The following is a 144,179-nucleotide window of genomic DNA, read 5'->3' as shown; positions in this document are numbered from 1 at the left end:
TTCTGGGTCATTTTTCATCTCCAGTATTAAGTCGAATTTGAGCTTGTTGAGGTTCAATTCTCTAACAATTCACAGAGCTCATTTCTAAGGGGAAAAGGAAGTGGTATGTAGTGAGCTATTTATTGGGGTCAATCACTTAATTTCTTGTACTATTTTGAGATAACTAGGCTAATAATGACTTTTTAAAGTGTGTCCTTTTCATAAGGTTTTTTTGTCCTCTTGTAGAAAGTGTTGGTGACGCAGCAATGACATTGGAAGTGAACATTTGCTCAAAAATAGATATATCCCAACAAATCAAGTATTATCTGATATTTTCCATATAATAATATGTTGCACTTTCTAGAAGTTATAAGACTTGGAAATATACATTGTGATAGCAAAAGGATATATATACACATATAGTAAATGTACTCATATATATAAGTATATGAGTATATTTACAAAATCTGTTCAAAGTAGTTTCTAGACCTTGGCTGGCCTTCAGCTCAACTCTTGTCCAGTATATCTACAGACATCAATTTAAGTTGAGAAAATCTAGCTTCTCAACTTCTTAACAGCTGAGTAAAATATAATATAGTTACAAAAATATCAAAGAACAATATCACTGTCACAATACTGAGGCATTTTTAAAGCCACAGCACCTTGCTGGAAAAAAAACAAAACAACAACAAAAAAAATAACCTCAGATTACATTCCTAAAGCTAGCACCAAGGCTGTCTTCCTTATTTGGCCTCTTCCGCTCCTGAAGCTGACTACCAAGGTCCAGCTGTCAAAGTATTGAAGTTCAGGTAACAAAGCCCCCTTTTGGCTTCATAATTAACATGTCCAATTAAAAATCAACACCTCATCCTGCCACAGGTTTTCCCCTTTTACCTTTATAAATAGCCATTTTCCTATGGCCCACGTCTGTCTCCTCCCCAGACAAAGGCAGTCCTTTCTCCCTTTATCCCTCAGGAACAAATATCAATGTGCCCTCTCTGTTGTTCCCTTCTCCTCCCTAGTCCTCTATCTTCTGCCTTTGTCTCTTATTCCCTGCTTTCTGTTCCTCTGGGTGGCAGCAGTGTACACCTTTAATCCCAGTTCTCGGGAGGCAGAGGCAGGCGGATCTCTGTGGGTTCAAAGCCAACCTGGTCTACAGAGCAAGTTCCAGGACAGGCTCCATAGCTATTGAGAAACCCTGTCTCACAAAAAAAAAAAAAAAAAAAAAAAAGGAAAGAAGAGGAAAGGAAAGGAAAGGAAAGGAAAGGAAAGGAAAGGAAAGGAAAGGAAAGGAGGGAGGGAAGGAGGGCAGGAGGGCAGGAGGGAAGGAGGGAAGGAGAGTAAAGGGGGAAGGGAGAAAGAAAGGAAATAACAAATGATGGCCCACCTGGAAGGAAACGTGTACGCTTTAGAGATCTGTGATGATACGCAGCATCCTTTGAACATTTTATCCATATACTAGACTGTACCTCTTTTCTGCCCTCCTGAAAAGGAAAGTAGCCCAAGCATATCACAGAACACAACTCATGCCACTTACCCTGGAAGACTTTCTCAACGTGAATTTAGTTAATTTCCATTTGCTGCTTATGATGCAATCATAATGGGAATAGCTATAAGACCACTGTTTATCGCTTAAAAACCAAAACTCAGAAGACAAGAAATGGTAAGGAGGAAATGAGGACGGGCATTCTGTGGAAAGGGGAGCACCTATCATCATCAAAAAGTGCAAAAATTCCAGCTATATATGCTTATTTATTATACATGTATATATAATATATATTCTACAATAGTATACACACATTTCTTTCCACGAGAATAAAATTTCCAAGAGAATAAAAAGAATGTGCATCATTTCTTCTTTGGAAATAATGTGGTCTTTGTTTCTTTAAAGTTAGACTGAAGAAAAGAGTGGATAAACAGCAGTGAATCTGTTGTACTTTCCATGTAACACAGTTCATTTTCTTCTTTTGGAAAACAGCCAGAGAGGAGTTTGAAGATCAGCTGGATTTCCAGGACGGGGAATGCGGTAACGAGCTCTGACCCGAACCCACAGCCACTCTTTGAAAGAATTACAGGAAACAGCTGCAGTCTAGCGTCTCAATAAAGGGACGCACGAATTCCGTGTGACCAGGCGTTCAGTGATTCCAGCGGTCAGTCAGACTCCCTTGTTTCTCACGAATTCATGAACTCACTGTGCAGAGAACGTTCCCCTAGCTTTTCAGCTTTCTCACAGAACCGTCACTTCAACTTATAGCAGCCTGAAGGGGTGACCTCCGAACAGAGTACATTGTCTGCCTTTCCTTCCATGCTCTAAATGAAGCTTCTACGAACAATAAACTGGTGGAGGAGCTTGGTTGGTGACAGATTATGAACTGAAAACCAAGACGCCTTTCCGAGATTCTCTCAAATGGGAACTGCAGACAACTCCTAGGGCTAGACAGCCTCCAGTGGGCGTGTCCTTCCCTTTGGATCTCAGATCCTGTACTACTATTCACTGATTTAAGAGGGGGTGTGGCTAATTTTTGCATAATTTTCAGATGGCTGGAGTAAAGCAGTATTTATACACATCATATGTCCCCACCGTAGCCAGCAAATTCACTTTGTTCCATAGGAAGGACCATGAATAATATTTACTTTTTGTGTAGAGGAGAACTCTAGGCCAGTTCTTAAATTTAGGTTTTATCAGATTTTATTGTTGTTGTTTATTTTTCATTGTTGTTGTTTCCAAGATTGGATTTCTCTGTGTCGCCCTTGCTGTCCTGGAATTGACTCTCGAGATCAGGCTGGCCTTCGACTCACAGACTCTACCTGACTCTGCTCCCCAAGGGCCGGGATTAAGCACGTGCACCACAATAGAGCTTGGCAAGAAGACGTTTTTTAATTCAGAGTTTTCTGTTTACGTTAATCTAGGATTTGGATCCCAAGAAGCAAACAAGAACACTGGAGATTATTTCTGAAGCCAGATCTCTGAAGTGACCAACATCTCTGGATGCTTAAAACTAAAAACATGACCGGGAAGATGACTCAGTGGAGAAAGATGCTTGCTCACAGACCTGAGTCTGATCTCCAGAAGCCGAGTAAAGATGGGTCAGAGACCCCCGCAAGCCTCATGCGGGCAAAGAGACTTTTTTGCATGAGGTGAAGAAGCCCGAGTCGATACCATCTTTTGCAGGTTCTGGGACCAAAACTTCCAGAGTCTGGATTTGAGGTTTATTCTTCTTATACACTTAAGCATAGTAAAACTTTGGGAAGGCCGCTCTCTCAGGTCCCTCAGGCAATCATGCCCTGCTCAGTCACTGGCCATGCCTGACAGAGGATTAAGTGGGCTGCCTGCCCACGGAATTCCTCCACTCTCACTGTGCCCTCCACAAACACCAGATCTAATCCCCCTCCTTTCCTCATCACTATATCCCAGCCTACAATGTATGCAGAGACTCCCTGCGGGACCAGAAGCCACACTACGCCAACCACCAGAATACCAGGTGGGTCCCTACCATGAGAGAGAGCCCATGTCTGACACTGTCTGCATGGCCAGGAACTGGAAGCTGTAGAGGCCAGAGACCTACAGTAGAACCAAACACAGCTGGGAAAAAGGGGGGGGGGGGAGTCAGTACAATGATTCTTAATTTTGTCTGCTATTAGGATCCTCTTCTTCTTACTGGGTTGCCTGGCCCAGCCTTGGTATGAGGGTATGTTCCTAGTCTTATTGTAACTTGCCATATTGTGTTCAATCACTATCCCTGGGAGGAGTAATGAATCTGTAAGATGGGGGTGGGGTGAGAAAAAACTGTGGTTGGAATGTATTGTGTAGGAGAATAAATAAAAAGAAAAAAAAACTTTGGGAAGGGGTTTCCATGTGACCATTATCATAACAAAACTTCAGGTGTGGCTACATAGAAACTCCCTAGCGAGGTAGTACTGCACCTGCGATCTTTATGTTAAGAATGTATTCTCGGGGCCAGCCTGGTGTGCAATACAGTGCTAGATATTCAGAGAAACCCTGTCTCAAACCCACCGCACCCCCCAAATGAGTTCTGTTGGCTGACAAACAGAGCTCAGGCTGGGGCCTGGGGAAGGATCAGCGAGAAGCAAATGACAGATTCTATTGGTGGAGGATGTAAAGCACCCCGGGCCTCTTTCCTAGGGATGGTGTCTAGTCACTGAGAGACAAACTCAGGATATTGGGGGATTCGCGTGGAGGCTAGCCCTGACAGAATAGCAAAGGGTCACCCGGTTGTTTGGCCACTTTCACTCACATTCCAGTCATTCACTCTCTGCCTTTGAAGAAAATATGCCTACATGATTGACAGTCCTGGTTTCTCCAGTGCTTACTTGAAGCTGTGTTTCCCAAAAAGGTGGAACGGGAAAACTGACTTCCCAAAGTTGTCCTCCGATTTCTGCATCTGCACTGTGGCAAGCACATGAGTGTGCACACACCAACAATAATAATAAAGTTGTCCTGACTTCTGCACATGCACTGTGGCAAGCACACGAGTGTGCACACACCAACAATAACAATAAAGTTGTCCTGACTTCTGCACATGCACTGTGGCAAGCACACGAGTGTGCACACACCAACAATAACAATAAAGTTGTCTTGACTTCTGCACATGCACTGTGGCAAGCACATGAGTGTGCACACACCAACAATAACAATAAAGTTGTCCTGACTTCGGTATGTGCACTGTGGCAAGCACATGAGTGTGCTCACACCAACAATAATAATAAAGTTGTCCTGACTTCGGTATGTGCACTGTGGTAAGCACATGAGTGTGCTCACACCAACAATAACAATAAAATTGTCCTGACTTCTGCATATGCACTGTGGCAAGCACACGAGTGTGCACACACCAACAATAACAATAAAGTTGTCCTGACTTCTGCACATGCACTGTGGTAAGCACATGAGTGTGCACACACCAACAATAATAATAAAGTTGTCCTGACTTCGGTATGTGCACTGTGGTAATCACATGAGTGTGCACACACCAACAATAACAATAAAGTTGTCCTGACTTCTGCACATGCACTGTGGCAAGCACATGAGTGTGCTCACACCAACAATAATAATAAAGTTGTCCTGACTTCGGTATGTGCACTGTGGCAAGCACATGAGTGTGCACACACCAACAATAACAATAAAGTTGTCCTGACTTCGGTATGTGCACTGTGGTAAGCACACAAGTGTGCACACACCAACAATAATAATAAAGTTGTCCTGACTTCTGCATATGCACTGTGGTAAGCACACGAGTGTGCACACACCAACAATAACAATAAAGTTGTCCTGACTTCGGTATGTGCACTGTGGCAAGCACATGAGTGTGCTCACACCAACAATAACAATAAAGTTGTCCTGACTTCTGCACACGCACTGTGGCAAGCACATGAGTGTGCTCACACCAACAATAATAATAAAGTTGTCCTGACTTCGGTATGTGCACTGTGGCAAGCACATGAGTGTGCTCACACCAACAATAATAATAAAGTTGTCCTGACTTCGGTATGTGCACTGTGGTAAGCACACAAGTGTGCACACACCAACAATAATAATAAAGTTGTCCTGACTTCTGCACATGCACTGTGGTAAGCACACGAGTGTGCACACACCAACAATAACAATAAAGTTGTCCTGACTTCGGTATGTGCACTGTGGCAAGCACATGAGTGTGCTCACACCAACAATAACAATAAAGTTGTCCTGACTTCTGCACACGCACTGTGGCAAGCACATGAGTGTGCTCACACCAACAATAATAATAAAGTTGTCCTGACTTCGGTATGTGCACTGTGGCAAGCACATGAGTGTGCTCACACCAACAATAACAATAAAGTTGTCCTGACTTCGGTATGTGCACTGTGGTAAGCACACAAGTGTGCACACACCAACAATAATAATAAAGTTGTCCTGACTTCTGCACATGCACTGTGGTAAGCACACGAGTGTGCACACACCAACAATAACAATAAAGTTGTCCTGACTTCGGTATGTGCACTGTGGCAAGCACATGAGTGTGCTCACACCAACAATAACAATAAAGTTGTCCTGACTTCTGCACACGCACTGTGGCAAGCACATGAGTGTGCTCACACCAACAATAATAATAAAGTTGTCCTGACTTCTGCACACGCACTGTGGCAAGCACATGAGTGTGCACACACCAACAATAACAATAAAGTTGTCCTGACTTCGGTATGTGCACTGTGGCAAGCACATGAGTGTGCTCACACCAACAATAATAATAAAGTTGTCCTGACTTCTGCACATGCACTGTGGTAAGCACATGAGTGTGCACACACCAACAATAATAATAAAGTTAGAAAATAGAATAGACACAAAAAGAATTCAACCCAGCTGAAAAGACGACTATGAAATTCAGCCATGCTAACCCTAAGTTATGGATGAAAGGGAACCATCCACACACCAGCATCTAGAAAAGCCAGGCTTGTCAACCCAGGTAAACGCAGGGTAAATAGTTTCCTCTCTGCTTCACCTATGGAGCAGCTGGCTACTAGTATTGATGTGGAGTTGATCCTCTGGCTTTATGGGGACATTTTTATTCTCTCTCCATACTTTCTACATGTTATCTGGCAGAGCCTTCCAGGGAGTTTTAAATGGTTTCCAAACAGTTTAAATTAAGCGTCTCCAAGCGAGAGGAGTTTAATCTTCTCTGGCTCTCTGACCTGGTTCTGAACTGTGAAAGTTAAATGATGCTAATTAGTAGGACAGAACGGGAGTAAAAGGGGCAGGGAAAAGGTCTTTTGTTTCCATGAGCGCTTTCACACAAACACACACACACACACACACACACACACACACACACACACCGCCCACTAGTCACTTCCCTGCAAATCCTTTCGCTGTGGGGAAAAATTCTCATTTTCATCCTCCTCTGAGGGGTGAGCTTAACCCAAACTGGACCCTTGCCATTTGCTATGATGCTATAAATAAGGAGAAAGGGTAGAAATTCTTTATAAGATCATGGCAGCTTTAGTTCGTAATTAAACAACTTTATAGGGGAAATGTCACGAGTGGGCCTGCTTATTTTCTGTTGGTTCACAACAAATCACTTGAAATCTCAACAAGTTAAAACAATAAACATTTACTACCTAACCCATTTCCTGAGGCTTGGGAATCTAAAAATGGTGTGCATGACACTCCTGTCTCAAGGTCTGTACAAGACTGCAGTCAAGCAGCAGACTTTTGAGCTAAATCTTTTTCTCCTTTCCTCTGGAGCTGAAGGACCCGTTTCCTGAATGGTCACACATGTGGCTGTTGCCAGGAGACCTCAACTCCAGTTACAGACTGCTTGACTGTCCTTAAGACATGGAAGTTATTTCCCCACAGTACAAAGTAGAGAAGCAATGCACCTTGTTGTCCAGCTCGACAGTCACATGACATGACTTTTATTTGCATCCCTCCATCATTTGAACCAAGCAATTACTCCAACGCACATTGATGGCAAAATCCAGGCTTCACCCTTGGAATTTATGGGCACATCTTTAAGCATGCACAGAATAGACAATGTGTTAATCACACTGATCGAGAAGTTAAGGCCAAATTTGAAACAAGCTTTAATTAAATATTAACCAGGTGGATGGGCTCTTGCCAGGTCCATATCCAGGTTCCCAGGAAATAGCCCAAGTCACAGTTTGCAGGGTCTTAGGAAGGAAATCCCATAATTCATTACATTTTCCATCAGGTCCAATTAGAGGCAAGCATACATAGTGAAGACCTCCAGCCTACAACCAATCAGGAACAAATATATATCCTGACATGTTTCCTGCCTGTGAACCTCCCACCACACGTGACCAAGCACGTCCATGCAGGGGGGTCAAACAAACTTGTCTGGAGGAGAGAGAGCATGTGGCTTCTTATCTCCCACAGTCAATAGCTTCCAGCATTTCAAGAACCGTCTTCCTCTGATCATTCAAAGCAACACACTCAGATTTCAAGAGTCAGAATCTGGATCCATTTAAGGAAAGCCAGTTACTTTCAGAAGGATGTTAGAGTTATCTTTTCGGAGGAAAAATTAATTCCAAAAGGGAAAAAAAACTTTATCTTTGTTACTACATTGTTCATAACCAAAATGACTTATTTTGTGTACTAAGACCATACTTGGCCGTCTTTTCGACAGTGAAATCCTACTGACTTGTTAAATCATACATGTTTGCCTTTTCTGTTTGTATTTAAATTACTTGACAAACCAGAGTTGAATACATATAAAGTATATCATATAACATGTGTAGTAGCCATATACTTATGACTTTCAAAAACGTTAGTTTCTTTCATTAGTAGCTCTAATCCCACACTTTGAACTCTACTACCTACCTCAAAAGGACTGAGAAATATTTCTTTTCAGATTGTGAAATCTGCCTAAGCAGCTCCCAATTTCTTCTAAAACTGGGCAACAGCGCGATGGGACTTAAGACACATGGAGACTTCTTCACTCCCTCCATATCCACCCCACACCCACCACTTCATATGCTTTCCACTGTATATGATCACGTGCCCAGGTCTACTGGTTTTTAAGGTGGTTGGTGGTGTGACGGACCCTGGCACAGGGCACTCAGTGGAAGGAATGCCTGTCATTGTCCCAGGAGCACAAAAATGAGCTGTGTTCTGTGAGAGACACTTCAGTGCATTATCTCTACAGGCCTCACTTGGGAAAGGTAAACATTACCCTTGTTTCTAAAATAACAATAACACAACAGACTTTTAGAAATGTAAATAAACCTGAGTAAAGACTGCCAGGACGTGGCCTGGTCCCCTCCTTTTAATAACAAAACTCGAGAAAATGATAACACTTCTGAAGAATAGGAAGTATGTAAGCTAAGTAGACTAAGGTTTGTGTTATAGAACACATTTTGAGAAGCAGTACCAACTGACTTCATACACTAAATAAAATCAGAGTTAATAGATTCATTACAATATTGAATAAATGCTTGTCAGTTACGTATCAGGTACTGTCTCTGTAGATCATGAACTACATGTATGAACTATATTACTTATTTAATAAGTAAATTGTAAATAAGATGTCAGGAAGTGATGATACATCATAGTTTTAAAAGATTATATCTAACCTCAGCGCCATCTGAAAGACGTGCTGAGGCAGCCTTTGGCAAAGAGTGCCCAGGCAGTGGGAAAAGCTGTGCCAAGATCTCCATGCAAGTAACCTTGACCTACTTAAAAGAGCAAGCCATCCATGGCGATCCACCACCAAGTCGGCCAGGGTAAGTTACAGCCCATTAGGCAAGAGCTAATGTTGTAGCCTTCGATGTCACAGTTGGCTTCTGTCCTAAATGCAATGAGAAGTCTTTGAAGATGATTGGTTGTGGAGCTAAAATGACTGGATTTTCACTCCAAATGGACTGAAATCTGCTAAGCGAGGACTAAAGTCTTGTGGGCCGTGTTAAGTAGAAGTTGAATAACTAGGTAGCTTCCTTAATAGTCCAGGCCAGAAACAGCGATTATTAGAATGACTTGGCAATTGTGGAAGTAACAAAAGTAGTTTTGATTTAGAGCCAGAGAGATAGCTCAGTGGCTAAGAGCACTGACTCTCCCAGAGGAAGAGCATGAAACTGAATGAAATGTGCACCCTGGCAGTGCTGAAGGCATGCGTGGACGCCTGCACAGGGTGGTTCTGTGGAACTTGTCCATATTGTTTCATGGTCTAAGCTGATGAGGACAACTGACCAGGTCTCTCTCTCTTGCTCTTCCAGAGGACACAGGTTCAATTCCCAGTACCCACATGGCAGTTCACAATTGCCTCCAGTTGCAGGGGATCTAATCACCTTTTCTGGGCCTGCAGTCACTAGGCACTCACACGCTGCATAAACCTACATGCAGGCAAAGCATCATTACACATAAAATAATTTTAAAATTAATTGATTAAATAAAAATTATTCTTTAAAAAGAATAGTTCAATCCAAAACCCAGTTTAAAGTAGACTGTACTCTGCTATTGGAGAGAGCAAATGTTAGAAATGTTACCAACTAGATGCCAGGCTAGAAAAGTGGAGAGAAACAAATACAGATATGGCTAGAAGAAGGACACCAGCTGGAAATGGTCTTTAAAGTCTTGATATCGGATGAACCCAAGGAAGGACAGCTAAGACAAAACCATCCCAAAATATGGAAGAAGTAAAGCCATTAAAACAGTTGATGAAGCCTGGTGGAGGTAGTGTACTCCTTTAATCCCAACACTCAGGAAGGAAAGGCCAGTGAATCTCTGTGAGTTCGAGGCCAGCCCAGTCTACAAAGTGAGTTCCAGGGCAGCAGGGCTGTTACACAGAGAAACCCTGTCTCAGAAACACAATAACTAGCCAGGAAATTAGCAGAAAAACGATGAGAATCTGGAGCCTTAGAAACAAGCATCAGGTAGGATTTTTTTTTCCTTTTGTGGGTCACATTAGGGTGGTCTGATGTTGGTGGCTGGGATAACAAGGACTGCTAGCGGTAATTAACAGTCTAAAGTGTTCTTTTCTTTAAGGTAATTCATCATTGGTTAATGAATGATACAAAAACATTCTCTGAGCCCGGTGGTAACGGTGCACGCCTTTAATCCCAGCACTCGGGAGGCAGAGGCAGGCGGATCTCTGTGAGTTTGAGGCCAGCTGGTCTATAAGAGCTAGTTCCAGGACAGGAACCAAAAGCTACAGAGAAACCCTGTCTCAAAAAAAGAAAAATCTCTGGTTCCAAATAAAATTAAATTACGTTGAATATAATAACTGATGGTTGTCATAAAGATCCAAAGAAGTGCTTAGATCGGGTGGATTTCTGATCACCTGACTTCTCTGGGTAAGCTACTGTGTAGGGCTTTAGCTTTCAAATGATTGACAAATAAGGCTGGACTTAGGTATTCAGCGTCCTTCATTTCATTGTAAAAAGATTCATGTTATTTCTGAAAATTATTTCTCATTTTGAATAACTGTAGGCAGCAATTACACTCTGTCTTAGCTGGGTTGTTACTGTTGTGATAAAAATCATGACCAAACACACCTTGGGAAAGGTTTGTTTCACTGTATACTGAGTGGTTGGTCCATCACTGGGGGAAGTCAGGGCAGGACGGTGAAGGAATGGTGCTGACTGTCTTGTTCCCCTCAGCCTTGGGTCCAGCTCAGCCTGCTCTCTTATACTGACTAGTACCTCCCGCCCAGGGATGGGACCACCCACAGGGGCTGAGCCCTCCCACATCAGTCATTCATCCAGAAAATGCTCTGCCCGAGTCTGCCTACAGACATCTGGTGTGGCAATTTTTCAAGTGTGGGTCCTCTTTCCAGATGACTCCAGCTTATGTTATGTTAACAGTAACAACAAAATCCAAGACGCTGTGAGTGTCCCCATCATTTTAGACATCCAGACAACACCTGATCTAGAAGGGAAATCAGATTAAAAAGGATACCTATGAGACCGAGGAGATGTCTCGGGGAAGGGAGCCTACTGCTTTTGCAGAGGGCTGGAATTCCATGCAAAAGACTGGAATTAGGTTCCCAGCATCCATCAGGGAACTCATCACTTCAGGGAGCCTGAGGATGCCTTCTAGACTCCAAGGATACTGTACTCATGTGAACAGGCACAGACACACGAATACATAGCATCAAAAATAAGAAACTTTAAAATGTAAGTAATCCACTAGCCAACTGGAAAATATTCAAATACTGTTCATAGACTCTTGTATTTCTGCGTTAGGGATTGAACTCAGTCAGGGCCTAGTCTGTACACTCTGCCACTAACCTGTACTCCTTGCCTGTTTCCCCTTTGAAACAGAGATAATATTTGATCAATAACAAGCTGCTAATCTTTTTTTTTCCTTTGTTGAAGTCAAGACTCTTTTTAAAAACTTTCCTTGAACTGGTAGCTGCAGTGGATTTAGAAACGCAGTTTTTACAACTCTGTCTTTGTTTTAAATTATCATCACAGTTAGTGCTTCAGAATGTTGGACAGTGGAAGGTTATCCAGACTGTAATGGCTTTCATACTTCACCAAAATTAGCATTATAAAGGTCCCCAGACAATCTTCTGAAGCCAGAAGAGTTCAAGCAGGTTGGCTAAGTCAGATGCTAATGTAGTAGTAATTTTGAAATTTTTTACATTGATGAATTCATTTGTGTGCATTTACTAATATTTTGCTAGACCGCACACACAAACAAAATATCTCTTTTCCATAAAAAAACAAGGCTCCACCACACCAGCAGCCGTTGACTTCCCGTGGCCCAGGAGTGAGTCTGCACTGACAGCTTTGTCAATGTTTTTAAGAGACTTCCTGGGTGTGGCAGGAGAGCCTGCCATACTTTGATAAAAGTTTTTTTTAAAATACATATGTTCTAAACGGGGGATTAAAAAAGCATTTCTTTTTCATTCACTACTTTATGGGTGTCTTTTAAAAATATATGTGAACCCATGTAGGAGTATCATTTTCTTGAAATTCAAAATGGGAAATTAGAATTGCTGATATATCTGAATTCAGGATGCAGCACACGAAAGAAAAGAAATGGGGAGTAAGACAAGGAGAAAAGTTACCATGTGCTAGGATTTTGAGATAGCTCACACAGTGTGCTTCGTTCAGCAACGGTCATGCAGAATGCTGTCCCTTTCTTCTTCCTAAGGGCCGGACACATGTCCTGTCTTTGTAAACTTTGCTGTCTTTGTAAAAGCCCAATGGGTCCTATTGGGAGGGGGAAACTTTGTGTCGTTCTTGTTTTATTCCTGTCCCCCTGTTTATTTACAGAAGGCAAGGTCTGCCTTATCAGGGCATGAGGTGTTAGCACTGCCCTCCCGCATGATTCAAGTTCACATGAAACTATCTAAATGGGTGTTCTTGGGTGACAGACAGGATATCCACATGGACATGTCACTGATACAGCTCTGAGTCATTCTGCCTAGATGTCAACATTCCAGGGCTCTCAACTCCAGAGGCCAACAGCAGAGCCCTCTACTCTTCTCTGAGCACTGAAATCAACAGCAACTTCAGAGAAAGAAGAAAAGCAGGGTGACAGAGAGAGTTAGTAGTTCCCCAGAGGGGAGAACAAGGGATATGCTGAAACAGAGGGACCCTGAAAGTCTGGATCCTGTTCCCAGCTGTCACTGTGGGGATCGTGAGCCACTCGCCCATCAACCTGGACCTCTCGACTCTCGCCTAATAAGCCAAGGGGAAACCTAAAAGCTGTTTTAGTCTGTTGAATATTGACAAGTCGTAATGCATATATTTATGAGACCCAAAATGAAATGCATATACTGGTAGGGTTTAAACAAATGGCTGAGGTGCCTGTTTGACATATCAAAGCCCAGCATCCCTCAGTCCCTGCCTGTTACTGGGTATGGCTGGCATACCCCACCCTCTTTCCTGAACTCACCAGCACAGGGATTGGACTGCCCAGAGGTTCTTCCCTATATACTATATAATCCAGACATTTGGGTTACCTGCCCCTTTGGGACCTTTGGCCTGCTGCCTGCTGCCTGCTGCACCTGATCCCCTCCCCCCCTCCCTTCCTTCCTCTTTTTCTCCCTCTCTCCCTCCCTCCCTCCCACGTGGCCAGCCCAACTCAGTCTGGTCATGTCAACTCAGGACTTTCCTAGATAACCCAACTTCTACCTATGCACACACCCCACCCCCTTTTATTCTGTTTTGGTTTTTCATGAAAGAGTTTCTCTGTGTAACAGCCCTGGCTATCCTGGAACTCGCTTTGTAGACCAGGCTGGCCTTGAACTCAGAGAGATCCACCTGCCTCTGCCTTCTTGGTACAGGGATTAAAGGGGTGTGCCACCATACCCAGCTATTCTCTCTCTTTTATCTACAACAAACTCTCTCTTCCACTATACCTGGAGTGGTCATGTCCTTTCCTTTCCTTTTTTTTTTTTTTCATTCACATACAATCCAAAATAACTGAATGGATCTCCTCAAATGCTGATAATTCTTTTCTCCCGTTTCACGGAATCATTGGACACTGTCACCAGTCACCCCAAGCACCAGCCTCTCCTGTGTGAGAAAGTAGGAATGTGTGACTTTTGCTTTTCTCTGGCTGGCTTGTTCCACTTAGCACGATGACCTGTGGGTCCTCCTTTGGAGGCTGAGTAGTATCCCATCTTATATAATTTCTTAGTTGTCCGCTGGTGGACACGGGGTTTGTTATGTAATTGGCTGCCTGTGCTGTCCTCTTACCTTAGGATTTCCCTAGGACTGGACTGGAAATAATTAGCAATAGGCATTAGAGGAAAGAAGGCTATGCTCACAGATACAAGTGGTGGGTGGACATCCCAGACCTGTCTGCTAGAATCCAAGCAACTTTAAACACACAAATTTATGCTGCTACAGCTTAAACTAAAAACCAAAGGGTTGGCTGTTGATAGGCGATGGGAATGGGTAGGTCCCATCTAAGTCCACTCTTTTGTAGGATGTAAATGGCTGTGGAGAGGGAGCCAAGGTGCTATGGTTGGGTGAGATCCTGGATATAAAGGCCCAACAAAATGGAAGGGTGCAATGCATCTCACCAGGTGGGCGGTGTACTCCCCTCCCTCTGAAAAGTTACTTTTTCCAGTTCACAAAATGCAGTGATGGTCAGACCAAGGACCCCACCCTCCTGAGTGGGCCCCACCCTCTTGAGTGGGCCCCACCCTCCTGAGTGGGCCCCACCCTCCTCAGTGGGCCCCACCCTCCTCAGTGGGCTCTGTAGAGGACAAGAGCAGGAATACCATATGCTAAAGTACTGTCTGGGTCGAGGGAAAACCGGTCTATGTGTTTATCGTTTTTTTTTTAATCGATGCCCCCTAAAAAAGGTAACTTTCTGTATTTATCAGACTACAAACCACTCCACATTTGTTAATTTCTCCTAAAGAGTCAGACAAAACCTTGGAGAATTCTTAGACCCAAACAGACTTCAGCTGCCTTTGTGATACAATGAAATGCTAAGCCTTCCATTTCCCCTTGTGAAGGGATTGGTTTAGCCATCCTAAACCCAAGTCTTTTGAAAATAAGCAAAAAGAAAAAAATAAATAAACCTAAAAGAACTCCAATTTCAGCCTGCGCTGCTCTGCTGATGCATTATTCTAAATTGGCCACAGTTCGTTGGAAGCTTCCTAAACCGGAAAACAGTAATAATAACAAGCGCATAAAACACATTTTAAAAACCCATTTCTAAATTGGATCTCTTTCTGATGTGGATGCAAGGCCTTGGCCTCATCTTACCTACTGGGTTTGTAAAGCAATTCTACCCCATTCCTGGCCTCAACCTGCTGTTCACCCAGCTTAGCCGGACACCCAAGCGAGCCAGGTGGGCTTCCTCAGTCAGCCTGCCGAGGCGCTCTGGCCGCTCTGGCTGCTCTGGCCGGGGCCGGGGCATTGTCCAGCTAATGGAATCCTGGAAAGAAGCCAGAGCTACGGCCAGCCTGTGTGGGGTAGGGTTTGTTTTGTTTTGTTTTCAGTGATCACACATATTTTGGTCTAAACTGGAGTGAAGACTCCGAGGTGGAGGGGAGCTTAGAGCAAACCAAGGACAGTGGCGTGTGGGTGAACTGACTAAAAGAGAAAAATGTTGCAAAGATTTTTATAAATCTCATCAAAGAAGACATAGATACAAAAGCCTAAAAGTCTGACCTCCCAAAGGAGTTGTCCACAAGCAAGAGGCAGGGTGCAGAGCTACAAGCTACAAAGTCTTGTGAACTGCAGCGAAAGAGCTTGCACAGCAAAGGCGGGCTGGCAGGAAATGAGTTTAAACAAAGGAAACTGAGCGGTCTGGTTCAGAGGATTTAGAACGTTTTTCCCCCCAGCGGGTGCTTTTGTTTTGCTTTTGATGCTAAGGACACTTGCCTTGTCTTTCACAAGCACAAAAAAGAAAAACCAGTGTAAAAAGATAACGGGGCCCCAACCCACGTGTTCTCTCTCAGAAAGCAGTCCTCTTGCAGTTCTGTGCGGCGTGCTTGATGCTGGCTAAACTGCTGTGCTGGAAAAGGGGGTTTGTTAACAGGTTGAGCGCTGAAGCTTTGGCTCCAGCAAATGGACACGGAAATATCGAAAGGCCACAGTAAGTCATCTGGCAGAATCCGCACAAACTACGCCAAAAGCAGAGTTGCGTCAGTGTGCCAGTAGTGAGCCAAGCCCATTATCGCCCTACAATAATTAATACACAGACTGATTGAAAAGTTTGTTACAGCTTCTGTACAGGTCTCCGAACATGCTAATAACAACCATGTCAGATTGTTGTCCCTAAGTCCTCACTCTGCAGAAAGTCTGAGATGCTTATTCTAAGCCAGTCTTCCCAAAGAGCATAGCAGACTCCTATAAAGAAGCTCAGACTAGAGATGTTCGTGCACATGCCCGGTTTGCGTGCCAGCTCTTTGGCCTGCACTTACTCTGTGGGATCCTACAGTAGCCAGGCTGGGCTGGGGGATTATCTTTACCTGTGTCTGATTTACGTCTTTTATTTACTTCTGCAGTGCTGGCTGTAGAACTCCAAGGTTGCACAGATGAGGCCCACGTTATCTGTTATGGACTGCTTCTGGGAAGTGCAACTATGTTTTTATCAAAAAGTTGTTATAGCCTTCTTACAACCCTGCCTCTGGTTCAAAGGTCATCATGACTACCTTGCTATGATCACTTTGTTAATTTAAGATCTGCTTCTGTAATCCCATCTGTTTTGGCCGCCAAATCCTCCCATTTGGAAACCTCCTACCCCTTGCCTTCCTCGCATCTGATGCTGACCTCTTGAATCCCGCTTTGGGGGAGAGGGGTTCCCGTGTACAGAAGTTAAAAATCTTGCTTTAATGAATTTGGCCAGGCAAGCTTTGGTTCAGCAAGATGCCTCTCTAAAACGCCTGGAGTAATAAATCAGGACACCAAGATCTTCCTCCGTTTTCTACATGCTCACACACAGGCACCGATGTCAAAGAAAGAGAATGGCAGAGGCAAGAGAGGCAGTCTAAAGAAAGCAAACCGGGGCAGGTGTGGCAGCACATGCCTTTAATCCCGTCACTCCAGAGGTAGGGGCAGGCCAAGCTGGTTTATAGAGAAAGTTCCAGGGCAGCCAGGACTATAAAGAGAGACCTTGTCTCAGAGAGTGAGAGAGAGAGAGACAGAGACAGAGACAGAGAGACAGAGACAGACAGAGAGAGAGAAACTGAAAGGTTCCTGGCACTTCGGGACTAGAGGCGATAGCGGGTGATAACAGCCGTGACTATTTTGTCACTGATAAGGTAGTAAAGAACGTTAACTTAAAGCAAACAGAGTTCTTTCGGTTCCCAGATTTGGAAGTATCCGTTGGCTCACCGTTTCTGGACCCAAGTAAAGCGCATCACGGTAAAGTTTACAAGGTGAAACAAAACTACCACAAGAGCCAGATTTAAGAATGAAATATTCTTTCAGACTCATACCCCGAGATCCACCCTCCAGCTAGACAGCACCTCCTGTAGCTTTCTCTGCTCCCAGTTCAGCTAGGAACCCCTTTAACAGATTTGCCTTCAATGAAGTTGGAGCCTGTTATAGAATTCAGGCATCTGCACTGGCCTGCCCTTAGGGTCCTGACAGGATACGACCTCACCTGCAGCCACTAAGAGTTCCTCCTGTGCACATTCTCTATGGTCCCTTTTAGAAGATGGGTAACGCCAACCTCCCATCTCTCTCCCTCCCTTTTCCCCCTCCCCTTCCCCCTCTTCCTCTCTCTCCCTCCCTCTTCTCTTCTGCCACTCCTGTCCCCAAAGGCTGGTCTCCTCTCTCCCTCCCCGCTTTTCCCATTCACTTTCCCCCAATAGAAAACCCTTCCACATGGGCTCTGCTTGGAGTCTTTCTCTCCCGTGCTGCTTTTTTTGTTTTGTTTTGTTTTTTTTAATTACAACAGAACCCTCAGGTCCCAATCACTTCTCAGAGTCCCTACCTCTGCTCAGAAGACCAAGCCTTCAACACAGGGGCCTTGGGAAGCATTCCAGGATCAGACCACAGCACCACTGGAAAGATAAAGTTCTCAAGATGTCAGAACCACTGACGAACCTTTCATAGAACTATATATAGGATGGCTGGGGTCAAACACTGTAACTTACTAAGTTCTCCACACAATAAAAATAAAAAGCCTTATAAAATCTTATGTAGCTTTCCTTAAAACCCAGAGACAGAAACCATTTTATTCCGGCAGAAGAAACTGAGGCTTAAGGAAACCAGAACAAGCACGGAATTTGAACCCTAGCAGTCAGACTTCTGAGGCCATATGCGATGGTGATCTCTTGTGGCTAGCTGATGACCTGTGTTACTTCCGGTCTGAGTGTGAAATGTCCCCCACAGACCCATGTGCTAAACAGTTGGTCCCCAGCCAATAGTTTTATTTTGAGTGATGTCGGGGTTCAGTCTATGAAGGGAGGAAATGGCATAAGTATATCATAATCTTAAAAATAAAAGAAGTAATACAAAAAGACCGTCATGGGAGTGGCAGGCACATGATGGAAGATTCTTAACTTCATGGTGGCCAGAAAGGAGGAGGGAGGAAGAAAAGGAGAAAAAGACATCTATGTATACATATGATATACATATCAAGCCAGATATGGTGGCTCACAACTTTAATCCCAGCACTTAGGAGGCAGAGGCAGGTGAATCTCTATGAGTTTGAGGCAAGCATGGTCTACACGGTGAATTCATGACTATCAGGGCTGCATTAAAGACTGCCTCAAAAAAAAGATAGAGAAAGAGAGAGAGAGCGAGAGAGAGAGAGAGAGAGAGAGAGAGAGAGAGAAGAAAAACAGAAAATAAACATGGTTTTTTGTATATTAAAGAAGAAACCGATTTTGTTTAGTTATTGTCACATAGTTGAGTTAAATTTTGGCTGAATATATAAAACTACAAGATGTAAAGTGAGCATCTTCAGTGTTTTTCAAAGTTGATATCTTGATATCATTATTGCTTGTAATCTGTGGCTTCCCAGGCAGTTGCCACATGTTACTGGAAAACTGAGTTTCCTTTGGGGGTTCTTAGTCTCATTGATAAAAGAATTTATGAATAGACTCTACTGGAAGCTAGAGAATAATTTTATTAAAGTTTATTAGAAAAATCCCAGAGAAGACAAGCTATAGCTTGCCAGAGGAGGAGAATGGAGGAGAAAAAGAGCAAAGTCCAAAACCTACAGGTGAAGTCACCCCAGTGGAAGTCAGCCTAAGGGCAAAGGGGCTCTGTAGCAAAAGACAAAGCCCCAAAGTTTTAGGGAAAATATCCTTAGAAGAGAGACAGAAGAAAAGGAAATGTTATGCTTTTCTGAGCAATTCAGAAAGGCCAGACAGGTAGAGAAAGCCGCGCGCAGACACAGCTCTGTAAACAATTACACAGAGTAGAAACTGTAGGAGGGAAAGGCGTGAGATTTCATTACAAAGATAATTATTCCTCCCATCTCCTTAGCAGGACTGTAGGTGAATCTGCCTTCCTGAGGGTGGTTCCTTAGCGAGGCCACTGGCCAACCCAGCTAGATTCCCTTACAAGAAGTGACGATAGCATGTCTCCACCTAGGGGGATTCCATTCTTAACCAGAAGGAAATAGCTTTCCCTTGACCGGCTTCCAGTTCTTCTGAATATTATAATCATCAACATTGACAACAGCACTTTACATAAACTCACAGCAAAAAAAAAAAAATGGCAGAAATAGTTGAAAATCCTATCCCAACCCAAGTTAGATCTGATGGTGTTTCAGAAACCAAGCCAGCAACTCAAGCAGCGGTTCTCAAAGTCCTGCATTTGAACACAACAGAATCTACATGTATACCAACAATTTGATATTAAGGAATGACAGAGAGAAAAACATTAAAAGATTTTGATTCTGTAATTAATCCCTACATTTTTTATAAGAAATAAAACTCTAAAACAATTATGGGGCGAGCACTGCAAGTCACAGAATGCAGTTATCCTGAATTTGAGTTGCATTTCAGGCAACACTGGTTGGACAGTTGGAGGGGCGACAGTTTCACAGAGTTAAGCACACTCGCCCTGTGTTCAGACCCAAGGCTGCAGTGTAGTCACGATGAGTGAGCCTCCAGAAACATTTCAGATTTTGAATCAGTCTTGCTCATCTATCCAGAAACGCTTAACTGTTGTCAGACTCACAGCCCTCCATTCGGTTCCAAGGCTGCATGTGGGGCTGTGACCCAGAGTTTCAAAGCTAAACTCTAGAGACCCCTGACATCCAGCACGCCTGGTGCCTGGTAAGGAAACCAGAAGCCAGATAATTACTCTGGGACAGAGTAGGGCAGAGCAGTTGGTTCCTGAGAAGCAGAAGCAGCCAAGGAACAAGTGGCTGGCTCTGGTGTGGTGGAGAGGAAATGAAAAATGGGTTTCCGCATTTGAATGAGAGTGGCTTCCTTCACCACGACAAGCAATGCTGGGCAGGGAAGTGTAAATGTTTACTTTTGGACGTGTTGCCTGGGAAGCTTCTAAGGGAAAATGCATATATGTGTGTGTGTGTGTGTGTGTGTGTGTGTGTGTGTGTGTGTGTGTGTGTGTGTATGGAGGGGTGTATGTATGTGTGTGTGTGTGTTTGTATGTGTGTGTGTGTGTGTGTATGGAGAAGAAGAATAAGAAAATGTTCCGGCTGCATGGACTACAGTCCACACTGAGGTCTGGAAGGACGACAGAAACCTGACAATATTCAGCAGTGGGTACCACCCGAGGGACAGGACAGGAAACCTCTCCAAAGTCACAATCTTTAAAAGCAGTGTTGTCAAGACTCACATGAAGAAATTCTCCAAGTGCAGGCCTGTGACCCTTGTCCCCAGCAATAACTAGTCTTGCTGTGAGTAAAGAAGCGACTCTTTACAGTTGGTCCATTCAAGACAGAGGATGCAGATGACGTGACGTGAGCTTGATGGGTTGATCCCCCAATAGGAAGGAGATACCCTGAGAGGAGGTGCTCAGACAGGCGTGGCACTCAGACAGGCCTGGCGGCTCTTTGAGGTACAGTACATGGAGAACGCGGGCACAGTGTGCCGAACGTGAGCAGCCAGGGTGATGGGAGGAACTGACACGTGGATCGTGACTGTAAGAGCAAGAGAGAAGAGTTTCTAAAAAGAAGAATGAGTAGCCGGGCAGTGGTGGCACACACACCTCTGATCCCAGCGCTCAGAGGCAGGCGGTGCTCTGTGAGTCCAAAGCCAGCCTGATCTACAGATCTACAGAGTTACAGCCAGGGCTATGCAGGGAAACCCTGTCTTGAAAAACCAAAACCAAAAGAAAGGAGGGAGGGAGGGAGGGAGGGAGGGAGGGAGGGAGGGAGGGAGGGAGGGAGGGGAAAGAAGAAGAAGAAACAGTGTCAAATGCTGACCCCTGAGCAGCACTTCTGAGGGCGGGCTCTGTTCTTGGCCTAAGGATCCCTAGAAGCAAAGGATCCATCCACACCTATGGAAAAAGACCCAGGTACACCTGTCAACGCAGGCATAGATTTGCTATCATGCATATCACATTTTCTTTGCTCTGATTAAAATCTATATAGACTCGTATTTACTTAAAGTTGAGCAAGAGGCAGTTTTGTGGAGGAACCTATAATCTCAGCATGCTGGAAAACCCAGACAGGAAGACCAAAAGTCCAAGGCCAGCCAGGGTTATAGAGTGAAGCCCTGTCTCGAAAAAGATAAGGAGCAATAAGAAGAAAGAAAGAAAGAAAGAAAGAAAGAAAGAAAGAAAGAAAGAAAGAAAGAAAGAAAGAAAGAAAGAAAGAAAGAGGGAGGGAGGGAGGGAGGGAGGGAGGGAGGGAGGGAGGGAAGGAAGGAAGGAAGGAAGGAAGGAAGGAAGGAAGGAAGGAAGGAAGGAAGGAAGGAAGGGTGATAAATACTATCTCTAGTATAGATTTTTTTTAAATTGAGACTTATTGAGATTAGCATTTCTGAGCACGCGATGAATATCAGTTCAGTAAATGATGAAGACCTAATTCAGATCCAAGTCTGTGATTCCAGTGAGTCAGCTACAGAGGTCACACTCTCCTTTGTGTTATAGCCAGGGACTCTGAGAAACAAAGGAGGGCCGCATTCCACAGGAGGAGGAGACAGAAGAGTTGAGAAAGGCCACGTACTAGTTAGGTCTTAAAAGAGAAGCTCTTTTTTTGCGCAAGGTGAAGAGGGTATTTCCAGCCACACAGTCTATGTGGGTAGTGACAGGAAGGAAGGAAGGAAGGAAGGAAGGAAGGAAGGAAGGAAGGAAGGAAGGAAGGAGGGAAGGGGAAGGGAGGGAGGGAGGGAGAGCGGGCAGGTAACAGAGTTCTGAAGCCCAGGGCTCCTGTGTGGGAGACAGGAGTCTTGGGAAGAAGATGGGAGGTAGGACTTCATCCCAAAGTATTTAGCTGTTTGAGATGCAGCATCCCCAGAGCAACTTTTGGCGGGAAATCAGGTAGCACTGTTGAGGAAATCAGGTAGCACTGTTGAGGAAATCAGGTAGCACTGTTGAGGAGGACATGGCACAGGGGAGGAGGGTGCTCTCAGGCAGGTCAAGTAAGACAGGACGAAGAGACCTAGAAAGCATGAAGCAGTAAGAGCTGGCTGGCTTGTATCAGGCTTGGGGAGGAGGTGGCAGGGGCTACTTTCTGCATCGGGCAATAAACAGAAGGAGAAACCAGTCAGAGAAGAGTGGACAGGACTGAGAGGGAAGTCTCAGTCTGATGTTTGGTTGCCCATGGAATGCCCAGGAAGCCAGTTTGCAAAGAGAGCTGGGGACTTGGGATGGGTACCATAAACAGAGGGATGGGCTATGGCTGAAACAGTGCATAGCTGTGCCATTCTGGGAAGAGTTTATATTTCTCTGCTCCTGGGTAACCAGTCAGGCTTTAGTAGCACTCTTTCCCCATTGTTTTCAACAAAAGGATAGCTCATAAAACAAGGAAGACAGTAGACCAGGGCCCTCTGTCCAAATTGTGGCCATATTCATTATTATTCCACCAAAGGCAAGATTACTTAGAATGACAGATTTTATTTAAGGCAAATAATATTTTATGAGGCATCTTTTAAAATAAATTCTCCAGCTTCGATGTTTGTGGATATCTCCCATAGCAATGATTCCGTTTTGAGGTGTGCTTTGGTTAGATAAAGGGGAAAGGCAAGAAAACTGCAGCGGGGCCGTCTTTCTTTATGACAGTTTGAGTGTTCAAAGAATTGAAGAATTCCCTTTCCAAACAAACAACAATTAACTCATGAAGAATGACAAGGGCAAAGGTAGGGGCTGGTAAGGAAAGTACTTACCATGCAAGCACAGGGTTCTGAGTTTGGATGCCCACACAAAAGCCAGACATGGTGCCACACACATCTGTCTCCTCAGCCCCTCCCACATGGGGGCACATGATGAGCTGACCCAGGGGGTCCCTGTAGCTCATTAGTCAGCTGGCCCAGCCAAACTAATGAGCTTCAGGTTGAATGAGAAGCACTGTCTCAAAAATAAGATGAAGTGTCATAGAATATTATTGTTGTAGAATGTATTATTTTAAGATGTGTTCCATTCATTTATGCTGTGGAAAATTTGTTTAATGATGCAAAGATGTGTTGCATTCTTTTATGTTGCATTTATTTAACTCTGTGAAGCTGTGTTACTTTGCCTGCCTAAAACACCAGATTGGTCTAATAAAGAACTGAGCAGTCAATAGCAAGGCAGGAGAAAGGGGAGGCAGGGTTGGCAGGCAGGGAGGATAAACAGAAAAAAAAGAGGAGCAGAGAAGTAAGAGAGCATCAAGGAGCAAGAGAAGAAGGAACCAACCACCCAGCCACACAGCCAGACAAGGAATAAGAAGGAAAGAAAAGATATACAGAAATAGAGAAAGGTAAACACCCAGAGGCAAATGATAGACAGGATAACTTAAGAAAAGCTGTCTAGAAACAAGCCAAGCTAAGGCTGGGCATTCATAATCAGTAATAAGTCTCTGAGTGTATATATATTTGGGAGCTAGGTGGCCAGTTCCCCCAAGAGTAAGAGTTAAGAGTAAAAACTAACTACAATGAAGAATGATCATGGAAGACACTTGATGCTAACCTCTGGTCTGCAAACATGATTGCATGTATAATGTGGGATTCCCCTCTGTATGTTGTGAATACAGTTGGTTAATAAAGAAACTGTCTTGAGCCTGTGATAGGGTAGAATAGAGCTAGGTAGGGAAAACTAAAATGAATGCTGGGAGAAGGAAGGCGGAGTCATGGAGCCGCTGCCAGAGACAGAGAGATGCTGAAACCTTGCTGGTAGGCCACGATCCTCATGGTAAAATATAAAATAATGGAGATGGGTTAATTAAGATGGAAGAGCTAGCTAGCAATATGCTTAAGTAATTGGCCAAGCAGTGATTTAATTAATACAGTTTCTGTATGGTTATTCAGGGAGTCTGGGTATCTGGGAAATGAACAAGTGGACTCCTTACTACACACATACACATACCAACTACAATGGAGACACCTGATGCTAACCTCTGGTCTGCACACATGTGTGCACATACACACACACACACAAATGGCAAGCACAATATTTAATAGCAACAGGCCACCAAAACATTGCTTTAACTCAACTCCTCTCTGATTGTAGCAATACCACAGAAAAAGTTTCAGATCCTTAATCGTTGGTATGACGTAGGTATTTGTTAAAAGATGGGGGGGGGATATTGCACAATTTTTGTAGTAATGATTCAAAAAGGGAGTTTCCACAACAATTATATACTTATTACATAGAAATAGCCACATTACTGGACAGGATGTCTCAGCCCAAGGAATACAAAAAATAGTTTTCCATCTGAACATTGCTTCATTCAGAGAGTAACGTGGTAAGAAAGGAGAGTCACAGACAGGATCTCCCGTTTGAGCATGGATGTGCTAGCTCATTAGGAAGATTGCAGGTCACAGGCTCTCCCATTAGAGCATGAACGTGCTAGCTCGCTAAGGATATTCCAGGTCACAGAGAGGCTCTACTGTTTGAGCGTGGATATGCTAGATCATTCAGAAGTTATAGCGTATGATGAACCAGCTCTCCTTGTGCAAGTTATTTTTTCCTGAATAAGAAACAGAGTAAAGAAGTGATGGAAGAAGCAGCTTTGGATCATCATGGCTGGTAAAGCAAGATCCTTCCCAATCCTTTGCCAGGGTACCAGTCAGGAGCAGGAACAGAAGCCTTTGGAAAACTTTGTAAAACTGCACACTAAATGATAGGACATCTGCCTTGTTTGTATGCTACCAATGGTACCCTGGGATTTCCAGGTTCTTATGTCCCAGGACAAAGACCTGAACCCAGTGCACATAGAGAGGGAGAAATGAAGCTGTTCATTAAAACGAGAGCACTCCTGGGAGCAGAAGCAGGCCAGAAAGTGGTCTTTTCTAGAAGCTAGCTGCTGTCTCAAGCTTGGAGACCCTGAAGCTTTTCTTCTAGCATGCTCTGCCCCTCACATGTAAGCCTGCTGGACAGGGGTTTTCAGTCCTATGGACTGTCTTCCTTCATTAGCTCATCCTGATGCCCCTCCCATGCCTGACTTTCCTGCCACACACCCTCCTTCTCCAAAAATCTCCTGCCTTTCTCTCCAGACCTGGGCCTGCTCACAGAAGATGACCTTCAAGTCTTCTAGCTGCATTGGGAAGTAACCTACAGAAAAGCTCGTCTGTAAAAACATAAGATGGGGAGCCGGGAAGTAGGGGTAAGGGACGAATTCGAAGTCCGAGCTGCAGTGCCACTGGCCACCAACCAGAAGGAAAGTGACCACAGCTGTGCGGCAGCAAAAGAAGTTGTGGAGAAAGAGACCAAATCAGCGGACTCTTATCCAGCAGAACAGGAAGGTATATTAAGACTTTTTATAATTTATAATAAAGACATCATGAGGTATGCTTAGTTTAATTACAAAGGGACATAGGATGGAAGGACAGGGATGAATGAGGGTGGGGGTAAGAAAGTAGTAAGCTACTAGCTAAAAAGCAAAAGACTATTATTTTCCATTCTCAAAAGCCTGGTGAAATTAAACTAAATTCCTGTAGAGATCCGAGAGATACCATGCTATCAAGTTTGCCTCCCAAACCAACTAGTCCAGAGACAATGGCTGGGCTGCCAGCAGGCCACCCACCCATCTCCTAGCCTTCCCTCCCCTGACAGTGGTTGTTCCGTGTAGACACATCATAAATAACATGTGTCTTCCTTCTCCAAATTTCATTAGCGAATACTTCAGCTTCTTACTCTGGAGGACATTTCCCCTCCTGCCACCCAGCCTTGTGACTGGTGGCCGGCTGAGGACATCCAGAATCAGCCATTTCTTTTTGGCTGGCATCTGTTTTGGTTCATCAAATCTGTTAGTTCTGAAGTGGGCACAAGGGTTCACACCTGTAATTCCAATGGTCAAGAGGCCTCAGGGCATGAGGATTGCTTTAGTTTTAGCCAGCCTGTGCTACAGTCAGGGGGAAGAGAAACAAACCATTCAGTGCCTGGAAACTCCCAAAAGCCACAGCGGCATGTAACAGTCTACAAAGGTGGAGATACTGTGACAACTGCAGAGGGCCAGAATGTTGCAAGCCCGCAGCCATATGACCTTGGGCTGTCCTAACTCCGAAACAGCCATTTCCTACCCAGTTGTGTGTGTTGTAACATCCTCGTGATTGTGAAGCAAATTCTTGGGTAGCATATGAGCAGGTCTCTAGCTTCTCCCAACCCATAAGCTAAGGGTGTCATCAGACAGCATCTGAGACCTGTGTGTCCTGGTAGAAGTTACTATTGCCATGAAGAAACACCAGGTCCAAAAACAAGTTGGGAAGGAAAGGGATCTTTTTGGGTTACACTTCCATATCACTGTTGGTCACTGAAGGAAGTCCAGACAGGAACTCAAACAGGTCAGGAACCTGAAGGCAGGAGCTGATGCAGAGGTCATGGAGGGGTGCTGCTTAGTAGATTGCTCCCCATGACTTGATCTGCCTGTTTTCTTACAGAACACAGGACCACCAGCCCAGAGATAGCTCCACCCACAATGGGCCACACACCCCCCCATCAATCACTAATTAAGAAAATGCCCTGCAGGCTTTCAGACAGCCCTAGCTAAAGGAGGCATCTACTTAGTTAAGATTCCCTCCTCTCCGGTGACTTTAGCTAGTGTCAAGTTGACAAAAGACTAGTCAGCACACCTACAGCAGAGGCTTCCTTGCTTTGCTGCAACCCACCTATCTGCTGTGCAAACCGGTGCATCTGAAAGAATTTTGATTTATGACTTTGTTCTGTTACTGAAAAGCCTCATGAAATCGTTACCTCGTTGGAACATGGTAACCGGAATAACTTGAATCTGTGTTCTCAGCCAGGGCTACTCATATTGGGTTCTAGAATAAACTGTCTCTTATTCGCTTTGAGGTGAGAACTATGTTGTTTACTTCATCATCTTTTATTTATGAGATCCTTTGGCCTCCAGAGTTTGAAGTTAAGAAATTATTTGCATTGTTTAGGGGCTGGAAAAGTTGCATCTAAAAATAAAAACAAAACCTTAAGTGTACATAAATTTTAACCTATCTAAATGTTGTTTGGAGTTTGTAATGAAAATCAAAGGGTGTTGTTTGGAGTTTGTAATGAAGATAAAGGGATCCGTAGGTGTAGCTAACTGGCAGAATGCATGCATCATAAAAGCTGAATTTGGCCAGATTGATCTAGGTATGAGAACTTGATGGCTGCGAAGTGAGGCAGTCGTCTTGAAGGCCACGTTCCTTTGTTTAGAGGACAGAGAGCTGCTGCCCTTTCCTGAGACTCAACATTATCTCCAAATTCCTTCTTCTTTTCCCTACAGCTAAGATGCTTTGAAAAAACAAAGAAAGTGTCCATCACCTTCCTTTTATTAAGATGCTATCGGAGCAGAGTAGACAATCGGAGAAAAAAATCAAGATTAACATATGAAAGAAGGCAGTTGAGGAGACGGAAAACCTTCCCTACAAAGCTTCTTACACCCATCAGTGCACACCCAAGGGAACCCTGGAAGGTGCTGACGGGCGAGGGGTGGGCTCCGTGAAGACGACCTACGTCAGGGTCATGGCTGCATTCTCTTCTTTCAACTCCGCGGCTCTAAGGCTGGAGAGTTGGCTCAGTGGTTAGGGTGCACTGCTCTTGAAGGGAAACTACAGGGTCCCAGCACCCACATGGGACTCTTCTGGACTTTGTGGACCCCTGCGTTCATGTATGCACATAATGATACACAGGCACACGCAATTAGCTGTTCTCACCGGCTTCGCACTTTTAGAGGAGAGAGATCCCATTTCTAGGAAAGCATCATATTGTACTTTGAAGAGAATTTAGAATACAGCAAATCCCCATCCCAAGCACAGTAAACCAGGAAGCAACAGGCACTTACACCTCCTTTTCTTTAAACCCTCCCCGTCCCTTTATCACGTTATTCTAAATCCTAGAAGGCACTCTTAACGGTTCCTCTCTCAGCTGCTATGAACTGACTGCGCGCGTCCAAAAGAGAAGAGGACTCTAGGCCTCCGTGCCAGCTGCACCCCAGGGTCTAACTTCATTCAGCTCTCCTTTCAGACACTGCCTGTGTGGGGTAATGGCCTTTCCAAAGGACAGACGACAAGCCTTTTTGAAGGGAGAGCCTCCCTAGTGTGGGAGTCTACCAGCAAGCAATTATAAAACTGCTTTATAACGGGACACTCACTGGGCCCCACACTTCAGATCCCAGCAGACAAGGCTCACACGGCAGCTTTGAAATCCCAGGGCAGTGGTCAAAGAACAGACCTCCTGGAAGGACAAAGTGTTCTTGTCTGTAGCAAAAGGGTGTGGCATTTGTAGCTAGTAAAATAATCGGAAAACAAAGGCCTCCGGGCCCTGTGGGGCACCGGGCTGGACTGACTCAGCGGAAAGCGGTGGGAAAGGAAAGTGGCTCTTGGATTTCGGAACCTCCAAAGCTGCACCACCCTCTTAGTTCCGTCCCTGCCGACAGGAAGGGGCTGTCAGCGACGAACACGTACACACGCTCACAGGCTCACACAAAACAGAAGGTGGGACTGGGAACACCACGAGTCTTCCAGAGCCTCCTGCCCTGTCTCTGAAGCCTTTGAGTAAACCACCAGTCTGTCTCCTACTGGGGAACGGAAGCCCACCCGCTGGTGATGCTCAGCCACCTACAGTCTCTGCCCTGAGCAGGGTCATAAAATCAAACATCCCCATTAACATGAGGTAGCTTTCTGAATATCGAGAATAACCCCAGATATTTTGGTTGCCACAAAAAAAAAAAAAAAACCCTGTTTGGAGGACTAAGGTTTTGAAAACAAAATAGTGCTTTGTTAGACATTTCATGTGTGCAAATTAATTGGAGAATTACAAAGCAACCAGAAGCTTACACCCGTCTGTAACTCCTGTCCCAGGGTACCCGCACCCTCATACAGACGTGCATGGACGCAAAACAAAACACCAATGCACACACACACCTTAAAAAAAGTGACAACCACACACACATACACACATTCTTCCACCACGGTTTGGGCTTAGTCTCTGCAGAATACGTTCTTCCAAGGGTCACGCCGCCCACCATATTTACCTCTCTCTCCTATCTGCTCGTTTTTAATTTCACTTAGATGATTTTGCCCAAAGAAGATGTGGAAACATTTTAGCAAGGAAAAAAATTATACATAGGTTTATGCTCTATCACAGATCTATGAGGTATGGATTCGAAATCCCAAGAATTCATATTCAGGGAGAAGAAATCATTGGCCAGGATGAATCGGAAACACTGTACTGACTGCCTTCCCTTAAAATATCAGAGAGCCAAGCATTTCAAGCACACTTTAGCGTGTTTCATTGTACACAGTGCTATGTCACCCAAGGGAATCTCCCACTAGTGTGGACTTCAGCATCTTCGGTACTATCCCCCACCCCCACTACCGCCCTCCCCTCCCCCACTGCCTTCTCCTCTCCCCACCCCCACTACCTCTCCCTCCCCCCTCCACCCACCCCTCCAATCTTCTTTACTCCCTCCAGGCAGTTTTGCTTCCCCTTCCACGTCATAGACCATCCATGATTTTATGCAGCCTTATAAAATCCAGGACTCACACTGAAAGCACACACGATCTGTCATTCAGAAACCAGCTTAATCCACTGAAGAGTGTTTCTAGTGGTGTCATGGTCTACAAATGTCACAATCCCGCTCATTTTTACAGCTGCAAACATTGCCATTGTCTTTATAGAGCCCATTTTCTTTGTCCTTCCTCGGGCCCCTTAAGCTGTTTCTATAATAGCTTCTGTGAACGGTGCTGTGGTAAATATTACTATGCAGGCATTTCTTAGATTTATCTTGGAGTTCTTGAAGTAAATGCTAGGGAGTGTTGTAGGTGGGTCTCATAGTGGATACACTTTTAATTTAGAAAGTTTATCTAAATTAATGAATTTCATATTTGAAATTCACTTGAAAAAATAGCTTTAAAAATATGTGTAGTGGGGGCTGGAGAGTTAGCTCAGTGGTTAAGAGCACTGCCTGCTGTTCCAAAGGTCCTGAGTTCAATTCCCAGCAACCACATGGTGGCTCACAACCATCTGTAGTAAGATCTGGTGCTCCCTTCTGGCCTGAAGAACAATGTATATCTAATGAATAAATAAATCTTTTTAAAAAAAAGTGTAGTTAGAAAAGTTTTATTATGAGAGTTTTGGGGAGACAAAAAGCATGTAAAGGCAACCACAGAGCCATCTAGTAAGCCAAAAGTCTGAACGAAAACTGCTATGTTCTTAGATGATTTTATGTAATCTTTGAAAACACTTAAAATATACTTAACTCAGCAAGACTGCTCAAGTTCACAGAGCGGCCCTGCTCATTTTCTTTCACTTTTAATAATGGTAATTTCAAAGCCATACTTTCTAAAACTACATCACATGACACAGTTTTCATTCTGTGGGGTTCCAAAGAAGCCAGGCATGGTAGCTCAGGCGTCTAATCCCAGCACTTGGGAGGTCAAGGCAGGAGGAGAGCCAAGAGTTTGAAGCCAGTCTGTGTTGTTTTGCGAGTTTCAGGCCAGCCTGAACTAATAAAGTGCAAAGACAAAAGTGGCAGGGAAGGAAGGGTTTATTTTTGCTCACAGTCCAGCGTGACCGAAAGCAGCTGGTCACACTGGGTCCACAATCAGAAACAGAGCAGCGAAAGCTGGCACCCATCTAGCTTTCTAGTCTATACAGTCCAGGATCCAACCCAGGGAAGGGTCCTGCCCACAGTTATCGTATCAATTAAGATCATGGAAATCACCCTCCACCGACATCCCAAGAGCTGCTATAACTTAGATGGCCCTAACAGGTGAGCCCTTGTCCAGGTGGCTCTACGTTCTGTCACGCAGACAACACCAGCCATCGCTGAGATCTTGTCTGGGAACCACGCGCTATTCTGAAGGACAGAACGGGAAGCAGCACAGAATAACCTTTGCGGGGCTGAAGACATGGCTCAGCCGTTAAAGGCTATGCTCACAACCAAAAATATAGGAATAAGAATGCTGTCTGGGATTACATGATTCTAGCAATCCAAGCACCCACTCCATCTGTCAGAAACTAGGGCTGGGAGGCCTGTTCTCAAGACCTTCAGTACTAAGTCAACAAATCCCCTGGCAAGTCTAGACTAGGAGGTCTCGGAAGTTCTCTACATTTCTTAAGTTACAGAAGCAACTTCAGGAGTGTAGATGTAGATAAATGTATTTAAACTTGGGTAAAAGTAAAGACTTCTCACTTGTGATTAATTTATATTAAACAACAGCTTTATTGAGATGTAATTTATATTGCTATTTTTTTCAGAGACAGGGCTGTCGTAGGATATTTGTATACTGTGTGAAGATATAATGCTGTGATTGGTTTAATAAAGAGCAGAACAGCCAATAGCTAGGCAGGACGTATGGGGGGGTCAGCTGGCTGGCTGGACAGAAGGACTCGTTACACAGGGTCGTCTCTCTATGTAGCCTTGGCTGTCCTGGAACTTGCTCTGTAGACCAGGCTGGCCTCCAACTCAGAGATCTGCCTGTCTCTGCCTTCTGAGAGCTGGGATTAAAGGTGCGCACCACCAAACCCAGCTTTATATTGCAAATTTAAAGTGTTGCATTCAGTGGTGTTGTACAGAAAGGGTCCCCGAACTACCACTGTTCAACTTGGCGATGCTGAGGGCTGACTGCGGAGGAGGACGCGGAGAGCATGCATTACCAGTCCGTTCTCTATCTTTAGGGTACGACAGTAAGCTCCACGCAGTGTCTGACACTTTACAGTAAGACAGGTTCTGTGTTAGATGGTGTCTTAACTACTGGAGGCCACTATCAGTGCTCTGAGCCCCTTTACCAGAGGCCAGGCTAAGTGAGGATGTCAGCGGCCAGCAGGCCGTGTGGATTAGATGTGCTATGTGCTGGGTACCGAACCCAGGGCCTGGCACAGGAGGGTATATGGTGTACCTCTGCCTTGTGCCACACCTGTCTCCTAAATGCATTTGCTGAGCTAGCCTCACAGGTCAGGAAAGGAAAAGAGAAAGCATTATATGTGTGCGTCTTTAAAATGATTTTAGCACGGAATTTTCTCAATATTTATTTTTATTCATTTCTATTTTAGGCAAATCAGACCTTCAAATTAATATAATATCCTAGAATAATAGTTACTAGACAAATATTAAATGTTTTTACATATATTTACAAGTCATAAAATATTTAAAGTAAAATATACCACATATATAAAATGTATAGGCATAACAGTTCATTGTCAAAAGTCCTGACAAGTGTCTTCACATTTTTAGTTATGATAGAGGAATTTGTGTGTGTGTGTGTGTGTGTGTGTGTGTGTGTGTGTGTGTGTGTGTGTGGTATATGTCTACATGTCTGTGGGTACACAGGCATGTGCTCATGTGATTGGAAGGCAGAGGTCAATGCCAAGTGTCTTCCTCTATTGTGTGTCTCACCTTATTTTTTGAGACAGGGTCTCTTACTGCACCTGAAGCTTTTATCTGTCCTGACTGGATGGCCAGCAGGCCCCTGAGATGCTCCAGTCAATGTATACCTGGTCTGTTCTATTCTTTTGAACTTCTTCACAGTACGACCCTCCCAATTCATGAGCACTGAAGTCCATATCAGCACTTTGGCATGGGTATTTCTAGGACCATAGTTGCTGTGATAGCTGGTTTTGGTGATCAAGCTGGTTGGACGGAGGGATGCTCAGAGCATTGGTGAAGCACACGTCTGACTGTCTGCAAGGGTGTTTCTACAGAAGACACACGTGTGGGTCAGCACATTGAGGGAGGAAGGATATAGGCTAGGGGCCCGGATGGGAAGAAAGGAGGGAGAGTTCTTTTACTCACACCCACCGTCCCTTCCTTAGAAGGTCTGGTTTCCTTTGCTGCAGTCTCAGGTTGGTGCTGCTGTCCACTGTGGACACCAGACTCTCTCCCTCTCCCTCCCTTTCTCCCTCTCTCCCTCTCCCTCTCTCTCTCTCCCTCTCTCTCGTCTACCTTCTTTGGGCATCTACCTACATGTTTCTCTGACTATGCAGCCAGCCTACAGACAGCACTATAGGGATTTTCATCCTCTAACTGGATGCCCTGGTCCATTACATCTCCTTTCTATGTCCCCTGCTGTTTCTGTTCCCCTGGAGAATCCTTATCCAGTTCCAAACCATGCTACAGTGACCTCACAGGGAGCATCACCAAATATTTCTGGATTATGAGTGAAATGTAGCAAATATCTGGTAGATAGTATCAAAACTGACACTATAAATTTAGGGCCAACGGCTTAATTAGCCAAGTACCAGGCATTTCTTTTGTGCAAGAGCCAACGTCGAACAAGAACCACTAAGACATTAAGACTATCATGAACTAAGAACATTCAAGAATTGAAAAGAAATACTTTCAATCTCTTTTCTTAGGTCCAGGAATCAAACTCAAAGTTCTTTGTGTACCACACAAGGACACCATCACTGAGCTACTTGCTCAGCCCTTGTACGTTTTCTTTCTTGCAAACAAATTTTATGAATTTAGTCCCAGAAAGTCCTCAGCTAAACTTGCAGTCATTTTAGCATCCCTATTTACTGTCTCTATGACAACACATCTCACAGAACTTCTCCTCTAGCTTTTATGCCTTAAAGGGCCTGCTGTTTATATCTGATCATGAATATAACATATATTGCTTGGTTTTGTTTTGAGACAAGGTCTTGCTGTGCAGCTCAGGCTGTCCTGGAAATCACTATGCTATCCCAGCTGGCCTGGGCCTTGCAGTCTTCTTCCCTCGACTGTCTGGCCACTGGGTTGACAGGTGTGTACTACCACCATATCCAACTCACATATTTTTACTTTTACATTTACATCAGATATTTCCTGGCATAAAGAAATACCCAACTTCTGAGGCGTCTTGATTTTTGCTTTTCAAAAATTCAAGGGGATATATTGGCTTACCAACAACCCATAACCTTATTTCTACTATGCAGTATTTATGTAAATATTTAGCAATTATTAACATAATTTCAGTAGGTAGGTTTGTGCAATTACTGGGTTTCAAAATCAAAGTCTGTCCCTGACAGTTAATGTTTTCTGCTAAGAGACAGACACAGAAGGCACCCCACTGGCTGTAAAAATATACGGAGAGTTTAGAAGGAAGATACCAACTCTGTCCTCCGTGGGATGTCACAGCCTCCCTGGATGGCCCCAAACGTTTTAAAGAACAATGAGTCAATGGTCTGCCCCACCATGAGAGAATCCATTAGTGAACAAACCTGAGGACAAAGGTCTCCTAGACCGTGTTACAAGACATGCTCTGTGGTTTCGGTGGCCTGTTAATTACCTCTTACACAAGAGTCATGAGTAGGAGAGGCGTGGCCATTACCACCTTAGACTGCTGCCACTGCTGTCTGGGATACCTCGTTTAGCCATAGCGTCGTCGCCACGATTTAAAGGGCGACCCACACCAGCCCTAATGCAGGATATACCCCTTACTGCCTATTTCCTGAGACCCTTAAACAAGCTTAGTATAATCAGACAGATATTATGTTTGACGAAATGACTGAAAATTTTCACCACTCACGTCTTGTTCGGAGAATCCAGAAGGTAAATCTCAGAGGACTGTCTTCTTCAGCATCTTAGAAAAGTGGTTCAGTGATTCTCACTACTCACACGGCTGTTATCTTCTGAACTGGGATTATGAGCGAAACCAAAGGGGAGAAGATAAAAGCTTTAGCAGACTTGAAACCTACAGGTCCCCAAGGTGCAAACACCTTGTGGCTGCTCGAACGCTCAGGTTTCTGTGACCCCATGAGTCACGAGGAGAGTGTCACTGTGCCATGACCAAGATAGAAACACAACAGGCCCTTCGTGCAGACTCTGCTCTAAGCTGCAGCTACCTTCAATAGGCCTAAGAGTCTTGTCAAGAGGAGACCCAGTATTATCCACAGCTCTTATTCAGCATCCAAAGTGAGCAACAGTGGTGCTGGGTTTGAGGGCTCTTTTTAAAAATATACACTGTACAACTAGTGAAGAGTGGGAGGTGCTTTAACATTTGAAGTCTCACTTCCGTGATGAAGAAAGGTAGCTTACACAGATTCTGTTCATCACTATTGCCTTCTTTGTAGTCTCAAATAATATGTGCATTAAATTTCTTTTCTTTGAAAACTGAACATCTGAAGTTTTGAGAGTCATGGTGAAGAAAATATAATGGCTTACAGAGCTAGAATCTCAAACCCAGGTGATTCAGAGAAGTAGCCAGGTTGAGCTCATCAGCATAGACTTATTCTGCTTGCGCCATGCAGTATGGGATCAGTTTGTCCACGTGCCCTAACCTCCCCGCTTAGAACCATGGAGCAATAACTACTAATTGAAGCGTGATAAACCCGGCCTACATTCCTCATCATTGAGACACTTAACGAGCAGGCTTTTAAGGACACTTTGGAAAATGGGGAGCCCTTAAAAAGGGGAGGGAATGAAATCTCCCAATGCCACCCTTGAAGTACATATAACTGACTTGACAAAAATTCTAGAATATTAGCATTACTTGGCAATATAAAGAGTTTATAAATTCATTGAAAACAGACAACAAAACCTCACACTAGTTGTGTTTCCTGTGCTTAGGAACAGTTGACTCCAAGACTGTACCTGCAGACCTTGCCCAGCCTGGGCAGCATGAGTCCAGCAGGAAGAAAAGGTCCAGAAAGGCGGGATTTGGAAGCAGCAGCGGGAAGCCAATTTCACCAAGCCCATGGCTAAGTTCTTTGATCACAATGGGACACATGCATATGAACCTGAATTTCCAGGCTCTGTGACAGCCACGTCATGAAAAGAAAAATTAATAGCCAATTCTAAAAGAAAAAACAAAATACACTTGGCTGAGCCTGGTGTGGCAGTATACACCTTTTGGAGGTGAACACAAGAGGACTGGGTCACCAGCTACGCAAAGGTTAAATCCAGCCTGGGCTACAGGGATCCGAATAAATAAATAAACGCTTGATTCCCAGAATCTTAGAGTTTTATAATGTCTACACATCAAAGCATCTGTAAAACTCTAATATATTCCTTCCTTCCGTGTTCTTCCTATTTTCTCTGCTCCTTACTAGTTACTGAAAAGCAACATACAGGAGCAAATGGATAGGAAGGCAGTCAGTCCAGCAAGCCTGACAGACTATGAGTAGGGGAACTGAGCAGTTAATACACTAAACAATAGCAGCCATTACCTCCCCTCTGTCAGGGAAGGAGGGCATTTTAGCTAAGAGTGAGACTGTAATAAACCATGATGAAAGAAAGTACAGGTCTGGATCTGTACTCATGGTTATACATAAACATATGAATATATAAATATAATGTATATGGTGATACACACATGCATGTCGGAGCAGTATGTGTACAACTCTCTGTTTCTCCCTGATGAATGCCTAGAAGCAGCTTCATGTCTGTATCAGCAAGCGTATCCAGCACCCAGCAACTGGTTTCTAATTGCTACTCTCACTCAAATAAACAGCTACTCGAGTGTAGGGCAAGGAAGCGAACCTGGGCATCAGCTGTGCCAGGAACTGAGGAAGCACTGAAAGAACGCTAGGGATATGTCAAAGGGACATAGAAGTCAAGCTGAGGATGGTGCCTCATACCTACATTCTCAGTACTCAGGGTGCTGAGGCAGGAAAAAGGCAAGTGCCAGGCCAGCTGGGCTACATACAGAGACCTTGTCTCAACAAACAAAAACACCTAGCACTCAGAAAGCTGATGCATGAAAGTTCCTCTCATCCACACAGTGAGTTCCAGACCAACCTGCAGTCTGAGCTTCATGAGAGCCTATCTCAAAAAGAGAATAAAACCAAATCAATACACGCAGCATCTACCCTGATGCATGAAAGTTCCTCTCATCCACACAGTGAGTTCCAGACCAACCTGCAGTCTGAGCTTCATGAGAGCCTATCTCAAAAAGAAAATAAAACCAAATCAATACACGCAGCATCTACCCTGAGAGCTCATTCCTACTGCTCAGATCTCAAATGGCATGATCACCAGAGCAAATCATGATAAACTGAATTAACGCTCATGAGGTAATACAAGATTTCAGGAAATCACAGCACATAAACAAACAAATCTGCAATGACATAAAGAAATAAACAAACTGTAATGATGTAAGTAACATTAGTGGGAGTTTAATATTAAGCAATATAAAAAGAATGAAGGCACTAAAAGTCAGACCTTTTAAAACCAATCTAATAGTCAGGCAGTGAATGCTGAAGGCAGTGGACAACAGTAGACTTAGTAGGTAAAGGGTACTTTAGCCTCAAAATTTCTTCTTACAGAGTAATTCCTACTTACAAAATAATATGCTTCTAAGAGAGGAGCTTCACAAACATAACCATCTCCAGCTCTAGTGTGTCACTATGCCTAGCCCCACCAACATTGCCAATAAGGGGAAACCACTGACCCCACAGGCATATGACGGGATGTAAGAAAAAAGCATAATTGTGAATATTTTGTCAAAGGGGGATTGCCTGAATAGAATTATTAAGGAATAATAGTTTTCTTATGATATGTTAATGAATCTTGTCCACTAAAACACAATAAAAGATAAATCAAAGGGAAAAAACCATGCAATAAATATTAGATAAACCCAAGTTCAGCTCAGGGACTATTTCTGCAACAACTGACCTGTAATCTTCATAAGCGACAGAGCATGAAAGTCAAGGAAGGAAGCAGGGAGGAACTGTTCCAGAGTAAATGACAGTGGTTACTTCCCTGAGCCTGGACTCCATCCGTGTCCTAAAGGACATTGGTGAACCGAATGGCCAGGAGGACAATGGCTCTGAACTGCATCCCTGTGTTCTAAAGAACATCGGTGAACCGACTGGCCAGGAAAATGAAGGCTCTGGACTGCATCCCTGTGTCCTGAAGGACATTGGTGAACCGAATGGCCAGGAGGACAATGGCTCTGGGCTGCATCCCTGTGTCTGGAAGGACATTGGTGAACCGACTGGCCAGGAGGATGGTGGCTCTGAATGAAGGGTTGCAGATCTTTTTGTGTTATGCTTGTAACTCTTATCCAAGTTTGAAATTGTCCCAAACTCAAAAGTGAGGAACGCATCTCAACCTGTGACTCTCCGTGACCGTGACTCCAGTGAGCCATGTCCACACCAACAGCCCCATCCTGATGTGTTCACTGGTGACTATGACTCCCTGCAGGCAAACGTGCATAGAAAAGTGGTGAATATAGAGAAGCAAGTTACTCATTGTGAAAACACAGCAAGGGCTGGCGTGCCAAATGCCTCACCGGGGAATTACCTGTTGCTGTTATTAGTGTCAAACGCTTGTGCTGCACCCATATTGTTACTCATAATTCAGCAAAATAATGGCTCCTTCGAGTTACCCTTCAGAAAAACCAAAGCTAACACGTATCAGACACACGCTAACACTATGCTATGAAGATGAGGTCAAATGTCACAAAGGGAAAAAAACAGACTCACATCCTTCTAGCCTTCTTCTTTTATTTCAGGTTAGAGGAGGCACAAATCCAGGTGTCCACAAATTACTATTCCATAGTTTGAAAGGAATGCTGATGACATCCTGTTTGCCCGTGGCCAATTAAGCTTTGTGCTACCTTTAAAACCGCAGGCCATTCACACTTCAGCAAGGCTGTGCCATCAAAGTGATGCCACCTGTTCCTGAGACTATTGGTGATGCGGATGATGCACATAACCCCGCTCTGTGAGAGCAGGGCTTAGAGGCGTCCAATGAAGACAGAGCCTGAGAGTAACTGTGGCCAGCTTGCTGCTCTTCCCTTCATCTCAGAACCCCTGAACATTCACCTTTGCTACAAAGGGAACAAATTTAATGTGCTTCTTCAAAATCTCTTTAATTCCCCCAGTGCATCTTTATGCTGACATCTAAGTTTCTCTCTTCCAACACTGGGGTTGACATTTGCTCGTTTCTACGCGTTATCCTTCCAACCACAGATGTCACATAAAGAAATGACAATATAGACAAAACCACACTGAGGGAGAGCCATCACTCAAGCACACTGTGAAGGAGCTCTAAGAATGGCATTACTTGAAAGAGCGGCAGGGACTTTAGATATCTAACCCGCAGTGTCTATGGTACTTTGATAAAGTTTCCTTTGTAGGCTGTCTGTAATGCACTGGGTGAACACTAAGCAGCATTTATGAAGCCTTGCAAAATTAACTGTCCGCCAGTATTTTAGTATCCCATTCTGCAGACAGTTTGAATATCCTATTCAAAGTAGCCGGTAACTGGCAATCATAACTAAGTAGCATTTTTAGCTGGCAGTCTGGCTGGAGAAACCAAGTCCTATTAATTAGCAACTTTGTGTCTTAGAAGACCCGAGAGGTCTTCTAAGTCATTGCCAACACTTGTATTATCAACTTTTTCCAACTTAATTTAGCACCTCTCAAGCTTCAGCATTTGAAATCTAGGGTTTTTAGATAATCACTCCAGCAGACATAAGGAATTCACTGCAGATTTACTAGGTAGCTCAGAGAAGGCACACTTGCATACCGTGCACAAACTTCTCAACTCAATCATCAGCACCTGAAAAAAATCCTGCTAAGTTCAAATTATTGAAAAGAAAGTTGTATTTGAAATGGAACTTCATAATTTAAGAAGACAAGAGCTAACAGCAGATACTGTGGCCTACATTAATGGGTAAAATCAAGAATAACTTTAAAGCTTATTTATTATTTATTGTGTTACTGGATATTGATATGTACAATTCTGTAGATATTCTGTCAAAAGAATACAAAGAAAAGATCATCCTAGAGACACAATCAACTGCCAAAAAATAAAGACAAAAAACAAACATCACAAGTGACCAACAAATAAAAGACTAGCTACTTTAACAAGAACAAAATTATTCCAGTAGCTCACTTGTCAGCAAAAACAGAAGCAAAACGACAACGGAATCACATGACTTAAAGTGCTAGCAGCCAGGGGTCGGCTCAGCGGTCAAGGCTGCTTGTTGGTGTTCATGCCCAGCCCGCATCAGGTGGCTCACATCCACCTGTATCTCTGGTTCCAGGGGCTCTAACTTCCTCTTTTGTCTTCCATGGATGCCTAGGTTTGAGTGGCATAAACTCACACAGAAACTAACAAATACACATAAAAACAAAAACCTAACAAATAAATCTTTAAAGTGCTGGTAAAAATAATAGTACCAGGCATAACAGTTCACACCTATAATCCTGTAACCTCAGCATCTTAGAGGGCAGAGGCAGAAGGCTCAGCACAAATTGAAGGCCAGCTACACTGTAAGTTTGGGTTCAGCAAGGATTATACAGGAAGTTTATTACAGAAATGCTCAAATAGTACAAATAGCCTGATAATAACTTTTGCAAAATATTACCAAATGGACAGACTTTCTGACCCTGACTAATTTAGTAGCAACATCCACATGTATTCTATTACATGAATTTCTGTATAAATGTAAAACACAATTCTTCACACATACAAGCCATATCTTATGAACTCCATAGAGAATATTTACAACATCATAGGCAAATCCACTAATTCATTAAAATGGTGGCAATCAGTAACTAACATTACAAAAAGAGAAAGCACAGAAAAACCAAAGCACAAAGAAACGTGCTATTAATACACACCATACCGAGATGCACTCAGCAAGGTCTAGAACAGGGCTGGCTTCTCAACCTTCCTAACGCTGCGACCCTTTAACACAGTTCCTCATGTTGTGCCCCTGGCCATAAAATTCTTGCATTGTGACTTCACAACGTAACTTTGCTACTGTTATGAATAGTGATGTAATAGCTGATATGCGACCCCCAAAGGGTTGAGGCCCACAGACTGAGAACCACTACTTCAAAGGGTGGGAAACTACATAGGGAGAGAACGGAGTGTGGGAACCTAAGACAAGTATCAACAGAGGTCAGCGTCTGGACGAAATCTAGAAGGATCCTGGTTCTAAGACTGCAGTTTTTTAAATATTTGGTGAACGTGTGCGTACGTGCACGGGTGCGTGTGTGGCCACAGGAGACACCAAGCATGTGGAGCAGAAAGGATAACTTGCTACAGTTGGTTCTCGCCTTCCTTCATGTGGGTTCTGGGGATGACACTCAGGTAATCGGGCTTGGCTTCAGGCAGCTTTATAAGCTGAGCCATCTCACTGACTCATGATTTTAAAGATTCAGAAAAGAATTTTGTCGTTGGGGAAATCTAAACCCCAAGTAGACAGCCAGTAGAGGAAAGCAGACTGGTCCTGAGCTACTCAAGCGAAATGAGAGCTATTTCAGGTGTTGGTAATTGCTTTTGTTTAGACATGAAATAAAGATTTGTAGGCAGGGCAGTGGGGAGGGAGGATCTACTGGGAGAATTTAACTCACTTGGGACATACTCCTAACAGAAATACTGGGACTCCAGCTCCTTGCCGACTTCCCAGCTACAGAGAGGTGAACAGACCTCCTCCACGTGTTCCTAGCATGATCTACTCCGCCATCACAGGTCCAGAGCAAGAGAGACAGGGATCACAGAACAAAAGCTCTGAAGCTGGTCAGTACCAAACCTTTCCTCTCTTCTAAAGTCACCCTAGGTATCAGTCACTGTGGGGAAAGCAGATCAACAGTTATGCTGTCTGCCTCCTGAGGAAGCTTGAACTCTGATGCATGATTTTTACTTACAAAGCCTTAAAATAGCTTCTTTTAAACGAGCATCTCCACCTACCCATTTTAGAATGCTATGCACATCTTAAGATACTCAGCTCAAAAGCAAAGTCCCTTTTGCATGTATAGATAAAAGTTAATGTAGAGGATTTGACATCCAATAAAATAGTGTCTCTGTTGGTATTGATTCAAATTCACTCAAGTTTTGCTGAATGTTGATTATAAAGCAACCACTGTATAGCCAGAATGGCAACTCACATCTGTAATCCTAGTACTCAGGAGGCTGAGGCAGGAGGATAACCCTGGGTTCAAAGCCATCCTAGGCTAACACAGTGAGTTCCAGCTCACTCTAAGCTGCAGAGTGAGAACTGTCTCAAAAAATAAAATAAAATAAAAGCAAAGCAGTATAATTCTGTAAAAGCTCTTTTTAAAAGGTCTGATTTATAGACAGAGGTTCATGCCTAGAACCCTTGTCCTCAGTAAGGTGAGGTAGGATTGTGAGTTCAAGACCACCTTGGGCAACATAATGAATTCCAGCCCAACCTAGTGAGAGAGACAGTGTTCAAAACAAAACCAAAATAAAAAGGTCTGAATTATACAATATTAAACAATAGTTTTTGTATTACAGAGTTTCTTTCAATTTTCTTTCTAGTACTGGAGAGAAAAACTGCACCTCAAACACATTTTCTACCACAAAGCTATCTCCCCAGTCTTCTTTTCCATAACAAATGACTGGGTTTTATGTTAATGCAATGGTTAACGTTAATGAGTACCAGCATCACCTGAATGTGGCAAGCACAAAGATTGCTGGGCCCAACCCTAGAGTTTCACATTCCTGGGTCTGGAGAGGAGGCTGAGGTTTTGCGCTTCCCCAGGTTCCTAACTGATAATGCTTCTAGTCCATCACCATGGCATCTCACTCCAGCTGCAGGACATTCACATCTGCGGTGGGGATGGGACAATCCCGAGGTAATTGTTTCAGCAATGCTTTAAAGATGACTTTTTATCATTTTTAATAATGTGTGAAAGCAGATGCACACAAGTTCAGGTACTCCAGGAGGTCACAGGCGTCAGCCCCCTGTAGTGGGAATTGCAGGCAGCAGCAAGTGCTGGGAATTGAACTCTGGTCCTCTACAAGAGTAATGTACGCGTGTAACCAATAAACCATCTCTCCAGCCTTTCAGCAATGCTTTAATTCTCCCTCGTTATAAAACTGGGGTAACCATTTGGCTTAGGCTAATATTTGGGATTTTTTACCCAATTTACTTATAAAATCATCTTACCCCTTATGGGTAATATCTACAGAAACAAAAGACAAAAAAACAACAACAACAAAAAAAAAAACACATTACCAGAAGAGCTAGGGCGGAGGGGGGCACGACAGCTCAGCAGCAGAGTGGGGGGACAGCTCAGCGGTAGAGTGGGGGGACAGCTCAGCGGTAGAGTGGGGGGACAGCTCAGCAGCAGAGTGGGGGGGACAGCTCAGCGGTAGAGTGGGGGGGACAGCTCAGCGGTAGAACACTTGTCTAGCACTCGAGGCTCTGGGCTCAACCTCCAGTATGGGGTGGGGTGGGGGTAGAAAAGACCCCCCAAATTGAAAGTAATTTGAAAGCAACAAGCATTTTTGAAGATCCACACTTTGGTTTTAATTTCTGTGGACTAGTATTTTATCACAAACTAGAAAATAACCAAACCTTTAACTTTTGTTTCTTGGGGGAACATTAAGACTTTTATTGTACCCAAATGCTATGGAAACGAAACAAAATGACCTAGATTTCAAGGAGCTGAGAATGTTTAGACTTTCTGAGCTCTACCAGGCTGCCACTGTGTGCCACAGCACACTGGTCCTGAGGAAAAACACGCTATGAGCTTTGACATCCCTACTCCAAAAATGCCTTTCTTCAAATACATATGCAAGAGAACACGCCAGCCGCTAATGTATTCAATACTTACTATGAGTGAGTCCTCTGACTTATTCAATAAAACAAAGCCCAACAGTGGGCACGACCTTGACTTACAAATGAAGAGACTAAGAGACCCCTATGAAACTGGCCAAGTCTCGTGAGCAGGTTCCATTATGAAACACGGGATTGAGTGGCCATTACCAGGACACCACACCGCCTCTCAACACATTCCTACTCCGTAAGAAGAGTTTATGTATAATAAACATTCCCAACATTCTCAAGCTGAGTGAGTCTCCACGTTACCAGAACATTTACAAGGTTTAGAGGATTTCTCAAAGGTTTACACGGAGAACTAAAATGCCAGGACTGGGACTCTAACTTTGAACCTCATGTTTTTAGCTAGTACAATTATTCTTCCCCAAATCTAACCTGAAGCACGATTAATAAAAACTCAAAAACAAATATTGGGGTTCAACCTAAAGACCCAAAAAGCAGAGCCAACAGTCACTGGTTCTTGTTTCACCCTCAGTCCTAGAAGTGATTATGCCTCCAGGAATCTCAGAATGAAACTGTGTCCACAGAGCTGTTTCCTCCCATTTTATAATCCTCTCTAGGGCTGGGATTTAAGTCGTGCATTGTCTGGCTTCTATGACAACTAGTGTGGCTCCAGGGATTAAAGGTACATGTGGCTGTGGCTGCTGGGATTAAAGGTGTGTGTAACTACTGTAAGGCTGATCAGTGGGGCTGTTCACGCTCAGATCTGTAGGCAGGTTTTACTAACATACAATTGAAATGCCGCCACATTAACCTTTCACTTGACACTCCTGTATTTTGAATTTGCATAGAACTGGAACATTCTTTGGCTGTGGTCTATTGGGAATATCTTTGGTCTTCAATACTTTAATACTAATTTATGATATTTTTGGTGTCCTTTATTTGCTCATATTAAAGCCTTGAAAAGAACCTGAGGATTCTAGATCAATACTGTCCATTTCCAGGATGTTCAATAACTGAAACTTTAAAATCTCTGTCCAAGTTTGGTAGTACGTGCTTATCATCCCCGTGCCCAGGGCGTTGAGGAGCTTGGCTGCACAGTGCGACCTTACTGCAGAAAACAGGCAATAAAAAACTGGACTTGAAATGATAGTCTAACCCGAGATTCCAAGTTGCATTAATTTATTATAAGAAACATTTTTGTATCTTTGTTATTGCTAAAATCATTATTTGTATGATGAAACTGTTACATTAAGTAGAACACTGAAATATTATACCAGATTTCTCAAGGTCATTATGAACAATGAAATTCTTCTCAACAAACCAATGCTGTCATGGCTTTGTTTTCATTTGCAGCGCTAGGAATCAAACCCAGAGCCTTGCACCAGGTAGGTGAGAGCCTACCATCCCCTATAACCCTAACTCCTACTGGTTCTTAAGTCACCTTCCATCCAGCCGTGGCCAGGCCCAACGCTGCACTTTTTAGCCTTCAGTGGGATTTACCTCATTTTATGATTACTAATAAATCCATCCAGGCTAAAACATAACATTCATAATCCACTATATCATAACTTTGGATATCTGAGTCTTTAAATATCAAAAGATATTTTAAAACTTTTTGTTCTACAGTAATTTGAATTTAGAATGTTTAACCCAACTGACAGTTTACATTAAACCAACTCATTTCACAGAGTTAACTGTTTCAGAACTGTGCTTTAGGTGCTCGTGTGCAGCACATCCACAGCAAGCTTTCTTCGCAGACGGGGGCCCAGGGTTTGATCCCTGACACCACAGAGACAAATATACTTTCGAACAGGGTTCCTTAACTTAAAATCAAAAACCCAGATACAGAAGCAATGCCTAAACTCTGAGATTAAGAGATTCATTAGCTTATGTGATTAATAGCCCTAACAGGTGATAGAGAATTTGATCTTAACCAACTGTAAATTTTTAATTGAAATGGCTTATATAAATATAGTTTTATGCAATGCCCATTTTGCTGTTCTATAAATATGGACTTGCTAATCCACTTCTTAGCTACCAAACAAGGGTCAAAAGCTAGTTAACACAAGCTACTTTTTGGGGAGTTGAGACAGGGCCTTTCTACATAACCCTGGCTGTCCTGGCATTCACTCTGCAAACCAGATATCCACCTGCCTCTGCCTCCCAAGTGCTGGGATTAAAGGCGAGTGCCACCATGCCTGGCCCTAACTACATTGTATAGCAAGAACAGAAAAGGGAAGGTGTTCGGTGAAAATCTAAACTGATTGAGAATTGAGGAAAACAAGCTTTATTATCCCAGCACAGACTTGGGGGTTGGGGCGAGGATACTGATAATTCAGTACAAGAGGAAACAATCCTCTCAGAAAATAGCCTCTGTGAAAATCACCGGAGAAAATCCAAACTGGTATAAAACTCAATAGCCTAGCTGATAAAAGTCCTTCTTACACATCTAATTAAAAGCTGCAGCAGTAGAAATACATTAAACTGAAAGCCAGACTGTTCTCCTAGTGCCTCAAGCCATTTGACAGGACATTTGACAGGACAGCTCCATTTGGAGTTACTTCATTTTGTAACAAGAATCGAGGTTCCAAAAATTCAGTTGTGTCACTGGAAAAAGAAATTAAAAGCTCAAAACCAAAATGAGTCCTATCGAAGCACACCTCCTTTGGAGAATGCAGACCGAGCAGCTGCTGGCTTCAGACCCAGGAAATACGCTCATTCGCTAATATGTGATTACTGAAAATCAGGCTCTTCCTGGAGATAAGAATTAAAGTTTTCGCCTTCTCCTAATTTCATTTGGTTTTATTACAGTAAGAGCAGCACCAGCTAACTGCCGTGAGAGGGCTTTGCCACTCTCCCCTATCCCTAGGATCTGAATTCCTAGCTGCAGTACCGTAACACTGTTTCCTACCATCAGAGCTAGAGAGCTCTGGAAATCCTGTTCGGCTGATAAATAAAAACGTTAAAGCTCAGAACACATACCAAAAGGTATCTTACAAATTCATCCCACAGCGCATCAGAAGACTAGAAAGCTTCCATCCCTCCCCAAATGCTACAAAAATATATGAAAAAAGCTCTTGTTTCCAGCCAGCGAAGAGTAATAAAACACACATCTTTTCACTAGGTTATTTTAGAGACTCTGTATTGCAGTAGCTTCCTCGGACTGAATCCCCACTTTCTCCGTAACTCCATCCACAAACTCAAGCATATGCATTTAGTCAACATGCTCATATTTACTACACTAGACGACAGAGTCGTTTGTAGGTTCACGTGACAGTTCTAGCAATGAACTATTTGTACAATAGCTCTAAGGCCCAAAAGCTGTTGTTTTAAATCTGTGTAGACAGATTCATAGTTATTTCTAAAGACTACACACCCAAACATGCTTGTCAGTAAAACTAATCCATGCACTGGAATATACCCCAATATTTTTATTAACTATAGACTAAATCAATTCAACATTGTCATGAATTAAAGAGATAGCATTACAATTGATTCCAGAAAAACGCTAAAAAATTATCTAGCCAAAACTTCAAAAGAAAATCCTTCTTATCCCAGTGTATTCAATTTACCTGTGTGTATGTGTGTACACAATAATCTACACTAAATTCCCATTCATTTGCATTTTGTGTTTACAAAGCCTTTTTTGCAGTTTTTTGGCAAAGGCTTTCCCCAAAAGATACAAGCACAAACCACTAGGCATACACTCTTCAAAGTTTTATTTCACTAACTTCGGGTCAAATATTTCCACAAAATTGTTTTCTGGCCAATTACCAGCCTTTTTTGACTTTCCAAAATGGTAGTACCAAAAGATCTGTGGGTCAGGGAGAAGAGACCACTTTAAGAAGCATTGCATTTACTCATCTTCCCCAAGGCAACAAAGTTGGGTATCTGTTCAACCAAACAAAGCTTTAATAGCATCCGCGAGGGCAGACAGGCAAACCAGGCTGTACACTCCTCAACTCGTCAGAACCAGCCCTAGGAAACCATTCCACACCCACACGAAGGGCACGGCCACTCATCTCTTCTTTTTCTGTTGCCGCAACATTTTTCTCCTTTTAATTATCATATCGTGTAGTTTCTCAAGTCCTTCCTTTAGTCCGTCTCCTATGATTGCACAGGTGGGCTGCAGGTGCCAAGGGGTCGATGAGCTCAGTTCCCCCATTGCTAACAATTTCTCAATTTCTGAGAGAGACAGTGAGTTCCTCAGGTCTTGCTTGTTAGCGACTATAAGGACAGGGACCCCCTGATTTTCTGATATCCTAGTTATTTTATGAAGTTCCGTTTTGGCTTCTTCCATTCGCTCCACATCGACAGAGTCCACCACGAACACGATGCCATCTGTGCATCGGGTATATGACTTCCACAGTGGCCTTAACTTCTCTTGACCACCTACGTCCCAGAAGTGAAAAGTGACTGTCTTGGAATTGCCCAAGGTTACCTTAATTTTCTCCGTGTTAAATCCTTTGGTAGGTACGGTATTTACAAACTCATTGAACTGCAGCCTGTACAAAACTGTCGTCTTCCCAGCGCAGTCCAAACCCAGAATAACAATATGAAAAGACTGAAAGGAGGGCAGGCTGGACAGGATGGAAGTCTGGTCTGACAGTCCATTCCCCATTTCCAGCTGCGAATGGCGTCCCAAACCGAACCGAACGCGTTCCTCTTGGTCCGCTTACAATTTCTCCTCCTGGGTGATGGAGCTACGAGATTGCTGGAGAGGAAACGAGCGTGTTATTACTGTGAACACGTTAAAACGGGTTCTCTCTAAAAATAAGCGCCACGAGGAGCTCAATAAAACTTGCTGTATGTAAACACACCAGATGAGATAGGAAATGTACGAAGTCCAAAACAAACGGTGAATAACGATCACCCAAAAGCTCCGATGCCCCTCTACTTGGAGTGGCGTGTACAGTAACGTGTACTCTTCTCTATCCTCCACGATTCCCGAACCTCAAAAGCTCACCTTGAAGACAACCCAGCCACCCAGCATCTGGCGCCCGTCACCGTATCCACCCCAGTGCCTTTGCCGGGCACAGCACTGAAAAGGGCAACCCGACCCCGGAGATCTAAGCCGGCATGTGTCACCGCGTACCCGGGGATCCCCGAGACCGACGCTCTCACCTCCCGGGCTGGAGTCGGGATCCCAACGGGGAACCATTGGCCGCACCGAGACCTCCGCGCAGCTCTGCCAGCGGCCGCGGCGCAGGGAAGCCAGGACACGGCCCGTGGCCACGCCCACCCCACCCAGGCCCCGCGATCCCATTGGTCAGCGCGCCAGGGCGGCCACGCCACGCCCACCCCCGGCGCCCTCATTGGCGAGGGTGCCCGCCGCTCCCAGGGCCGCGGAGCCGGGCTCGCCCTCGGCCCTCCGGCACCACCTGTTGCCGGGAGTGGGAAACGAGCGGAGCCCGGGGCCGCAGGCTCGGCCGCTCGCCCCGAGCACCTGCAGCGCCCCGGCTCGCCCACCGGGCCCGCCCCTCGGTACCGCCGAGCGGCCCCGGCAGCGGTGCATCCCGCCCCTGACCGTCCCCAGGGCGTGACCCCCGCGCCACTCACCTGGCTGACGGTCCCCCGTCGTCCCGCCTCCGCGGCTGTCAGCCGCCGGGGAGTGTCCGTCCCCCGGGCAGCGGCGAGGCCTGACGGCGGCCAGGCCGACGCCGCGCGCCAGCCCCGCTAACGGTGCTCGCCCAGCCTCGCCACCGGCCGCGGCTCCGCCCCTCGCGCCGCGCCTGCCCGGTGGGGGGGGGGTGGAAGAGAGAGGGTCGCGCGCGTGCGTGCCAGCCGCGTCTCCTAGCAACGCCCAAACAAGGTCACGTTCCAGCCCTCCCGACGCCCGGCAGCGGGCGGAGCCGCTTCTCGATCTTTCTGCCGCCGCGGGCTGGGTGCGAGCGGGCGTCGCCGGTCCTGCTCCTCCTCCTCCCGTCACCCCACGGCGGCCTCTGCATGGAGGCGGTGACTCAGGGTCCGGGATACCGGAGGACACTTCCCTGGCGGGCCCCTGACGTCACGCGGCGGCCCGGGCTGGCTCGGTTGGTAACCTCCTGCCTTTTGAAAGCCAAGGGGTTCCCTCCTGCCTGCGTCTATCTGCGCCCCAGAACCATGGGGACTGGAACCAATGCTCCTGTTACGGAGGAAGGAATGCATTCTGGAACGCTGAATGTTTCCAGTGTGGCCCAAGAAAAACAGGATAAAGCTGCACCTGATAGCGCACAATTTTCTCCATGAGATGTAGAATGTACCTGTGTCCTCTGTGTTTGACAGTAGAAGGCAAACTGTCCATTTGCTAAGATTCCATTCTCTATAAGACAGAAGGGACCCAAATTGATTCATGGGCCAGGTGCAGAATGTGACCAGCAGTCCTTTCAGAGTGCTCATAAGAACAAAGGAAAGGGCTCTTAGCGCCTGGTAGAGCCCGTGGGAAATTTTTATTTGGAATCTATAATAATGGTGCACCCTTAAAATGTACTTTAAAATACAGATTCTGAGCCGGGCGGTGGTGGCGCACGCCTTTAATCCCAGCACTCGGGAGGCAGAGGCAGGCGGATTTCTGGGAGTTCGAGGCCAGCCTGGTCTACAAGAGCTAGTTCCGGGACAGGCACCAAAAAAGCTACAAAAACCCTATCTCGAAAAACCAAAATAATAAAATAAAATAAAAATAAAATACAGATTCTGGCCAAACACATGCCTTAATCTCAACACTTGAGAGGCAGAGAGGTAGGTAGATCTGGATGCGTCAAGTCCAGCCTGGTCTACATAGAGAGTTACAGGCCAGCAGAGGCTACATAGTGAGACACTAACTCAAAAAACAAAATTAATAAAATAAAAATATGGATGGTAACTTTCTTAAGAAATTTTCTAGTGTTCTCAAGACTGCTATTGTCAGTGGTATTTTTTTTCTTTTTATTAAAAATTTCCACCTCCTCCCTTCCTCCCATTTCTCTCCCCAGTAGTATTTTATGAATAACATAGAAAGACTTGTTTCTGTGGTTTTGTTTTTCGAGACAGGTTTGTGTTTGTGTGTGTGTGTGTCTGTGTGTGTGTGTGTGTGTGTGTGTGTGTGTAGCCTTGGACCAGGCCGGCCTCAAATGCAGAGCTCTGTCTGCCTCTTCCTCCGAGTGCTGGGGTTAGAGTGTGCCGCCATTTTCCATTTTTGTTGTTTTTAATAACTGATATAAAACCTAAGCAAAGTGCTAAGTTTTAATACAGCATCATTAATTTTGCAAGAAAAGGATGGAAATCTCAAATGACATATTCTATCAAGTTATTGGATGTAATCTGAGCTAAAGATTGTTGTAAGTATGGGATCTCATTAGTCATTTACAGTCATTAGCCTAAAAGGTGAGAAAAGCTTTAGTGCAATAATTGCTCTCCTTGGGAAATTTAACAGCCATTCTTGATTAAGCTAGAATTGCCTGCAAATCTCCTTAATACAGAGTAAAATTTCCATTTCAGTAGTGTTGAACTCAAGCAGGCCCGGCAGGTGTTCCTTGCTCAGTTGCAGTTTTGCAGTCTTAGAAGCTAAGCAGGTGAGATCTGCAAACACCGAGTATCCGGCCTTGCAGAAGCCTCTCCCTGAAGTTCGCTGGTTTACTCTGGGCCTTTGACAGCAACAGTCACTGGCAGACCACAGCCTGTCGAGTTTGAGAGATTCACAATTTCCACGTGACTTGAAGAACTCCAACAGAAAGAATAACTGCAATATAGACCACCTGACACCCCCCCACCAAGCTTGATGTATTTTCCCTGTACCTCTGTATAGAAAGAGTGTTTGCTATGCTTACTCTATAAGCAGTAATAACAGTATACAAACAGCAGCAAATGATTAAAAGCCACGGAATTTATGAAACCCACTCTTCACTTTGCTGCACAGAGAGCCTATTTAGGTATTTTATTTAGTTATAATCCCTGGAAGATGTTACCTTTGGGCTCTAGTTCAAAATTGCACTGCTGTGCCCTGGGGTGTCCTGAGGAAACACCTAGGGGTTCTGTGGGAGATTTTAGTTTTTGAGGGCAACACTGACATCTGTTGGACGACGTTTGTAACTACAACTATTACATTGTTCGCATTTCTCTAAATAAATGCAAGTTTGAAGCTATCCTGAGACAAACTACAGGTGCAGGTAGACACCAGGGCCTAAGGCTTCTACTTTTAGTTACAGTTTTGCAGATTCAGCTCAATATCTCTCAAGCCGGAACCACCGGAAAAAGGACCAGGGACTGATGATCGCATTTCAAGGAAGGATTCTGCTCAGTCATTGACAAGCCATTTTGAGCAACTGCTAAAGAAATGTCTAAAGTTTTTCTTGCCAGTAACTTTGTTGACTAACCGACATGGTTTCCGTTTTTTAACCACATTCCAGACCTCAGAGCAGTTCTGATATTTGTAGTACCCGTCCTCTCTCCCATAATCCACCACATAACATTACAAGTACATACTAAAAGTAACATGTCCCTCCTAACCTTTGCCGTCTTTCTACTCTTCATTTAAGGCATTTTTAATGGACTCTCCCAGTGAAATATCCAGCTAAATAGGAGGAAAGGCCTCTGATTGAAAGAACAGGCCAATGGATCTCTTAGATGCACAAATACATAATTACTGGGACTTTCAACAGGTTTTTGACCTGTAAACTAGAAATAGTATCAAGCCCTATACTTGTACGAACAGACAGAAAGAGAAATGCCATTTTTTAAAAGCTGGATATTAATAGAACTCTCCACCACATGGTGGGAGAAAGAAATGCAGGCGAAAGCAAACCGTGGTTACATGAGATGAAGGGATATTTAAGCACATCCAAAAGAAGGCTGAGAACCGCTCTAGAGCTTCTTTATAAGGGCATCGATCCCGTGACCTGTGCACCTCTTACGGCTCAACCTTCACCATAACAACTTCGCAATATTCAGTCTGCTGTGTGGTCTCACTATTGCCCTTGTTGAAACATGGCCTCTTGAGTTAGTCCATGCTGTCTGATGGCACTTTAATGAAGCGCTCCAAAAACAAATCTCAGAATCATTAAGAAATTTATTCCGAGCTGGGCGGTGGCGGCACACGCCTTTAATCCTAACACAGGAGGCAGACGCAGGTGAATCTGTGAGTTCAAGGCCAGCCTAGTCTACAAGAACTAGTTCCAGGACAGGCTCCAAAAGCTACAGAGCAACTCTGTCTCATTCCATGTCTCACTTATGACTAGCCACCAATCTCCATTCCATTTTTTTTCATTCTTATTTTGTGCAGGCATGCACATGCATGCAGTTATGTAACAAAGTGGAGCATGGTCACAGAAGACACCACTGTCAACTTGAGGTCTCTATACGCATGCACACACCACACACACAATCATGAATAAACATTTAGTACTTGTGATAGTTGTGTTTCACTTATCAGACATTAAATGAATGTCAAAAATATTTTGGGAAAAAAAACTTAAAATTCTGGAAAGTAAATGTCCACATAATTGGCAGTTGCCCCAAAACAAGAAAAGTAGGGTAAAATAGAGGAAAAGAAGGAAGGAGAGGAAAAATGGTCCCAAATCTCTAATATTAAATGTTCTCTTTTCAGAGTATTCTTTCGTGAGTGCCAAAGGCATCCCTCATGTTGCACCACTATAAAGTCTCCATCTTGTTAGCCTCTGGGTCCATTGCTAATGTTGTCAGAACTTCTCATCATGCCTAGGGATTTCCTCTCTCCTCCCCACAGGTGGGGGAGGGGCGGTGTGCATGCTGGGTCTTGGTAAGTTGAAATGTTCGTAATACGAGGAGAGTTTCTCGTTGTTTAACTACTCTGAATCACGGTCTACATTTTCTCTGCAGGAAACCTGCTCCAAATTCTAGTGCAGATCTCCGTAGGAGGTTTTTAGTATGAGGCAGAAGTGCTATTATATATGGAAATTCACTCGAACCATGTTCATGAGAAACTGGAGTCAAACTACCTGGATTCAAGTCATACTCTGTCAATGGTGATCTCTGTTATATCGAGAAAGGTAACAAACATATATTTCTTTTTTACCTTTGTTGGGCAAGTCCATCTTTTAGAAGGGAATGTAGGGAATGTGCACAGGCGGAGCTCTTAGTGGCTGCAGCTGAGGACGGATCCTGTGAGGACCCCAAGGGCAGGCCAGTGCAGATGCCTGAATACTAACAGGCTTTTTGGAGTCCATCTAATTGTTGGCTCTAGGCAGCTATGTCGAGAGATGTGAGCATAGCATTAGTGTGTATTTTGCTTTCTTATTTTACTTTATGGTAATATGATGGATCTGTATAAAGAAGTGTAGACATGGTCATTCAAAGGGAATGTTTGACTGGTATATGCTCTGGTTTGGTTGTGTTGTGTGTTGAGTGCTTAGTCTCCAGTGTGTTGGTGTGCCGATGATGAACACTGTAAAGGATGGGCCTAATGCAAGGTACTGCCCTAGACTGGCTGGCCAACAAGCCCCAGAGATCTTCCTTTCTCTACTTTTTTTTGCATATGTGTGGCACCATATGCAGCTTTTGAGTTTGGAGATGGTTTAAAACACAGCCAAATCTTGTTTCTTGTCCAAAGAGCAACAGATTGGCTCAGTAGACAAAAGGGTAAGCAAAGGAGTTGTAGAAAAGCACATAGACAGTGTCGTGTTCACTAAGCAGAAGATGTAGCAGCCGGTGCAGCTCCTGGGTATTTTAACTTGGAGTCTCTAACCATGAATGGAGGCCAACACTCAAAATACAGCAACCAAGTGTGATGGCAAAAGTAGATGGGTGAGCATTTGACCAAGTAGTTGACCAGGAAATGGATCACTAAGGCCTGTGTTTGAGTCTGTGCAGTGGGTCTCTAAATGGCTTCTCAAGACACAGTCAGTTGCAGGATTTCCAGGACTCAGCTGAGTATCATCCTTTAGAATCAGCAAAGATGAGGTGTTCCCCTTCTGACTGTGAACTGCTGGGTCTTTCCACCCTTCCTAAGCACTAAGTATCGCACAAATACAACAATATATCACTTGGAAAGAACATCAGTGTATCGTCTTGTCTCCCTCTGTCCACACTCACTGTAAGATCTATGTTTGACAGTTTGATGTGTATATTTAAATAGAAACAGCACTGTATACAGATCAAAACAGTCTGACTACTGTGTGCACCCCTTAACAGTGTGCTGATAAACCTGAATCCACCCTTCATGAGTTCTAATGTTTTCACAGTTTAGTGTTTACCTATTTCACAAATAGACAAAAAGATTCTTCTCTCATGAACTTAATTATGAGCACCTTAGAGAAACAAGATTTTCATCGTTTGGTCCTTTTATTCTTTTCTGTGAACTCTGTGCAAATTACTGATTGGGAAAAACAGTGAGAAATACTCAGAGTCATGTGTCTGTCAAACCACTGGGACCTTCTTGGGCAAAATTTTGGTTTCTTCTCTGATAATTGGTAACTTCATTGATGAATTTGACTCCGTTCCAGATGAAAATCCCATCTGTTGACTTTCTTTCTCCTGGCTTTGCCCTTTGGGAAGTTCCTCCCTTCCCACAATGCCCTGGAGCACATCTATAACATGTGTTTGGAAGGCATGTACCTCTTCTGCCGTAGATGTCAGGGGTGGACAAGGAATCCTATGTTTTAAGCTGAACACAGCAAAACTTTCTTAGCTGAGGTAGAATTTGGATTTCAAAAGGTATTCAATGGTCAAACAATCATGGGCATTTGTAAACCAAATTTCAGATTTTTGGCAAAATAAAATTGCTCCAAAACAGAAGATTTTTTTGGTCTGTTTGGTTCCAGAGAACTGCATGTGACAGAAGCCGTAGGCTGAGGCTCTGTCTGAACAGGGTCCTGGATGGTTAATAGCCTTTCTCTGCTGAGCTAATAGCAGCCACATTCAGCACGAAAACAGCCTTAATCTGATTTTGTGTCTGGTTTGGCTCACATTTCTGGAAAGCCCCTGAGCAAGGTCTGAGTAGCATCTTTATCTACTGTTGCTTTGTTTATAGATACCGCTGGCTTTCCCAAGTTGCTAATCCCTCAGCCGGTTCAGATTGCGTTCCTGAGAATGGAGTGGTGGTAGAGGGCTCTCCAGTGCTGGAACTGCTTACTCCTGCTCACCCAGCCCACCCCAGGCCCTGATTTGGAGCAGGCTACTAAAAGCAGGAGAGAGCAGTCGCTCTCATTAGCGTCCTGAATTCTTCTCGTCTTTTTCCAGGAGGAACATAGTCTGCCTTCTTATTTACTGCTGGGAAAAGTCTTACTTGATGCTTTTAAGCTCCAAAGGGATTGCTTTACTCCTGGCTTAGGATACTTGTTTAAGACCTCTCAGCATGTCTACCAACAAAACAAGGCCTAACACTGCTATAGCAAAACCCCACTTTGGGCACCAGTTTTTCTATTACAGCGTGTGGTGGTCTGCTTTAGAGAAGGGATTCAGATACCATGCTGTGGTTCAGATACCATGGGATCTTCTTTCTGGTTGCCTGTCTTGAGATGAGCGAATCCTGTTGAAAGGGAAGGAAGCTCTACCATTTGCTGCTGGCTTCTCCAAGTACTCCTCGTTGATGAAGAAGGGAACAGTTTGGTGGTAACCCCTTCAGCATCCACAGGGATATCTGGCTCTTTCACTGTGGAAATTATCAGAACACCCAAAAGATGGGTGTTTCTATAAAATCCACGTTTATGAGTAAAGGTCAGCAATCTCAAGAAAGCATCCTCCAGGACACCCGTGTTCTTCCTGCTGCCTCACTGAGATCTCCTCTAGTTGATGGAACATTCCGGGCTCAGCCCTTGACTGGCCATGGCTGTCTATATCCATTCCCAGGCCACCCGTTTATGGTTTGTTGTTTGTGCGGTCTCTTGCCTGGTATCCTTTCTCCTCAAGAGCTTTGTGCTTGGCACTCCTTGCTGGGCCTGACCACCTGGTTTTGATTGGCTCTCTGCCCTCTGTTGATAAAATATCACCTGCCCAGCTAGGTCTTCTCAAACTATAGCGCTGCGCTCAGCGCTTCTCTGGCGAAGGCTGTCAGCTGTCTGTGTTTACCAGAGTTCTAGATTCTTTCCCAACTCCTGGCCTCTGGAGCCTGTGCTTTTTATGCAGTCGGTGATATGTAAAATATGTTATAATAATCTTACCATAGAAAAATCACTTGGCTACTAAATAATAATGTAAGAAATGTTAAATTCATATCTACTTATACATAAAAGTACTAAGCTACAAAATTAATAATTAGTAACTCATCTAATTTGACTAAAATGTCACAACACAAAACATTTTCCAAAAAGATGTATTTTAATGGTGAAAAAGCATTCGGTACATAGTTTTATTATATTAAACACATCCTATCAAATATGTAAAGTTCAACTGATAGGAGTACAGTTCACTTTATCATGAAGGGCTTGAGACTTCAGTTTCTAAAAAGGCTGAAGAAGCTTGTCTCAGAAAAGGACACTTGGGAGTGGATGGCATCCAAGCAGGGACATAAACCATCCTGCAAACAGAATGTCCAGAAGAAAAACACGCAGCAGCGCTGGAGCGCCCTCTAGTGTAGGAAGTCAAGTTTGAGAGTGAGAATTTCCTCAGAAATTCCCCTAAATGTTATTATAGTCTTTTACTTCTAGGTCTTATGAAAAGCAAAATGAGCTGGGAGGTGGCGCACACCTTTAATCCCAGCACTCAGGAGGCAGAGGCAGGTGGATCTCTGTGAATTCGAGGCCAGCCTGGTTTAAGAGCAAGTTCCAGGACAGGCCCCAAAGCTACAGAGAAACCCTGTCTCAAAAACAAACAAACAAGAAAAAAAAACAGTAAAACTGATCAAAAACAAATGTTTGCTTTAAGCTGTTTCAATATAGTAACACACAACAATTTCTTTAAGAAAAAAAAAGAAAGCAAAGAAGAGGAAAAAGAAGACCAAAGAACAAGGAGAAGAAGGGGGGGGGGGGGGCTCATACTAGTCATTTAAAAAAACATCCATTTGGCAGCGGCTTATCTTCTAAAACCAAACAACAAAAAGTAAACAAATCCCCAGTACAAAGTGGGGCGACTGCCCCATGCAGCTAGAAGATTAGCTGGCTTTATGAAACTTGGTTTACCACCTGCTGGAGTCCCAGCCCAAGAACCAGCCCGTGAATGTGGGCGGCTCATGGCCCTGCTTTATGATGACAATTGGTGTCCTCTTATCCCTTCCAGAAGGGTCTGTCTCAAGGTATGTTTTGGCTAAAAAGAGTTGAAAAGACAAAAGTTCAGTTAGTTTCAGTTAAATTGGAACAAATATACAATGAAAATTCTTTCATACAAGTAAAGGGTTACATTCTTCTTGCCCCCAAGTAGCCTACTACAAAAAATTTCCTAATACAAACAATGTTTCTCTCATAGGCTATAAAGAGTACAGTACATTATAAAGTCTCATTTTGACTGAAAGAATTCCAAAATTTATGAGATTATCCTTATGGGTATCCTTATCATTCAGTAAATAGAAAACTGTGTTTAAAAGGATACCAAAGCTTTTCAGAAATAATCATACTCTAAATTTCAGAAAAAATTACTCTAAGCTGGGCAGTGGTGGTACGTGCTTTTAACCCCAGCACTTGGGGGGCAGAGACAGGCAGATCTCTGTGAGTTTGAAGTCAGCCTGATCTACAGAGTGAGTTCCAGGACATGTTCCAAAAGCTAGAGAGAAACCCTGTCCTAAATAACCAATACATACACACATATACAAACATACATACACACATATACATGCATACATACATTCTAAATTAGGCAACAAAACATTTTTTTGTATCATGAAATTTTTCTCACTTTAAAAGATACTATTACTCAAGTTCTGACAGACAATTGGAGCTCTCCGATTTGATATGTACTTTTGGAAGACAGGCTAAGAAAGGATAGGGACAGGCAGCCTGGCTATGATAATCACGCTGGGTTACTGCTACAGTTGTGCCAGGACAGCTTACCAGACTTCATTGATTCCTTTTTCTCAACTTCATTAGCATCTTTGCCAATCCAAATGAAGATCTGAAAGACAGAAGGAAAGCCTGTGCTGTACAGGGGGTGCTGACTTGGCGCTTTGCCCACACTTCCCCCTTCACCTTTAGAGCCCCACACAGGAAGGGGGGGACCCAAGGAAGCTCATTGCTTCCTCAAGGCTCCATCTCACCAGGAGACCCTTGCATTTGCATTCAGCATCTCTGACTACAATTATATTTGAACGTGTTTGCACAAGCTATTCTAGTTACAAAGTGGGCTTGCTTGCTTTCACAAGATCAACAGCTTCTTCATGATTTTGCACCCATCTGCTGGGCCTGCATGGCTGTCTTCTCCATCCCAAGCTGCAGGTCTAAGCAACAAAGGACTGCATGTAAGGCCGGGGCCTCTTTCTGAATGTCCTCGGGAATCTGGGGCATCGATCTAGTGCTTCCTTCTAGTATAGTGCAATATAGACTCTGATGAAGTGCTATAATATTCAGTATTTAAATGTCAAAAGTTTAGAATTTTATTTAAAGTGTTACATGTATAATTGTATAAAATAAATATGTGAATATATAATCTGTATATATCCACTCCTTTGTCAAATGTGTAAGTTATTCTAATTCTGAAGCAGTTTCCTGAGTTACCTTACATTTAAAGTCACCTTACAGGCACTAGGCTGTAAGCAACTTTGGCCAAATTAAGTTTCCATTGTGTTCTAATTCACACACAATGTGTTAGAGCACATAGGACACCATGACAGCACAGTATCTTGAGTAAAAGGGATAATTTATAAAGAAATGGAATGCAGGACTGGGAGGATGTAGGACTGAATCCCCATTGTGGAATATTACTTTAACCAGGCAAAGATGTGTTCCGTTTGTTTCCACTGCCTTTATTGAATTATGTAAAGTTGTGCTGCTGTTTGGCCTTGCCTGCCTAAGGCACCTGATTGGTCTAATAAAAAGCTCAATGGCCAAGAGCTAGGCAGGAGAGGGATAGGCAGGACTGGTGGGCAGGGAGAAAAGAGAATGGGGAAAACAAAAGGGACACGCCTGGGGCCGGAAGCCAGGCAGCCACCAGCCACACAGACACTGGAAGAAGCAGGAAAGTAAGACATACAGAAGGAAAGAAATGTAAAAAGCCCTGAGATAAAAGATAGATAAAGAGAAATAGGTTAATTTAAGTTAAAAGAGCTAGCTAGAAAAAAAGCCCAAGATAGGTCAAGCATTAATGACTAATAAAAAGTCTCCATGTCATGATTAGGGAGCTGGTTGGTGGCCTAAAAGAAAAAGTCTGCTACAAAACCCCCAATTCGAGTATGCTCCTTGAAGACCCAAGGCTGAGGTGTGGTTTACTGAGTGACTTAGCTGCTAGTCACCAATCTGAAGGCTCAGGGTCCAGAGCACTCGCTCTTGCTGAGGATCTGAGTCTGATTCCCAGCACCCAACGTGGTGGCTCACAACCATCCATCACTTCAGTTCCTGGGCATCTGATGTCCTCTCGTGACCTCTGCAGGCAAAACACTCAAGTGCATAAAATAATAATTATTTTTTAATGTTTTAAATTTTAGATTTACTTTTATTATTTTTATGTGTACGAGTGTATTTCCTACAAATGTATGTCTGTGCACCAGATGTGTGCTAGGTGCCCAAGGAGTTGGTGAGTTGTCATGTGTGCTGGTAATCAAGTCCAGGCCTTTCACAATGACAAGTGCCCTTAACACTGAGCCAATCCAGCCCAAAATAAATAATTCTTAAAAGAGAGAGAAGAAGAGAGGGGGGGGAAGACCTGAAAACAAGGCTGTGGCAGATCTAGAACTCCTAGTCCAGTGTTTGACATATTGTTCTATATAATTTGGTTCTTAACATATGATTGTCCTTTTCACAGCTATTAATTTACGCAGAGATTTTAAAAGACCACCAGCTGTATATAGCTTATCCAGTCACTACTGATTTTCTCCTAAAGTAAGATCTTTGAAATAGTAACGCATTTTGCTGCTTCAATTCAAACCTATTCTGTGGCTGATTTCCGCGCTGTTCCTCCTCCCCTCCCCCCCCCGCCCAACAGGGATGGGTTCCTCAGGACATCTTGTCAAAATTCAGGAGAAATTCTCAACAATTCTGTCTCTCAGAGCATTGTGCATAATCATGAACTTACTAACTTGATGAGGGCACAGACGGCAGTGAGAATAGTTTACAAATAGGCGGCCGGCCGGAGCCTTTGGCCTAAAGCTGTACAGGTGGGCGCTGTAGAATTCTTCTCAGAGTGAGACATCACCGAACACCATGACATTCATCTTGAGCGCAGTCTAGGTCCCCAGGCCCACTTATTATCTGAATTAGCATTCCTCAAAGCAAGTGCTGTCCACTCTCAATCATAAGGACAGCCTCTCGTTGTGAGCAAAACATACCTGTTCCCACGCATCGAGCAACATGACGTCGTCTTCTGCTAAGTCATCCTGCGTGAACTCTCCAGGAACTTCTTCAATCTGAAATGTTTGGAGAATTTCATGACCAAACAATACAGCAAGAAAGTTTCTGATACACAGAAGACAAATGCTGTCTTGTACTTTTGGTGACAGGGAAACACTTGATTAGTCACATTTTCCTCAGTTTAGGGGAACAGATTTATCTATGTAATCAAGTATCACATATTGATGGTACAGTCTGGTCTGGGTAGTGCCTAATATAAATATAGCATTAGAACCCCTTTAGGATGTACATGAACTGTCCATGTGAGCACAGCTCCTCTTTAGGATGTACATGAACAGTCTGTGTGAGCACAGCTCCTCTTTAGGATGGACATGAACAGGTCACGTGAGCACAGCTCCTCTTTAGGATGGACATGAACTGTCCGTGTGAGCACAGCTCCTCTTTAGGATGGACATGAACTGTCCATGTGAGCACAGCTCCTCTTTAGGATGGACATGAACAGGTCACGTGAGCACAGCTCCTCTTTAGGATGGACATGAACTGTCCGTGTGAGCACAGCTCCTCTTTAGGATGGACATGAACTGTCCATGTGAGCACAGCTCCTCTTTAGGATGGACATGAACAGGTCACGTGAGCACAGCTCCTCTTTAGGATGGACATGAACAGGTCACGTGAGCACAGCTCCTCTTTAGGATGGACATGAACTGTCCGTGTGAGCACAGCTCCTCTTTAGGATGGACATGAACTGTCCATGTGAGCACAGCTCCTCTTTAGGATGGACATGAACAGGTCACGTGAGCACAGCTCCTCTTTAGGATGGACATGAACTGTCCGTGTGAGCACAGCTCCTCTTTAGGATGGACATGAACTGTCCATGTGAGCACAGCTCCTCTTTAGGATGGACATGAACAGGTCACGTGAGCACAGCTCCTCTTTAGGATGGACATGAACAGTCTGTGTGAGCACAGCTCCTCTTTAGGATGGACATGAACTGTCCATGTGAGCACAGCCCTCCTGGACTTGCAGTTCCCATGACAAAGGCTCCACAGATTTTGTTGCCTGCCTAGTCTCAATACATTTGATATAATTGTCTGTGTATGGAGTTACCTTTTATAAGTTATAGTTAAAGAGTCAGTAATTAATTTAATCAATTAACAAATTTAATAAGGCAGTATAATATATATGGAAATTTTCATTGTTTTTAGTTCTAATGGAATACATTTTGCTTTTTTAAAAATGATTAAATGATAAAGTTACTGCAGTATCAAAGTGAGTAAACACATGTTAATCTGTGGTTCAGTGTCTTAGAGAATTCTGCAATTCTCCCTAATTATTAGGAAAATATGACAGTTTAGGTTTTGGTCCCCAATTCCATGTACCTTCCATCTGAGCAGTCAGTCACATGCATTGAACTGACCTTGGCCTCTGCCAGTCCATATTAACAAATGTGACTTAGCAGTACTTTCCTGTGCTGCTGACTATCACAGGAAAATAGTATAGAGAAGCTAACCAGGTGGCCTTGCCTTCTAATGTGTTTGTTGTGCCCTGAGGAGATTCTGAAATCCTTAAGATAACAACAAAAAAGCAAAAGCAAAACAAACCAGAAGCAACCTAACATGTTTAGAGAGGAATCAATTGCTTTATATTGTCTTTTTGTTTTAAAGATTATTAATAATTGTGTGTGTGTGTGTGTGTGTGTGTGTGTGTGTGTGTGTGTGTGTGTGTCGGGGGTGTGTGTACATATGGCCCTAGGAAGTCAAAAGAGCGTATCTTGGATTCTCTGGAGCTGGAGTTATATGTGGTTGTGATCTAACTGCTGAGAGTTCTGGGATTGAACTTGGGTCCTCTACAAGTGCAGTAAGTGCTTTTAACCACTGAGCCACCTCTCCAATCCCATACTGTCTTCTTATAGAATATTTATCAATCATCTAATCATTAAAAAAAACTTAAGTCAGAAGAACAATATTAGGGCACCCACATTTGTAAAAGAAATATTGCTAAAGCTTAAATTATACATCAAATCACATACAATAATAGTGGAAGACTTCAATACCCACTAACACCAGTGAACAGGTCTGTCAGACAGATAATAACAGAGAAATGAGGAAAGTAACAGATGTTATGACTCAAACTGACCTAACAGAAATCTGCAGAAGGTTTTTACCCAACCACAATATACCATCTCAATATCTCATGGAATCGTCTCCAAAACTGATCATATACTAGGTCACAAAGCAATTCTCAACAGAAAACTGAAATAACACCCCATATCCTATTAAACCACTAGGGGTTAGAGCTGGATATCAACAAAAACAGAAACAACAGAAAGCATACAAACTCATGAATATTGCACAATTCCCTAAGGAATGACTCGTGGGTCAAGGCAGAAATAATAAAGAAATTAAAGACTTTGAATATTTTAATGAACATGAATGCATAATCAACAGAATACAAGATATGGAAGAGAGAATCTCAGGTGTTAAAGACATGAAAGAGGAAACATTAAATCCAACAAATTAAAACAGAGTCTCCAGGAAATCTGGAACACCATAAAAAGATCAAACCTAAGAATAAGAGGGATGGAAGAAGAAGAATATCAGCTCAAAGGCACAGAAAATAAATTCTCCAAAATCAAAGAAGTAAACTTTCCCAATCTAAAGAAGGATGGATATGCCTATGAAAGTAGCTTACAGAACACCAAATAGATTGGACCAAAAAAAAAAGTCCCCTCACCATAAAATAATCATCAGCACTAAACTTAGAGGATAAAAAAATATTAAGAGCTACAAAGGAAAAAAGCCAAGTAACATATAAAGGCAGGCCTATCAGAGTGACACCCAGCTTCTCAAGGGAGACTCTGAAAGCCAGAAGGCCTTTTTGCATACACTAAGAGACCACAGATGCCAGCCCAGACTACTATACCTAACAAAACTTTCAGTAACCACAGATGGAGAAAAAAAGATATTCCATGACAAAACCAGATTTAAACAATAACTGTCCACAAATCCAGGCCTACAGAAAGTACTAGAAGGAAAACTCCAACCCAAGGAAGTTAGCCATACCCACAAAAACACAGGGAATAGATAATCTCACATCAGCAAATACCAAAAAAGGGAAACACACACTACCACCACCAACAACAACAAAACCAATAAATAAATAATTAACAGGAATATCCCTTAATACTAATGGACTCAATTCGCTGATTAAAAAAAAAACCCTCAGGCTAACAGAATAGATATGAAAGCAGAATCCGTCCTTTTGCTGCATACAAGAAAAACACCTGAACTTCAAAAACAGACAACACCCTTTACAATAAATATTACCTTTTACAATATTCACAAATAATATCAAATCTTGGGGAACCTCGGAGTAAAGGTTAAGAAAATATTTTCCAATCAGACAGAAGAAACATACTGATGTACCTATCCTTATATCTAAGAAAATAGGCTAAATTTAACAAAAATTAATCAAAAGAGATAGAGAAGGCCATTTCATATTCATCTCAGGAAAAATCTATCAAGATGAAGTCTCAGTTCTGAACATCTATACCCCAAATACAAGGGCACCCACATTTGTAAAAGAAACATTACTAAAGCTTAAATCACACATCAAACCCCAAACACTAATAGTGGGAGGCTTTAACACCCCAATCTCACCAATAGACAGGTCTTTCAGACAGAAAATTAACAGAGAAGTAAGGAAAGTAACAGATGTTATAACTCAAGTGGGCTTCATAGACATCTAGAGAATATTTCATCCAAACACAAAAGAATATGCCTTCTCAGCACCTCACAAAACCTTCTCTAGAACTGACCATTTACTTGGTCTCGAAGCAAATCTCAACTCATACAAAAAATTGGAATACCCTCCCTTATTGGATCACTATGGCTTAAACTTAGGATTCCACAACAACACTAAGTATATGAAGCCCACAAGCTCATGGAAACTGAACAACGCTCAGCTGAATCACCAGTAAGTCAAGGGTGAAAAGAATCCCTCCTTTAAGTTCACATCAAAGTCTAGCAGGTCAGAGATGGTCAAACTTTTCTGATGAAGTGGAGGTGAGTGGCTATAGCCTAGAGTGAAATTTCACAACCCAGTATAGAGTCATGTACTGTTATGGACTGCATGTTTGTGTTCAGTGTCAGGAGGCAGAGGCTGATGGGAGGTAATGAGGTTTAGTTGAGGTCACGAGGATAGGCCCAGTAACAGGAGCAGTGTACTAAGAAGAGACAGATTCAGCTCACCGGGCCACGTGATAATGCAGGAGGGCCCTCCCAGGCAACAGATATGCTGGTGCCTTGGCTTGGACCTCTCTGACTGTAGAAAATGAGAAAGCCATGCCTGCCATTGAAACACCCCAATCTACCACACTTGTGTTAAAACAACTTACACCAAGACTTTGTGGTGCACAATTTCCTCCCAGATGAAACATTCCACCCGGGAGGGAAGCTCATTAGCACTCAGGGAGTAATGTTCTAAAGGGAGGTAAAACAGTCCATCTTGCATTGAGCTCATGAAGTAAAACACTGAACAACTTCAGAAAGTACCTAAAACTGATTAGACACATCAGGTGTCTTCCTCCCAGAACATGCCTAAACAGCAAGGACTGCTGAGAGACAAGACAGGTAAGATGCGCGGAAGAGACTTTCTCCAGCCCACTGAGCTGCCTACAAGCCCTGCCCTGCCGTGTGCTCCAGGTTTCCAGCTTTCGTGAGCTGTCGTCCATGCAGGAGTTGGCGCTGATGCTGTAGCTGTCTTTGAATCACTTCTGCTCCTATAAGTATGACTAGCAAAACTCAGTGGTTCACCAAATTGGACTTGTGGTTTCCTTACTTTGGACTGTCACTGGTTCCCTATCTGGGGTGAGGAGACATTTGTTCCTGTCACACAATAGACGTCCCTAGTCTTCTAAGTTTACTTTTGATTGCCTGGATTTCAAAGGACTATAAAACAAAGCATTCCCGTGGATGTCAGTTAATTTTCAGGGGACCACAAAGCTCTCTGTGACTTTTTTCATTCAGTCAACCTGGAGAAAACTTCTATTCCTCTATGAAACTACCTGGAAATCTTACACTTGGTCCCCCAGGAAAGTATCTAACTTCTAAATGAGCAGATCCAGTCACCCACAGTTCACAAAGAAACACCAAAGGCTGATACGGGAACAAAGTAGCTATTTTTAAGGGCATTTTGTTATCTATTACTTTACAGTTTTCTAGATGTTTCTGCATTGGTCATATCATTGGGCCTTAAGCTATCCTGTACAGAGTGAAGACTGTCACCCACAGTTGAAGCTCACCTAGGACTCACAGGGTCACAGCGGGAAGTTCTGGGAGCCAGCACAGAAGACCTAGCGTTAGGCTCTGTCTATTCAAGACACTTACAATGAATCTCCCGGTCTTGTTGGAGCAGCCGTAAAGCCGAGGTGGATGGTCTTCAGCCCGGGTTTCCAGCAATGGTGAGGTCTGGTAGTCTCCTCTCCCTCCAAGAGCGTTCCAGAACTCCTCTGTGGAATGCACAATGAGTGAGCCGATGTATATTCAGGAGCGCGTGCCTGGTATGATTTTACCTGAATGGCAATATTGTCTCACCCTAATGTATTATACCAGATGCCATCAACACTTTTGCAATTAAAGGAGGCATCCTTGCACAACTCTAACACTACAAAAAATGACTACTTATTGACTGAGGTCAATTAAGCACACTGAATAAGAAAGCGGCAACTCTAACCCACTGCACACACCTGGTTCTTCGCCTTCCTGAATCCTTGCGGTTTTGCACTTGAGGACATCAGTCACATACTCCGCTCCTTTCTCCTCCTCCTGACTAGCCCCTTTTCCGATCCAGGTGAAGCCATTGTTTCGTGGCAGTTTCAGGACAAAAACGTCATTGGAATTCAATGAGTTTGCATCAACGTCAACCTAGAGCATGAGAGAAAAATAACACAAGGATTCAAATGAACTATGGAGGTTATCAGAGCCTTCTGCTGAAACCCAGGAAACCAGTTCAGGACAGAGGTGCATTAGAGGCCTGGAACACTGGAGGAAGGACACCTTGGTCCTGGTCACATGATGCTCAGCTGCCTTCAGGCGGTAGAGCAAAGTTTAAAAATTTGGCAGAGTGTGGTATCCCAAGCTTTTAATCCCAGCACTCAAGAGGCATAAGCAGGCAGAGTCTCTGTGAATTCAAGGCCAGGCTGGAATGCACAGACATCCCAGAGCAGCAAAGCTTACATAGAGATACCCTGCCTCAAAATTAATTAATTAAAAATAAATAAATAAAATAGTCATCAGTCAAAAATTGAGGGTTTTGGTCAAACATGATAGTTCTCTCCTATAATTCCCGCACTCTAAGGGCTGAAGCAGAAGAATCATGAAAAGTCTAGCCTAAGCTACACAGAAGACGCTGTCTCAAAAGCAAGGCAAGGGGGCAGAGAGTCAGTTGAGTGGTTAAGCACACACTGCTCTTTTGGAGGACTTGAGTTGGATCACGAGCACCCACAACGGGCAGCTCCCAACTGGTATAATCCAGCTCCAGGATATCCAACACCCTCTTCTGGTTACCAATCATGGTAGGCAAACATGGAAGACAAACCTGGTAGATTTTCACATAGACACACACACAAACTAAAGATTAAAACCAACCCAACTGAGGACTTGACAAAGTAATGAAAAATAATATTCAGAGATACCACAGGGGGCAAGATACATGTGACACCTGAACAGAGGGTGCAACTTCAAATGCTAAGCAAAGAAAAGCTGGTCCCTTTTTTCCCCACTGAAAAGAGGGACCCCCAAGCCCATAGAACAGGGAGGACAAAGCGATAGTTTCAGGAGCACTAGGGTCGTTCTCTAACTCAGATAAATGCTGGCTCAAATTATAGGTCTGTGTAGGGGATGAAAAGCAGCCCTAGCGCACACCTTCCCTGTAAGCAGAAGATGAAGACAATGCCCCAGGTCTCCCAAGAGCAATTTGGATTCCTGTGCCCACAGATGAGGGAGCTCAGATGGGTAAGACACTGTCCAGTGGGTGTGGCCTACAGAAATATCAGGCAGGGCCAAGACCCCTGCAGTCTCTGGCCTGGCCATGATCACCAGCATTCTAGGATGGGCTTGGATCTACGACTCTGTGGCTTGGTGACATTGTGACCACGTCTGTGAGACCTGGTCTGAACACACAATCACATAACTAGGCGGGATTCTCTAAGTCCTGTGGAGCTGAGTGCCATATGACTCCCAGGGAGACCAGGAACAAGCAGTCAGCCAGACTGAGACAGAGCAAACCAGGAGTGATGAGGGAAGCAGGAGTGTGGACAACCGAGACTACAGCCGGGAGCATGTCAAGAAGGCTGGGGTGAGACACTGGACCGATGTCGCTACTCGGCCCACCTCACTGGACCGTCCAGATCAACTCCTCTGCTGCAGGAGAGATGGGTCTTGCCAGTTTGTGACAACCTGACCTAGAGAGAAAAGCTACAGGAAAGGATGGCTGCTGGAATTTAAAAGACAAGCTTTGGGGATTGGCAGCATTCCAGCAAGCATAATTATCCTCTTTCAGCAGGAACGAGGCCTCCTGGACCAAGCTGAAGGAAATCACCATCAGGGGAGTTGGTGGAGAATGCTAGCCACCAGGTCTGGATTTCCTATCTATATGTTTCCTTTTGAATGCAGAAGAAACAGCCAGAAATACGAAGAAAGGTGACAAGAAGCCAGTGCCCAGAGTGGTGTGAGCCTGGGGAGGGAGAACTCTTTCCTGTTTAGGAAGCATCAGCTTTCCAGGAGACAAGACAGAGATCACATAAAATCACCGTGACTGATGTATGGGCGGAACTGGAGGGTAAAGGCTGATTCAGGACGCTGCAAGGAGAAGGGGGAAATTGTTGAATGCAGTTGATGATGTCTCCCAAAGAAACACCAACTACGGAAGGGACCATGAGTCTTACAGTGGAACATAGTGCTCGTCTCCATAGCATTTCAATGATAGTATTTGTGCTGCCAAAGCAAGCTCAAGTGGAACAGTATGATTGGCTCTTCCATCTAAAATCAAATGAGTGTCTACGGAGAAAGAATCCACTGTCAATAGAATGGATTTAAAAAAATAGTTATGATTGAAAACATGAGAATCTGAGCCCAGAATCCTGTAAGTGAGATCAATATGGAGGCCAAATTTAAATGATTGACCACATAAGATCACCTTGACCTGGAACACTTAAGCGCCTAGAGGTCAGGCAGAGTAAACCCCAGGAGAACCGCTCTGGAGGGGTGGCTAGGTTTCGGAGGAACGTTCAGGAGCCGCGTGGACACAGCCACGTCATCAGAAAACTATGTACAAGGAGGAGACTGTTGGAAGAAAAGGAGACAGAAGGAAAGTGGCAGAGCCTGTGGCTGAAGCCATCACAATGAGAAGGGAAGCAGGACCAGCTTCTCAGAATATGACTACAGAAGAGGGCTGTGGGGGAGAGACTACAGGGGGAGGGGCTGCCTTGGTGGGAGGTGGGAGCCCCATAATAAGAAGAGAAATGAGGGGGGCCTGAGTGGGCTAGAACACTGTCCTGCCTTCCCCATCCAGGGGTCCTAGTGAATGGAGCCTGAGAGGAATCAGTTTCCACTGCAGAGGGTTGGTGGAGGCAGTCCTCAGAGGACAGCCAGAGATGAGGCAGGAGGAGTCTCAGAGATGTTGCAGTAGACTGAGGAAAGATGGGCTGGATTTTCAGAGCTCACTGAGTGACTCGTGAAAAGTGAAAGGGTTTAGAGACAGCTCCAGATCTGGGGAGACACGGAGCCACGGAGCCGTGGGAGAAAGCTGGACTTCAACGGTGGCTCGAATTCAGACTGTGATGGATACTCCAGTGTGGCCAGATTTTCTTGCTCAAAGGGCTCCTAGATATCCCCAGGTTTCATGGCCATTGACCATGCCTCACGGTCCTCCTACCCCGAGATAGAGCTCTAGCTGCTTCCTGCCCCTTGCTGCCACAGTTTTCCTGCCTGTGATATTCTCACACTGCTGACGTAAAGGGCATTTGTTTGCCAGTGTGTAGAGGCCAGGCATGTTGGCAAGTGCACACCCGGTGCACATTCACAGAGCACGTAGCCTTACCTCCACAATTCTGGTGATAGATGCCAGGTTCCTCCGGACTTGAAAGAGCCGAGTAGGGGGAGCCGGCGCCTGCCCCTCTTTCTTGGATGTCCCATTCTTATAAATGATGAGCGGTTTGTCTTTGAATAAACTCAGCAGGTGAGCAGGCTCTTTGCCTTGAGAGACGCGGACCTGGGTGCACAGGGCAGGGGAGCAGAAATTATAACGAAGAGCCTCCAGAAGCTAGGCAAATGGGAACTTAGGGGCATCCCCAACTATAGGCGCCCGGGAAACACTGAAAATAACTGACGTCATAGGTGTGGTTCAACAAGCCCACATCCAAATGGGTGAGCAGCTACTTATGAAGCATCTTCTGGTGTGGTTGCTCAGTTTGGAAAGTGCAGGACGGAGCACTGAAATCCACTAATATGTCATATAACCGGCAATCGCCAGCACGAGGAAGGGGGCACTGGCTACAGTCCCTGCTTTCCTCCAAAGAGAACTAGAGAGGGCAAACGGTGGGCTAAATTGTGTAATAATTGTGTAAATATTGCCAAGTTACTCTACCAAAAACACTTGCAAGAGCAAGGCCGACCTCCACCTATTCGAGAACCATTCCTGTGAAGTCCTGCCATCTAGTGAGTCAATAAGAAATTAGCATTCCGTCAGCCGTAGGATTCAGCGGGCTCATTCCTGGAAGCTTGTGAGTTGTGTGGCATCTTCTGTACTGAGAAATCTCGAAGCACAATGTGTAGTGCAAACATTTTGAATCGTTTGTGAGAAACAGCTGTAAGCTCAGCTACACAACGGAGGTGATATCCTCCCCGACTATAAATATTGTATATTCCCGTGAATGAAATACTTGGTTAGGAATGGAGCTGCATGCATCTAAAGATTCCAGCAACCTTGTTAATCAGTTTTTTATAAACATGGCTGGTGTGCCCCTTTACACACGAGTCAGCTTGTTTGTGTGTCTATTAACTCATGCCAAGATGGAAAGAAATCAGCTAAAGACCAAGTTCAGCCTCCATGTCAGCACCTTATGCCTTAAGGCATCTGAATCGTCTCTCTGCTTAATTTGACACTTGAAAAATCAAACCACATATTTACAAAGGTTTGAAAAACAAAACACTAACCAAAAGCCCTTTTTTGTTGTTTTATTTTTGAGACAAAGTTTTTCTGTGTATCCCTTTACCTATCATAGAGAAAAATCAAAACAAAACCACCTTTTATGCCATACAGAACCTGAGTTCGCCTGACATCATACATGAGGTAGCTAAGCAGCCACATCCTTGTGACAAGAACACTTCACGATGCTGAATCAGAACCGTCAAAATCAGGCCACTGGGAACTGTCTAGGAGATGTTTTTCCCAGCTCATGGAAACAAATGGAATCCCCCCCCAAACCCACCAGAGAATACAGACAGGTGGTAAGGTAAGCAACAGGGCTATAGAGAGAGAGGAAGTAGAAGAGAAAGACAGAGAGAGAGATGTCCAGCTAAAACAAGCATGTGCAGATGACGAGAGAAGACAGACACACTGCAGGTAGAGAGGAAGGGACGAGAGCATGCATTCTTCTCCTTGCCTTTTTCAGGACCCAGAGGTTGCCTAGCTTCTTTCCTGGGTCCCTCTTTCCCCTAAACCAGCAATTCTCCGAAGAGTCTCCATCAGACTGCATCCTTCTCACACTGCAGTCTCAGCAATTGACTCCTAAGGACCCTGATGAGTGTTTTGCCTCATGCAGTAATCCCGGGCCATCTCCCTAACATGAGGCCAGATGTTGAGCGATTATGAATCTGTCTTCGATTTTAATTCTCCTTTGCTTTGTAGCATAACATCTTCACAGGGTCTCAGGATTAGGATGTGCACATACAAACACATAATTCTGTCTATTATTACTGTTCGTTCATAACTGGAAATGTCAAGTGATTGTAACATATGGGGGTGTCTCTATGCCTTCTTGGTCTCTGAAATTATTAGTTTGTTGATGTCTTTATTTTGCGTTTGGTGAATCTGAATCTGAGATCATTAGCGCGTTATTTAATATTTGAATTTCAAAATAAAAAGAAATCGACATAAAAGTTTCAAAATCCCTTAGAATGTGGGAACTGAGCCTCCCTTCGGAAGTGGAAACTCTGCCATCGCGTGAGATGGGAAGGTAAAGTACACCAACCTGCACAGCCTGTCCTCCCAGGGACCGATCCAACTGCACAGTCAGGAATGCAGACATGGTCAGCTCATCTCGTGTAGCTTTTGCTCCTTGCCTAGAGGAATGAAGCAAATCACACTGGCTTGTAGTTAACTTCCAACACCCTCTTACGTTCTTACACCACTCCAAAAAGAGACCTAAGGTACTGTAAAATATCGAAATGAAGCAAACGGTGCAACTCGACCAGAACAATTAAAGCTACTGGCGTATTGTTACCTCCTAATCCTGGATTGCCCTGTGGACGTCTAGAGATATGTGCAGTGGGTACTTTCATATCCATTTGAAAGAAACATGGCCTTAGCCCCTTGAATGACTTTACTGAGTAATCATGTCTGCCTAACCCCTGTTATTTTGGGAAATAACATCCCTGTGGTACCCATGATCTGAGTACTAGCTGCCTGCTGTAGTCAGGGGTGCATCACCTAATACTACATTTGTAGCATGCCCCGTGGCACTTGAGCTCTGGAGAGACCCACCATGTGTAGATGATCTGGCCCCTGGGGTAAGTGTAGAGGATAATGTAGCAATCGCCGCCAAAGAACTCGCCGTGGGAGTGTGGGTCGATCTGGACTCTCCCACTGCTCTCCACGCGCCAGATCTGAAAAAGGCAAATGAAACAGAGACCTAAAATACTACTCATAAGCTATAAAGAGCTCCCACCTCAGACTCAGTATCAAGCAATGCTTGTAATTTTTCTAACCAGTTTATAATCAAGTGAAAACAAGGTTAATGAATTTGACAACTTCTTGACTTTGAAAATCTTCTGTTTCTTGTGCTTCCTCCTCAATATTTAGCCAGTTCTGAGAATTTTGTTGTTGATGGTTTTGCTTTTAAATCGTCTTGTCATTCTCCTTTGAGACGGGATTTCCCTATATGTTCCAGGCTGATTTTGAACCCATGATTCTTCTGTCTTAGCCTGGTAAGTGCTAAGATTATGGGCATGTGCCACCATGTCCAGTAGTTCTGAGACTGTTGGTCTGTGTGTGTGTGTGAGAGAGAGAGAGCACACATGTGTATCTTTAAATTCATGAAAATAATATGGTACTACTACAGTAAAAACTGCAGTGCAGTTCAGAAATGGGCTTCAACTTTAGAGTAAAATATTTCTCCATCATTTGTGAGTGTCCAGTGACAAGAGGCCACATTGTGCACCTGCATAGGGCACAGTTCCTCCCACACGAGTGCCGGAAAGGAGCAGGGCAGTACTGGCTTTGGAATGTGGAGTAAGCAATCAGGAAGAACAGGAAAGGCATCTAGGGACCTGCATCCCTGAGCCATCCCTCTAGAGAGCAGAGGGCTCAGCAACACAGCCTTGCCAACCCCAAGAGCCTACACAGAGCCTCCAGGGTGTAGCATCCCCAGTGTGGCCTAAGAGGCCTTCTCAGAGAAGCTGTGGCACAGCTGAGACTTCTCTGTAGGCGCAGTGGGTGCTGGGAGCTTCGTCCATTCAAGGGCATTCTAGCCAAGCTGCCTGTGCCAAACTCCAGAGAGGACACCCAGGCAGGAGAGGTTGCAACCAGGAAGTTGATTTCCTTTGGTGGTGGCATCAGAACATCTATGATCTTGTCATTTCCCACTCCCAACACCTGTGCAGCTTAGTGTCACACTTCAGTTCTCTGAAAGGAGGAAAATTTAATCCCTAAATTTATCAGCATCTGTCGTTCAAGCATTGTGATGAGACCTGGGCATGCAGATATGAAGGCGCTAACTCGTGTCCTCAAGAAGCTGAGGAGGGGCCAGGAGAAACCTGTTAGGAAATAGCAGTTCCATGGCGCTTATGAGAGGAATTCTGTGGAAAGTATCATCTCCAAGCACGGAGAAAGGCCGTGGAGGCAGAGCTGTTGTTGGATGGAGTTGCTAGGAAACAGTAGTTCATGGAGGAGTGGGATGCTTCAGATGAGGATGACCAAGACGAGCGTGAGGAGGCCAAGGCTCAAATCCTGAAGGTCGCAGAAAGGAGAAAGGCCTTCAATAAGGCCAGGGGGCCATGAAGATATTTTAGAGGAGAGATGTATCATCCAGTGCTCATTGAGTTGGATCCCTGGAGAGTGGACTGAGTTTGAAGAGATTTGATCTTAAAACAGCTGAGAATTTTAGCAATTAAAGTGTCGATCAATACAATCAAGTCGAGCGCTCAGAAGAGATCTGCTTGTAGTTCATTTTGTTTCATGAATGCTTCCAACAGGTAGAGGGAGAAAAAAAAACGATGGTGCATTCTGAGTCCAACCTTGTACAACCCCAGACATGGACTTTCTGGTAGAAAAAGCTGTCGCCCCCACCACCACCTGAACGTCAGTGTACACCTATGCAAACACGACTGGCGTCCAGCAACAGCTCTCTGGCTGTGGCTCCCACCGCTCAGTGCACAGTCTTGGACCACCTGCCTTACTAAGTAAAATTCACCCTTTAAAAATGTTCAAAGATTGCCAAAGCTATGTTCCCCCTCCCAGACACTGCCATAAAGAGGCCTGAAAAAAAACACAAACAGAAAGAGACAGACAGATGCGAAAATACCTCCACCGGCCTGATAAAAACACAAACAGAAAGACATAGACAGACGTGAAAATACCTCCACCGTGCCAGAGCCGTCGTCCACCATGTTATGCTGGGCTGCCATCTGCGGGGAACTGTGCAGTTTGGATGCATCGAATGGAATCTGCTGTACATGAGCCACTTTCTCTGTGACGTAGACCTTCCCAAAGCCATCGCTCTGGTCCCTATCTTTCCAGTCCTTAAAGAACTGTTTGAAAATTGGCGTTTCTCCGCCTTCAGGAAGAACCTGAATCTGCAATTCAAAATAATAGTCAAGGGAAAATAAGAGACAGAGAAAAATATCTACGGCAGGAGAAAGAAGGAAGCAATGAAAATGCCGTCCTTGTTTCTGTGACTACACTCGTAACCCTGTAAGTCTGTGCAACTATAGTCACCCAACCTAGGGTTTTCTCACGACGACCGTTCAGCTGCTGAACCTGAGTGACAGACGAGAGGAAGGTTACCCGTGTTACCAAAGCACAAATGTTTGTTCACGTTAGGTTCTCAAAGAGTTGACCAGGAAGAAATGATCTCACTGTATGATTTGTGCCAGGGTAAATATGGAGAAAAGGAGTAGCTAGCTAGTGGACATCTGAGCTGATCTGGAGGAAACCAAACCTGATGAGATGTGACCCAAGTCCTCACAATGGTCTAAGGAACGGCTAATGGTCTTTATGGAAGTTATTATTTTTTTTTCTTGAGACAGTTTTGTGCAACTCAAGTTGGTCTCAAACTCTCTCTGTTGCTGAGAATGGTCTTGAAAGTGATCTCCACGCTCGCACCTCCTGAGGGCTGGGATTACAGATGTGCACCACCACACAGCCAGTGTCAGGCAGCAATGGAACTGGAGTCCAGGCTTTCACACGCTGGGCATACTCTCTCCCAACCACATCTCCTGCTCTGGGTAGCTTTACCATCTGATCACCACTGTCTGCATAATGCTCCTCACAAAAAGACCGCTGGGGACATGACACAAGGCAACACATGCTCAAGTGGAGAAGGACTACAGACATACACACACAGACACACACACACACGCACACACACACACAGACACACACACACGCACACACACACAGACACACGCACACACACACGCACACACACACAGACACACACACGCACACACACACGCAGACATACATGCACACACTCACATGCACACGCGGGCACACACGCATGCACACTTATGCACACACACTGCTTTGAAACAAACTTTCCACGAGCTTTGTGGCAACCACATGCCTCTCAAGTTTTAAAGAGTTTTCTGGTGATTTCTTCCCACACATACTTGAGTATTGGTAGAATAATTCATTTTCTGTAGAAACTCCTCGGCTGTCTTCATTGCAGTCTTCCTCTCCTGCGGGTTAGCATTTTTACCTAAAATAAAAATAATAAATAAATAAAGAGATATAATTACAGACGGGGACTACACTACCCTGTACATGGCCATACCACCCCGAACACGCCCAATCTCATCTGACCTCAGAATCCAAGCAGGGCCAGGCTTGTTTCTCTCAGATGGGAATACACTATATGATTAAGAAATACTTACATACCAAAAATACCCGTAGTTATCATTTAATTTATGTATAGCAATGGGAGAATGGTGACATTCCCTGGCGTATTAAATACATTTAATATCACAGTAATTGATGGCATACTTAACTTCTGTTACTCAAATGCTTTCCTTAGCTCCCTAACCTTTGCTGAATAGTTCCGAAAGTTTGACCACTGGCTGCATCTTAGGTGAGATATTTACAAACTGTATCTCCAGAGGGAGGCTTTTTCTTTAAAAATCAGGATATTTCCTCCCCCGCCCCCCCCCCCCGGAAGAAGAGCGTCCGTGTGAGCACGAAAAACGGCAAGCAGAGCAAGGGCTTCTCTTACCTTTCCACACAAAAATTTGTTTGGCGGTACCATGGTCTAAGATGAAGCATTCTTCAGAAAGGAGCATTGCCATGGAGAAGGGATTTTCTTCAGCCACCAGGGTCACTTTCATGGATCCACTTGCGTCGGAAACCTACCAGAAAAACCAAATGATCTCTTTTTGGGAGGAAACAAACGTTCTAAATCTGCTGTGGTGATAGCTACCCACTCTGTGGGTGCAGTGAGCACGGACTGCGCATTTTGAGAACATGAGCCTTATTATATATATATATATATATATATATATATATATATATATATATATATATATATATATATAGAGAGAGAGAGAGAGAGAGAGAGAGAGAGAGAGAGAGAGTCTCAAGACAAAGAGACAGAGCATCCCTGTGCCCAATTGTATCCCAAACACTTTTGTAAAAAGATTCCTAGAGGCAGAAGAACTACTAACAGAAAGTTAAACTTTGGCACTGTCTAAAACATGGAAAACCTTGTTGATAATCGTACTGTGTGAGGCTCTCACAATGCTAGTGTATACCAAGTTCCCTGAGCCCTTTTGTTCCATGATCATTTATTTTAAATTTTGGAGCAAACTTTCCAAGAGGTGATGATGCTACACTGATTGCAGCCCACACAAAGCTGAGCATAAACTCAGTTAGGCTTCTGTCACTGGGTCCCTAGCAGGCGGCAGTCGCCACACGGAGGAACACTAGTAGATTTTTCCATCTCAGTCCTGAAATTAACTACACTTTGAGAGAACCATCAAGGCAAATTGTTTGCTGTCACAGCCGGAGATAAAGCTTTTACGGAGGCTTTGGAGGTGGTTGTACAAAGTTGAAGGTGGCATTTCTTTATGAACCATTGCCACGCACAGGGTTTTACAGTCAGTTGTGGGCTGCAGGATGATCAGTTGTATGTTTGTTGGATGTGAAGGCTCCAGACCGAGATTCAATCAGTAACCAAGTTTTACAGCTGCAAGGGGAGTTTGCATTCTGTGTATTTAGAAAGTACCCGCAGTGATTGGGCTTCCCAGTCTTAGGTATTCCCAAATGTTTTCCAAGATGACACAGCTTACATTGTCCACTACACAATAGCCCCACTAGAGGGAGCCATAGCTCAAGATTAATACTTTCTTAAGTTGAAATTCATTCATACACAACGCTATTCAAGATAGGAAAGAGTTTTGATCAACAGTGGGGAATAAACGACATTTGTTTGTAAAAAGAGTAATGAAGCCACAAACTATTTAGTCAACAATGTCTGTACGGACCGTGTTAAAATTATCAGTGTTTAGCAGATATGATTATCAAATCATATTTTCCTTCCTCACCAAGGAAGGAAAGAAGCCACTTTCCCATTATAAAAAGGAAGTTCTGCTTCATAAATTAGTAATTTATCTTCATTCAGAACTTTGACATTAGTAAGCTAGAAAGTTCCTTAAAGGTGTCAGGTGTGGTGGCACACACATTTAATTCCAGCACTGGAGAGGCTAAGGCAGGTGACTCTCTGTAAGTTCAAGACCACGTTGGTCTACAGAGTGAGATCCAGGACTGTACAGAGAGACCCAGTCTCAAAAAGGAAGAAAGGAAGGAAGGAAGGAAGAAAGTTCCTTAGAGACTGCCAAATGCAGTTTTTCTTCTTGTTGAAGAGGAGAAAAATTCCTAAATTGTGCAGGGAGGTTGCCACCTGCTCCAAACCACCTTTAGGAAATTGTAAGAGGGGGAAGGGCACAGAGGATTCTCATCCTCACAGTCCCCTTCCCTGCCGAGCTCTGTGGCTTTTTACCAAGAGTGGATTCAAAATTCTATTGTCGGAAGAAACCTGAGCAATCGACAAATAGGACCACTTTCTTTCCTCCTCCTCCCTTCTGTCCTCCTCCCTCCCCCTCCCTCCACCCCCTTCAGATTAGAAAACTCAGATGACTGTGTCCCACGCGGTCACTAGGTCAGGCGGGGCCTGGTTCAGGACAGGCTCCACCCTGGTTCCTTTCAGCTGACTGACTGGGACAAAGAAAGCACTCCTTGTACCGAAAGGATAGTCTGAAGATGAAGGTTTTACAATCCCATGGAGCGTTTATAAGAAAAACCTTACAAAATGTTTTATTCTTCAAAGGAGACATTTTAACAGCTATACTATATCAAAATCTAACAAGCAAGGAGGTAACTATACCCTATTGTGTAAGTTACAGCAGGAACTCTTATCATTAATGAACAGAGTAAGAAGGTATAGAAGTGAACATTTTAGTACACGCATGTGGAAAATCACCCCACGCTTCCCTATGAGGGCAAGATGCACGCTCTACTACATACAGTAGGGACCCCACCCCACCCCCACCCCCGTGCACTCACCATGTAGAGCTTCGCCATCTTCCTGTTACTTAAATCAGCCACAGCGTCGTCATCATTGTCCCCATCTGGGAGTTCAGGCTTCTTCCCTAAGACCTGGGAAAGGGGGAGCACAGGAAAAGGCAGTGAAGAATTTTACAAACATGAACCACCTTACATTCATAAAGACAGCAACTATAAAACACACGCAATTAAAATACCCGGGGCAGGAATTTCTTGTCAATTTCTATAACCCAGGCCTCTTCCCATGAGTCAAAGCTGCAGGTGGCATGAGATGAGCAAATGCTGCCCCTGCTGTTGACACAGACTTCCAAGAAAGCCTGTGTGAAAACCTAGGTGCACCTCTCTTTTTCAGACTAACAGGGATTAAGTAAAATGAGTTCCTAAACTCAGCTCCAGAGCAGATAGAGTTTCTTCCATGGCCTCTGCGTGTAGAAATAATCTGTAGTTCCTAATTCATTACTGGAATTTTTGTTTGGAGATAAAATATTGTGATGGTAAATTATTCTCAACCTGATCTAGAATCGCCTAGGTGATAAGCTCTGGGCATGTCTGCAAGACATTGTATTGGTTAGGCTGAGGTGAGAAGATCTACCCTAGATGTGGGCGGGGCCACTCCCTGGATTGAAGCCCCGAAACTGTCAAGAAAGAAGCTAGCTGGGACCGGCACTCATGGTGCTATACTCCCCAACCATGACTTTTGACGCTGTGACTTCCCTGCCGTGACTCTCGAAGTGCGAACTGAAAATACCTCCTTCCTTTCATAAGCGGGTCTTGATAGACTTTTGTCAAGGCACTGGGATTGTAGGTACACACACCACACCCACAGCACAAGTACACTTCACATCTGACACTGCACAGACACGGACCACAAACAAGCTTTGTTTCGTGCTGGGCTTCCAACTTCCGGAACAAAACCCCAGACACAGTATTTATCATCTACAAGTAACTATCAGCTGCACAGATGAGTACATTTATCGATGCTTTGTATGCGTGATGCAAACTGAAAGCTCAAGGACGTTCTTTGGGAGACTGATCATTCGAATCTGCTTTGCATTTGTTTATACTAAGGCTGCAACATACAAGAAGTTTAATTCATCAGTTTAAGTGGCAATAAATAACACAGGACCGACCTAAATAAACTCACTCTAAGTAATGTGATTGTCAGAGTAGACATTTAAATTTGAACTCAGAAAAGGGACAAAAGGTATCCACAGAGATTCAACAAGTGGCTGGTGACAAATGGGTGCTCTTAGCTGTTCCTCTCGCCACTCCTTTGTTCTGCCATCGTGGACTCTAACCTTCTGGAGCCGGGGGCTCAGTTATACATTCTCCTATAAGTTGCCTTGGTCACGGTGCTTTGTCACAGCAATAGAAAAGCAACTAAGACATCAACACTGCATGGAGATGCCTGCTGCTGAATGCCAAACAATGCCAGAGTCCGTAAACCTTACAAGAGCAGTGTAAGGTTGGGAAATTCTCCTGGGGACTTGGGCTCTGGGAACCTGACATCTTTTGTTTATGTGCATATATTGTTTACGAGCAGTAAAATATTTTAATTATTATATGGTCTAAAAGGCTGCAATAGAGTTTCTTTTTTTTTTTTGCTAAAAGTTGGATCATACCCCAAATTAAAATACTTAAAAATTAAAATCTCCTTTTAAAGGCATTTGTGATTGATAAAAGCAAGTGTGGCAATGAAGAATGGCTCAGTCTCCTCGTGAAGCCCCTGTAAATCTGTCCCAAACAAAACAGCCGCTGGGAATCAACAATTCTGGTTAAGGTAGAACTAATCCCGGCAAGGCCCCCATTGGGCCCACTGAGTCTGTTTAATTTCCAGACAGCAATTCCCACCTTAGCCAGGTGTCTTAATTAGCCCTTTGAAGGATGCTAACACAGTTGGGAATTGAACCAATGTGACTTTCTAAAAACAGGCCAACTCCTGGGTAGCGGTGGCATATGCTACTGTATCCCTGGGGGTCGTCTTAAGCCTCAGTTCAACAATGGAGCATTTACCAAGTACCTCACTGGGGAAAGAAAGTGAGTTTCCAAACACCTTGCCCGTCCCTGAAGGATTCTACACTCTGCCTAGAAAGAACAAAATACTTAAGTTACATCACTCTAACAGCTATCCTGCGGGTCCTCATCTTTGAGACAGACTGCTCATGCACTTTTCTGTTTCGTTCCAGGCAAGATTGAACATAAGCATAAAATGTCTTCATTTTCAGTTCTGTGAGGATGGCATCTGCCCCACGAGTCCTCTGTTTGTGGATTAGGATGTCCTGACAGCACAATGGGCAAGGAAACAGAAGAGCACTGTCGGAGTCTGCCCCTAAAATCTCACCTTGCTCCTGTGCGGTCCTCAACCTTAGAGCTTGCTTCTCTTCCCACGCCTGTCAGTGAGCATCTCTATAAAACACCACCACCATCCAGCAAATTCCCAGCCATCAATGTTCCTTCCCCTGTTTGCATAAGAATAGCTCCATCCCCTCTTCTTGAACTGGAAAGCCCACCCTCCACTCTGACACTAAATGTTCACATGGTCATGGAAGGGGTTCTTCATGTGGACTCTAAAGAAGGTCCCATCCTTCCTGCCATGCGCCACAGTTCTGCTGCCAGCTCCCTCCTGCTTCCAGCCTCACCTCGTTCTTTCTCCACAAGCTTCCCAGCACACCTATTTCATACTATCCCTGTGCTCCAGGAATAGAACTTGAAGTCTGCCCTTTAAAGCACATATGTGTAGTAATAAGGGCGGCGGGGCTAAGTTCCCAGCACTCCGGCCGCCTGGCTAGCTTATGCCCCGAAATAATTACATGGACACTGTATTCTTTTAATCACTGCTTGGCCCATTTCTATCTAGCCTCTTCTAGGCTAATTCTCACATATTAATTTAGCCCATTTCTAATCATCTGTGTAGCGCCCCTAGGTGCGCTTATCGGGAAGATTCTAGCCTATGTCCATCCTGGGTCGGAGCTTCATCTGCCTGGGAGCTGGGAGCATGGCGTCTCTCTGAGGTGTCTGCTCCCAAGAGGAGAGATGTGGAGTCTAAGCTCACTTCCTCTTCCTCCCAGCACTCCGTTCTGTTTACTCCTCCCACCTATCTTCTAACCAATGAGGGCCAAGCAGTTTCTTTTTATTTAACCAATGACCTTCCTCCATCACATATGCACCTGCAGGACATTGTGCTAAGTGAAACAGGCAAACACAGGAGGAAAGATCTGACATGCTGTCACTCATATGTGGATCTGAAGTATTTAAACTCATGGAAGCAGGGGTGGGTTGTGGATTCCAGAGATCAGAGCCTGGTAGAAACGTGACTCTTTGGTCATGTGATCCAAATTGCAGGTATAAGATGAAAAAGTTCTAGAGACCTAATGAACAGCCCAGGAACTTGTTAAAGGAATGCATACATGAGATTTTCCAAGAGAGTGGGGTCCTAGTTTTACACACACACACACACACACACACACACACACACACACACACACACTATTTGATTGTGATAGTTCCTTCATAAATATACATGAACACCAAAACAAAGTCTCCCTTTTTCTTCCTTAAATACAAGTAGCAACATTTCAGTTAATTCAAAGGTGAGTACTATCCTGTCAAGCCAGACCAAGATGGGGATTCCATAACTCTTCCAGATGTGGGCATCACCCACCCCATGCTCTCTCAGTGCTCTTTCCAGATGTGGGCATTGCCCATCCCATACTCTCTTTAAGGCCAACACTCGGGAGGCAGAGACAGGTGGATCTCTGTGAATTCCAGGCCAGCCTGATCTACAGTGCAAGTTCCAGGACAGCCAAGGCTACACAGAGAAACCCTGTCTGGAAAGACAATTTAAAAAGAGAAAAAGTTCAAGGTCATCCTTGAGTTTGAGGGCAGCCTGGGATACAGCAGACCCTGTCCCAAAATAAGGTAAATAAAAACTCTAAATAGAGAGGATCAGCAATCTGTGATATGAGGAAATGTGGTCAGCAGCCGCTCTCTGATGGAAAGAACTCTAGAAATCTAGGAATTATCTCATGGGAAGGAAAATAAGCATACTTCGTGTAAAAATGGTAGGCTAATAAACATTATCAACAATATGAACTCTTAAAGCAGTAATATGTGTAGAAAGATATTAAAAAACAATACTTGGAATGAATTTTTTCTCTCAAAATGTTCATATGTATTTCACAGAATTTTAGTAACAAGTATATTTATTTCTTTAACAAAACACTAAAAATTTTACTACACCAAAAAAAAATCTTTCTTGTTTTTCTTTATGTTTCTTTTCCTTCCAAGCAAAGCAGCCGTGTCTGTACTTCACGTGGAATAATTATCATGTCCTAGTCACTGCAGGTCTCCCATAGACATCTCGAGCCACTCATGTTACCAAAGCACAGCAAGTATTCTGAAAGGGTTGCTAACTGTCCGAAAGCATTTATCAAAGACGCATTAAGGCAAAGATTTAGAAGCCACCCCAGGTATCCTGGCAGCCTCGGGTCTTCAGGGAAGAATAAAGTAACTCCTGAGATCAAGACGGCTGTTGGAAATAGTCTCATCTGAGCAGGAAGTGGGAGTAGCTTGCATTTCTTCTCAGTTCTATCAATCAAAGTACCAGAAACTTTCTACAACCTGAGGCTCTCTTTCTATGTTCAAGAGGTCGGGATCTATGTAAATATAGTCTTTTTCCTCTATCAAAATTGACCATTGTTTCTGCTGCTTCTCTGTCTTCAGCAAGAGCTCGGTTCTAAATAAGACAGAAGATTTTTACATTAACTAATGGAGCAGACAAACCCTCCCTGCTTCAGATAGACAGTCTCCTGCCTTAGAACTGCCTGGTTGTCATTGCCAGTGCCATGACCACACTAAAGGTTCCTTGCATGAAAACGAGGCATCCCACGCATCTTCATCTCGTTAGTATGCGTGCCTTTCCCTAGGCTTTCACAGCCAGCTGAGGAAGCTCTAAGAAGGCTTCAATGAGGGAGCATTTTAATCCTCAGTAATGTTTGCATCCGTGTTCCTCCACCTCAAGGAAAACCAATCAGAAGATCACAGCACACAGAGCACAGAAACCAATAATAAAAGCGAAGGCAGCTCCTCTGTCGTATTTACTTGTTGCAGCACATTTGGTGCCTTAGGTAAGACAAATATTTGATAATAGGGAAGATGCCTAGAGAAATAAACATGGGGAATTCTGAGGAAGGGCCATGGCCTCCTGTGGCGGCTGCCTCTCCCCTGGACATGAGAGCCCAACGCTTGCTCTCAGCTCTGAGCTTACCAGCTTCTTCAATACGCTTTGTCCTTTATTGCAGTATCATACATGGAAAGTCTTTGTCTTAGGTTGTGATCGGAGGCATTCCGGAGTGAAGAATGCGGGACATGTGTGGGTTGATGGGAAGGGTGATGCGATTGGAGCATCATGAAGTGATCTAGCACAGGCTACCCACTAGCGCTCACTGCAGTGATGCCCCCCCACAGCAGTGTTGCTGCACGCTCTTGTCACCAGCCATGTGTCACTACGGATCCCGTGGAGTGTGGTTACTGCAACTGAGTTAAACTCTGTGCTTCCTTTCAGCTTATTTAAATTAAACTTAAATGATGACGTAGATCTTGAAGAAGCAGTGTGGACCATGAGATTCTGGGAGGTCTAAGAAATGCCTGGGGAAGCTGGATGTTGGTCTAGTACTCAGTGTTGTTCTAGCGTCCATACGTGAAAGGTGTGATTTCAAGACTTCCAGGAGAGCTAACTCATACGCCACTGGCATTGATAATAGGAAGTCCTATACAGAAAGTTAATGCAGGAGCTATTGTGTGGAAAAGAAACTCAAAAACTGTTAAAATATATAAGACAGGAAGCCAACATTTGATTTTTTTTTCTTTGCAATCAGAGCACCCACATACTCAAATCCATCAATTGCTTTCACCACTTGCGTATCGGAACAATCTGGGCAGTTAGAAAAGAGAATCTCAACATCTGAGGGCAGACAAGTGAGTCAATGCCCTATCACTGTCTCTGCAGAACCTAAGTCCTGCTGGCCCTTCTGATAATGTGATCTAGGGACTCGGGCTATCAGTGCTGTCAATCACCCATCTCCACCACCAGGACAGCTCAGCTAAGCATTCTGATGTTTGCTTTGCCAGCCCTGCACACGTTCCCTGGACAAGCACACTAATGGTCTGGAAGCTGCTCGAAAGCAAATACCAGGGAAATTCCACACTTTCTGGACACAACTAATCATTCTCCTGTTCTGTAAGACCTCAAGTCCACTTTGAACACCTCTCTCTGTGAAGTTCTTGAACAGATACTGCCAACATTTGCCTTTTGAATGACCATTCATTCTGCGGGGTTAGGAAAGCTGAGCTACAAGGAGCTTTTGCAAGGCCCCCTGAACTTGCTTCTGCACTTAAAATGGTGTGTTGATGGATATCACTTAATGTGATTAATCAAAAATGTATGTGACATGATTGTTGATATTACTGGCACACTGTGAGCACAAAAGCTAAGCCCTTCAAATGTGGGCTGTTACCCTGGCTGTATGGCCCTGCATATTCCTACTTGAGTGTTTTCTTAAGGCAGGGTCTTCACCATGTAGCCCTAGCTAATGTGCAGAGATCTGCCTGCCTCAGTGTACAGGAACTGGGATCAATTACCTCACCCAGCTCGAATCCTTTTCATAATGGCTTCACCATGAACTTTAACTATCTTCTCGTGAGCTTATATTTTCTTGTTATTCTTCATCTTAGTCTAATGATTTTCCTAAGCAGATTGCATGTCAAAACAGGATGTCTTGTTGATTTTTTTTAACTAACTAGAGGCAAAGTCTCTCTCATATGTCTCAAGCTGACCTCAAATTTACTGTTTAGCCAAAGATGACCTTGAACTTGCGATCTTTCTGCTTCCACCGCCCAGGTGCTGGGACTACAGGTACGTACCACCCGGTTCAGGTTAAGTGATATAGGGTCCAAACACAGGGCTTCCTCAATGCCAGGAAAGTACCCTACCAACTTGACCACAGCCCATCAACTGCTCAAATCTTATATTTTAGATATAAAATGACAAGGTGAAGATGAGTCTGTTTATCCCTCTCTCAGCACAACAGAGAAGCCATGTGAGCAGCAGGGCAGTGGTTGACCACGCCCTGACAAAAGAACAGATCAGTCATCTCTTCCCTTTGAGCTATCTCTGTATTTATGGTGTGTACAATGCCACTACAACCTGGTTATAAAACAAATTCTCCTCTCCTCCCATGTATTAAACTCTTATCTCCTCCCACAGACTTGCAATAGGACTTTATTTTAGTGAAGCAAGAGACATCAGTTAGGCAAGATTTACTCTGGGAGTGCCTGGGGTGTACCAACCAGTTCCATGGAAGGTGGGGGATGCGGGGGGAACTATGATTCTTAACAATTTAGCTGTGGGCCTGCACTCAGTCAACTTTCAATGCAGGGATGTAAGTGGGTTTCTCTGGTCACTGCTGAGTGACAGCGTGGGCAGGGACTCCTAGATGAGTCTGTAGAAAAAGATGTTCACATGGTCAGGCAGTTATTTCACATTTCAGCAAATAGGAGAAAAGAATGAACCAACCCTTTGGCCTATTTTTAACTCCAGATATATCTAAAGCGATCATGTGGATTCTGAGATTCAAAATTGTTTAAAAAGCATCTGGTCTTCAAAAGACCAGTGGCCTGTCCCCAAAGCTGTTTCTCCTCTGTAACATCCCTGAGCCTCTTTCCCCAGCAACCACTTCCTTGTTTTCAGTAAATCTGGAGAGGGTTGCTGGGGAGAGGTCTCAAGCTTGATGAGAGGAGGAGTGGGGGAAAAGAAGACTGCTCCCCCCTCCCCAGTTTCTTCCTGTGGGCAGAGAAAAATCTACACAAGTGTCCCTCAGGTGGAGCATCAGCAAAACCTCCACAGATATTGCTTTTTTCCCTTCCTTTCCACATATGCAAATAGTTTTTATCATTCATCCCTTCAAAAGAAGATAAAGAACTCTGGCTTATAAGTAACATTTAGCTAGATTAGGCCAGCTTCTGTTTTAATGACAAAACCTCCTATGTTGACATAATCCAGAAAAATTCTAAGCACAAAAATTTAATTGCACACACCCGGCGTGGTTTGCATGCACTTTTGTACTAGGCTTAAAAGAATGTAGTTTCTTCCTAAGACAATACCTATCCCAATGATGCTGAATCTAATGCTTCCAGGAAGATGGAGCAGCTGGACAGAGAGACAGTAAGGGACCTGAGACAGAGTAACCATCTGGTCTACCCATGGCAAACATCCTGCTATCAAGACTATGAATGAGAATGGAGAAGACACAAAATATGATCATTTTATCAAAGTAGTCTGCCGAAGGGTTTTGAGTTATAGAAAACCCCAGGGTTTCTGACATTCTGGACAGTTCAGAATGGATAACCTAAGCTGGGCAAGGGGTCTCAGGTCTTCTCAGCATTTGGGGAACTGAAGGAAGAGAATCATTGCAAGTTTGAGGCCAGTCGCCTGAAGTCTTCTCAGAAATTACTTAGTTAATTAGACAGAGAAGCATGTTTGCTCTGGAAGGTTCCCCAGCACCTATTCTTGTTTTCACACAGCCTTTGAATGACTCACTTTTCCCATCTATAAAGTGGGCACATAGCAAGTGCTGCAGTGGCCCCGCCAGGCCATCCTTGCCCTGCCTTGGAGGTCATCAGGAGACTGTGTCTGAAATGTGAAAGCCTTTTCTCTTCCAGACAGTGTCACCAGCTACAGAACGCGCATGTGCACAAGCTTGCTGTTGATTCTAAGCAACAAACATCCAAAGACTGACCCTGGGCCAATGAAGGGTAGACTTGCTGCCTAAATCTTGTAGTCATCTCAGCTTTCCCTGGGCCAGTTCCCAAATGTGCTCCACACTGCTTCTCCGGGGTCTTTCTGGGACTAAGGCCTGGGGCCTGCTCCATAAATCACTGACAAGTGACAAGGTCTCACTTGACCCCTACGTGTGCCTTCAGGAGTATCCTCCAGATCATAACCGCCCTTCCCTCTGAGCCAGGTTTTGTGGGGACAGTGCCCAAAGGAGAGTGTAAGAAATATATCCATATCCCAGAACTTCTTCCCGAGGCAACTCTTCCTAGGAGGTCCATAGAAGATGCCTCTCACATGTGAAGGGTGTTCATGGTGGCAGTTACTGCCTCCTTCAGAGTAAATGGATCTATTTGACTATGTAACTTCTAAACTAATAAAAAGTTATGCTATCAAGAGTGAGTGAGGACTAAAGAGAAAAATTCACCCTATGACAAACAGGCCATTGTCCAGCCCCAGAGCTCCAGGGCAGACAGTGAGCATCGCAAGTCAACTGTGGTGCTCATGGTACCCCTACCCAGGAAGTTTCTAAATAGCTCATTGCCTCATCTACACAAATGCTATCATTACATTTTATTTTTTGTTAGTGGTTTGCTTCATAGCTTATTCATTGTGACAGAACACTAGCATTTAATTTCTAGAGTATCTAAAGCTGAGGACGTCAGAGTCCATGGCATACAGATATGAACACATTTTCACTTTAGTCATAAGGTTGTATTGTTTCATGATTAGTAGAAATATGGACTTTCTAAAACTAAAGTTCTTTTAATGGCTTCCTCTCCCCTTGTTGATGGCAGAGTACTATAGTTATCTGAACAATGGTTTCCTTATAAGGTCATTTTAAAATCATTAATGGCGCTGGGCAAACAATATTAACCCGTATTCAGATGTCCTCCACCTTAGGGAGAAAGATCTTCATTCTACAGAAGCAATTTCTTCATGACATTAAACAAACACTAAGCGTAAAATAAATGCTAAAGGAATATGAGCTGATGAATCATGAAACCCTTTTAAAACACAGGCTCAAAAAATTCTAATCACGAGAGATAGCAGGAAGCTGACATAAACTTGGAGTTACTGTCTGTTGTTTTAGACTTAAAAACTATGCCATTATGAAACAAATGTAAAGGAGCATAACCATTAAAGAAGAAATTTGGCCATTAATATCTTGGGGTAGATTAATTTTTGGCTCAAAAGGACTGAAGCCTGCCATCTTACTATGAGTTCCTTACTAATACTGATAAGATGGAATCAATATTATAACATGAGGTGCAGGTAAATGACAGAGCTGAAACCTGTCATTCTAGATCAGTTTTTATAGCAGTTTATCTAGTTTAATGTTTACATGAACTTGTTGACTCAGAAGTAGACTTTGGGGGCAAAGTTTTACTGCTCCCCTGCTAGTCGCTGTCTTGGAATGACATCACCCCACTTGCAGACTCTCCAGGCAGGCTCTCACTTCCACAGGAAAGAGGAAGTCAGTCATTCAGAAATGATTGCCACGTGGTATCATGTCAAGCCCATGCTATGAAAGTGCTGTCTTATCAGTAAGGTCACAAGTCACCCTGTTGAACTTTGAGGAGACAATGACAATTATCTAAGACTCTGTCACTTTATTGCAGCGTATGCATATGGCTGACCTTGCTATATCTACACAGTTCTTATCTTGGTTCAGAATATTTCAATTCCTCCCATCAGAAGAATTTGATAAGGGACAAAATGCCTATTGGAGTGAAATAAATAACAGAAATTCAGATAATAGATTCATCGAATTAAGTGACTGAGTCGTCTGGTGTGACAGGCCTGTAATTCCAGAGACGGCAGGAGAATTGAAAATTCAAAGCCTGCGTGAGCTACAAAGTGATGTCAAGGCCAGCCGGGACAACTTATGGGGCCCTTAAATTAGAAGAGAGGGAAAAGGGTGCGTATGAGGGGTAGATCCATGGCCGAAGCTTAGCACCCTGGGTTCAGTCCTCAATACTGAAAAAAGTAAAAGTTAAATGAATGTCGTGTTGGCCAGTGCTTGGCAATAAAGCAGGAGGAAGTGGCTATAGCAGCTATAGCGCAATGTTAGCTCGCGCACTTTCTCGGCTATCAAGAAAGAAGCTATGCACAGCGTCATTGTGCATAGAAGAAAAGATTTTCTCGCAATGCAACGGGGAAGAGAAAGGGGAAGGAGCCTGCTTTCTGGTCCTGCAGCAAATATTTGATCCCTTTCAATGATCTTGAACAATAAACTAAACTGTGAATGAAAGTCCTCTCACCTGGCTCTCATAATAATATTAGTTCAATGAGATAATAAATTCTTGCAACCATCTTCCATGTAGGAATGAGAGTTTGACAATATTTAAGGCACTGTTCAGTTTCTCAAGAACTAACAGAAAGGTCCAGGAGAGCAGGGGAAGTGTCAGCACTGAGCCCTGGGCCACCTGGAAAGCACACCAAGACAAACATAGTTTTCTACCACTCTTTCTTATTGTTCCTCATGTCAAATGATTTACTGTGTCTATTGACCAAATAAATTTCTCAGGCAACTCAAATTTCCATTCTTACAAAGTACAGAGTTTTTGCTAACAATAAAATACATGAGATAGTTACAGAAAACAGTTTAAGGGGTGATTATTTTAACATGTGTATTATAGACAGAACAATCTTAAGTCTTTCTTATATTTAAGGATCTCAAAACTGTCATGCTTGCTCTCTGATGATAAAACAGGGTGATTTTATTTTTATTAATAGTAGTTTCCCGTGAAGCTTTAAAGCCTTTAAAAAATATACTGCATACATTGTTCCAAAATGGTTGCAAAAGATTTCCACACCAGCACCTCGGTTTTATTATTATACTTCATTCTGACTCTATAGAGATAAAGGGAGAACAGTTTATCTAATCCCTAGGAAATAATGCCCCCTCCTCTCCAGACAGGACAATTGAAAAGTGATCAGATTGAATTAAATGTCTAATCATGCTTCAATTAGAAGAATAACGCCCAAATCCTGGGGCTGGAAGGATGGGTGCGTGGGTAATTGCATACAGAGGACCAGAGTTTGCTTTCCAGCACCTGTGTCAGCTTTATCAAAATCCTTCATCTCCTTTTCCCAGCCTGATTTCTCTCTTAGTGCCTTACATGCTGAAATACACAGCATGGATGGGTGCTAGGAGTTAGTGTCCCAAAACTTAGGGCATCAAGTTCAAAATAGCTCCGATTTCTATAAACTGAAGCTGCGTGATACCTTTGGACACAATGGAAATGGGCACAGCCTTTCACTCTTAAACTGTGAGAAGGAAAAAACGACATAAACCAGACAATTGAGAAAAGAAACTGGATCTCTAGAGCTGTGCAATCCCTTAGGGTTCTGGGAGCATTCCCCTTAAGTCAGAGTGGTTGGTGAGCGGTTTGCTATCAGATCTTGAAGGAGCAATACTGGAGTGACAGCCAGGCCAAGTGGCCAAGGCCAGTGAGCAGCAGTGGTGTGGCTCCCAGGGAGAGGCAGATCACACGTTCGTGACTGCTGGACACATCCAGGAAGCTGACCTAGGAAGGGGGAGCCTGCAGATGGGTGACTGTGTATTATTATCAAAGGGACAGCGGCTGCGTGTGTTCTAGAGCTCAGGATTTCACCTGGGAATGGGATTATCTCAGAACACAGTAGTGACTTTTTCTGGGAGTTATCTGTAACCAGCTACCAAAACAACAAAGACAAGTCAAATACGTGAATTATTCTCCTCTAAATGCTACCTTGTACAAATGTAGTTGGTCTTACCATGTATTTTGAATAAGAATATGGCTTTGAACTGAGTGGTAGTGGCCCATGCCTTTAATCCCAGCTCTTGGGAGGCAGAGGCAGGTGGATCTCTGTGAGTTTGAAGCCAGCCTGGTTACAGGATAGGCTCCAAAGCTACAGAGAAATCCTGTCTCAACAAAAGGGGGGAAAAGGGCATTAAGAATATGACCTTGTTCATGTGTTTGCCAGCGCTGTCATCCCAACCTTGAGAGAGTAGAAAGGGCACCATTTCTGCATGTGTGTTTTGTGTTATCGAGACACGGATGAGCAAAGGGCACCATTTCTGTATGTGTGTTTTGTGTTATCGAGACACGGATGAGCAAAGGGCACCATTTCTGTATGTGTGTTTTGTGTTATCGAGACACGGATGAGCAACGCACTAGAGCTGTGAGCGCTACACGAATGTGGAGGCAATGTCTGGCCTCAAGCGCTGTGGCGTGTGTTAATAAGATGCAGATTTTAGCTGGCAGTGTACTTTGGGGAAATACCACTAACATTTTGCTCTTTGACTAAATCAGATTTAGGAAAGTTGGTTTAAGAGCCATCTGGACTCCTCAACTCTAGTCTTTACTCACCAGAGTCCCAGATCTGTATTTTCTAAATATCAAATCAACCTAAGAATACTAGAGAAATTATTTTTCATTATCATTTATGACTGATAAAAACAAGAACACCCCAATTCACAGACTAGGCCAGGCTTTAGAGGTTAATCTAAACTATCTGTGACTATCAAAGAGCTTGAACTATAAATTTCATAAGAAGGATCCCAACAAATTGACAACTGCTGTGTGAAGTGTGGGGCCCTCAGCCCCCATCACTACTCTTTGCCTCTTCTGGGGCTTAGCTCCTTTGCTAGACAGTAAAATGAACTGAGACTATGATCTTTAGTGATCACGAACCTGTGATGTTTGAACGAGAACAGCCCTTATAGGCTCATACATTTGGACGTTTTGTTCCCAGCGAGTGGACTGTTGAGGAAGGATTAGGAGACGTGGCCTTGTTGGAGGAAGTGTGTTGCTGGGGGCAGACTTTGAGATTTCAAGAGCTCAAGTCAGGCCTAGAATCCCTCTCTCTCCCCCTCCAACTTGAGAATCAGAAGCAGTCTCTCAGCTACTTCCCCAGCGCCCTGCCTGCCTGCCACCGTGATGACCGTGGACCCACCCTCTGAAACTGTCAGCCAGCCTCCAGCTAAATGCTTCCCTTTCTGAGCTGCCTTGGTCATGGTGTCTTGGCACAGCAGCAGAAGAAAAACTAAGACCCAACCCAAATGCTCAGTAAACACCGTGAGACTCAATGCGATATCCTGATTTTCCTTCCAATTTTCTTTATCAAGAATCTGAAACAATGTTTGGACATACGACATTGCAGGACCCTTAGCTCTGTTTTTATAAAAACAAGAAAGGAACCAGTTCAGCCCCACAGTGGCTACCTGTATCTCCGGAGCTGGTTTTATTGGTAGTATTTGCCACCAGCATTTATAAAGAGTATAAAGTCAAGTTCACTGCATTACACTTAAAAAGAATTTGACTTAGGAAAAAGCTCGCCCCATCTCAGTCTGGCATCTCACAAGATGCCATCTTAAAACAAAACAAACCAACAACAACAAAAAGTCCATAATCTAGATGATCAAACTATTATATCCTTCAAAATACGCGCTAATGAGTTCAGTGGCAGATGACCAGCCTATCATACTCAAGGCCCGAGATGTGAGCAAAAGTACTGAAGAAAGGAAGAAAGAATCTAAGGGGGTGAGAGATCCTAGAGAAAGCAGGTGTGACGGAGTTCCCACCGTACCAGCATTTATGTGGCAGTTAGAATGTAATTGGCCCCATAATGCCATAATCCCATAATTCCATAATCTCACGATTAGGAGGTGTGACTTTGTTGGTGTGGGTACAGTCTACACACTACACATACATCTATACACACACCATACACCACACACACACACACACACACACACACACACACACACACGGCTCAGACTTTTCACCGACAAATCACAATACCTTCATCAGCTCTGACGGCTCACTTCCTTCTTCCACCACAATGAGCTGAGATCTTCCCTTCCTCTCATTGTCCCGAATGCCAATGGCAACCTGGCTGGCTTTCAGACGCTCATATTTGTTGCAGGAGGAACCACACCACTGGTAAATTTCCTAAAAGAAAAAGGCGGATCATTTGACATGAAATGTATGTAGAGGACTTTCAGCCTTAGTATGAAACTCGCTGTGATTAATAAACATGGTTTGATAACATACGGAAACATAATAATATTATATGTCATAGACACACAAAGGATGCTAGCTAGTAAAAACTCACAACTGTCAAAGTGCAGAGAATTAGTGTCTGCAGAGGGCTCAGCCATAAACCAAACACCGGTGTCACATGCTCTTTGACAATAGCTCAGAGAACACAGAGGAAGAAGAAGTGGAAAGATTTAAAAAGCCAGAGTTCAGGGAGAACTGGGATGTTACTTATGTAAGTTCTGCACAAGGTAAACAATCAAAATTCCAGCATGGATTCAGAAGAGACACACAGCCCCATCCATCCCTAGTTAGGAGCCTGACAGTAGGTAGCTGCTAGGAGAGAAAGCCAGTTCTCTTTAGGGGTGTGTCCAGTGACTAGCCCCACACCCATGGGCATAAGGCAGCCCTAACTAGATCCTGTGGAATAGATAGATAGGTAGGGAGAGAGAGAGAGAGAGAGAGAGAGAGAGAGAGAGAGAGAGAGAGAGAGAGAGATCATGAAGTTGGAAAGGGACCATGGGGAGTAATCCTGGAGGAGTTGGGGAGCAGGATAAGAATGATCAAAGTGCATTGTATACATGTCTGAACCTCACAAAGAATACATACAAATGTTATACTCTTTAAGAAGAAAATTAGAATCAGCTACTAGTGAGGTATACAAAATTTTACGTATTTATCTGCATCTTATCGACTTGATGGCATTATAAGGAAAGCATTTAAATGAAAACTACAGATAAATATCATCACTCTTCTAACTACTAACTATAGTTTATGTAAGTAAACTTACATAGACTACTTAGATTAAAATTTTTAAGGTAGCCAAAATCTGTTAAAGTATTAAACTCTGATGCTCATAAATTTTACATAACATTTTTGTAAAAGAATTTATTTACTTGTTCATTCATTTAAATTAGCCAACACAAATTATGTATATACATGTGTATGTATATATTATGTGTATATACATATTTGTATATAGATATAAAATCCCATACAATATGGAACTTTAAATAGATATGTGTTATTGAATGACTAAATCTAAGAAACTAAGAAATATAACATCGCACAACAATTCTTTTTTTTTTCTTCTTTTGGTTTTTTAGGACAGGGTTTCTCTGTAGCTTTAGAACCTGCCCTGGAAATCACTCTGTAAACCATGTTGGCCTTGAACTCACAGAGATCCACCTGTCTCTGCCTCCAAAGTGCTGGGATTAAAGGCGTGCGCCACCACCACCAGGTCACTCAACGATTTTTATAAAGAACCATGAGAAGAGTTAATGACCTTTGACTCAGCAATAATTCATTTTAATAACTGTTCACAAAACAAGATAAACTTACATGTACAAGAACTGCAACCATTATGTGATGTTAGTGAGGCGGTACAAAGATAGTAAGTATTCCATATCAGGATAAGCTGTTTACATTAAGATGCACAGAAAGAGATGGGTGCTAAACTACTAAAATTATTAACACAGAGATGCAGAGAAATAGGAAAACGTATTGTAGAGATTGTAGTATGTGTTGCTTAGGCTGAAACCTTACAGATTTAAGTTTGAAAACAGTGCTCATAATATACACAACTGCATCTGTACAATAAAGACGTCTGAAAATTCCTTTGAGAATATAATCTCATCACTTTCCCCTTTTCTTTTCCTCTCTCCAAGCCCTCCCATACGCCTTTGTTCTCTAAGGTGAAAACATTTTATGAGAAAGTGACTTAGCAAATGAAAGAAGCTAGTGGTTCCCGGGCACCTAGCCTGGGAGAGAGCTCCGAATTATCACACTGTGGGCGATAGAAACCCACAGGAGCTTTCTGTGAGGGTACTCTAGCAGCAGAGAAAATCAGTAAATATGCTTCTAAGACCAGGAGTTTCTACGGCTCTGTACTACAGAGAGGTTAGGACCTGAGCTGCGCTAGCAAAGAAACGCATCCACAGAGGAATTGCTACGGAACTGCCATACAGGACACTCAGGATTCGTCATCGCGTAACAAAAGGTGTGTTTTAATCGGGTGTGGAAATCTCTCAGGTAAACTAGGAAGAATAAAATAATCCCACAGAATAATACACGTAAGCAGAACCAAAAATACGCATTGGCTACAGAGAAAGGTATTTACGGAGACGTCGCTTTAAGTGCTATGGAGGCGTGGCCAGCTATGGAGAAACCCAAACTGTCTCTTTCTTTTATGAAGAGCTCTGTGTGAGGGCCATTCTGGAGAAGGAAAGATAAATATGACAGAACCAGTAAGGATGCGTAGAGAGACACTGTACTGGTGTTTCGTTTGTGTGTCAATAAATAAAGCTTGCCTGAGGATCAGAAGAATAAAACAGCCCCACTGGTCAGCCTTACAGACCAGGCAATGGTAGCACGCACCTTTAATCCCAGTAGCCACATAAATTTACCATAGGAGCTAGGCAGTAGTGGTGTGCACGCCCTTAATCCCAGAACTAGAGAGCATTATAAAATGGGAGGAGACAGCTCTCAGGCTCAGTCTCTCATTCTGAGATTCCAGGAGGCAGGATCACCATTTCGGACTGAGGTAAGACTCAATGACTGGCTGCTTTGCTCTTCTGACCTTCCGGATGGACCCCAGTTTCTGTCTTTGAGTTTCTATTAATCGAGCTTCAAGACAGCTGCCCTAGCATATTTGCATCACCATGGTTTTCCAGTTTCCACAAGTTTCACCTGGTGAACTGTGGAGCAGTAGTTAGCATGGCAGCCAAATGTGAGGAGGGTTAAGTGTGAGCGAGGAAGGCGGCCACTCCTTGGTATGTGACAGTGTGTTTGCAGATTCTGAATATACATATTAATAACATGTATATGTTTATATATGTAACATACTAACAACAGAAAGCTGAAGGCACCCTCACACTGTGAGACATCTTCATCCCAGAGACATTCTGTCACTCACAAGCAGTGAGCTAAAACAACAAGCTTTCTTGGGGGTACCGGGACAAGCTGGACAACATGGGCTTGTGCTGTTCTGTCCCTTCTCTTTATCATGTTACAACTGACTTCATCTTTAGTCCTCTTGAAGAACAAAGCATGCCCATGAGCAACTTGAGCTTTGATAAGAAATACCAAGAACTGTGTCTTCTAGTCCATTTATTCTAGAATGTGATTTCATTACTCGGTATCATCTGTTTCATGTTTCGAATAGAGTGGTTTGCTCCCATTAATGCCTCCCTAGTCCGTTTTCCAAACCTGCACATTGGAATTTGAGGCATGCATGCAAAGCCACTTGAATTCAACGCCAAGGTCAGCAATTACAATACATGAAAACACATGGTTTCCAGTGACTATTAGTCACTGAGAAATAAGATCAATGGAGCAGAAAAGGGCATTTTAAAAATACGGAGATATATACAGAGACGGGAGTTTCTTTCGCTATCACAGTTCATGCCATGAAAACACAGAAACTCCTGGTGTTAGAAGCATGCTTAATTTTTTGGTCTGCTGTCAGACTGCCTTCACAGAAAGCTCTACCTGAGAGGATCACTGAGAAACAACTTACTGCAAGGTCTCTGGGAGATTCCAGAACTCACTAGCATCAAAACCATCGTGGGTCACCTTGGGCACACAATACATACATGGCGCCCAGCCCACCATTCTGCCAAGTGCAACCCAGGGTCTCAGAGTCCTGTCCTGAGCCCAGTTGACGGCAGTTTGCAAGCAATTCCTTTCATAGTAGATGTGAGGGAGCAAGCTTGAGTGAACGCTAATTCATAACACATAAAACAGAGAAAGGCCAGAATTAACTCTCTAGGTCTCTCAGATTAATTAGTGGCTTTCATAACAGATTTTCCCCATAGTTACATCATCATCTAATTTGTTTATATTCTCATTATCTCCTTTGTATAAATGACCTCTCTTCTATTTCAGAGACTTATGTAAAATCCTAATTGTACCATCTTTAAAGCCTAATGGAAACTTATTAAAAAAATAAATAATGACAATTCCATGAACATTATTATTTGTAATAAAATTGTATGATGGTCTATGGATTCCAAAATATTATCTGTATTTTTTGATGGAGTTTTTCATATGCATATCAATTTACAAATAAAATCAATTATTAGTTGTATAAAATATTCCTCACTATTGTGTAGAGAGACCAGTTTCTCTGTTCAAATTAGGGGGGGAGTAAGCATTACTCATATTTAAATGAGTAAGGGTTCTAAATGAAGATTTCCTTTGAGCTTCAAAATGACTACAGAACTAAAATTGTAAAAAACAAAAAAATAGCTGACTGTCTGCTGGCAGTAACAGGTTAAGCTTGCTTTAAAGGTGTAAACAGGGTCAGATCTAGTGCTGGCCAGGTGCAGGAAAGGGCCCGCTTTCCTGAGTGCTGACGGGGTAGGGGTGAGCCAACTCTGAGAGCCTGAACATGGGAGATCTGGCCCTGTCCCTCACCAGCAGCAGCACTCTGGAGAGTGGCCCCTGCACCTTGCTTGGGCAACACAGTAGAACTGGCCCTGGCAGTCCACGTGAAGGAGGGCCTGCCCTAAGGGCTTGAAAGCAAGAGAATTGCCCCCTACCTCGCTCATTGCTGCAGTGGGTGAGCTATCCAGGACAATCAGTGCTGGGGAGCTCAGCCTGGGGGTGAACTAGCCAGGGCAGTGCTGGGGAGCTCAGCCTGGGGGTGAACTAGCCAGGGCAGTGCTGGGGAGCTCAGCCTGGGGGTGAACTAGCCAGGGCAGTGCTGGGGAGCTCAGCCTGGGGGTGAACTAGCCAGGGCAATGTAGCAGAAGCCAGGGGCTTGCAAGGAAAGACAGGTGTACAAAAGGGTTTATGTGTGACTCACTGTGTCACACTACAGATCCCATGATGGGATTTTTTTCCTTTTTTTCCTTCTCTTAATTTTATTTTATTTTATTGGGGGGTTTGCAATGGCAGAGGGTGGATACAAAGGGATGGGGAAATGAATGGAATGGAGACGCATGGTGTGAAAAACACAAAGGACAAATAAAAAGAAAGTTAAAGAATAAAAAATAAATAAAAGTGGAAACAGAATTGTAGCGATCCCTTCCATTTAAACTTCGCCTTAGGACGCTGTGCCTAGGGTGTTTCATTAGAACAGAGCCTTCGCTGTGTGGGAATGGGGCAGAAAAATATTAATAAACCACGCTGCCCAACACTCATTCTGGTCAGGGTAAACGGAAGACTCCTTAGCTTTTCCACACAGGAAAACTTTGTATTCAATTGGCACCACGCTTGAATAAACTCTCCTATAACTCAGCCTGATCTGTTTTCTAAATTTGAGTCCAAAGGCAATTCTGAGTAGAACTATAATTTAAAAAAAAAACAAAGCCTAGATTGACAGGATAGTTTAATCTGTGCCATTACAAGAAAATGTCTGCTATAGTCCAAATAATTTTGCTTATAATACTTGCATAGGGTTTGACTGAAAAACTTCCATCAGTTTGAGGGTACTAGGCACTGAAAATTGTGAAATAAACATGGTTTTAGAGGCAACTGTTTTGCCCTCTAATATGGTCAGGCATTTAGCAAATATTAGATGTGGTATTTCTTTGGACACAGACTATTAAAAACATCTCGACACATCCGCACAGTTTAGAATGATATTTGCCTAAGTTTTTAGTCGTTATATACATATTGCCCATGCATGCCCTCCTTAGACGTTCACAAAACCTTCAGTAACTTCCATCCAAACTGTTAAAGGAAACAAATTCCTCTGCATAACTAGGAAAGGAAGAAATAAGGACAGAAAGAAAAGACCACCTATTATTGGCAATTAGTCTGATCCACGAGTAACCAGAAATAGAAGTGGGCATAGGGTAATTACAGGAACAGGCGCATTTGAGGAGGGGAGGCCTATTACTTATCTACACAACCAGCATTTCAAAATTTTCCTTTCAACTATGTGGTCAAAGTTAATAAGCAAGACATCAAAGGGCAGCCAGGCACCACAGGGGACAGGAAACAAGAGCAAAAATTAGCCAGTGCTCAATGATGCTCTTGGAGGGCATTGAAAGGGGCACAGAACAGCCTGTGTGATGTTGACTCACAACACTGCAAACTTGGCAGAGCTACATTGCATTGGAATTCTTTTCTAAAATTTTTACAAAGGAAGAATGGTGGCCCAGACTTCACTTCTTCACCTCGGTTTTTCCTGTGTTCAATTTTCCTTAGACATAGTTAACTGAATACAGAAATTCATCAAGAGACTCCTTTTGTCCAAAAGTTCTCTAAGCTTCAAACAATGATTTTGGATTCCTCCATATCACCATTTAACCTCTTTGGTTTGGGGGATAAACAAATGCATATTTATACACTATAACCAACTTAATTTACCATTCTTCAGTGGTATATGTATTTATTTCTCTTAAATCCATTTTGTTACTTTTTACTTTTATTTTAAAATTGCATTATGTGTGTGTGTGTGTGTGTGTGTGTGTGTGTGTGTGTGTGTGTGTGTCTGGGGTGGTGTCTGGGTGCATATGCATGTGCGTGGAACACGTGAGGAAATCAGAGAATAACCTGCAGCCTTCAGGAGTTGGCTCTCCTTCCACCATGTGAGTCCTGGGGACCAAGTATAGGTTGCCAGGCTCAGCAGCACAGTCCCTTAAGGGCTGCTCCCTCTCCTCTCACAAGCCCACGCTTCTTTAAATGAAGGGTAGAAGGTGAATAATTGATACACAAGGCCAGTGAATATTTGGGGACCGGAAGTAAGTGCATCCTCACTTGGGCAGAGCAACTGTAACAGAGGAGAAGCAACGCGATTTAGAAGGATACAACCTGCAGGACTGACGGACTCTGTAATTCTACGTAGTGCCCTAGGGCAGTGGTTCTCAACCTGTGGGTCGTGACCTATTTGGGGGTGGGATCAGAGGACCCTTTCACAGGGGTCCCCTAAGACCCTCAGAAAACACAGATGTTTGCATTACAATTCATAACAGTAGCATAATTACAGTTATGAAGTAGCAATTAAATAATTTTTTGGTTAGGGTCACCACAACATGAGGAACTGTATGAAAGGGCTGCAGCATTAGGAAGGTTGAGAACCGCTGCACTAGAGGGACAGAGAAAGGGGAAGTAGTTCGAACAGTTCTTGTCTGCTGATGCCAATGCCACCCACTGACACCAGGTTTCCTGCTTTGCGTTTCTTGCCACACCAGCACCAGAGAGAGCAGGCCACACCGTGTTCTCTGGACGAGGAAAGTGTTTGGCAAGTCAAAGGGGCCTTCCAGACTCTTATCAAAAGCCATTTCCAGCCACTTTATCAAAAGCCGTTTCCAGGAGCCGTGTCCGACTCAGCTACTCAGATGACTCACACAGCCTTCGTGCCCGCAGCCCCGAACCGCCCGGCACCAGCAGAGAGCTCCCACCCGGAAGTGGTTCTCAGCATCCACACTACCCCGGAATAGGCAACCCAGGCAGAAGGAGCTTCAAGATCGCCCAAGAGTCACCCAGACCTATAAATTCAGAATCCTTTGGGATTAAAGACAAGTTCAACATCTAAATATTTTTCTAAAAGATCCAAACATGGAGGCACAAATGAGAACTGAAGTAGAAATCCTAACGTCTCCGCCATTGTCGTGCATCGACTCCAGGGAGACTGTGCCTTCAGCGCGCTCACCTTCTCCCCTGCCACGCTCTGTGCCTCACACCTAGAGGTCAAAAGTCAGCTCTTTTCACCCTCACCCACCGCTCACCGAGCAGAGAGACAATGCCATGGGCCCTGGCTTGTACTGCAGGGCAGAGTGTAAGGATCTCAGGTTGAGTTTATCGGTCTTCTTATCTTTGCCTTTCACCACAGGCTCGCCTCTTAGGAAACAGCTATTGCGCACTACTTTGGAGTAAGGGCTAATTTATTCAGAACAAAGAACAATTGTTTAACCCGTCTTGTTTTTTTATTTTTAAACTAACTTTTTTTTTCATCTAAAGCAAAGATAAAAAATAAAAGCCTGTATGAATTTGGGATTGTGACAGAAAAAGACTCTCTTTTGTCGGCAGAAGGGTTGAACCTAGGGCACCATGTGTAAAAGGCAAGCACTCTACCGCCTAGCAGAGCCACAGCCTCAACAGAAAGACTTTTATTCTGAGAAGAGAATGAGAGAGTGATGCCTGGAAGGATGGTTTGTGAACCAAGAAGCACGGTCGTGTCCTTAGGAGCGAGGAAATACTGGAACCATGGTTCCTAACACACACTCCACTTGATGGTTTGGTTGGTCTGTTGGTTTTTCAGGACAGAGTTTCTCTGTGTAGCCTGGGCCGTCTTGGGACTTGCTCTGTAGACTAGGCTGGCCTCAAACTCATAGAGATCCACCTGCCTCTGTCTCCCAAATGCTGGGATTAAAGGCGTGCACCACCACTGCCCAGATCACAGTTCCTATTTCTTAGACGAGACTATAATACGAAGTAAGAAAAGAAAGAGATGAAGGAAAGTGGACCGGAAGCAGTCATCCCGGTATGCTTGCCCTCAGTGGATTTGTCTTCAGCATAGTTTGGATAGACATCACAGCTCGGGATGCTATTGGGAAGAAGCAGGGCCTTTAACAGATGGGCCTGTCTAGTCTAGTGGTGAAAGAGTGGCATGACCTTAAAGGAGATACTGAGATCCCAGCCCCCCTTCTTCCTCCATTCTGCTTACTCAGGTGCTCAGATGCTCAGATGCCATGAGTAAGTTACTTCCTAGACAAGACATTTCCACCATGATATGCTCTCAGATAGACCCCAAAGCAATGGGATCAAGCGACCATGAACTGAAACCACAAGCCAAACTAAGCCTTCACTCTTCTCAATCTGCGGCACTTTTGTTAACGGCACACAACGATGACCAAATTCATCACTCATATCATCATCCTTGAGCATGAGAATTAGAGCAGAAATGACTGTGGGGCATGGTCCAGACAGTCTGGCCACTGGTGGGCATGGTCCAGACAGTCAGGCCACTGGTGGACATGGTCCAGACTGGTGGGCATGGTCCAGACAGTCAGGCCACTGGTGGGCATGGTCCAGACAGTCAGGCCACTGGTGGGCATGGTCCAGACAGTCTGGCCACTGGTGGGCATGGTCCAGACAGTCAGGCCACTGGTGGGCATGGTCCAGACAGTCCAGCCACTGGTGGGCATGGTCCAGACAGTCAGGCCACTGGTGGGCATGGTCCAGACAGTCTGGCCACTGGTGGGCATGGTCCAGACAGTCTGGCCACTGTTGGGCATGGTCCAGACAGTCTGGCCACTGGTGGGCATGGTCCAGACAGTCTGGCCACTGGTGGGCATGGTCCAGACAGTCTGGCCACTGGTGGGCATGGTCCAGACAGTCAGGCCACTGGTGGGCATGGTCCAGACAGTCAGGCCACTGGTGGGCATGGTCCAGACAGTCCAGCCACTGGTGGACGTGAACAAAGTGGCTCTACCCTCTGTTGTGGCTTGGGAAGAACTAAGCAGTGATCCTGTGAGGAGTTAAACAGCAGCTGATAGGAGAACATGATGTCAGAAGACCAAGTTCATAGCAAAAGGCCAAAGAACAGAGGCCAAAGCCCAAAACTCAGGAATGAACACAGCTGGGTGCAATGGCGTACACCTACAATCGCAGTCCTTACAAGGTGGAAGGAAGAGGACCAGAAGTTCAACCTTGGCTATACTATAGTTTTGAGTCCAGTGTGGGATACAATAAGACCCTGTCTCAAAAGAATTGTTTGTTCCAAAACACTAGGAAACCACACGGCTTTCCCTAGCACATGGGAGGCAGAGGTAGGAGGGGTGTCTTGAACTTGAGGTGAACCTGAGCTAGACAAATACATTCCAGTCAACCTAAGCTATATAGGAGCACATGACTGAAAAATAAGGAGACAGACAGACACACACACACACACACACAGGAGGAGAGGACAAAGATGGAGAAATAAGAAATCAAAACAATAAATAGAACCACATTACTACAGTGAAGTTTCTAAGTGAGTTAAGGTTAGTCAACTCATACCCAACCTCATCCTATTCCTGGGCACAACATTTTGTGTGTGTGTGTGTGTGTGTGTGTGTGGTTTACATTTTAGACCCCCCCATGGAAAGAGGCCTCTGAGGCTAGAATAAGACTGAGTTGTCAATGGCAATGAAAACTGTATCTCTCATCATGAGCTCCCGTGAGCCCACGTGCTTTCTGCTGCATAGATGCACGTTTGTATCCGTGTCTGCTCAACAGTTCCTGTAAGCTCCAAGCTTTGTGCGAGGAACAGATCCTGCGAGGGGAGCTGCTGAGTGACTGGAGGGAAAATGCGGCAAATGCCTCGAGAGGTGGGACATCCTCCATGCCGACAAAAAGACAGATAAGCAGAGACCTTCTGCCACAAGCTGGTCGAGGCCGGAAAAGGAGGTCAGGGGGCATCCTGCAAAGAAGGCAACATCCGTGACGTGTGTCTGAGCACAAGACGCTGTTGGGTGTCTGCAGGAAGAAGGTGTTGCAGAAGTGGAAACTATCCCAGGCAAAGGAAGCTACCTGAAGAAGCAAAGACGTGGCCTCTGGAGAGAACACGTCCACGGTGTCTTGAGTAGCAATGGTGATGAAAGGATGGGCGGGTCTAGAGTGGACTTGGAAAGTGATTACCTGTAAGAGGCACCCTGGGAGAAGTTTTCAATATGACTCCTGGCTTTGGAGTTCCACAGCCCCAGTGAGCAGTGGTTCTGTTACAAGATAGGAGAGCAAGAGAAAAGGTTTGAAATGAGAGTGAACCTGACCGTCTTTTCATTTATCTATTTATTTATTTTGATGTTTTTGAACTTGTTCAGTTTAAGGGTCTCATGATAAACAGAAGTTAAAATATCTGGGCAAATCAAACATACGCTGAGCTCAGGGACAGACTATGAAATGGTGAATTGCCAAGGCATAACATTTAAATTACCATGAGAATGAGTACAATCCCAAAAAGAATGTGATAACAAGAAAATAATTAAAAATAGTGCCACCTAGAAAACACTGCTTGGTGGCAGGTGGGCACACAGATCATGCAGATGAGAAAGGAAGATGAGCCAGCCAACGAAGGAGTGAAGATGAACATAGGAACCGCTAACACACAGTGCCCATGACAGCCCGGCGGAGGGGGGGGGATATGGACAGACGCACGGACGGACAAGGGTGAGAGTGAGTGTATGAGGGTATAGCACCCATGATATCACAGAAATGGTCTCCAAAAATAAACCAGACACTGTGGACTGGTGCCTGGTGAATAAGGAAGTAGAGACTCCTTTTTCAAAGCGAAGCGGTTGGACGTTGGGGGAGGGTGCCAGGTTCCAGGCAGCAGAGCAGGGTCAAGCCTCATCACTCATCCAGTGAGTTAACAGGGAAACACAGCAAGCAGAAGGCCACAGCCAGAAACTGGCCACAGGAATTTCCACTCCGCAGGAGGCCTCCTGGCCTCCTTCTCCACTTGTGGCTGACTCACAGGCATTTGTGAAAGCCAGCCACACGTCCCGGGCCTGGAGAGTTACGGGTGCATTGCTGGATTGTTGTTTTGTTGGTTTTGAGGCAGGGTCTCATTTAGCTCAGACTGACCTTGAACCTACTCAGTAACCAAGGATGAACCTGAACTCCTGACCCTCTCCCCTCTACTTCTCAAATGGTGGCTCTGGCAAAGATCTAGCCACATCCCGTGTTATTTTCTAATGACAAATATAAAAACCACTCCCTAAAAAAGCCACTATTTTCTCTACTTTCATACTGACTGACCAAACTCGTTACATTACAATCTCATGTCTCATGCTCAGCAATTCACACCTTAAGCGGAGAGAATGTCCCCACACCTAAGATCCCAGGAGAGAGCGTTTCGAAGGCGTACAGAATCACGTTAGTAATACTGTTTATCATAAAAGCGACACTTCTCAAACATTATTAAAAACAGGGTTTAGGTTATAAATATAACCTAAGTGTTGTCCAGCTGGCTTTGCTTCAGCAACAGCTTTGGGCATTGAACTTGCATCTGTCATACTTGCGTGGTAAAGCAAACTGCACAGGCTTCAAGTCTGTGCCCTCTAAAGCAGCTAGTGGTCTTTGAATGATTAGCTTAGAGCTACCCTTGAAATATTAGGGTTCAGAATAATCTTGTTCAAGGTCCCTCTTTGTTCACTGCGCCACACCCCAAAATAAAGTTATCAAGATAATCACAAAGATGTTATCACCACCATTCAAAACCTTGAGCAACAAGTCAACGGGTTAAAGGTTAGTGACTCAGACACAGATCTCCTGGTCACTTACTGCAGAGTCAAGAGGATCCTGCCTGGGTACCCTTCAGGGTGCACAAAGTTTCCGTGCCCTGAGAGGTAGCTGAACACGCTGCCTCTTCATCTCATCTATGAAGCCTAAAAGCAGGGGAAACTTGCATTTTGCTGAAGGTAACGCTCTAATTCGGGAGCTGGAGAAATGGCTCAGCAGTTAACGGTGTATACTTCTCTTGAAGAGGACCCCAGCTAGGTACCAACACCAGGACTGGGTGGCCCACAATCATCTGCAATCCCAGCTCTAGGGGCTTCGGTGCCTTCTTTGGACCCTGTCAGCACACACGCACATACACACAGACACACAAGCAAACACACGACTGAAAACAAAAATAAATCTCTACAATAAAGATTATTTATTGTTAAAAAAAAAAGATGTCTTTGAGTTATGCATACCCTGAACCCTTGAGGTTTTATGGGCATAGACCCATAGGCTGGCATTGCCTATGAGAAGAAGCACGTATCATTGGAACCTTAACCTGCCTACCCCATCCAACTACCTGGCCCGTTGTGAAACTCATCATTCGTTTCACAGAGTAATAATTTCACAAAAATGACTCTCGGTAGAACCCTAGACAGAGAGACTTGCATCGTCAGTTCTGAATTCAGCAGATTCTGAAATAATTTCAAGACGTCCAGCCCCACGCCATCTCACACAGCACAGCACGTACTCTGCGCGGTGACAAGAGTGTGTGACATAGAGATCGAAGCCTCAGGCCCCTCTGGGGTCACCACTCAACAGGAATCACCCACACACACCTTTGAGGACTTTGTCCCTTCAGAGAACTGAAGTGATGACGTCTGTCTCTCAGGCGTGAGCATGCTGGGTAAATCCCAGTCAGCTGAGGCTAGAGGGAGCATCAGAAGCCAGGTCAGGATGTGAGACTAAGAGGAAACCAAAGTTCCAGAGGTTAATCATTTGCCCAAGGTCAAAGAGCAGATAGTTAGAAAGCTGACCTGGAAGTCATTCGTGATAACTAAATGGATTATGGCATTTGGACAACAATGGGGTGATGCATCCCCTTCAGAACGTAAAATCTTGTGAATGCGATGAATCAGGGCACCGGAAAGGGCTTCTTGTTCAAGGTCTCCAGAAATCCCCTAATCAAATTACCTTCACAGATGAGAACCTGAGACCACTGTAATGAACTAGAACTGAGGTCTTTCTTCTTTTGAAAACGCTATTATTTAATATGCAAACCACCCACTTGTAAAAGGCTTTAAAATATGTATTAAAAGCTAAAACAAACACTTAAAAGTGCACAGGTTTAAGGGACAATTGCAGGTGATTTTTAGAACTGTGTAGCTTAATGATACCTTTGGGTTTTACTCCCCATAAGTATTTCTTTATTTTTGGTGGTAATGAAGGACAGCTTCATGTGGAAACACATACACACACACTCTCTCACACACACACACAAGATAACCAAAATAATCCTGAATAATGGAAGAACTGTTGGGAGTATCACCTTCTCTAATTTAAAGTTGTAGTACAATCTATATTAATAAAAACAGCATGGTATTGGCACAAAATCATAAATGTTGATTAGTGGAATTGAATTAAAGATCCTGACATAGGGGGCTGGAGAGATGGCTCAGCGGTTAGGAGCACTGACTGCTCTTCCAGAGGCCCCGGGTTCGATTCCCAGCACCCACATGGCAGCTCACAACTGTCTGAAAATGTAGTTCCACGAGATCTGACACCTTCACACCAACGAACATAATAAAGTTAAATAAATAAATAAAGATCCTGACATAAACCTACACACCTATGAACACCTGATTTGTTTAAATAAAGTAGCCAGAAATACATACTGGAAAAAATACAGCATCTTCAACAAATGGTGCTGATCTAACTGGATGTGGATATGTAGAGAATTCAAATAGATCTATGCTTATCCCCCTGCACAAAACTCAAGTCTAAGTGGTCACAGACATCAACATAAAACCAGACACACTAAAGCTGATAGACAAGAAAGTGGGGAATGGCTTTGAACGCATTCGTATTGGAGATTCTCTGAACAGAACACCATTAGCATAAGCATTAAGATCAGCAATTAATAAATGGGACACATTAAACACAAAAGCACATATAAAACAAAGGATTGAGACAAAGTGGCAGACCACAGAATGGGAAAAGATATTTACAAACTCCACATTGAATAGAGGATTAATATCCCAACTATATAAAGAAATCAAAAAAACTAGACATTAAAAAACTAAATAATAAGAAATGAGATAAGTTCTAAACAAAGATTTCTCCATAGAGGAAACTTAAGTGAGTGAGAAACACTTAAAGAAAGGTTCAACATCTTTAGCAATCAGGGAAATGAACCAAAACAACTTTAAGTTGCCATCTATGCCTGTCAGAATTGACAAGATCAAAAACACAAGTGACAGCTCACGCTGGCAAGAATGTGGAATAAGGGGAGCACTTATCTATGGCTGGTGGGCGTGCAAATTTGTACAGTCACTATGAAAATCAGTGTGGCGATTCCTCGGAAAGATGGGAGTCAATCTACCTCAAGATGCAACTCTACCATTTTGGGGCATATACCCCAAGAAGGTTTCGTTTTACCACAAGAATACTTGCTGAACCATGTCCACTGCTGCTTTATTCATAATAGCAAGAAATTGGAAACATGTTAGATGCCCCTCAACAGAAGAATGGGTAAAGAAAATGTGGTACATGGAGTATCACTCCACTGTTTAAAAAGATGACATCATGAAATTTGCAGGTAAATAACTGGAACTAGAAAAAAAAATCATCCTGAGTGAGGTGACCCAGACCTAGAAAGATGAATGTGGTATGTATTCATTATATGTGGATATTAGCCATTAAGTATATGATAACCAAGCTGCAACCCCTAGAATCAATCTTTTACTTCCAATAAGTATTTCTTTGTTTCTGGTGTAGGGTAATGAGAGAGTAGCCCAGTAGCTGGTTTGTGCCCAGACATAAAAGCCAGGTCTCAAATATAGCTAGTGGAATGGATTGGGTTTTAAAGTTGGAAGGAATTCCTCATGAAATTGACTCAACTCAGAATAAGAAAGCAGCCATTCGCCTGTCCAGACACCCAGTGCAGGACTGGAAACTGTATTTTGAGCATTGGCATTAGTAGAATCTCATTAATAAACACAAGCTGCTATGAACCAGAACAATCAAATTATAGGCTAACAGTATTGAAACTATAGACACACCCTAACTTAGAGGAGCGGGTGAAGCCTGTGCTTCGGGGCTATTCTCCAAACTATAACCTTAACACACTCATGCCTTTGTTGTTGACAAATTCTATTCGCACTAAACTAACCACATAGCTCCACTTTTAGAGTCCTTACTGCTCCCTTTTCTGCAGAATAAACCTTTGGCGTCTGTCTGCTGCTTTATCATAAATACAGCCAGCTAGCGACAGTAAAACAGTGCTTAGAGGAGAATCAGATAAACCTGAACTCCAGCTCTGGCTTCACCATTTAAAGGCTATGCAACCTTAAATGGGGTCTTGGCAATTCAAACCACGTGCTAATTGAAGCCATGGACTCTGGGTACGGCTTGTTGTAGTGTAGGAGATGACTCTCAGAACATGGCTGTGAATTACATCAGAAGAGGGAGGATCCATCTTCCATGCCTTTTTTTGCCGTGGCACATGGTTCTTCAGGAGCAGGGAATGCCTTTTACTATGATTTTGAAAGTCTAAAAGACACCATATAAATCAGTTCTAACATAAGGCCTTAAATTCTTCTTTGTTATAACAAAAATGATTAAGAAATGTGCCTGACATTAAAGGAGCCAAATTCCTGGGAGAAAAAGTAAGTTTGATACAAAATACCACTGCCCGTGCTATTAAGACGATGAGAATATTTGTACCTCTGGTTTGTCATCTAATAACCTTAAGATCATTGAAAAAATATGAAGCATTATGGCACACATACATATTCATATATGTTCATATTTTAAAATATTTTCTTCTTAGTTCTTCCATATGTTTAGAATCATTATATGGCCAGCTTAGATTCTGGAACCTTTGGTTGCTTAGAGAATCATTTCCTCCACCTCAAGCCATATTTTATCACACACAATCAAAGACAAAAATAACCAGTGGAAATCTGTCCAGAGTGATGGGGAAATATGTTGAATATTGTTCAGTTTCTGTTCTATGGTAGGAAGAACCAAATCACTCCTCTATTCTAAACCAGTCAGAGAACAAAAAACCTTGAAGTCTCACATTGTGTGTCATTTGCACCGCTGCCAAGTGTGTGGACGTGGTGCGCGTCTGATTTGATGTAGCAAATTCCCACAGCTGTTGCCTTGTGCCCACGAAACTTACGGTGCCAAGGTCAATGATGAAGCAGTCGCCCTTATTGAAGCTGTCCCAGCTGAGAGGAACCTCCGTGGCCCTGACCACTCTCCGGCCCTTCACATGCAGGAGTCTCTCCGCTGTCAGGTCGTTGGTGAGAACATGGTTTAGTCCGGAAGCCACGCCTCCAGCCTGGTCAACACCAAACAGAGACATGAGACTGCTACCCAGACACAACAGGGGCAAGGCAAGAATGCACGGGCTGGGCCAGGACGAAAACGCAGCGGCAGGCCAGGTGGACCGTGAAATGGGGAAAGAGAATTATTGGTAAAATCAACAGGCCAATCGGTTACTTTGCTCTCCTCCATCATAAAAATCTAATATAAAATTAAAAATATTCACTGAGGACCCGTTGCATAAAAAGAAAAGTCAACGTTGATTGCCCTCATGTTTCCCAGACAGCAGCAGGAGGCTGGAAAACTCGGAGATGACGCGCCTCAAGTCCAGTAGCTCAGAACAGGTACCCAGCCTTCTATTGTCACTCACAGAGGGGAGGGTCCCAACCATCACCCTGTCGCAGAGCAGAGAAGGAAAGAGATGTGGCTAAGAGGGGGCTGTTCCTAGGAGGGAGACAAAAACAAACAAAAAACCCAGGACTGAGTATTTTTGTCTTAAATTAAGGGAGATACAGATCCTGATTCTACAGCCCAAACAGAGCAAAACGAAGGGCAATGAATGAGGGTTTCTGAAGAGAAAGACTGTTGTTCACTGCGGCTTTGTGAAGCGAATAACACCGTCACCCTTCACAGCCTTCTCTTTTCCTAATTAGATGTTAGGAACTGTTTCTTTACCTTCATAATCAGCAAAAAGATGACATACATAATTATGAGGCGGTATTACAAATTTATATATCTATATACTCTATGATGTTTGTATATCTATATGCACATATCTATACATATATACATACACACATACATACATAGACACATATTTTTTAAACAGCATTATTAAGTTGCCCAGAATGGCCTCAAATTTACAACCATCCTGCTTCAGCTTTCCGAGAACATGCCACGTTTTAAAAATAAGTAGAAATGCATTGTGATCTGTTTTATTAAAAATAGTAAAGGAGAGTATGTGAAAAGGAGAGGTTATAATGTAGAAGCAAATCTAGATTGTGATCTCTGGCCTCCTTTTCACATATAAAACATTCAGACTAATCCCATAGAGTGAACCATCAGAGCAATTTATAACTTGAAAATTTAACATTCTTTAAAAAAAAACATAATCCGCTCTCTGGCCCGTGAAATGACCAAGTAGGTAAAGATGGTGGGCGCCAAGCCTGATAAAATGAGCTTGATCCCCAGGACCCACACAGTGGAAGGAGAGAACTGGCTGCTGCAAGTTTCCTCTCACCTCCACAAAGGGGCCACAGCACACATACACCACACACACACACACACATGCACACACATGCAAAACACACGCACACACTCATAAATAATAAATAAATAAATATAATTCTTAAAATTAAAAATAGTACTGCTTCTAATATTCGATGCCACAAGTTCTGTCCCCCATTTACCCAAAAGAAGCTGTCTGTTGTCAGGCTGGCAAGGTGGCTCAGTGGGTAAATCATTCCTGGCAAGCCTGCCGACCTAAGTTGAATCCCAGGAACCTACAGAAAGGTAAAGGGGGAGAACTGACTCCACCAAGTGATCTCCTGGCCTCCACACACATGCAGTGGTAATAGCTCTTTCCTGAACACTGTCTGGGTTAGCACTAGATGCTTCCAGACCTTTTATGCTCCCACTAGGAAGGGTCACAGCTAAGCAGATGACCCTTCTAGTCAGTGGGACCAGAAGCACGGGTTTGTGAGAGAAACGCGTCTGCTGGCCACCGTCTACAATCACGACTTGAGAAAAGAATCTGAGCCAGAAATTCAATGCCAGGGAGCAGTGGTAATGGACTTTGGTAGCCACTTTGCTGGCCTTGAAAATTCGCTAAAGAAAAATGACGCAAACCCTGAGACAGGAAGATGATCCTGGCAGCTCCCAGCTGAAGCTTTACATGGTGGACGGCAACCTGGCATGATTTTGATAGACTTGCTAATGGCAGGCTCTCTCAAGTTTGCCCACTCAAAATAAACACTAAACTCCTTCCCGGGTACTCTTCCACTCTTTCTCCGTCCTGATGTCTGAGTCATTTATTTATGTTGAGAGAAGCAGAGAATGGTGATTACCAGCTTAGGCATCGAGGTCAGACAGTCAGGGTCAGACAGTCACATGGCCACTGACTAGCGAAGACCGTCATAAGTCGCATAGACTCTCTGAGCCTTGCTTCATTTACCTGACAGGACAGAGCCAATGGTAAGTGCACCAACGGGGATATATTCAATATTGTTTTTGCATGTCGTAAATGGTATAATCTATAAACTTGAAAGTAAAAAAGGGAAGAAGCAGTACCGTTGGTCACCTCTTCCATTCTGAGTGGCTAGCTATCTCTGACATTAGCCACACATCCTAGTAAGCTGTCCTTCCGGCAGCCACCCACATTAGCATCGTGTGGCTGATCAGAGAATCAGCTGACCCCGATGGTCTATAGGGCCTCCACTTAGAAACATCCCCTTTCTGAAAAATGCTGATCTGTGGCAACTTTGAAGTTGATAGAAGATAATTACTCAAATACTACAAAGTTACTTTTTTATTATCTTTCCTTTTGCATATGTATTCTAGAATTTGGTTTTCAAGATCCTGTTACTAGCCAAGTTCATCCTGAGTATGTGGTATATTAGAATCTTATTGTTTACCATAATCCTTAATCCCCATATCGTGTCTGTTTGGGGGAACTAGTATGAAATACATAGTATGTCCCAGAAAACTAAGGGTTTGAAAAGCTTCTGCACTCCCCTGCAGCAAGCTAGTTGTCTGGATGGAATGTTTTCCAGCAAGGTGACTCCATCGGACCTGCTTTGAACAAGCGGAAACTCTCAGGTCTTGAACTGTTGGGTTCAAAGAAATGAACGAAACCTCAGAATATTTTGACACAAACTAGAGGAGCTGATGGGAATTCAACAAAGCAAGAGGCAGCAATCTCATGTTTGAAGTGGTTTACAGCCGAGTGTGAAATAAGGAGATCAAGAGACAGAAGAAATCTGTGGCTGTTCTGTCTTGTCTCATGGTATTACAGACATCCAACCAAGGACATAATCAGGTAAAAAAAAAGACATAAACCTGACATCTTTCAGTCATTGTTTGGGGGTCTGTTTGGTTAGTTGTTGTTTCTTTCTCAACTTTGATGTAAGTGTGACTATGTAGTCAAGCTGGCCTTGAACACATGATCCTGCTGCCTCGACCTACCAAACGCTGATAATATGGGTATGCACTCCCAGGTCTGACTTAATCCACCATTTAAACACATATTCAGAAGTCCTGTTTAGCTCTAATGTCTTAGGTAGTCCGCAGGAGCGAGGCAACAGGGGATCACCGGATGGCCCTTGTTTTCCTTAGAGAGGTTTTGCTTCTGGGGTATCTGTTTGGGGAAGGTCTTCCTTGTGTTTTAGCTGAGTTCGCAGACAGGGAGGGAAGGACTAGGGAAGGATGGTCCAACTGCAAAGCTTACTGGGAGAATTAGGGTGAGGCAGAAGGGGTCTAGCCTTTGCATTTCCTTAGGAGGTAGACCTATTTATTAATACTTACACAGTTGGGTTTTTTTGTTACCAAGGAGCTGAGAACGAGTCTCAATTGGAAGAACGCTTTCTCAGCATTTGGAAATCTCTGGGCTCTTCATCTCAAACACAGCATAGACCAGGTATGGTGGCACACACATCAGCCTAGCACTTGTGAGCTAGAGGCAGAAGGATCAGGAACTCAAGGTCATCTCTGACCACAGAGTGTTTGAGATTAGCCTAAGGCTACAAGAGAGAGTGTCTTGGACTTTCTGAAGCTGGGTTTCCTTTGCTGTGTACCTACTGACAAATATGAAAATAAATCATACATGCACACACATGCTCGTACATTCACACAGAGCCTAAGACCAAACAAAAAGCAAATCCGTGCCCTCCAAAAAGTTGTGATCTCTGAAGACATGCAGTGTGAACAACCAGGAAGAGAACCCCTTTGAAAAGGCCACAACGAACCGCGTCCCACAGAAGCGCTTACCTTGTACTTCAGACCCCCTTTGAAGTAGCCCACGAAGTCAGTAGACTCATAGCCTTGAAGTTCTCTGCTCTGCACGGGCTTGCCCCCCAGATAGTCGTCCATCTGGACCGTGAAGATGGCCGCTGCCGTGCTTTCATCCTGGGAGCATTCCTTTCCTGAGTCAAGACAGACATCAGTTACTGGAGGAAGAGCACGGAGGCAGAGAGGGGATGCGAAGGACACCAGACGCTCTCATATATGTATGTATGTATGTATGTATGTATGTATGTATGTATTTATATATTTTAATTTAAATATAATCATACTGCTTCCCCCTTTTCATTTCCTCTCTCCACCCCCTCCCGTTCCTTCTTTCTCAAATTGATATCCTCTTGTACTTTGACTGTAGATATAGACAGATACAGGCACACACAACTAGACTGATCCAACCTTCTGAGCCCATCTTTGTTGCCTGCGTATGCAGTTTCAAGGCTGACCCAGTTTGTATTGGGTAATCAATTAGGCTAAAGCTACCTCTCCCAGCAGAACAATGGCAACATCAATGGACAGGTAAGCATGGAGAAGCTTTCGTTGCGGTGATGTTTCTGGACAGCAATCTGCTGCCGAAAGACCCCTTATCAGGAGCAACATGTGATGCTATGTGGCTCATACCCAGAAGTTTTTCATATTCCTGACTTTTCCAGTTTCTTTAAAAAAAAATGTAAAGAAACACTATGACACAGATCTGCTTGGGGAAAAATCAATCCACTCTAGCGGGACTCAGGAAAGCATTCACTTCATACGGAAGTTAGATCCTGCCAGGAAACACCTTGGGCTCCTTCATCATCACTCAGTCAGGCTTACAGTGTGCCGGTGAGAAGTACTTGTGGGCCATAAGGAGATAACGCCATGGTTTTTAAGATAGGAAAATGAATAAAGCTTCCCCCATCCTCTGATTTCAATCCTATTTCCCCCCCTTTGCTATCTCTTCACTTTGTTCTATGAAATAGTTGCTGACGGAAGGAACTGACGTCCTGATGTCTCTCAAATGCTACACATCTGATAGAATTTAAGACAGTATAAAATTAGCTTTTACAATTACGAAATAGAATCTACCCAGGCTTCTCTGCGCCGGTGTCTATGCAGTATGAGATGTTCAGAACCAAGATAACGAGGAAGACTCACAGTTCATTTAAAAAAAATCCCACAACCCTAAACCTTCATAAACCTTACTACATCTGAGCTGAATGAAAATTATGAGTAATAATTCAAATACCAACACATTTATAGCACTCTTACCATGGGCCACACAGTACTAGCGTTTTATATGAATGGCATTCAAGTAGCCCCATGAAATGAACCTAGTTATATCATGATACTGTGAAGGTCGTGGGCACTGGGAAAGACTGAGTAGTTCTTGAGGTTATAAAAGACTTTCCAAACAGGTTCACAGAACTCTAAACAGCAAGCACTTAAGAAGGACAATACATGTGTTTTAAAGATTTTTAGAAATGATTTGCATGTTTGTTTGTGTGTGATATGTGCACGGGAGCACAAGTACTCCAGAAAAAGGCATTGGACCCTCTAAAATTGACATTACAGGCAGTTTAAGCCACTCAATGTGGGTGCTGAGAACACAACTCAGGTCTCCCAACCACTGAGCTATTCCTCAGCCCCACATAAATTCATTTATTACAGTTCCTATTAACAGTAAATTCTTTGGTGACCACAGTATATATCTTTCCCCAATGAGCCACAAGTTTAGAAGCAGCGACCGTATTTCCCAGAATAATGCCAAGTGAAATTTGGTGTGGGGTTTCCTTCTGTATATGTGTTGCTTTTATTGGTTAATGAATAAAGTTGTTTTGGTCAGTAGCTTAGCAGAGTAAAGCCAGGTGGGAAATCGAAACAGAGATATAGAGAGAGTAAGCAGAGTCAGAGAGACGCCATGTAGCTGCCAAAGGAGACAGAAGCTGGATCCTTACCAGTAAGCCATAGCCTCGTGCCGATACACAGACTAATAGAAATGGGTTAATTTAAGATGTAAGAGTTAGTTAATAAGAAGCCTGAGCTAATAGGACAAACACTGTTGTAATTAATATAGTTTCTGTGTGATTATTCAGGTCTGGGTGGCTGGGAATGAACAAGCAGTCCCTGCCTACAGAAATTCACCAAAATTGAGAAGAAGCCAGTTAGCTGGACTAGGGAAATGCAAGTTCTTAAGCTCCTTCCCAGTTCCCCTTCCTTGTTCAGAGGTGACCTACATAGCAAGGATCTTCTCGGACAAAATCTCAGCAGCCAGAACAGTACTTATATGGCAACAGCTTTGTAAACGTTCTGTGGCCCAATGTGTTCTAACATGCACCTTAAAAATCCTCATGCAGTTCTGCAATCCAAAAAGATGCTGCTTTTGTTCTTGGCCCATTTTTCCAGCTCTCATAACAGTAGATCTTGGTGTAAACTTCATACAGAGACTATTTAAGAGAGACGCTTAAGCCAAAGTTGAGATCAAAGTCATCAAGGAAGAGGTAAGGACAGATACATTCTGATCTGACGAGTTGAAACATGGCTCTTTTGAGTTAGGTATGGATGGTGGGCATGAAGTTAACGAATGAAATGGAAATAAGTTAATTAGACCATGCTCTTGTCTGCTGATGTTGTGCACCGTACCGGGCCAGGGAATAACAGAACGCATAAACCAAAGTCCTGGCCTGCAAAGCTTGAAAAGTCTTAAAGAAGCCAGTATCAACCTTTCCGATGTGTGGAACCGAGTCAATGTCTGTTGAGTTATGATGCAACTCTAGCGGGTACTAGAAACGTTTGTGTATGAATCCTGCTTATTATGACTTCATTTGATGTCCCATGTGAATTCTGTTTGTGACCTCATCCCTTGTTTTCCTAAGCCCGTCTACCGACGTCTGCCATGTCACCCTGTCTTTGTTGCTTTATATTTTATGTGTGTATGTATATCCCACGCGTCTGTGTGGCGGGAAACTTCTAAAACTGGGAAATGGGACGAATTTATAAACAAAACACAGATTTAAAGAGGTCTCACAGCTAGACCTACCTAGTTCTCATTCCCAATTTTAAAGATATTGCCACATTGGGACCAGACAGGATACTACTCAACATGATGAGTCGCGTCTGCTGAAAACATATGGAGCTACTGGCCCTTCTGTAAAACCAGTGTGGCAGAGCACGGAGTAGGAATGAAGGTAGGGAGCACAGACTTGCACAGGGGATCACAACTCCGACACCCACAGGGATGCAGTCGGCCTTACTTGTACTTCCCCAGTGTGACGTGTTCCCACGGCTGGGTTTATGTGGTTAGAGCTGTGCAGTCTTACCACGTGTGCTAATCCCCACGTCTGCCTTCAGAGTCCATATACTAAAGAGCTCCATCGCCAAGAAGACCCTCAAGCCACTTTCTTTAATTTTTTTCTACACGTGTTTACGTAGTTTAGGCAACATACCACAGCACGTGTGTGGGCATCAGAGAGCAACTGTCAGGAGTTGCTTCTCTTCTTCCACCACGTAAGTTCCAGGGATGGAACCGAGGTAGTCAGAATTGGCCTAAGCAGCAAGCTCCTTCACTCACTGAGCCATCTTGTTGGCCCAGCAATCAGTTCCTTGGCATTGTCACTAGCCCCTTGTATGTTATGAGATCCTTGTATTGTATATTTTGTGTTATATATCATAATCTAGTCCTTTTGTGTCCCAGTGCCCTGGGTAAGACCACACACACACACAAAGGCTCGCACACACAGCATGACATCATTGAATGCTGTTTTTAAACATTACCTTCTGAAGCTGGCAAGGAGAAGGGGTGAGGGAAGGTGTTTGTAATAAGGTTGACGGCACCATAGCATCTTTAAACTCACCCCTAACTACAGACTGGATGCTGTGAGGAACCAGAAACAAAAGCTGGGTGCAGCTCAACTGCTCGACACAAAGCCGAAATGTTTTCCGAGGAGCAGTATAAAACATGTTGAGCTGCAGGCAACAGCGTTTTCCTTTCACTGCTTCTAGACAGACAGCATTACCACACTGTGTGGAAACAGCACGGGCAGACCAGAAGGAAGGCTGTCAGCATTTTTTGCTCGTCGTAGTCCCGCCTCCTTCCCACCTTGCTTGCTTCCTCCTGCCGGGTCTATCCTTTCCTTTGTACCCTGGGCATTTCGCCCAGGCAGCCTCTCTTTAACTTAACTTCTTCTGGTTGACTTCCTCATTTCCTTCAGGAAGTCAAGCATTCTTTCCCCTCTAACTAATCTTCATGAACTCTTCCCTATTCCGATATCAGAATAAACTCTGTCAGATGGGACTGCCTCTGCCTGAAGACCGGAAATAGGAAAGGCTCCTGGCGAACACTGAAGGTGTCCTGGCTCTTCTTCCTTTGATAGAATCTCCCCACTTGCCTTCCTTTCCCTGTGTCTGTCACGGCTCTTCTCCCTGTCACACAGAGCCTGGAAACCTCTCGGGTCACGAATCACGTTCTACCAATGTTTTATCTTTTTTTTTCCCCTTACAAATCCTTTGGGGTTCTAAATTCTCTGGAAAGTTTCATAAACTATCTCAAGTGATTTGCAAGCTCCTGGGCAGCCTGAATTTATAGATGAATTAGATTGTCATTGATATACTATTCACTTTAGTTTTTGAAGGTTTTTAAGGTCATAAGCTGTTTCTGCACAAATAGACTATGTCCTATTATAATTGTGAAACTGGTTGGCACTAAATGGATTATTAGAAGTATAAGTGAGCCACTTAGGATATGGAGGCAGGAGGATAGAGCATGAGAGGCCAATCTGGGCTATATTTAAGTTCCAGAGAGTTCTGGGCCAGCCTAGTTGTAAGGCCCTGCTTCAAACAAATGCATAGAAACAGCTTAAGTGAATCTATGAATCTGGCGGAGCACAATACTTAAGGTGCCTGCTTGGGCAAGAAAAGTGCACTGAATTAAAGACTTAGACTCAGAGCCTTCGGTATGCACTCTGTGGATGAAGCCAAACGCAACTTGGGAACAGCAAGCGAGTTTTCTCCCATTTAAACTCACCCTGATGACACTTGAGACCCACATCCACTCCAGACCCAAATGCACAGTGTGAAGGTTGTTCTACCTGGGGTCACTGTTTCATGAATAGAACACAGATTGCTGTGTACTATGACTGGAGAGGCATTACCCGAGGAAACAAACTGCAGGGAGCTCAGCCACCGTAAGCAAGCAGCCAGGACTGTAAAAGACACCCGGTTCCTCTCTGTGTTTTCTGTCTCAGATGCCCGCTCCCGGCGTCTGCTAATGCTTAGAGAATCACTTCTAAATGTTTTCACTTGTTCCTTAAAAATTTTCAGATGTTAGAAACTAAAGTTGAAAGGTGGCTTTCAAAGTGTGTGGTTTTGTGTGCTTCCCTCCTGGGCTCAAGAATAAATATACCAAAAGACACACTTGTATCAGGAGGCAAGCGAGTTTGAAAAGAAGGCTCAGATTTTCTGCACGTTGACAGGCGGGGTGTGCCTATTGGCACAGGACCTCACCGGGAGAGGTTGAACATTCAGGATGTTTACGGGTAAAAGTAGAAGGTGGAGACAGTGGAACACAGGGCCAGTGTCCTGAAAGCCTGGCGCCAAAGCAGCTCCAAATAATTACGACCGCTGAATGGAGCTGTTTTGGTCCACACTGTGTCCTTGTTAACACCGATGAATAATAAATGAAAAATTGTAAACGAAACAGCCTATCCAAAGAAATATACCAGCCATACAGAGCAATTTTTAAACATGGATGATGGTTGTATTCATTCCCCCAAACACGCAAGCGCTGTTGCACACGGAGACTCTTGGTCTGGAGTGGCACAAGCTACTAGTCTCAATTAGCGAAGAAGCCTAAGCTGGTGCCCCAAGGCAGCAAATAAAAATAAATAAAAGTTTGGAACTGGGCGTGGCGTTTTCTCTCCAACTGCGCAGATGTCCACAAACAAGTTTGACTTCATCTCCACCCTGCCTGAGAAACCAGGGCTGAACTTGCCCGAGAGCGCTCAGTCCTTGGCCAGCACCCGGGTTTTTCTCAGGCAGCCGCCCAGGAATAGAATGGGGTTTGGGTTAAAGGGAAAGAATGAGCATGAACTACAAAAAGAGGTTTGGTCAAGGCCGACATGGGTTCACCTCCTGGGTGACTCACCTCATCCCATTTACAGCCGACCAGGAGCTGACCTGGGGCTAGGACAGGGTGCTAGCTGAGTGTCACCCATCCCACCCAGGTGATGGGACCCTGGGCAGCCCTGTGCCCCTCACCGCTTACCCAGCCAGAAGTGCAGGCGGTAGGAGAAGCCCCTGCTCGTCTTGGCCGTGTGCAGCACCAGGTAAGCGTCTCCGACGTAGAAGTCACCATGGGCACCTTGCGGCACTGGCACCAGTTCCAGCTTCTCGACCCTCCACACCTGCAGCCCCGCCTGCTGGCCCGCTCGCGCAAACTCGGGGTGCTGCAGCTCCTGCGCCATGGTACCTGCGATGCTGGCAGAGCTGAGGTGACTGGAATCGCGCTCTCAGCCCAAGTAGCGCTAGGTGAGAGAGAACCCGCCCGCCCGGCTTTTAAAGGGCTCGCCCGAACCGGAGGCGGAGCCTGCAGGGCAGCCAGCAGCCACGCCCGACCCCAGGCGGGAACCTGCATCTCAGATTATCGGACCCGGCTGACTGAAACGCTAGGAAATGCTCCCCCCCCAAAAAATAAATAAATAAATAAATAAGTAAGTAAATGGTATAAGAGACACTTAACACGGCAACACATGGGTTCTTCGAGCAGCACCCAGGCCGGTGCACGCTGGTCCCGCCGCTCCAGTTCCTTCACTGGTCTGATTTGCCCTCTGATGCCCTAGGGGTGGCGGATGGGAGCGCAGGATCTAAAATAACCCATTCACAAAACAGGTCTAGCTATGAGGGCCACAGCACGCACCGCACCGTTAGGGGTCGGAATGACTGGTTGTGTTTCTTCTGCAAGAGCGGAAAACTGTGCTGCGCGGTCCTTTAAAAGTCCCGCATTGTCCGCTCCCTTGGTTCATGCTGGACAGCCTCTCTGAGATGCCTGGTGGCCACAGCTTTCCTTTGGATAGGTTTGGAAACTCCATGTACAACAGCACGTCGGGTTTTCTTGAAAAGATAAAAATCTGACAAACTATCTGCGCTACTGGCGTCAGCGCTCAGCTAATCCCTTGGCGTCCAGGAACTGTGGTAACGCGTCACCTGCCTGTGGTGTCAAGAAAGTCACTGCAAACACCGACAGCAGTGGCCCTCCAGGGATGCGATGCGTTTTGAATTTCCTGTTAGCTAACTTCAGGGCCCTCATTTCTCGTTTCACCGACGCTTCTTGACTTTGCTCACTAAAGAATAATTTGCATTCATTTTTCTTTGCATTCAGAAATAATATAGTAAAGAATTCTGTTATTGATAACGCGAATTAGAAACTACATATCAGATTAGAGCGTTAGCTGTTGTTACTTCACGTACCTGTTTCACTACTTTTCAAATTGCAGGCCACACATAGTAAGGGCACTGGTGGATTTTCTTTTTAATAAACATTTTCAAAATAAGTAATACTAAAAGTGTTAAAGATTGAATAGCACAAAATCTGTTCAACTGCCCAGTGTGCTGGCTGGAAATCCCAGGACTGGAGGAGGGGATGCTAAGGAAGGAGGATCATTGAGGGCTGTCTGTCTGTCCATGTGTGTATGTGTGTTTGAGTATGTTTTCAAAATTTTAGCTTTTTATGATCTAATGAGAGGTTCCCACCTTTGCTGTCCTTACCTCCCTGGACCCAGTGAACCATCATCTCCCATGTTCCCATTCTCCTGCTCTCGCCTCATGAAGCCATAGGCCCACCAAGAGACACACGCCTCAATATTCCCTGGCGTCACCGTAATGCATGTTGGATAGGTATGACTGCACTGTTGGGTTTGTATTGCTCTGTACTTATTTTTCGTCCATCTATAAATTCTGCCATCCCACAAGGAAATAGCCGATGGATACAAGTCAGACATTTGGGATTTGGAGCCTTATGACTAACTCGAGGTTGGTGTTTTGAGAGTTGATATCCAAGTAGAAAATATCACATTATCTAATCCTCAAAACAGCAACTATATCAAATAATACAGTAGAGACTTTCTGGGTTGTTAGAATGTGTTAGCAAAAACAACTGGCTCGGAGCTGGAGAGATGGCTCAGTGGTTAAGAGCACTGGCTGCCCTTCCGGAGGACCTGGGTTCCGTTCCCAGCATCCACATGGCAGCTCACAACCATCTATAACTCTGGTTCTAGGAGATCCAACGCCCCTTTTCCTCACACACCAGACATGTGGCGCACAGGCACGCATGTGCACAAAACACCCACACACATGAAATAAAATATAATAAAAATTAAAAATGGCTTCAATTGTTTGTCATTCTTCAAGTCACAGGATGTGATTTTAAAAGATTTTCTTTTTGCTTTTCTTTTTTTATTTCTCTTCTTTTAATTTTTTGAGACAGGGTCTTCTTATATTGCCCTGGTTTTTGGATGTGAACTTACTATATATAGAGACCTGGCTGGCTTCAAACTCACAAAGATGTGCTTGCCTCTCCCTCCTAAATGCTGGGATTTAAGATGGGTGCTACCATGCTGTGGTGATATTTCATTTGTACTTTAATAAATAAAGCTTGCCTGAAGGCCAGAAGGGAAAACTAAGCCGCTAAAGGGCAGGCAGTGGTGTCTCTCACACCTTCAATCCCAGTACTGGGGAATCGCATGTATTTAATCCCAGCTCTAGAGAACATAAGGCAGAATAAAACAAGAACTCGCTCTCTTTCAGTCTGAGGATTTCTTAGAGGTAAAAGTTCTCTAGTGGCTTTGCTGATTTGCTTTTCTGATCTTCACGTTGAACCCCAATATCTGTCTCTGAATTTTTTAAATCATGCTACACCATGCCCGCTCCCATACCTTTTAAGAGCACTAAAATTATTCTATAGAAAAATTGCAAAACATTTACCTGTGTGCAATGTATATTCTCCTGCAGGTCAGGAGCATCAGAAGAAACAAACAAAGCAGCTAGATTATGAAAAGTTTTTCTTCCTCATGTGTCCTTTATGTAAAAGACGACAGAGGAGGCTAGCGGAATGACTCAACCGCTAAGAAGAGGCCTTGCTGCTTGTCCAGAGGACTCAAGTTCAATCCCCAGGACTTTCACTGGTTAGTTCACAACCACCTGTAATTCCAGCTCCCAGACACAGGCTACCCTCTTCTGATGGCCAGTACCTGCGCACAGGTGGCACACACCCACACAGACAGAAATGGACACATAAAAAGTAAGACCCGAACCAGGTAGTAGTGGCTCTCACCTTTAATCCTTAACACTCAGGAGGCAGAGGCAGGCAGATCTCTAGTTCGAGGCCAGTCTGGTCTACAGAGTGAGTTCCAGGACAGCCAGGGCTACACAGAGAAATCCTGTCTCAAAAATAGAAGGAGGAGGAGGAGGAGGAGGAGGAGGAGGAGGAGGAGGAGGAGGAGGAGGAGGAGGAGGAGGAGGAGGAGGAGGAGGAGGAGGAGGAAAGGAAGGAAGGAAGGAAGGAAAGGAAAGAGGGAAGGAGGAAATGAGAGAGGGAAGGAAGACCTGAAAGATTTAGTAATTTTCCTCTTAATTAATCGTACAATAAAACCCCACTATTTATTTCATCACAGGCACTCACAAAACAGTCTAATCAGCTACTGAAAGTATGTTCATTGGTCTCTCCTCATGGGTTTCTTCTTCCAAGAATGTTTCAATCTTCTCCTGTGCCTCAGAAATGTGCTAATAGCTGCTTTTGAGTTACAAAATACAAAGTAACTTTTTGTTTGTTTGTTTGTTTCAATAAGCTTTGGGAATTACAACCTCAAAACAAGATGCAGAGTCCCCACTGGCTTTTCTTTTTCTTAACCATCTGACCATCTTCCCAGCATACCCGAAGGCTGCCTGTTGCATACAATGTGTGGAGACAGTCCCCACGTTTTTTATTCGCTTGGAAACAGCCACGGTTGTTGAAACCAAGCATAAGTGAATGACAGGAAGTTCACTGGGGGCGAGGGGGGGTACCACATGCTTCACATATGTTACTTATGACTCTCCTTTTATTATAAATGATAAAATGAGTACAATTAAAATACATTTATTTTACTGGCCCTTTTGCTAAACTGTCATGATTCGTGTCTATTTACCAAACCATTTGCAGGCATAAACATGGGACCCGCGGCCAGAAGACCTGAGGGTTGGGAACAGTAAGAGATTATGCATGTCCGACCCAAGCACTCAGTCAATAAACACTGTTAATAATTAGCAAAAGTCATTTGTGAATCTTGGAGCTCAGAGTGGAAATGCGCTCTAGGGAAGTGTGTTTTGGTCCAGCAGGCCCAAGGAGACAAATTACAAGTCTGAAGGGGGGGGGGGGGGGAGGGCACGTAATATTGTTATTGTTTCTGTTCTTACTCAGAGGCAGGGTGTGAGTACTACGGTGTGCATGTGGAGGCCAAAAGGCAATTCTGAGGACTTGTCACTCTTCTCCTTCCTCCTCTACTTGGGCTCCGGGATCAAACTCACATTATCAAGATTGGACCTGCAGGTGGCAAGCACCTTCGCCTGCTGAGCCATCTCTCTGGCTCCAGAAGGGTGTTTTCTTTCGAGTTTTTGTTTTTAAGCTTCAGTAAAGGTCTTGAGCGCTGCCCCTCAGGAACAGGACACTTTAATGTTAATACAGTACTGGTACCGTCGAGGCAGAGCTCATGGCTCAGGGCTGAGGGGGCAGTTTTATTAGTGCGCAGGCGTACTGTCGCGATATTCCTTTTCAACTCATTCGCAGCTGCATGAATCTTTATTTCTATTTGGCTCAACCTTCTTTACCGATGATATTTTTAAAAGAAGCACAGACAATTACAACTGTTTGGTGGTTGCATCCAAATTTTGTAAAGTATTTTAATACTACCATAATTCAATCAGTTCCAGATTCCTGAGAGATGGCGTCGTGGTGACTGGCGAGGTTGACTTTTCCGAGGATAAGTTATTGGAACCAGTTTCATCTTCACAGGGATTTATGATTAAAATATTCATCTTTGTCCTTTAAGTGCAAGTTTTGTAGCTGGATAAAGTTGAGCTTCAGCTGCTTGACTCTGCGGCAGCCTCTCGCTCTTCCTTGCGTGATTCTCCGGCTGGGCCTCCTTGCCAGCAATCACAGTTAACGCGCAAAGTCTGGTGGTGGTCCCGGATTAACCAGCTCATGACAAACCACTTCAGATTTTCAAGGAAACTGTCAGCAACACTGAAATGCCAGGAGTGTGTGATTTCAGGGAAAGAACAGAGGTCAGACATCACCAAACGACCGTTTTCTTACTGAGATATTTACAAAGTAAGATGAGGCGATTCACCCGAACAAAACCAAAGGTTGTTTTACCAAGTTGCTTGGTTTCCTTCTGCTAACCAGAGGTCACTTCCTTTAGACAGCTTCCTTCTCTGAAATCCCAGGGCTTCTGTGAATCAATAAGGTTTGCGTTATGTATTTGAGGAAGCTCTATACTTAATATCTATTTCTTTTTTTTCTTTTTTTTCTTTCTTTTTTTTTTTTTTTTTTTTTTTTGGTTTTTCTAGACAGGGTTTCTCTGTAGCTTTGGTGCCTGTCCCGGAACTAGCTCTGTAGACCAGGCTGGCCTCGAACTCCCAGAGATCCATCTGCCTCTGCCTCCCGAGTGCTGGGATTAAAGGCGTGCGCCACCACCCCCTGACCTTACTTAATATCTATTGAAGAGAACCCTTATCCCTTCTGTGCCTAAACTGTTTTGCTCTTGCTGTCAGTAAGCCAATGAACAACCCTTCGTGGAGGGGGCAGGACACTTTGCCAAAGGAGCTCTATGTAGTTGGGATATGGGGACCGTTTTCTAAAGATGAGTAAGTATTTCTTTCTTTGACATTCTGTGAAATTCTTGTTGTGTATTTTAAACGACAGTTACACATACTGGTGGATAATATTGTCAAATTGTCAGGATCTAGAATAACACTGGAGAGGAATTTCTGGACATGAAGGGATAGGCTTCATTAATTGGGGTGGAAAGACCCACCCTGACCATGGGAGGCATCATTCCATAGGCTGGGGTTCTGGACTGAATCAAGAGGAGAAAACTGAACATCAGCGTTCATTGTTCTGTCCCTGACTTCAGATTGGATGAAAACAGCTGCCTAAGCTCCTTGCTCTCCGCCATGGTGAGCTGTGCCCTTGAACTGTGAAAATAGTGTTTTCATTTCTTAAGTGCCTCTGTTGGGTATTTTGTCACAAGAAAAGTAATTAACACACACATATGTTTATTGGAGTCAAATTTGAAATTACCAAATACAGGTAAGATCAAGATCACACAATGTAAAATAAACACTGACCATGTGCTTTAAAAATCGAGCCCTTAAGATGACCGTGTATGTGTTAATTGGTAATTTTGTGCCCTGGAACACCTGGCCCTTTTGGGGGGGGGGGGGGTTGAGTGGGGCTGAAAACAATAAGATTTTTTTTAACTCAGCTTTCTTTTTTGAAAGCCTCACTGTGCACAAATGATTCTGCATCATCTTAGAGTCAAAAAGGATTCTACTTTTAACCAAAAATTATAAAAAGCTTTTATAGATATTTATAAAGTATCACATATGTTATACAAAAATATAATAAATATTTCTTAAAACCTCAATTCTTTATGACTATGTTGTCTATGAGCACACATTTCTCCTCCTCTTTTACTTCAGCAAATGTATTTTAAAGAAGTAAGTGTCTATCCTTGGTCAACTGAATTCCATGTCTAAGAGATTGTATCATTAAAAATCCAATGCATTTTCTCGACAAACTGATACATATTTTCGTAAAGTTTTGAGATGGTTTTGACATGCCCATGCACTGCCTGTCTGTCCACCTGTCTGTCTGCTCACACATCCTTCTTTCACAGTGTTAGTGGCTGGAGCACAGGTTCCGGTGGCAGCGGTCCTGGCTTCCTGTTTGTGGGTCCAGCTCACAGCTTCTCTGAAATCCCCTGGCTTCTGTGAACCAGCCAGTTTGCCAGTTCCAGCTGAGCATCTGCCAGAACGTGGCTCTGAAACTCAGTGTTCTGAGATCGAAACTGAGAGTACCAAGAGATAGGATCGTTACAGGAATTAAAGGTGTGCATATTAAAGTCTTAAAATTATTTTTGTCAACAAACATTTACATTGCTCAAATTAACATGAAAATCCACATCTACCCACAGGCATTTGCGTCAAAAGGAAGTGCATGTGGGCATATAGCTTCCATTACTCATGAAAAGACATGAATGCTATTTAATTATGAAGTTCCTTTTAGGTATGTATGCCAACATTTACTTCACCGAAAATAATTACATTTCATTATATTAATACACTATTTCCTATTTGTGTGCTTCTAGTTGCCTCAAAACGCATCTCCTTTAATAATATCTCAAGAACAAATTTTCATGTATGCTGTTGTTTGCATGTGTACAATACTAATGCTAAAAGTAGACTTCTAAAAATAGAATTATCAGGCTAAATGACTTTGGTTTGGTTTGGTTTCTTGAGTCAGGGTCCTGCTATGCAGCTGGCTTTGAACTCTTGATCCTCCTGCCTCAGTTTCTCCAGTACTGATTACAAGCATGCTAGCTCTACATAAAAAAAAAAGTCTTAGGGTTCCTTTGAGTTTTGTTTTGTTTTTTGTTTTTGTTTTTTGTTTTTGAGACAATATATCTTGTGGTCTAGGCTGGCCTCAAACTCACTGTAAGACCGAGGAAGAACATGAACAATTGATCTTCCTGCCTCTGTCTCTTGAGTGTAAAATACTAGACATGAGCTTGGCTAAAGTTTTATGATGTTACCAAATTAGATCCTCCAAACCAATAGAGCAATGGCCATTTTTCCATACCTGGTTACTAAATTCTAAGTAACTTTCACCAAAAAAAAAAATCTTTACCAGTTTGATCCATAAAAGCATCTACTCATCTTTTAGAAGTGGAGAGTATCTATGATTGGTAGTAAAATCAGGCATCATTCTGCGGGTTTGCTACCTACTCCTATTTCTCCTAGAAATTTAATATCATGCAATTTATATGTGTGCTTTCTAAACTAAGTATTCTGATTATAGTTATATATGATAAAGATTAAATGTTCCATTCCCTTGGCTCTGTTTTCCCTAGGAAGCCTTCCCAATCATTCAATAGCACTCCCATCTGCTCTGTTATAAAGATAGCAGATCTTTCTTCATCTCTGGACTTTTGCCCCCTATGAAATATATTTGTACTGTCATGTCACAGAGAATGTAATCTTTGTCCCAACTATAATCACATTCCTCACTGTGACATGGTTAATAATCCTTGTATACATACTGAGCTGAAACACAGTATTTTTCATACATAAAATTATTACTTTGTAACTTTCGATATAAACTGCTATGTTTCCCTTTGATATGGCACATTCTCACTATTTTCTATTCATTTTTGGTTGTTTGACTGTTTTTGTTTTGTCTTGTTTTACAAAACTTTCCAATGCTCACATCTTTTCCACAGGAAACTAAAAATAAATTGAACATCAAATTTTATCCTTGATATCATCTGCTCCTCTGAGATGGGGTATTATCTCAGCATTTTCTCACATATTCATATATAGCTACAAATAATATTTCAGATAAAAACCCTCTTAACACTTTATAATTGTGCATCATACATAAACACATAACTGTAGGCGCCTTTAATCACGGCACTTGGAAGGCAGAAGGAAGGAGTGTGAGGCAAGCCAGCCCTAGATAGCGAGTTCCAGGTTAGCCAAACATGTAGAGTGAGACCCTGTCTCAAAACAAGCAAAAAAAGTTGTCATTAACGAAAGAGGGGTGTGACGGGCAACACCCACATGCTTGATATTAGCAGGATCATCCCAAGCCTTTTAAATCTAGTCCTGATCCTCAGCAACGCCGAGCTGTGCGTTTGTCTGTTGCAGACCACAAAACAGGAGCAGGGCTGCACAAACACTCAGTGGAGACGCAGAACCTGAACCCAAGCGGACCGCTGAAGCCCAGGCTCCAACAATTGCTGGGAGCTTCCTGCATCTGTGACACTATTTTACAGTTCTCCTGGGAGCGCCCTGCGTCTGCGACACTATTATACAGTTCTCCTGGGAGCACCCTGCGTCTGCAACACTGTTTTACAGTTCTCAGTTCATTTGCAGTTGGGAAGGCTCCAGTTCTAAAACATCACAGTCCACAGTGGGGAAAGAAGGACCTGGGGGCAGATCTGGCATGATGGAGCCGTTTGGGAAGCAGTCTGGCAATACGCAGTGAAAACTGCAGGCGTGTAGTAACACTTTAACTAATACTTGTGCTCCCAGATTCTGTTTGTGTAGGCGAGCTTTCCAGATGCTCTTCATAGATACATCAGGAGACACGGACAGTGGTACTTGCCAGAACGTATTTGTGGAAGGAAGAAAGTAAAAGCAGAGCCGGGGTGTAGCTCAGGTGGCAGAAGGCTTGCCTAGCGTGCATGGAAACCTGCGTTCAATCCCCAGCATTTATTTCATAACCGCGGGTGGTGGCACAGACCTCATTCCAGCACTTGGGCGGAGGAGGCAGCAAAAGCAGAAGTTCAAGGCGATCTTCAATTAAGTTCATAGGTTAGGGCCTAACTCAAAGCTATGTGGGAACTCGGCCCCTAATGACAGCACAAAGAAGTCAAATGTAACCAACGGGAATAAGGAAATGTTTGATGCCAGTGTCAGGGGTGGACGCTTGTGAGAAGAAAGACAAGGTGAAGTCAGAGGAGAGAACATCATGGAAGGAACGGCAGCATAGGCAGGCTTCAAGACTATAAAGTCAATAAAATAGAGCAGCGAACTTATGCAATAAAAAAGCATGCTCACATTAATAGAAATGAGTGTCATGGGCTGACATGCTTGCACACGTCTGAATGTTTGGAATGTAGCGTGGAAGAGTGTACACGGACTGAACATGGTAAGGACAGGAGGGGGCTGAAAATGGAGGAACGAGTGAGGGAGGCTGCGGTGCTTGTGACCAGGAAGGAGCACAGGTCAGTGATAAATGTGAGTCAGGCTACAGTAGCAGGCCTGGTGACTCAGACCTGTGAGTCCAGGGGCGAACGACGCTAAGGAAGGAAGGTCTAAATTTCAAGGTTAGTCTAGGCTACAGAGTGAGTTCAAGGCCAGCCTGGGTGGCTTAGAGGAACCTTGCTGCAAAATAAAAAGTAAAAAGTTATCTGGTAGAGTAGTTGACTGGCGTCCGTGAGGGCCGAGGTTCAATCCTCAGGATGAAAACCAAAATAACACCAATAAAAAGCCACAAACCGAAGGATACTGCCAATTCTGTCCTGTGGACCTGAGATCCAAAGTCACAACCCAACACCAAAACAAATAGACCGTGTCAGGCAGGACGGTGTCCCCTGCACCGACAAGGCCCTAGCAGTAGGCTAGGATTAAACAGTCTACACAGAAAGACCCTACCTCAGTAAACAAACAGTTCTTACAGCTTATTTCTATATTTCAGTGACAGATTTTTAATGTTTCTCTACCTGTGTGCAAATTTCACCGTTGCCATAATAAAAAGATTAGGGATTTTGAGAGCTAGTGAGAAGGATTGGAGGTAAAGGAAGTGGTTCGGTCTCCGTGATCTCCTCAGAATACTTTGACCTTGAGTGAAAAAAAAAAACAAAAACTTTAATTCAGGCAATGTTTCATATGAACTGTGAAGCCTGAGTTACTCATTGACTATTTTATTACCCTCTGCTTTAAGAATGTGTAGACACATACTTGCATTTATGCCCTAGGCTTTTTATAGCATAACATGAAAACATTCAAATGGGTGTTAAGAATAGTCGGCCTCATACAGCATAGATCTGAGAAGTTTTCTCTAGCCACAAATGTTCCAACAAGCCTCGGAACATATTCACTTATTGATCTAAGTGTGCATCACAAAGGTTATGGCTTGCTGAGTGTTTCGAGTAAAAGCAAGCAGACAAACAGAGAAAAACATTTCTTCCCTCCTTGCTGCAGTCAGTGGTCTCAACCGCTAGCCTCTTGCACTGATATTTTTCTGAGTTTTTTCATAATTTTTTTTTATCTTTTGAGATCATAATATAATTATATCACTTCCTCCTTCCTTTTCTTCTCTTCAGCTCCTGCTGTGTACATCCCTGCTCAAATTCATGGCCCCTTTCTTTCAATTGTTTTTATATATGTGCATATGTGTATATGTGTGTGTGTGTGTATATATATAATTTATATCTTTTTTCAGGCTGACCAGATGGTGGTGAATAAGCAATTGATGTGTTCTTCTGGGGAGTCTATTGCTCCCACTCTCAGTGTTATTCAGTTGCCAGCAGCTCTTTGTGTAGGGCTGAAGCCTCATAAACGCTCGCCTCTGCACTGACATTCTCATCGTGATTTCAACAGTGGATTAAAAAAGGCAATACTGATACATGAATCGTCACTAAAAATAACAGGTAAAAATAAGACAAGCTTTTCCTTCGCATTTAGAGACAAAGTGAAAATGCTTGTGAATGAATTTTGAAAGGGCAAGTGAGATGGAATTACATGCATAATAACCATTATGCTGAATGATTTGCATGACCCTAGGACTTCTGTAGTATTCAAAGGTCTTGGTTCTGTATTAGAGGATAAACTTGAGCATTGTGTGGTCTTTAAAAATCATTCAACTGTCCTTTCCACCTTGAAATACTTTTGCAGGCCTGGAGAGATGGCTCAGAGGTTAAGAGCACTGGCTGCTCTTCCAGAGGTCCTGAGTTCAATTCCCAGCAACCACATGGTGGCTCACAACCATCCATAATGAGATCTGGTGCCCTCTTCTGCCCTGCAGGCATACATGCTTATAGAACACTGTACATAATAAATAAATAAATCTTTAAAAAAAAAAGAAATACTTTTGCAATGGGATGCATGAGCGTGATGTAGCTGGATGTATTTGTCAGAGTCTGTGGTCCTGATTCTGGACCAACGTTTTGTGAATGAGAACTCCTGGAAGGAAGCTGTGTCTGCAGAGACCGAATGAATTCCACAGCAGTGGTGTGTGGAGTGGGGGCTGGAACGTTGCAGGTCCAGAGGTTAACCATCTTATCCTGGGTTCACATCTGCAGCCCTTGTGGAGCCAATCAGAAATCAGATGGCAGTCTCCCATAAAATTGTTTTTTATGCCACGATTGCACAGCTGGTATATCTTGTCTCACACATTGGTAACATAACATGCAAGATCCAAAACTTGAATCAACTTGGACAGTTGCTGATTTTTTTTTTTTTGCTCCCCCAGCTGCCTACACAGAAACTTCTAGCACCATGAAAGCTAGCTAGCTGGAAGAAAACTGGTACTTCAGTCCTATCATGGATTCTTTGTGTTTTACAACCAAAGTGTGTGCTGCCTTCATCAGCAGAGTCTTGCCATCGACTCTGGAAGGCAAGAAAGGGGAACGGCAATAACCTGGATAGCTTTGGAGACCTCTGGGGACTTCCTGGCCAAGGACTCTTAAGGAGGTTGTCTTAGTCAAAGTTCTACGCTGTGAAGCTTCAGAGGTTTAGTTTGTTATCAGCATAAAGGGGAGCATGGTGAGTTGCAGGCTGACATGGTGGTGAAGAGGAGCCAAGATTTCTACATCTGAATCCACAGGCAGCAGAAAGAGAGCAGCATAGGTTCTGACCTGAGTCTCTGAAACCTCAAAGGCTGCCCCCAGTGACAGGGCTTCCTCCAACAAGGCCACACCTCCTCCAATAATGCCACTCCACTCCCTATGAGTCTATGGGGACCATTTTCATCCAAACCACCACAGAGGTATGCCACATCTGACGCTGGACTTTTTGTTCAATACTCTATGACCTCTGGTACCCATGCAGGGTACCTTGGTTCACACTCTTTCACATTTTAATTTGTAATTAGCATATACACTAGTAGATTTTCATGGACTGCTTTAGTTTTAGTTACTCCTCCCCCACATCTTCTTTCCCATCCCCCACCTCATTCTCATATAAACTTTGTCACCTTCAGTATTTCCTACCCCTATTTTCATATTTCATGTGTTCTTTAATGCCATTCCCAAACCCCTTTGAGACCAACCCCAGACACCATCACCCCTTCCTCCCTTCCAGGTCTCTCTACACACATTCCACATCAAGCAAATAGAGTGCTTTTGGATTTGAAGCTAGGATACACGATGAAAGAGAACACATGGGAGCTGGGTGTGGAGGCACACACCTTTAATCTCAGCCTTTGGGAGCCAGAGGCAGGCAGATCTCCATGAGTTTGGAGCTAGCCTGGTCTATATAGTGAGTGCTAGGCAAGTCAAGACAACATAGTGAGACCCTCTCTCAAAAAACTGGGGGAGGGGGTGGCGGTAGGCATTCAGGGATGAAGGAAGGGAGGAGAGAGAGAGAAAAAAAACGTATTAGAATTACCTTTCTGGGTCTGAATTATCTCAGTGTATTTTCCAGGTCTATCCATTTTCCTGAAGTTTTCGTAATTTAATTTTTCTTTACAGCTGAATAAATTCCATTGTGTATATGAATATATGAAGCACCATAAATTCCATTGTGTATAAGAGTGTATGAAGCACATTACCGCCATCCATTTGTCAGTTGATAGACATCTAGGATGACTTCGTTTCCCAGATGTTTTGCCTTTTATTTTAAGGTAGCACAAAGAACAACTGCACAAAAGGCAATACTTAAATCAGCTAATCTTTTTGAGATGTTTAAACTAATGACATCTTAGGGAGACTCTCTTATGACAAAATATCTATTTCCACATTGGTTATGACATTTTATGATAGTTTAAACATTTTAGCTAATGAAAAATGAGAAAGAGGATGTTAATCAATTGATAAAATAACCCAGGAGGCTCCTTCCTTCAGTCATTAAGTATGACAGCGTCCCTCTTTATCCTCTTTCTCTGATCATATAAGATGAACAAAGCATATTTGTATTCAAATATTTTAATATTTGTGTTTGCTGTGGAATAATCCTCTTGTACACTGTAAAGATTTTTTCACTTGAATTAGTATAATAAAACACCAATTGGCCAGTAGCCAGGCAGGAAGTATAGGTGGGGCAACCAGACTAAGAATAATGAGGAGAAGGGTGGAGTCAGAGAGTCACCAGCAAACACAGAGAAGCAAAATGAAAATGCCCTACTGAGAAATGGTACCAAGCCACGTGCTTAAACATAGATAAGAATCATGGATTAAAGTAAGTGTAAAAGCTAGTTAGTAACAAGCCTGAGATATTGGCTGAGAATTTATAATTCATATTCAATTTCCAAGCTGGTTATTTGGGACCAGATGATGTAATCAGAAAACATCTAATTACAGTATCCAACAACAAAGTACAAAGTACAAAGTAATTTTTCAGAAAATAGCAATCAACTTTTAATTTTTTCAAAGCCATAAAAAGAAAATTCTTAAACTTAAAAATAACATACCTTTCTCTCTCTGCAATACAATCTGTAGACAAATGGACATGTATGCCCAGTACTAAACTAGGGAGGAAGACTTTAGCAAGGTTAGTTTTCAGTGGCAAAACTAGGGATAAAAAGAATTCCTGAAATTCGGTTCTCCCCTTTACCTGCTCTGAAGGCCCTGAGTAGAGTGAGTGGTCAGAAACTGGACTTTGCAATAAAAAAGAAAGAAAGAAATCTACACAAATTTCATTTCCAACCATTCTGTGGCCATCGGAAGTTCTTCCTACTGACATCCTCTGTAAAATGATGGTGATGAAACTTTGTGAGTGTGTGCATGTGTGTTTGTGTGTGTGCAAGATAGATTATGCATAATAAAACTAATAGCTATAATGTTTGCAGAGGGTGCTCCCTAAGAATTATTCTTACTTTAAGGTGATGTTCATATTAACGTACAATAGATGCAATAAATATGTATGTTGGGTACAGAGATTGTTTTGAATTTTTCATATTGTTTATGCAGTCAATGACAAAAATGCAGCCTACAGCTGTGCACTTGAAGGATCCTGAAGATTGTCCTGAAGCTATGAACTAAGCTATGAACAATGACTAAGAGTTGTCATTGTCTGGTTGGAACACTGTTTCTTTGGAGTTCTAACCTGAATCTGGCTGATACCAGCTTTGTAAATCACGAGTTTCTTTTCTCTCTCTCTAAAAGATAATTCCCACATAACCTTGACAATGACATCATAATTTAGATATTCCCTGTCAAAAAAACTTGCTCAAAGTTTTGTCCTTTCTCAGAATGTGCCAAAGGAAACTACGGGCTGCAGGCAAAAACATTTGTGGAAAACCCAATCATTTGACAGTGTCCAGGTCACCTCAGGTTTTCATGGTTGTTCAAGTTAATGTCAATATAGGTCATTTCCTCGCAGCTTCAATTTCTTCATTATGAATAGCTTTTGCAAACCCAAAACAAATCAATATCATTGTGTGTATATTTTTCAAAAGCTGCTTCGGTCAATATTTCCTCCAAATTGTCTACATTTCTTATCTAGTGGGATCTTGATGGTTTTAAGTCACCCTCTCTCCACATGATCCTACATGGGTATTCATTTAAGTGCAAGAAGTCAGTTCAAGAGATTTAAAATTCAGCCTCCTGCTCTTGGAAAAAAAGAAAATGAGTTCAAATGGCAAGCAAAAGGAGAAGGAGAAACCTCAAACTGCTAAAGTGCTCACTAAGCTGGAGAAGCCAATTAACTTTGCTGTTCGTGGGTACCTTTGCTATGTGTGTGGCACTCAGCTTTTCGAGTACACTCACTCATTGATGGAGCATTTCCTGAACATTTGCTGCTTTAGCTGGTGCTGAGACACCATAGAGAACACATGACAAAACTCCTTCTGTTAAAAAGAAGACACAACGATCTGAGGAAGAAGACACGAGAACAAAGAAGTACCTAGCTCCAAAGGACCATGGCCCCTGAACAACATTTACATATTACCATGGCCAACTGCAGGACACTCACATATCACCATGGCCAACTGTAGGACATTAACGTCCACATATTATGAAGACACCGCCCGGTTCTGAGGAAAGGAGTAACACCATGGGAACTGCATTTCAAAAGAATCAAACAACCACTGTTGTTTTGAGACTGGGCCAAGCTGGGCCTGGGACTCCAGGTACCTCCAGATGGGAGGCCACTTCAATAATTCACACCAACGATACTGGGATTTAGACCAGTCTATTTACTAGAGACTTTGAAAAGTACTTAGGCTTGAGAGACAACGGCTTATCAGGTGTGAAATAAGAGACCAGGTGGGCTCTGTGTTTTGGGGTTTTGGCTAAGCTTGTTGAAGAAGGCGACTGCTGTATGCTGAGATGAGAAACCCGGGGGAGGCTGAGTATTGACTACGGGGAGCTAAGGATCACTGGACTTTGTAGAGAAGTTTCAATAGTTATAGGTGAGAATCAGAGAGTCTGGGTTTAGGAGAAATACCAAGGTGAAGTATGCACTTAGGGAACCCTAAGTGAGAAGACAGCCTGGCAGCAGTGAGAATGTGTGGAATTGCCTAGGACGTGTGTGGAGGTAAGAAGGAGATGAGGCCAAGCGCCGAGTCCCGAGGAGTTCCCACCTCTCCACACTCACATTTCCTGGGTAAACTCACCACAGTAATGGATCAAAACCAAACTTTTCTACGTCTCCATATTTGCTCTTTCATGTTTTGCCTATTAAAACTCTAGAGTCTGAACTGTGCAGAGAATCCTCTGTTAGTTCATTGCCTCGTCTTTTCAGAGAGTGATGCTTACGTAAACAGAGATATTAAGACCCCTTTGACCTATTTTGACTCGTTTCCATAGTGAACAAACCCGGAAGCAGATAAGATAACCAGTCTGACTTCTTCTTCTCTCCTTTGTGAAATGGTTATTAATCCTTGATCTGAAACAAAACAGCACTGCCATGTTTTATTTTTATTGGTTTTATTTCCCCAGAGTCTAAACAGACTTTTGGAAAATGGTTCCAATGTTCTTTTTTTTTTTTCCGAGACAGGGTTTCTCTGTGGTTTTGGAGCCTGTCCTGGAACTAGTGCTGTAGACCAGGCTGATCTCGAACTCACAGAGATCCGCCTGCCTCTGCCTCCCGAGTGCTGGGATTAAAGACGTGCACCACCACGGCCCGGCGGTTCCAATGTTCGAAGAGGAACTTTCCAGTCCCTTCAAGCCCGAGACTAATGATCTTCAGGGTGGACATTTAATGTCCCATTCTGGATAGTATCTCCTCTTTAAGTGTATTTGAGAGGCTTGGGTTAAGTATTAGGAAAAATAACTAAAAGCGAAAGATTCTGCATTGCTTTCAGCATGCCATAAATACAGCCACTCCTGTGCCAGTGTGGAGCATGCAGACACAACACTCGATCTTTTCCGCTTAGAAATAAACACTATTACAAACTACCTGCCATCCTTCAATTCTCAAACTAATGTGTTTCTCGAAACAATTGTTTGCCTGTGCCACAAAGGAAGCCTTGGCCTTTGGCCTCCTCTTTCCCCCAGGAAGGAACCCATTTGATTCTGAGCAGCTTCAGCTCTGGCTGCCACACCGCTGCTGTTTTCTTTTTAAATAAAACCCTTGTGTGTCCCCAGTAGCTATTCCTCTACACACACTGGTGTCCCCAGTAGCTATTCCTCTACACACACTGGTGTCCCCAGTAACTATTCCTCTACACACACTGGTGTCCCCAGTAACTATTCCTCTACACACACTGGTGTCCCCAGTAACTATTCCTCTACACACACTGGTGTCCCCAGTAGCTATTCCTCTACACACACTGGTGTTTCCAGTAGCTATTCCTCTACACACACTGGTGTCCCCAGTAGCTATTCCTCTACACACACTGGTGTCCCCAGTAGCTATTCCTCTACACACACTGGTGTTTCCAGTAGCTATTCCTCTACACACACTGGTGTCCCCAGTAGCTATTCCTCTACACACACTGGTGTCCCCAGTAGCTATTCCTCTACACACACTGGTGTCCCCAGTAACTATTCCTCTACACACACTGGTGTCCCCAGTAGCTATTCCTCTACACACACCGGTGTCATTACCCTTTAAGAAGTATATGTGATACACACACCTCTTTTACACTGAAGGATGTGGACATTAGTACCTGCCATAGAGAAGCTGAGTGGTCAAGATTAGTCAGCATTTTTATTTCCTTATCTGTTTCTTCTTAGTTTAACCCCAGTCTGGGACATCTTCTTAACTCTGAGGAGCAACAGAAAGTAAAACTTCCATTGGCACTTCCTCATGGTTGCCAGACCCAAATTTCACAAAGAAATCAAAACCCCATGATGATAATTATATCCATGCTGCAAAGGGGAGTTCCAAATTTCACAACTCTGCCTGAAAATGTGTTGTTTAGAAGTTTCTCGTGTCTCCGGGACAGTGCAGACTTCTCTGGAATCCAGGCTGGTGCCACAACTCGTCTGCATTCTGATTAGGAACCAGGATCATGCAGGGGGATTTCAGGACATCGTCCTTTGTTTTTCTCCCTCAGTTTTCCCGGGAAGTAGCAAGGGAAGATGAGCACAGGCCCAGAACCGGCTTCTGCAAAGGCTGCGGCTTTGCTCATCGTCACCCCCGAGAAGGACTTCAACACAGACCCCAGCTACAGTAGGACCATGACCCAGACATAGTTCTCCGCAGCAGCACGGGTGTCGATGGCACCATGGCAACAAGTGGCAGTGCAGGCCACCCAGATCTTCACGGTTCCAGCAGCAGCAAAGCCCTCGGACACAACACTGTCCCAAGTGGTGGCCCAGACCGAAGAAATCCACATGGTCCTCATTGCAACAGGAACCATGGGCATCAACAGAGTCCCTGGCTGCAGTAGGTTAACAGACCTGGACATGGCTCCCCGCTGCAGCCCCGGCCCAGACATCACAATGGCACTGGATTGCTGTACAAACACTTAGATCTGTATATCCCACATAGAGCATGGCTCTTGGGCACCAACAAGGTTCCAGATGACTGATCAGACCCCAGGCAATCACACGGCCCTTGGTTGCAACAGGAGCCTCAGACATTGGCTCAGGCCATGGCTGTGGTAGGGACATGGATCCAGCCATGTCCTTTGGCAGAAGTCTGAACCTGAACATCACCATGGCCCTGAATGACTAGAAGGCCCACGCCTCAACCTAATCCTCACCACCTGCACCTCTCCGGTTCTAACTCTTTCTACACCACCAGAGCCATTTCGCTTCTTTCTCTCCCATTTCTCCACCACAATTCATTAGTCATAACAGGACCTACTCACCTGGTGCCAAAAGACGCTAGGTGGGCCCATGGATATCTTCCTGCCAGCCCAGGTCTTGTGGACCCGCCCGAGACAAATAGCATCAATCAGGCCATGGCTGTCTTCCCACCAGTCCAGGTCTTGAATACACATTCTTAACATTAAGTTCCTAATGGGGACGTGGGTTCCCTAGTCTGTAAAATTATAATAAAAATGACCACAGTGATAGCTCATCATATGGTTTAAAGAGATTAAGGGAAGTCATACAAAAATAACTATGAGGTACTCAAGGTGCAAAAGTCCATTAAACAACCCTAGCATTCAGGGCATCATAAATATATCCTGATATACACATTTAGACACTCCCTTCTCCATCCACACCAGGGTGAGGCTGAGAGAGTACAGCAGTGTTTTTTTTTTTTTTTTTTTTATTTTTATTTTTGGTTTTTCGAGACAGGGTTTCTCTGTGGCTTTGGAGCCTGTCCTGGAACTCGCTCTTGTAGACCAGGCTGGTCTCGAACTCACAGAGATCCGCCTGCCTCTGCCTCCCGAGTGCTGGGATTAAAGGCGTGCGCCACCATCGCCCGGCAGAGTACAGCAGTGTTACCCTGAGGTTTCTTAGATGACAGGAGAGAAAAGAAGGTGCCCTCAGCCAAGATACATGAGTGCTAAGATGTAGACATAGAATATTTTCTGATCCTTAAAAGATTTTTATATGCCTGTATTAGCTAGGGATTCTACTTCTGTGATAAGCATCTTGATCAAAAGCATCCTGCGGAAGAGTTTATTTCCGTTTACGATAGTGTGTCATGAAGGGGAATCAGGGCAGGAACTCCAGCCGAAATCCTGAGGCAGGATGAGAAACAGAGGCCATGCAAGCATGCTGCTTACTGGCTTGCTCCTCCTGAGCTGCTCATTTTTTTTTTCTTTATATTATATACCCCATGACCACTTGCAGTGGGTAGCACCACCCACAATGGGCTGGGCCCTCCTACATGAATCACTAATCAGGAAAATGGCCCCACAGGCTTGTTCACAGGCCCATCTGACCGAGACATTTCCCATATGACATCTTGATATGACAATGGTTCCAACGGAGCTAAAATTCTCTCCTCATGTCGTCGTAGCCCTCACAGTGTGCTCGTGTGACACTTTACTCACTCTTGTGGAGGGATACAGACACTAGCAAACCTGCTATGCTGCTGCTGTATGGAAGGCTCGCACACACAACCGTATAGACTTACCCCCAGTACACCATTCTTGATACGAAAGACAAACACCTATGTTACTGGCTTCTGGACTTGTGTGGGTTTTTTTTAAGGCAGTCTTACTGTGTAGCCCAGGCTAGCTCACCTCACTATGATAGAATTGTGGGCACACACCACCTTACTCAACTTTATAACTGTGTGCTATAGTCTCTATTGTGATTTAAGAGCACAGCCTTGCACTTCCTTTTGTTGTTCATCTGGCTGTTCACTCTGTATTGCTGCTTTTTAAGGTCTATGTTAAACAGTGGAGGAAAGCAGCAGGTGCACTCTGGATACATGATTGCTGCAATACAGAGATGCAAAGTCTGTTCTGCCCAGGAGTATGGACTCAGTTTGACATGAATAATGTGTTCCGATGTGGAAGCAGTTCCGTGGACGTTAGCAGTCACAGGACCAAAAAAAGATAGATAGATAGATAGATAGATAGATAGATAGATAGATAGATAGATAGATAGATAGATAGATAGATAGATAGATCAAGGCAGTTGCCAAACACGCTGTTGGGAACGTGAGGTGGGCAGGCTACAGCAAGGCAGGAAACACTCTGCCATTGCTTTCAGATGTTATCTGATTATGTTCTTAGCCTCCACATATCTGATGCTGCTGTGTTTCTTCTTGTGCTATTCAGTTTGCCGTGTCCTTGTCAGTAGAGGCAGGGAGGCATAGCCCAGCACTACTGCCTGGAGAACGACGAGGTCCGCTCTTCAGGATCTGTGCTACCAAAGCTGGACTGTGGAATTTTCCATAGGGAATTATTGCAGGAGGAGTGAGAATGAGACAAAGTGTGTTAAATAGAAATAAAAGACAGTCCCTGCTTCTGACTTAGCTGCAACCGCTGGGGGCAGGGAGGGGGAGAGAGAGAAAATAGGAAAAGCAAGTTGGCACACATCCAAGGCATTTGTGCAGGCCTCTCAAGAGACAAAGTTGTCCTGACGTGTCTTAACAATCACTATTATCTTGTAGCTTTTGAAGTTCAGAGAAAGTAATTTACAACCAAGTTTAGAGTTAACAGTTTTTGAACTAAGTAAAATATTATATATATATTACATAAGCCATATATAATATCATTCTGAGTCTGTTTCTCCACAAGGTAATTCTATCTATTGAGAAAATTCTATTTTCTAGGAATAATTGTGAAAGCAAGACCCATTAATTTTAATTCTCTCTATTGAGTCAGAAAAGTTCCCAGGATTAGGAGTTGCATTTGGCAATCCCAGAAACTTAACGGATAATAAGTTTAAGAAACTGCTGAATCTGAGGAAAAAATATTCAAGAAAGAAAGAATTTCCAGGAAAGATTACAGATGTTGCATGCCTGACTGACAAATTAGAACTAAAAACTGCCCAAAGAAACAGCAACATGAGAGAGAAAAGAGCCTGCAGGCTGCTCCAAAGCAGCAAAGTCCCGCTCTGTCTATCCGGTGCCTGCTGGTCCTTGCCAAGTGAGCACTGTTTTCAAGGCTGCCTTGTTGAGGAAACCCTTGGGCAGGCAGTCACATGCTGATCCAAGGTTAGGCTTCACGGCTCCTGATGGGGACTTTGAGGTTTCAAAGACCATGGCAAGCCCTGAGTCTCTTTCCGTCTTCCTGTTGCCCACAGATCCAGACGTAGAACTCTTAGCTACTTCCCAGCACCATGCTCCCTGCATGTTGACAATGCATGAAACCTCTGAAACCGTAAGTCAGCCCCAATTGCGGGTTTTCCCATGGTGTCTTCACAGCAGTAGAATCCTTGAGCTCTGGTTGCCTTTCATGAAGACACACTGACTTAAAGTCCACATAATATACACACATAATCTGGGTCTTGGATTTTTTTGTTACTAGTATAAAAAAATAGGTGCCTTCTAAGGAAATTTAACTTTCATATTATCTCTATTTTACAAATTTTGAAAAAGTTGTTGGGTTTTTTATCACTTTTCTTTTGTTTTAAGAACTGGTTACTTTGAGCAAAAAATAAATAAATATAAAAGTTTTCTATACTTGCTTTATTTATCAGGGAAAAAAAAAATCCCTCCAGACCACAAACGTCCTGGCCCCAAAGAAGCACTCTTCATCTGTAGTTCTGAACTCCCTTGCTTGAGATTCCCTTAGGAGAAATAACATTATCTGTCTGGGTGATCACATCATTGTGTTCCTGACTCTCAGCCAGCAGGAAATGTCCGCTGCATCAGAGTGTGGAGGGCTCCTTCGCTTCCCTTGCCTTTTGATCCTGCCTTAGTCCCAGAAGCTGTAAGCCATAGATCATAGAACCCGAGTATGTAGCAGGTTATACCAGCTAGGTCCATGTAAGAACCCTCTGTGATGCCCACAGCAATGATCCAGCGGTTCACTTCTCGGCATATGTCTACTGTTAAAGCAACATGAACAGCATTATTATCATCAATAATCATAATCAATAACTGAATCAAAGTGATACCAGTAGCCGTGTCCACAGTTCATATATGTTATACTTTATAATAATCTAAAACCTGAGAAACTAGATTCAAACTTTGAGTAGCTAATTCAGCATCACACAATTCCAGGTTAACTCATGCCCTGTCTGGATCAGCCACTAATCCCCTTCGCATAGACTGTGCACTGCAAAGTAAAGAGAGACGGGAGAGGTGAGAAAACACAAGGCCACTCAGATCCTGTGTTCCATCTAGGTTAGAAGACGTGACTGCTGTCTCATAGGCCTGTACTCTGAGAGTCTATGTGAGTGACGTGCCCAGGACCACAAGCGAGGTAGGGTTTCCGCTCAGGCTTCCTGCCTTCCAGCACCATCCCTCTGCTTCCTGGGGTCCGCTTCAAGAAGCAGACACTGAATCCAGACTCTGGTGAAAATAGAGGCAGCTCTCAAAGGTGAGTGTGGGCAAG

At 43.8% G+C, this 144,179-nt stretch overlaps 2 protein-coding genes across 4 annotated transcripts; both read right to left on the bottom strand.

Annotated features, from left to right (window-relative positions):
- Nucleotides 1-47,578: 47,578 nt before the first annotated feature.
- Nucleotides 47,579-49,746, bottom strand: Arl4a (ARF like GTPase 4A). 3 transcript variants are annotated; one of them, XM_075947826.1, is made up of 2 exons: nt 49,434-49,746; nt 47,579-48,588 (listed from the first exon to the last, which is right to left on the bottom strand). In XM_075947826.1, the coding sequence occupies exon 2, from the start codon at nt 48,493-48,495 to the stop codon at nt 47,893-47,895; it is 603 nt and encodes a 200-aa protein (XP_075803941.1). In that variant the 5' UTR covers nt 48,496-48,588; nt 49,434-49,746; the 3' UTR covers nt 47,579-47,892. The 3 variants fall into 3 exon arrangements, with proteins under 3 accessions (XP_075803941.1, XP_075803940.1, XP_075803942.1); XM_075947825.1 differs by lacking the exon at nt 49,434-49,746 and adding an exon at nt 48,970-49,106; XM_075947827.1 differs by lacking the exon at nt 49,434-49,746 and adding an exon at nt 48,999-49,075.
- A 7,354-nt stretch (nt 49,747-57,100) lies between these two features.
- Nucleotides 57,101-121,396, bottom strand: Scin (scinderin). Its single transcript, XM_075948031.1, has 16 exons — nt 121,104-121,396; nt 114,836-114,990; nt 110,706-110,867; nt 93,908-94,057; nt 79,286-79,378; nt 76,941-77,073; nt 76,342-76,430; nt 75,088-75,303; nt 72,995-73,116; nt 72,483-72,573; nt 70,331-70,501; nt 66,978-67,155; nt 66,619-66,740; nt 61,210-61,287; nt 58,784-58,844; nt 57,101-58,043 (listed from the first exon to the last, which is right to left on the bottom strand). Exons 1-16 carry the CDS (start codon nt 121,300-121,302, stop codon nt 57,916-57,918), a joined length of 2,148 nt encoding a protein of 715 aa, XP_075804146.1. The 5' UTR covers nt 121,303-121,396; the 3' UTR covers nt 57,101-57,915.
- Nucleotides 121,397-144,179: the final 22,783 nt, after the last annotated feature.

This window comes from Microtus pennsylvanicus, chromosome 14 (genome assembly GCF_037038515.1).
Source record: "Microtus pennsylvanicus isolate mMicPen1 chromosome 14, mMicPen1.hap1, whole genome shotgun sequence".
Lineage (NCBI taxonomy): Eukaryota > Metazoa > Chordata > Mammalia > Rodentia > Cricetidae > Microtus > Microtus pennsylvanicus.
The sequence above is the reverse complement of the archived record's forward strand: the minus strand, read 5'-3'. Positions and strand labels throughout refer to the sequence as shown.

What these genes read in the sequence shown, in the direction of transcription:
- Arl4a (XM_075947826.1), bottom strand. Translation starts at nt 48,495, where the DNA reads ATGGGGAATGGACTGTCAGACCAGACTTCCATCCTGTCCAGCCTGCCC.
- Scin (XM_075948031.1), bottom strand. Translation starts at nt 121,302, where the DNA reads ATGGCGCAGGAGCTGCAGCACCCCGAGTTTGCGCGAGCGGGCCAGCAG. An exon ending in GGCCAGATCATCTACACATG is followed by an intron (nt 72,574 to 72,994) that starts GTGGGTCTCTCC and finishes TCATTCCTCTAG; the next exon opens with GCAAGGAGCAAAAGCTACAC. An exon ending in ACAAGACCGGGAGATTCATT is followed by an intron (nt 61,288 to 66,618) that starts GTAAGTGTCTTG and finishes CAAACATTTCAG; the next exon opens with ATTGAAGAAGTTCCTGGAGA.